Source organism: Calonectris borealis, chromosome 8 (assembly GCF_964195595.1).
Source record: "Calonectris borealis chromosome 8, bCalBor7.hap1.2, whole genome shotgun sequence".
Taxonomy (NCBI): domain Eukaryota; kingdom Metazoa; phylum Chordata; class Aves; order Procellariiformes; family Procellariidae; genus Calonectris; species Calonectris borealis.
In genome coordinates this window covers 39,972,474-40,116,652 of record NC_134319.1, presented here as the reverse complement: position 1 = coordinate 40,116,652, position 144,179 = coordinate 39,972,474, and the positions used below count along the sequence as shown (strand labels likewise).

General features: G+C 46.8%; 1 protein-coding gene and 1 long non-coding RNA gene across 3 annotated transcripts; both read right to left on the bottom strand.

The window, feature by feature from the left end:
• Positions 1 to 40,733: 40,733 nt before the first annotated feature.
• Positions 40,734 to 43,733, bottom strand: LOC142085195 (uncharacterized). 2 transcript variants are annotated; one of them, XR_012674587.1, is made up of 4 exons: positions 43,643 to 43,733; positions 42,841 to 42,893; positions 42,289 to 42,349; positions 40,734 to 41,238 (listed from the first exon to the last, which is right to left on the bottom strand). It is a non-coding gene; the product is annotated as an uncharacterized LOC142085195 (long non-coding RNA). The 2 variants fall into 2 exon arrangements; XR_012674586.1 differs by lacking the exon at positions 40,734 to 41,238 and having other exon boundaries at positions 41,859 to 42,349.
• A 2,785-nt stretch (positions 43,734 to 46,518) lies between these two features.
• On the bottom strand, positions 46,519 to 126,698 carry LOC142085229 (E3 ubiquitin-protein ligase RBBP6-like; the record flags this gene model as incomplete). The annotated part of the gene is given in 4 exon segments (XM_075157021.1): positions 46,519 to 46,565; positions 47,041 to 47,175; positions 125,577 to 125,831; positions 125,834 to 126,698. Coding segments are annotated over 4 exon segments (1,302 nt in total), but the record flags the coding sequence as incomplete, so codon positions are not given.
• Positions 126,699 to 144,179: the final 17,481 nt, after the last annotated feature.

The window sequence follows — 144,179 nt, the reverse complement described above, 5'->3', positions numbered from 1 at the left end:
AGCGAACTAAAAAAGGAGACATAGAAAGAAAAATTATAAAGGGAATGCACTAAAGAAAAACAAGAAAAAATAATTAAAAGCTAACAACAGCGAACGCGATAAAAGTAGAAAATATTAAAAGCCAAGGGATCAAGAGAGGAAAGAACTAGAAAACAGCAACAGCAAAATAAAATGCAGACATAGATAGAAAATTTTAAAAGCCATGGCACTAAGGAAAGAGAATAAGTAATTAACAAATAAAGGCATCGAAGGGAATAAAAGTAGGCATGGAAAGAACATTTTAAAACTGAGGAGGATTAGGGAAATAAAGGGAAATATTAAAAAATAGGGACAGCAAGGCAAAACAGATGAAGAAAAAAACTTAAAAAGCAAAGGCACTAAAGAAAGGCAACAAATACTTAAAAGAAAAGACAGCTAAGTAAAGACCGGGAACAGGATAAAACTAAAAAATTTTTAAAGTGAAGGGGATTAGGGAAATTAAAAGGAAAAAAATTTAAAAATAGCAGCGGCAAACTAAAACAGAGATGTAGAAAGAAAATAGAAAAAGTGATGGCACAAAAGAAAGAGCTGAAATAATTAAAAAGTAAAGACAGTGAATGGGACAAAAGTAGGCATAGAAAGAAAACTTAAAAAGCGACAATCATTAGGGAAATAGAGGAAAAAAAATCAGAAATAGGGAAAGCAAATGAAAACAGATGTAGAAAGAAAATTTTTCAAGTGATGGCACTAAGGAAAGACAAGAAATGCAAAATAAAGACAGCGAATAGGATAAAAGGAGACAGAAAATTTTAAAAGCAACGGTAATAAAGGAAATGAGAAAAACACTTTAGAATGGCATTGGCCAACTAAAACGGAGACGTAGAAAGAATATTTAGAAAGCAGGGGCGCTAAGGGAAGACAAGAAATTATTTTTGAAAACTGCAAAGGGAATAAAAGTAGGCATAGAGAGAAGATTAAAAAAAAGAGGGGGATTAGGGAAATAAAGGGGAAAACTAAAAAATAGGGACAGCATACTAAAGAAGATGTAGAAAGAAAATTTAAAAACCAAGGTCACTAAGGAAAGAAAAGACAATTTTAAAAAGACAGCGAAGGGGATAAAAGTAGGCATAGAAAGAACAATTAAAAAGCAATGGGTATTAGGGAAATAAAGGAAAAAATTATGAAATAGAAACACTGAACTAAAAGAGAGAGAATATTTAAAAAGCAATGGCACTGAGGACAGACGAGAAATTACTGAAAGACAGCAAAATAAAGACAGTGAACGTGGTAAAAGTAGACAGAAATTTTATAAGTGACGGTGATTAAAGAAATAAGGAAAAAATTAAAAAATAGCACCCGCAAACTGAAACGGAGACATAGAAAGAAAATCTAAAAAGTCACGGCAAAGAAGCAAGAGAAGAAGACATCAAAGAGAGGAAAAAGTAGGCATAGAAAGAACTTTTTCAAGCGAGGGGGAAAAGGAAAATAAAGGGAAAACCAAAAAAAACAGATAGCGAACTAAAATGGACATCTATAAAGAATATCTAAAAAGCGAGGATGCTAAGGAAAGACAAGAAATAATTACAAAATCAAGACGGCGAACATAATAAAAGACGACAGAAAATTTAAGACGCAAATAGGATTAAGGAAATAAGGAAGAAAGTAAAATTTGCGATATTGAAATAAAATGGAGAAGGAGAAATAAAATTTAAAAAGCGATGGCACTAAGGAAAAACAAGAGAAAATAATTAAAAAATTAAGACAGCAAATGAGATAGAAGTAGAAAATTTTAAAAGCAACAGGGATTAAGAAAATAAAGACAAATTAAGAAATAGCGACGGCAAACTATAACAGAAACATAGAAAGAATATGTAAAAAGCAATGGCACTAAGAAAAGACAAAAAATAATTCTTAAAAGACGGCGAAGAAAAAAAAAATAGGCTGAGAAAGGACATTTTAAAAGCGACAGGCATTAGGGAAATACAGGAAAAAACATAAAAAAGGGACAGCAAACTAAAAGAGATGGAGAAAGAAAATTTAAACAGCGAGGCCGCTACAGAAAGACAAAATATGATTAAGAAATAAAGACAGCAAACTGGATAAATGTAGACAGAAAATTTTAAAAGCAACAGTGATTAAGGAAATAAGGAAAAATTAAAAAGTAACGACAGCGAACTAAAACAGAGACGTAGAAAGAAGATCTAAGAAGTGAAAGTGATGGCACAGAAGAAAGAGAAGAAATAATTTTTAAAAGACAGCAAAGAGAATAAAAGTAGGCACAGAAAGAAAATTTTAAAAGTGAGGGGGATTAGGGACAAAAAAGAAGTATTAAAAAAATAGGAACAGCGAATTAAAACAGATGCAGAAAAAAATTTTAAAAGCGACGGCATTAAGGAAAGACAAGAAATAAAGGTAGGCAATTAAAGACTCCAAATGAGATAAAAGTACACAGAAAATTTTAAAAGCAACAGCGATTAAGGAAATAGAATTGGTTAAAGTAGACATGGAAAGAAAACACGATAGCCATGAAAGAATTAAAAAACAGTGATACGCAGCTTAATATAAGTAGACAGAAGGAAAAATTTAGAATTGATTAGGTACAGCACAGACAGGAAAAAATTAAAAAATAGCGACAGTGAAGTAAAACTGAGAAACAGAAAGGAAATTTAGTAATGACGGGGTACAGGGCATAGAGAAAAAAATTAAAAAATAAAGATAGCAAACTGGATAAAAGTAGAAATTAGAAATTTTGAAAAGGGACAGGGTAGGTGACAGACAGGAAATACTTACAAAATAACCATTGACAGCTTCAGAAATGTAGACGCAAGGTTGTGGTTTAACCCTGGCTGGCAACTAAGCACCATACAGCTGCCCGCTCGCTCCGCCACAGCGGAATGGGGAGACAATCGAAAGGATATATGTGAGAAAGAAATGCAAGAGTTGATATAAAAACAGTTTAATAATTTAAAAGAAATTAAAAAAAAAATGTAGGGGGGGAAACAAAAAAAAAACCACAAAAAGAGAGGAAAATAAAACCCGAGAAAAACAAGCAATGCAAATGAAAACAATTGCTCACCACCAATAGACGGATGCCCGGCCGGTCCCGAGCAGCGCCCCCCCGCAAACCTCCACCCCCAGTTTTATTGCTACGCATGTCATAGGGTCTGGAATATCCCTTCATTCAGGTGGGGTCTGCTGTCCTGGCTGTGTCCCCTCCCACCTTCTCGTGCACCTCCAGCCTGCTCGCTGGCAGGGCAGGGTGAGGAGCGGAACAGCCCCCGAGCTGCGTAAGCGCCGCTCAGCAATAACTGCCGCGTCCCTGTGTTAACAACGCTGTTTTCGGCACAAATCCAAAACGTAGCCCCGTGCCAGCTACTGTGAAGAAAACTAACACTATCCCATCCAAAACCAGCACGCGCAGAAATAAAATTTTAAAAGTTGTGGTGTGGGAAATATGGAAAAAAAATTTAAAATGGGGACATAAAACTAGAAAAACGGAGACATAGAAAGAAAATTTACAAAGTGTCGGGGAACAGGTAAGACAGCAAAACAATAAAAAATAGGGACAGCAAACATAATAAATGTTGACATAGGAAAAAATTTATTAAGCGATGGCATTAAGACAAGAAAAAATAAATAATAAGGATAGGTTAAAAATAGAGACAGACATGGAAATAAAATTTTTAAAGTGACGGTATACAACAGACAAGAATAAATCAAAAAATAGGGATAGGGAGCTTGGTAAAAATACACATAGACTGAAAATCAAAAAAGCGATGGGGTTTAGGACAGGCAGGAAAAAAATTAAAAATAAATACAGTCATTTGGTTAAAGTAGACATAGAAAGAAAATTTTAAAAGCAACTGGGTAAAGAACAAGCATGAAAAAAAATTTTAAATGGGAACAGAACTGCATTAAAATCAACATAGAAAATTTAAAAAGCAAAGGCATTAAGGAACAACAAGAAAAGTTACAAAATAAGAATACGGAGAAAAGTACATAGAGACGTACAAAGAAAATTTCAAAAGCAACAGGGTACAAGACAGACGAGAAACTAAAAAGACAGAAAATTCGTTAAAGTAGACATGGAAAGAAAATTTTAAAAGCGACAAGTACAGGAGAGACAGGAAAACATAAAAAATAGGGACAGCAAAGCGGATAAACTGTGACACAGAAAGAAAATTTAAAATGCGACAGTTTTAAGGAAAGACAAGAATAAATTTAAAAATAAGAATGGGGAAAAAAATACACACACACAAAAGTAAATTTAGAAAGCAACAGGGAACACAACACGGCAAAGAATTAAAAAATATCATAGGGAGCCTGATAAAAGACACAGAAAGAAAATTGCAGAAGCCATAGAGTACAGGACAGACCGGAGAGAATTAGAAGATGAAGACAGTGAACTGGATAAAAGTACTCATAGACACAAAATTTAAAATTGACGGACTATAGTATAGACAGGAAAAAATTAAAAAAGGACAGGAAACTAAATAAATGGAGATATAGAAAGAAAATTTTTAAAGCAACTGGGAACAGGGCAGAGAGGGAAGAATTAAAAAATAGGGACAGGGAATCAGAGGGAGACATAGAAAGAAATTTTTCAAAGCGACAGGCTACAAGAAACACAGGAAAGAATTAAAAAGTAGGAACAGGGATGAGAATAGAAAGAAACATTGAAAGAAAATTTAAGAAGTGACAAGATATACGGAAGAAAGAGACGAATTAAAATTTAGGGAAAAGGAACCAGAAAAGGGAATTATTGAAAGAGAAATTAAATAGCAATGGGGTACAAGAAATATAGGGAAGAATTAAAAAATCAAGATGGGCCAGATAGAGAGAGAAGTAGAAGGAATTTTAAAAAGCAACCGAGTACGAGAAACATAGACAAGGATTAAAACATAGGGACAGGGAGATGGATAGAGGACAAAGTAGAAAAAAAACTTAAACAGTGATTGGGTACAAGAAACACAGGAATATTAAAAAAACAGGGACAGGGAGATGGATAGAAGGAACCACAATGAGAAAACGTTAAAAGCAATGGGGTACAAGAAACACAGGAAACAATTTAAAAAATAGGGACAGGGAGATGGATAGAAGGAAACATAGAAAGAAAATTTTAAAAGCGATTAAGTACAGGACAGAGGGAGCAATTAAAAAATAGGGACAGAGTGCCAGAGAGAGGGAAACGTACAAAGAGACATTAAAATGTAACAGGATATAGAAAACATAGGAAAACCTTAAAAAATAGGGGGAGGGAGACACAGAGAGGGAAACATAGAAAAAAATTAATAGGTGAAGTGGTACAGGGCAGAGTTGGCAGAAGAGTAAGAAGTTGTGGGGAGCCGGACAGGTAGGTGGGCCGGCAGAGAGGGAGACAGAAGCAGGGACGGGCAGGGAGGCAGGCAGAGACCTAGGGAAGGGCGGCAGAGATGGACCGGGACACGCGAAAGAGAAAGCGCGACTCGCTGCAGCTCCTGGCGCCGGCAGGAGACCTTCATCGCCCTGATGCTTTTCTCTCTGCCTCGGCGGCAGGCGCCTCGACGCTTCTCCACCGCGAGGCTTCCCAGCGGCTCACACGTGCGGCCGACGGAGGAACCGAGCTCCCAGCACCGTGTGCCGGTGGTGCGCTCTGTCGGGGACGGCTCGGAGGGATCCTTCCTCGCCGTGGGCACTGGCCGTTCCTTGCTGCAGGCAGCTGCCGGCGGGACCCTCTCAGATTCCGTCCTCAGGCAGCTCACCTTCTTCAGCTCCCTCAGGCAGGCGTGCCTGAGCAGACCCTTCCCCGGCTAAAGGGAGGAATTGAAAAATAGGGATAGTGAGCCAGATAGAGGGAGACATAGAAATAAAACTTAAAAAGCGACGGGGTACAGGACAGATAGGAAAACATTAAGAAATAAAGACAGGGAGATGCATGAGGGATACATAGAAAGAGAAACTAGAAAGCGGCAGGTAAAGGGAAACATAGGAAATCTTTTAAAATAGGGATGGGAAGGAAGATGGTGGGAGAAATAGAAAGACCTTTCAAAAAGCGACAGAGTACAATTCACACAGGTGAGAATTAAAAAATAAGGCTGGTGAGAGAGAGATGTATGTATAAATGAAATTTTTAAGATGATGGGATAAAGGAAAGAACGAGAAGAAATAAAAACTAGGAAAAGGGAGCCAAACACAGGGAGGCATAGAAAGAAAGTTTGAAAAGCTATGGGGTGCAGAGCAGAGGCAGGTATTAAAAAATAGGGTCAGGGAGCCAGACAGTGGTAGGCAGAGAAAAGAAATTTAAAAAGTAATTGGGGTACAAAGCAGAGCAGAAAAACTAAAAAAAAAAAACGGAGACGGAGCTGGTTCGAGAGAGACATAGAAACAGTTTAAAAGGCAAGAGGGTACTGGGCAGAGTTGGAAGAACAATAACAAGTTTGTGGGAGCCATACAGGTAGGTGGGCGGGCAGAGAGGGAGACAGAGGAAGGAGGCAGGCAGACATCTGGAGAAGGGTGGCAGAGATGGGCCAGGATGCAGGGGGAGGACACACGACTTACCGCAGCTCCCGGTGCCGGCAGGAGACCTTCACTGCCCTGACGCTTACCTCTCTGCATCTGCCCCTTCCTCCTCTGCAGTGCCGCCAGCCCGACCCTCACCCGTTCTGCAGCACGCAGCGGACGCCCAGATGCTCCTCATCCGCAAGGCTTCCTTGACACACGGTGGCTCATGCACGTAGCCGACGGAGACAACGAGCTCCCAGCACCGCATGCTGGTGTCTGCTCTGTCGAGGGCGGCTTGGCGGGATCCTTTCTTGCCACCAGCCATTCGTTGCTGGAGGCAGCTGCCTCTGGGACCCCCTCGGATTCCCTCCACAGCCAGTTTTCCCGTCATCAGCTCCCTTGGGCAGGCGTGCCCAGGCAGCCCCCTTTACAGCGAGAGCCCCTTAGCACAGCAGGGCCAGCCCATTCTCGGCCTCACTGGCCATACCTAGGCTGCCCCAGCCCCAGCTGGAGCCCATCGGGAGCAGGGGCCATTGGCAAAGTGCCACAGCACATCACCCTCTCCCCTGCACCTGTCCACAGCCATGAGCCCTGCCCCAGGGGCTGCAAACGTATCCAGGGGCACAGAGAAGGCAGGAAAAGCTTATTCGTTAATGCACGTAAGAAATCCCAGCAGTGAATTAGCTGCAAGGCTCGGTGCGCAAATGCAGCAGGAGAGAGGAAGAAAAGGGAAGAGAAAAGCAGGAGGAAGGACAGAGGAACATAGAGAAGAGGTGTGGGACAGGGAGCCAGAAAACAGGACACTGCAAACAAGAGAGGGGTGGGGAGTAGGACAATTGTGTAGAGAGAGGAGAGCGGAGAGATTGCAGAAAACAATAGGGAGAGAGGGGGGGCGGGAATAAATAAGAGAGACAGGGAGCAGGAGAGAGAGGCGGAAGGAACCAGCAGGACAAGATAGAGACCAGACAAGGGACGGGGAAAAATTCTAAAGTGATAGGAGGGAAAAAAACATAAGCAAGAAATAAAAAATAGAAACAGGGAGCCGGACAGAGGTAGACGTGGAAAGAAACTTTCAAAAAGCAACAGGGTACAAGAAAGATAGGCAAGAACTAACAAATAGGGGCAGGGAGATAGAAAGAGGGAGATGTAGAAAGTGCAGAAAGCAACAGGGTACAGGACATACAGGGAAGAATTAAGAATTATAAACAAGGAAATGGATAGCGGGAGTCGTAGAAAGAAAATTTAGAAAGCGATGGTGTGCAGGAAACCGGCAAGAAATTAAAATTAGGTCAGGGAGACAGAGAGAGGGAAAGGTAGCAAGAAAATTTAAAAAGCGACTGCGTTTGAGAAACATATGCAATAATTAAAAAGATAGGGATGGAGAGGTAAAAAGAGAGGAGAGGTTTCAAGAGCCATGGGGTACAAGAAACATAGGCAAGAATTAAAAAATAGGGACACAGACCCTGATAGAAGGAAACTTGGGGTGGGTTGACCGTGGCTGGCCACCTGCCAAACCGCTCTATCGCTTCCCCTCCTCAACAAGACAGGGGAAGAAAATACGACAAAAAAACTTGTAGGTTGAGATAAGGACAAAGAGATCACTCACCAATTACTATCACAGGCAAAACAGACTCAACTTGGGGAAATTAATTTAATTTATTGTCAATCAAAATCAGAGTAGGATAAAGAGAAATAAGAACATCTAAAAAACACCTTCCCCCCGCCCTATTCTTTTTTCCTAACCTCATCTTTGCTCTCGACTTCTCTACATCCTCCCCCTGAGCAACGCAGGGGGACAGGTTGCGAACAGTTCATCGCACGTCATCTCTGCTGCTCCTTCCTCCTCATGCTCTTTTTCTGCTCCAGCATGGGGTCCCTCCCACAGGGCCACAAGTGCTGATAGAAGCCCATTCCAGTGCTAGCTCTCCACGGGGTCACAGCTTCCTTTGGGCACATCCACCCGCTACGGCGTGGGGTCCTCCACAGGCTGCAGGAGAACAACCTGCGTCACCATGTTCTTCAACCACAGGCTGCAGGGGAATCTCTGCTCTGGTGCCTGGAGTACCTCCTCCCCTTCCTTCTTCACTGACCCTGATGTCTGCAGGGCTCTTTAATGCTCACATTTCCTCTATCGCAGCTTCTGCACAGCTTTTTTAAGCCCTTCTTAAACGTCCACCACAGAGGCGTCACCAGCATTGCTGATGGGCTCAGCTTTGATCGGCAGCAGATCCGTCTCAGAGACGGAACTGGCTGTGCCCAACATGGGGGCGACTCCTTGTCCCTTTTCACAGAACCCACTCCTGCAGCCCCTGCCCCGCCCCAGCTAACAAAACCTTACCGCGTAAACCCAATACAACAGCGATCGGCTACAGGGCAGAGAAGGGGGATTGAAAAATAGGGAAAGGGAGCCACAGAGAGAGCGGCACAGGGGGGAAAAAATTAGCGATGGGCTACAGGCCCGAGAGGAGGAAACGACAGGGAACCAGACTGAGAGAGATGGAGAAAAACAAAGAAGAGTAATGGGCCACAGGGCAGAGAGGGAGGATTTTAAAAAGGGGACTGTGATATGGACAGAGATAAACAGAAATACCAAAAAAACTCGATGAGCTGAAGGGGAGAGACAGAGGAATTAAAGAATAGGGACAGGAAGCCAGACAGAGAGAGAACGATACAGACAAAAATGGGCCATGGGACAGAGAGGGAAGAAATTAAAACATAGGAACAGGAATGGGAGAATCTAAGAAAGGAAAAATGTATCTAGAATACAGGGCAGAGAGAGAGGAATTAAAAAATAGGGACATGGAGACAGACAGAGGTGGGGGGGGTAGGAATTGTGAAGTGCTAAAGGGCAGACGGGGAGAAATTTAAAAAATTGGGATAGGAAGACAGACAGATGGAGAAAGACAAAACTAGTGATGGACTGCAGGACAGAGACAGAGGATGAAAAAGAGGGAACAGGACAGAAGCGCAGAGAAAAAAAGAAACCAGAAAGGTGTGGCGAGTAAGGACACGGACTCCGTCTGAGTGGGCACGAAGACGAAGACGAAAAATCCTTTATTATACAGCACAAGGGCCTTTTTATACCTCACATTATGCCACGTATACACTTCAAAGAATTCCCTAGTACATCCCCTAAGCAAAGGTCATCTCGACACTCTTCCTCTAATTTCCTTATCTTTGTCACGCCCTCAGAACCGTTAACTGCCACCTCTTATCTCCCTTTTTCCCACGGCTTCTTTCACTTTCCATCTTCCCATGGCTTCTTGTTTACCAACGCTATGATACTGCTTGTACTCTCAGGCATTGATTCCTCCACATCTCCCCCTTTTTCTTTTACAACAAACACTAAGCTAACTGACTTTTCTATTATTCATCTCACACATTGCAATAAACATAGTACACACACAAGATTACATACGAATACAATCAAACGTATAATTCCCAGTTCAGTCAAACTCATTACCCATTTTGCCAAGCCCCAATAATTCTATCTCTTGTGGCTCTACGCTCAGGGCGGATGGTACACCAAACATCCGTCCCAATTATCAGTCACATTGCGGCCGCCACTACAAAGTGTTGCATGCGGCTCCGTGAGACCTAGGGTCCAATTGTTCCATGGGAGTCCCACTAAGCAGGTGGAAAAAAGGATCTCCAGGTTACAAGAGCAAAAGGCAAATGGTCTTCTGGCCTGTCTGATTCGCAAGGGTGATCCAGATGTTCTCTTTGGGCTGTGATGGGGCCCATAACGTGCTTACGCTTGCGACAACGGCGAAAAAGATGGCTTGACGGACCGCGCTGGTACCCATCTTGGTCCTCGATCTGTGGAGACACAAGCATACCCTCGACCCCAGGTTATCAATGAAAACGGGCCTTCCCACTCATGAGATTCCAGGTTTCTCACCTTTACCCACACCTTGTCCCTTACGATTGCCTCATGACCTTCAACAGAATCGAAATGTCTGCAAATCGGGGGTCCACCTTCCTCAGCCCACCGATTGAGAAAATTAAGAACATAAACGGCTTTTGCCAATCTTTCCTGTGGGGTCAAATCCCCTACTCCCCCTTTTTGTTTTGTTAACATGTCTTTGAGCGAACGGTGCGCACGCTCAACAATGGCTTGCCCTGTGGGACTGTGTGGAATTCCCGTGATATGAGTGATTCCCCACGTTTGCAGGAATGTCTGTGTGGCTTGGGCCATGTACCCGGGGCCGTTATCTGTTTTTATTTTCCTCGGTACTCCGAGAATGGAAAAAGCAAGAAGAAAATGTTTTCGGACATCCCGGGATTTTTCCCCTGTGTGGGCTGTGGCTGCAATTGCTCCCGAAAACGTATCCACTGAGACGTGGACACATTTGAGTCGACCAAAGTCGGGAAGATGTGTAACATCAGTCTGCCAAAGTTCAAGTGCCTGCAAGCCACGAGGGTTGACTCCTCCCGGGTGTGGAGGGCCCGCACACTGGCACTCAGGGCATGCAGTGACAATTTGGCGTGCTTGCATAAGTGGTAAATGAAACCTTCTAGCCAAGGCCTTAGCGTTCTGATGATAAAAGTTATGTGAACGCCTCGCTTGCTCAAATTTCCCCGGAACAACAACAGCCCCTGCAAGCGAATCAGCCAACCGGTTTCCCTCAACTAGGGGCCCCGGCAATGCAGTATGAGACCTGATATGTAATATAAAAAAAGAGTGGATCCGTTGATGAATGTATTCTCTGAGGGTTTTAAACAGGGCAAATAGCTGGGCATTATTTACATCTTTCAAATAAGCAAACTCTATGCGGGACACTACCCCTGCAACATATGCAGAATCAGTCACGATGTTGACGGGGCATTGCCATTTCTCAAACACTCGTACCACTGCTGCCAACTCCACGATTTGTGGTGAACCGTCTTGTTTCCGAATATCAGATTGCCATTGACCGTGATCGTCCTTCCAGACAAGGACAGACTTACCCGTACGCCCGGACCCATCCGTGAAGACCGTTAGAGCGTCCAAAGGGGTCACGCTACATTTCGGCAATTGCTGCAATGGTAGCGGGGACTGCAGCCATTTATGACTGGGAGGGTGAATAGAAATCGCTCCTGTAAAACCTTCCATAGCCATTTGAAAAGGTACAGACATTTGCATCAACCAAGTTAACATAGGCATCACAACAGGGATGTAAATGGTGTGTGGCTCTTTTCCGCACAGTGCTATCAACCATTGCCTCCCTCTCATGACCAGGGATGCAAACATTTCTGCTCTAGTGGTGATGGTTTTCCCAAATTGATGGGGAAGAAACACCCATTCTATGACCAACAACTGTTCGCCGCTGGGTGTTGGCTTCCATTGAAACAACAAACCATATGGTTGGAAGTCAGTGTTCACTATTGCTAACTGAAAAGGAAGCTCTGGATCACAGCGCTGTGCTTGCCGAGCCGATATCATTGTAGCAATCCGCTGCAACGCTTGCTGAGCCTCGGGGGTTAACGTTCGTCGAGACCCCAACGCAGGATCACCTTTTAGCAAATTAAACAGAGGTCTCAACAGCTCATTGTTGACTCCCAACAGAGGCCTTACCCAATTGATGATGCCCAATAATTTCTGCAAATCAGTCAGGGTGTGGACCTGACTACTGATCTTGAGCCCTTGCGGTATCACAGTTTGCTCAGTAATGCGCCACCCTAGATATTGCCAGGGAGCAGTCTGCTGCACCTTTTCTGGGGCAACTATCAAGCCGTTACGCTGGAGGCTCGTTACGACAACCTCCATGGCCCCTGGTATCATGGCCTCAGAGGGGGTTGCTACAAGGATATCATCCATATAATGATAAATTACGACTTCAGGCAATTGGGCACGGGCTGGACTAAGGGCCCGAGCCACGAACCATTGACATATGGTGGGACTATTCTTCATGCCTTGCGGGAGCACCGTCCAATGGTACCGTTGACTCGGCTGGGCTACATTGGTCGCGGGTACAGTAAAAGCAAACCGCGGCGCGTCATCTGGGTGTAGCGGAATGGTAAAAAAACAGTCCTTAAGGTCTATTATAGTGATGTGCCAGTTCATAGGTATCATGGTTGGTGAAGGGAGGCCTGGCTGTAGAGCTCCCATGTCCTCTATAGCCTCATTTATACGTCTTAGATCGTGAAGGAGCCTCCACTTTCCTGATTTCTTCTGGATGACAAAAACTGGTGAGTTCCATGGGCTCGTGGATGGCACAATGTGCCCAGTGCGCAGCTGCTCAGCAACTAGGTCCTGCAAGTGATGCAGCTTGTCCGTGGGGAGGGGCCACTGATCCACCCATATAGGCTTTTCACAGGACCATTGCAACTTCAGGGTGTGCTGCCGATCAGTAGCCCCTAGGATAAATTTGTCCCCAGCATGATTCCCCATTGTGACAAACAGTCTCGTCCCCACAGCGTGAGAGGGGCCGGAAGAATGAACGGTCGGACATTGGCCCGCCGACCCTCCGGTCCCTCGATTTGAATTAATTGAACACTCTGCAGTGGTGCTGTTTGCCCTCCGATACCTGTAAGGGCAATTGGGACCTGTTTCGTCAGCCATTGAGCTGGCCAGTGTGACTGCGCAATGACTGTCACGTCAGCTCCGGTATCAATAAGGCCGCTGATGCGCACAGACTGCTGAAGGCCACCGCCTGACAGGCAGCAAGTCAGCTGCGGTCGCCCCGCAGCGACAGGCTGCGCCCACCACAGTTGTGGCGTGCCGGTGGAACCAAAACCTTCACTCCCCCGTTCCTGAGGCTCCGCCGCAGGAGGGGCAGCTCGAAAGTAGACGAGCTGTGCTAATCGTGCTCCTGCCGGCACGTAACAGGGCGGAGTAGGCGTCCACAACATGATTTTAACTTCTCCCGTATAGTCTGCATCGATAACCCCAGGGAGAACGAACAAGCCCTGTAACGTGGCGGATGAACGTCCCAGTAAGAGTGCGCTGTAACCGCCGCCTAGCGGCCCCCACACTCCGGTGGGCACCGCTTGAACAGCCGTAGAAGTCAGGTTCACTGGGTGGGAGGGGGCCAAGTCCACGCCGGCACTTCCCCGTGTCCGGGCGGATAATTCGGAGGCACGGATGCCGGCGGGGGGCTGGGGGCAGTTTCCATCATCGCATGGGGGGTTGCTTGTATCATCGCGCGGCCCCTCCCCGCGCTCCTGCATCCGTTTCCCTGGATAGGCTGACCGTCTTTATCATACCGCGACCGGCATTGATTCGCAACGTGCCGGCCCTTCCTACATTTTGGACACGTTCCCAGTTGTGAGTCAGCCAGTTCCCGCCTCCGCCTGCCTGCCTGCGGGCACTGTCTCTTAAAGTGACCAGGACAGCCACAGCTGAAGCACGTCTGTTGGCTGCACTTAAAGTTTGCAAAAGCAGTAGCCATCGCCACAGCCTGGTGCTCCGTGGTCCCCACACGGTTGCATTCCTCTATCATTTCAACTACCGTAGGGTTTTTTAACGGACGGAGCACCTTCTGGCAATCCGCGTTAGCGTTCTCAATTGCCAATTTTTGTAATAATATTTTCCGCGCTTCCTCATTCTCTACTTGTTTGTCCAAAGCATCTTTTAATGTCTCGATAAATTTCATATACGGTTCCTGTGGTCCCTGCCTAATATTAGTAAAGGAGCGCTGGGGCTTCCCTACCTCGGGGACCTTCATAAATGCTAGGTAGGCAAGATTCTTTGAATCATTTAGGGCTTCCATTGGGAGTTGTGCCTGGACATGGGCAGTGGCATATCGACCCTCTCCTACCAATGCGTCAACTCCCAAGAATCTCACTGGATCTGCTGCGGGACGCTCCAAATATTCCAGGGCTTTTGCCTCACAGAGTCGCCGCCACTCCCCATTCCAGACCATAAACTGAGCAGAGGAGAGCAACAATTGCGCCAGCGTTTTGCAATCGAGCGGACATAACGTATAACTCCTCATGACCGACCCTAGCATATTCGCAGAGTAAGGGGCACTGAGGCCAAATTCAATCACTCCCCTTCTCAACTCCTTCACTACTTGGAAACTCAGAGCCTCCCACCGGGGCCTGTGATGAGCTTCATAAATCACCGGGAACGCCCGGACCTCACGGAGCTTAGCCGCGAGGTCAGAGTCCCCTTCTTTCTCTGCCTCCCTTTGAATCCCCTTCCACATATCATGCACATGCGGGGGATATAAATCCGGCTCTTTCTCTGGGTTGACTGGTCCCGGATCAAACGTATTGGGATCATCACTGCCGCTACCCTGCTCCCCGCAGGCAGCCACCGCTCCAGCCTCAGTGGCCGGGGGCGCAGAAGGCTCTTTGGCCACAGATGTACTCCCTCCTGAGTTTTCACCTCTCAGCTTGCCTTTAGCACTGATGTGCTTTTTTAGGGTCTCATTCAGAGTCCTCCAAGGCGCTAGCAGTCCTGCAGCCACCGAGTCCGAACGAGTGGCAGCATCCCAAAGCTGGGTGCCAGCTTCATCCCAAATTTTTGGATCATAAATGTTAGTAGAATCGACTCCCTTAACGGTGGTTGTTACCCACTTCAGGAGTCGTCTCAAGTCCCCATTATCCATGGTTACTTGATATTTTTTCAGGATCAATTCCATGGTCCTGCAAACAGTTTTTTCCTCCTTTGTCATGTTTAAACCCATGACTACCGCCCCCCGCTGCTCACCTCTGTTCTGCAGAGACGATTCGACGTCACTATCCTGTTTCCTTTCAACAGCTCTTCTCCCGTTTCCTTTCAACGGCTTTTTTTTTTTTTTTTGTTTCTCTTCAACAGCTTTCGTTCCTGTTTCTTTTCAACAGCTTTCGTTCCTGTTTCTTTTCAACAGCTTTCGTTCCTGTTTCTTTTCAACAGCTTTTATCCCGTCTTCTTCCAGCGGCTTTTTTCCTGTTTCTTTTCAACAGCATTGGCAGTTCAGCGGGGCTCGCCACCGGATCGACAATTGCCGACTTTATGGCCCTTCAGACAGAATGTCCCGGTCCCTGTTCGGGCGCCATTTGTGGCGAGTAAGGACACGGACTCCGTCTGAGTGGGCACGAAGACGAAGACGAAAAATCCTTTATTATACAGCACAAGGGCCTTTTTATACCTCACATTATGCCACGTATACACTTCAAAGAATTCCCTAGTACATCCCCTAAGCAAAGGTCATCTCGACACTCTTCCTCTAATTTCCTTATCTTTGTCACGCCCTCAGAACCGTTAACTGCCACCTCTTATCTCCCTTTTTCCCACGGCTTCTTTCACTTTCCATCTTCCCATGGCTTCTTGTTTACCAACGCTATGATACTGCTTGTACTCTCAGGCATTGATTCCTCCACAGAAAGGTAGAACGATAGATAAAGAGGGGGACTTGGAAAACGAGAGAGGGAGAGGTGCAGAGAAGCAAAAAAAAAAATTACCAAAGTGAGAGAAAGAGAACGAGGGGGGGCAAGGAGGGACCGGGACGCAGAAGAGGAACTATACGGCCTCAAGGCTCCAGCACTCACCGCAGCTCCCGCTCTCAGAGCTGCTGGAGAATTTCACAGTTCGGACGCATCTTCGTCTCTCCCTCTCTGTCTCCTTCCTCCTCTGTAGCTGCGGTCACTTGACTGTCGTCCACCTGAGAGAATAGATCAGTGTCTTACAGCTCTTACAATACGAGGCTTACCAGATACATAGCCTCACACGCGCACACTCTGCGTGGCTGTAGCATGCTTTCGGTTACGCGTACAGACGTACCATGCGGTGCATGTTGGTGATCAGATCTGCCGAGGACTACGCTAAAAGGGATCCTCCCTCACCTGGTGAGGCAGGCTGGCTCCTGCCTGCAGCTGGAGGCAGCTGCCAGCTGGATCCTCTTTATTTTATTCTTCAGCTGCTTTACCTTTTTCTGGCCTCTCCAGCTTCAGCCGCAGCAGCTCCTGCCCACAGCCAGTAAGCGTCCAGCTGTCCCTTTTCGCCCATGCCGCTAAGAGAATGAGGCCAAAGGCGACCCACGCAAACCTGAGCCAGACGCAATCAACAACATCCCCGGAGAGGAACCGACGACCGAGAGAGAAAGAGCAAGCAACCATTATCCACAGTGATGACTGTAGCTCTCCTCAGGCAGGAACCCCTCCCTCTGCAGGAGCTCCTGGAGACACCGCTCTTTCCCCAAACTGATGCTAACGGCACCTGCATTTATGGACAATAACGCATATTCAACGGCCAGCTTGCTGCCATGAGGACAGGGTTTGAGGGCAATCTGTGGCTACGGGACAGGCTTCAAGGGAGGTGCTGAAGCTAGAGACAGCTGCAGGGGGTGAGCAGGGCTGGAGGAGTTTTCTTGAGTTGGGGAGGCACCCGGCACCTTTTCCAGGGGGTGGGAAGGCCTCCAGGTACCCAGAGGGGTGGGGGCAGCCATCTCCTGCACCTCTTCCTGCTTCCTCTCCACCAGGTACAAAGGACTACAAGCACAGCCGTGAGAGCAAAGGAGACAGCAAGTGTTTATTCGTTAATGCGTCTAAGTTCCAGGAGTGAGTCTGCTCTGGGGCTCGGTGCCTGTACCGAGACAACTCAGCAATCGTTACTGGAGCAGCAGATACAGAGAATGAAAATACAGCGAAGGGGAACAGGATAGAGGAATAGAAAGAAAAAAATAAAATGAGGGAGAAGGACTGAGGAGCAGACTGTAAGATACAGGGAAAAGGACAGTGAGATGGATAAGTTGATAAAAAAGGAATGAGGAGCTCTGCAGGGACGCGGCGAAAGAGAAACAGGGTCAAGGAGCAGAACAGAGGCAAAGAGAGAGAAAATGATGAGCGCGGAGCAGAACAGATGGATCAAGAGAGAAATTGAATGAAAGAAATAAGGAAGGAGAGAGAGGGGGGAAAAAAGTTAAGAAACAAACCAGAGGAACTGAGGGGGAAAAAAGAGACAGACATATCAGGACAAAGAGAGGGAGAATGAAAAACTGGCGCTGGGCTGCAGGATGACAAAAAAGGCCAGGGAGCAGAACAAAGGGGAATAATAGGACAGCGAGCTGGGCAGGGGGATATAGCAAGAAATGATGGGACAAGCAGGGTATGGAGATATACAGACAAAAAGTTAGGGGGAGGATGGAGAACAGAGAGAATAAGAGAAAAAGGACAGGGAGAGGGGCAGAGATGGAGAAAGAACCATTAGAGACAGAGAGAGAAGGAGAGCAACAGGACCGAGACAGAGAGATGGAGAAAGAAAGAAAAAGCAGTGATGGGTAGCAGGCCAGAGGGACAAGGAAAGAAAGGAGGAAGGACAGAGGGATATAGAAAACAGATGAAGACAGGGAGCCACAAAGTGGGATACTGCGAAAGAGAGAGGGACAGGGAACACAAAAAAAAACAGGGATAGACAGGTGAGGCAATAAATAAGAGGAACAGGGAGCAGCACAAAGGGTCAGAGAGAGTAAGAGATGAACAGGAAAGAGGACAGGGACAATGAGAAACAGAATGAAAAAAACCAGCAACAGAGAGCAAAACAAAGGGATAGAAAGAGAAGGAAGGAAGGAGAGAGATAGGAAGGCAGGGACACAGAGCAGCACGTACAGGTGCAGAAAGGAAAAGAAAGCCAGGAAACAGGCCAGAGAAACTGCACGGGGAAAAAAGAGACAGATGCAGATCAGGACAAAGAGATGGAAAAGGAAGAAACGGCAATGGGCAGCAGGACAGAGATAGAGGATGAAAAAAAGGAGGATTATTTTCATTCAGTTTGGACACAATGTGATGCTGCAAAACAACAAGGGTAAAAGCATAATTGAATGTGCACATATGTGTTTATTAGGGTATATTTATGTATATATTTACTCACATATTCCTCCTTTTTCCCTATAACCCAGATTTTGAGGCCGAAAGCAGAGAAATCCTGGCAGGCTTGGGGTCATTTGCGACGATTTGGTGAGGAAATAGTACTCGTCGTACCTTAATTAAAAGTCGACGAGTCCTCAGTGTGATATATCATCAATCTCAACAATAAAACACCCCAGGTGGGTATAAAACACAACTGAATTGTGATTGTAAAAAAAAAAAAAAAAAAATCACTTTTTTTTTAAGCAAGATTCAACATATCTTTATCAGGGCATTCAATTGTGGCTCCTGTGCCCCTACTCTGCTGTCCTCCCGCCTGAACTTAGAAATATGAGAATTAAATATTGCCATTTTCCACCCAAAATGGGAAGGACCAGGGCAAGGCATGACCCAAAACAGCCAGAATTTAAATTAACTATTTATTTTATCCCTTTTAACTGTTTATTTTGCCCCTAAGAACTATTTTTTTTTATTAATTATTACCCATATCAAAAACCAATTCTGAGGTTTATTATGAATTTTTAGGCTTTGAGCCCTACTATTTACTGAGAAAAACATCAAATCCTTAAAAAAAAAAATGGAATTTTAGCTCACTGATACGTGGGAGCATTTATGCTCCGCTATAGGTGCCGGCGGGGCTTATAGACAGTAGATGTGCAACGGGAAGAGGCTCACCCTATGGATTTTGCTGCCAGGGGAGCAAGGGGCTACCTCCAATTGGCAAGGGCCATGCCCACCACGCATTCGCTCAACTGTGGAGAGGGGGGCGGGAGGGAACTTTGGACCCCCAGAACAGCCCACAGACCCCCCAAAATCCCCCCAACCACCACCCCAAACCCTACCCCTGTTCCCCCTAACCTGTCCCCCCAAAACAGACCCCCACTCCCAAAACAGACCCCCAGCACCCCAAACCATCACCCCCACCTGCCCCCTGACCCACCAAACAATCTCCCCGTCCCCTGTGCGCCCCCAAATCATCCCCATTCCCCAAAACTGCCCCAGCCCTCCCAAATTTCCCATATCCCCCTTGCCAAATCACCCCCATCTGCCCCCAAAACTGGCCCCCATCCCTCTACACCCTCCTATGCTCCCCCAAATGCTCCCTGCCCCCCAAAACCATCTCACCCCCCCAAATTTCCTATCTCACGCTTCCCAAATCACCCCCACCCCCCAAAACCATCTTTATGTCCGCCAACCGCCCCCTCCGAAATTTTCTATCTCCCCCTTCCCAAATCATTCCCAAAGCCACCCAAAACCTGCTCCCCCCCCAAACCAGCCCACCCCCCACCCCCAAACCAGCCCCTGTCCCCCCCACCTTGCTTGCAAAGCGCAGGGAGGTGAAGGACTCGGTGAATTTCTCCTCCAGGGGAGCGAGATTCACTAACACCAATCTTGAGGATACATCACGGTGTCAGTGGGGTCCCCCAAAACTCCCAGCCCCCCAAAATACCCCCCCAAGCCCTTCAATCACATCTTGGCAAAGCCCCCCAGGCAGTTCTGCAGGAGGTAGGTCAGCCTGCTGTTACAACAGGGGACATGGGGCTCCTGCGGGGACCCTGGCAGTTAAGGGGAGGGCCCTGAGGACCCCCACAAACCCAGGGCCCTCCCCGTAGCTTTTTGGCAAGGGCCGTGATGACTTGCCCCAGGGTGGAGAAGCTGGCATTGATGGCCCGCGTCTCGTGCAGCTGCTCCCCACCTGACAGCAACTCGTCCAGCTGTTTGCTGCCTGCCAGGTCCACCAGGCTCAACACCGCTGTGGGGGGAGAGGAGGGTCACCCCAAAAACAGGGGGGCCCAAAAAGGGCTCACCCTAAACCTGTGGTCCAAAAAAGGGGGCCCCGAAAAGGCTGACCCTAAACTGGTGACGCCAAACCTGTGACCCAGAAAGTGAGACCCCAAAAGGGCTCACCCCAAACTGGTGCCCCCAAAAGGGAAACCCCAAAAAAAGTCACCCCAAACCCATGGCCCTGAAAGATGGGCCCCCCCAAAGGCTCACCCCAACTAGTAGCCCCAAACCCATGGGCCCCAAAAAATGCTCGCCCCAAACCAGTGCCCCAAGAAGAGGGACCCCAAAAGGGCTCACCCCAAATTTGGGGCCCCAAACGCAGGGCCCCAGAACAGCTCACTCCAGAAGGGGGGTCTCAAAAAGGGCTCACCCCAAACAAGTGGCCACAAACCCATGACCCTGAAAAGGCTTGCCCCAAACTGGTGGCCCCAAAAGGGAGGCCCTGAACCCATGGCCCCAAAAGGTTCACCCCAAACCCATGGTCTTGAAAGCGGAGCCCCTAAAAGGCTCACCCCAAGAGGAAGAACCCAAAAAGGGCTCGTCCCAAACCAGTGACCCCAAACCCATGGCCCTAAACGAGGGGCCCAAAAGGGCTCACCCCAAACTGGTGGCCCTGAACCCATGGCCCCAAACCAGTGGCCCCTAAAGGTTCGCCCCAAACCAGGTGGTCCCTACCCTAAAAGCTCACCCCAAACCAGTGGCCCCTCAAGGGTGTCCCCCGCAAAGGCTCACACCAAACCAGGTGGCCCCAAAGCAGCGGCCCCTAAAGACTCACCCCAATCCAGCAGCTCCTAATGGGTGGCCCCTAAAAGCTCTTCCATAAAGGGTGCCCCTGAACCAACGGCCCCTAAAGGCCCACCCCAAACTAGTGTCCCCAAAGCAGTGACCTCTAAAGGCTCACCCCAAACCACAGCCTCTAAAGGGTGGCCCCCCATAAAGGGTCCCACACCCCCACTCGCAGGCGCAGCACAGGTCCCGGGCAGTGTTGGAGCCCTGGATGCAGAGCTAGAAGACGCCACGGCTGCAGGATGAGCCGTCGTTCACGGCTGTCTGGGCCACCGAGTGGTTGGTGGCTGCCGTCTGCAGCAGCCCCAGCACCTTGCGGGGGGACACAGATGCCCCGTTACCCCCCAAAACCACCCACACAACCAATCTGAGCTTTAAAGGGGGGAATCAGGGTCCCCCTACCCCCTCCTTGGAGGCGACGGGGATGCAGCACAGGTTAGGGACATGCACCTCCTCGTTGGCCTGCCGGATCTCCAGCTTGGCCCTGCACTTTGGCCGGCCGGCCAGCAGATCCCACAGAGATTTGTTGTAGATCTCCACAAAGCTGGCAGAGAAACCATACTGCCCGACAGCATCACACCAAGCCCCAAAAAACCCAGAAATGCCCCCAAAATGGAGTTAACGCTTTGGTTTTGGTTTGTTGGGTTTTTTTTTTTAACTCACTTTCCAGCCTTTTTCTGCCAGCTCCCAGGCGCCCTTGAAGACCTGCTGCACTATGCACAGGGTCACACCTCTGGTTTCGGGATCCAAGACATTGTCTCGCTGCTCGTGTCCCACATAAGACTTGGGGGGTGTAAAAGGAGATTTTGGGAGGTCCCCAACTCTGTCCTCACCCCCGGGGCAAGTGGGAGCAGCTAAAACCCCCTGTTTGTCCTAAAAAAATCTCATTGAGCACATCAGAGGGGGACTAAGGACAGCTGAGGGGTTTGTTAGCAGCAGAGACACCCTCAGCCCCTCAAAATAGGGGTAAGCGACAGGGAGACACCCCCAAAGCGACTCACCTCCCCTGCCTTGGAGAGCACCAGAACTTTGTTGTCCTTCGGGGGGAAGTAGAGATGCTCCAGGCCCTTCTGCTGCTGCTCCTCCTCCTCAGGCAGCACCAGCTACACATTACAAAAGACACAGATGTTGCCCTGAGGAAGGAGAGACACTGTTATTTTAGCGGTACAAGGAGGGAATTCAGATGGTTCGTCCCCCACCCAACCCCCCCCGGGCTTCACCTTGAGCTCCTGGACAAGGTTATGGAGATGTCGCCGCTCCATCTCCAGGCCATGGAGCTGCTCCTCCTGCTGCTGCCCCAGCCGCTGCTCCTGGGCAGCTGCCTGCACCCACAGCTTGGCTGCCTGTGCTGCCTGCCGCTGCACCGTCTCCTCCGCCAGCTTCAGCTGCGCCTGCCAGGAGGGAAACAGCAGCAGTTGCAGTGGGGGAGGTAAAAAACATCCCCAGTACGGGGGGAAACCAGCCCCGGATGTAGCATGGGGCAAAAACTGAACCTGGTGGGGGTGAAAAAATGAGCCCCCGTCATGGCAGGGGGTGAAAAGCAACCCCAACAGGGTGGAAAATCAGCCTTGATGGGGGAGAAAACCAGCCCTGGTTGAAGGGGCACGGGCAAAAAACAGCCCTGGCAGGGTGGAAAACCCCAAACCCCCGGGGGGCCTCATGGGGGACTCCAAAAGTCAAGGGGGAATAGCAGCAGTGGGGTCTGAAATTAATGGGCAGAAGAACATAGGGTTTGTCCCCAAAACTGGGAGGTCCCCAAAACCCCAGGAACCCCAAAAACCAAGGGGAAGCAGTTGGGGAAGAGGAGCAAAAATGGGACGGGAGGAATAAAATCAAGGTGGGGAAGAGATGAGGGGAATCCTTGAAACTAGGAGCAACACCAAAACCACAGGGGGGTCCCCAAAACCCCAGCGGGGGTCGCTGCCCCCTGAGGGAAACCAGAAAGCCAAAGAGAAGCAGTGGGATGGAGGAGTGGAAATGGGGCAGCGTGGAGTATGAAATCAAGGCGGGGAGGAAGTGGTCAGGGTCCCCCAAAACTGGGGGGGAGGGGGGGCGGCAAAACCCCAGGGGTGTCCCCCAAAAACCTGGAGAGCATCACTGACCCATGGCGGGACCCCCAAAATTCAAGGGAAAGCAGCAGGAGGCAGGAGCAGGAATGGGGCAGTAGGGGGTAAAATCAAGGAGGAGGGGAGATGGAGGGGTCGTCAAAACCTTGGGGATCAGGAGGGGATGCCAAAATCCAAGCAGAAGCAGTGGGAAGGACAAGTAGAAATGAGGTGGGGAGAATGAAATCCATAGGATCCCCCAAAATTTGGGGGGGCTCAACATACCCCAGGGGCCCCCAAAATGCCCCCATCAGGACCCAAACAGTCTAGGAGAGGGGGGGCCTTGAAACAGGCAACAGAGATTTAGGGGCCACTGGTGGGAAGGGGGGTATCCCTGGAAGTGAGGGGACCCCAAAATGGCCCTAGGGTGGCTCAAAATGGCGAGGGGAGAAGCTCCTGGGGAGGCCCTGAAACCGCTCCTGGGGGGCTGTAAAACCACCCAGGGCGTCCAAGCTTAGAGGGGAGCCCCAAACCTGGCAGGGGGCAGGGCTTAGACCCCGGAGGCGGGCTCTAGACCTGAAAGGGGTGTGGCTAGAGCCAGCCCCACTCCCAAAGCCAACTTGTGGGGAGGACCTCTGGGTCCTGTTTAGAGTTGAGGGGGTAAAAATCTTAGGCGGGGGAGGGACTGGGGGGTATGGGGGAAGGGTTGGAGGAACGCAGACATTCGGGGGGGATGAGTGTGGGTGGGGGAGCAGTACCTCTTGTAGTAGGTATCAGTGCACCCACACGAGGTCCCAGATTTCCATACAACTTTCTGCCACTTCCAGCCCGGGCCCAGGGCGGGGCAGTCCTGCCAGCCCTCTGCCATGCTGCCCGGGGGAGCTACTGCGGAGGGGATGAGCAGCTCCCCCAAACCCCCCAAAACACCTACTCCCGCCCACCCAAAGCTACTGCGAGGGATGCAGGCAGCACCCGAAGCCACACCACCTGCCCGCAGGCCCGCCCCGAGCACCCCAAGCCACTCCCCACCTCGTAACCCCACCCCAAACACCCAAAGTCACGCCCCGCCCCCTCACCCCAAGGACCCGTAGTCCCGCTCCACGCAGGTGGCGCTGAAGCCCTGCCCCCTTTCCCCACACCACGCCCCCAAACTCTGCCAGGCGCGCGGCCAGCGCGGCTCCTCCTCCCCACCAGTCCCCCACAAAATACTGCCCCGCCGCCACACCAACACCCCCCACTGCCCACACCCACATGGATTCCCCCAGCCGCCCCTCCCTCGCCCCAGTCACCCGTAAACTTCACCTCCCCCTCACTAACTACCCTCTCCCCCCAAACTGTACCTTTCCCTCACAAACAGCCCCCCCTCCACACTAACTGCCCCTTCCCTCACACACGTGGACCCTTAAACAGCCCCCTCGCTCCTCGGACACCCCCAAACTGTCCCTCCCTCACACGAACACCCTCCACAAACTGTCCCTGACCCACAAAAACACCCCGACCAGGGGCCTGCATCCCGTCCCAGCCCCACTCCCCGGCCCCCCTAGGGCACGCAGCCCTCCCCCAGCCCCACTCCCCAGCCCCTCTAGGGCACACAGCCCTCACGTCCCCCCCAGCCCCACTCCCCAGATGCTCACAGCCCCTCCCCTGCCTGGAGCCCCCCAGTACCGCTCCCCGGGGCCTGCAGGACCGCCCCCACCCCATTGAAATACCCTCCGCAGCCAATCACTTCGTGGGGTGGGGAGCGAGCGAGCGGCTGTGCGGTGTTAAGCTACCTGCTGAGTTGAACCACAACCATCAGTTCCCCCTGCACCGATTTCAGTGAATGCAGTTTCTGAAGCTTTAAACTGAAGTTAAAGTGAGGCCCAGCAGCGGCCCCCCGGCCAACCTCCCCCCTAGTTTTACTACATGACATGATACGCTCTGGAATATCCCTTGGGTCAGGTGGGGTCAGCTGTCCCAGCTGCGTCCCCCCCCAAACCCTTGTGCACCCCCAGCCTGCTCGCTGGCAGGGCAGGGTGAGGAGCAGAACAACCCCGGTGCTGTGCAGGCGCTGCTCAGCAGGAACTAACGCAGCCCTGCGTCATCAACGCCCTTTGCAGCACAAACCCAAAACGCAGGAGGAGGGAGAGCGGGGTGGCAGTGGGGTGCAGGGGAAAGCCTCGCGTGGGAAAGGGAGGGGCAGACATGAGGAGGGGCATGCGTGGGGATGACCTACACCAGGGGGTCCAGCCGGGACAATCCACAGCAGGTAACTCACCTGGGACAACCCGCAACCGATAATCCGTTCCGGATAACTGACCCTCACTGGATAATCCACACCAGATAACCCCGAGCGATGCCCCTCAAACCGCTGGTATTTCACCCCAAATTGGGAGGTTTTTTGCTTTTCCATAGTATGAAAATTGGGCTTTTTTTCTTTTCCAAAATATTCAACTTGGAGGATTTTCGGCGCTTTTCCACAACATAAAAATTGGTGATTTTTGCTTTTGGTTTTGTGCATGAAAATGGGGTTTTTTCTGCTCTCCGGCTGCACAAATCCAGGTGGATTTGGCTTTCCTGGGAGCTCCAAATTGGGTATTCTTCCCTCAAATTGTGGTTTGTTTTTTGTTCACCCCCCCCGCCCCACCCTTGCAGACCCTGAATCAGGGGTTTTGTGGTATTTTTATGCCACAGCGGCAGGTCCCGCTCTGTATGTGCACAGCCCCGCAGGGGAAAGTCCTCATTGGGGGAACTGGCCCCAAATCAGGATGGGAAAAGGCGGTAAAGGCGAAGGGGAAAGGGGCAGCTTTTGAAAGCGCTTTTATATCTTCAATAGAGAGGTATTTCCAGTGGGAGGGGGGAGGGGCAGCGGGTGGTGTCAATTTTTTACATCCTTTCTGTAAACAGGGTTTCTTTGCATGTTAAAAACCTTATCTATCACAGACATTTACATTTATGTGTCTATTTACACATACATATACATGTATTTAGGGAACATATTTGTTTCACTTTTCCTCCCCCCTATTTCCCACTTTCCCCCCCCTATTTCCCACTTACTACACGTAATACCTATTCAGACTATGAATCTGTTTAGACTCATGTATTTTGACACTTAAATATCTTTATAGACTTCTCTTTTTACACTTACATATATTTACACCTGTGTCTTTATAGACTTAGATATCCATTTACACTTATACCTATTTAGACTTAGATATCTATTTACATTTATATATAACTTCTTATATTACATATATCTATTTAGACGTACTATGTAACAGGTTCTCTATTTCAATGCCTCACACATATATTTACAGTTTTTAAAAATTTTTTTAACACCCCCTGCTCCCCCCTCCATGAATTTTCAGGCATTTTTGGGCTGGACCCCCTTTTTTGGGGGGGACCCCCCCCATTCCCCACTCACCTGCTCCTCCACGGCATCATCACCCCTCGGGTGATGTTGAGGTGCCCCAAATGACATCATCACCCCCCCAGACCCCCAAACCCCCCCTTTTTATTCACCTCCCCAAAAAGGCACAAAACAAGGGAAACGGCCCCAACCGGCAGCTCGTTACTTTAATAATGCCATTTACGTATGTACACACGGACCCCCGCCAAAAAGGGGGGCTCTGCTAGAAAAATAAAGGAGGGGCGGCCCCCCCAAACGGTTGCAGACCCCCACAGTCCCTGTCCCGCAGGCTGGCAGCTGGCCCCTTACCCTCAGCACGTTTAACGACCGGCAGGCAAACCTGGGCCGGGAGTCTCTCCTGAGCACCACGGGACGCTTACAACGAGACATCTGAAAAACAAAAATCCCAAATGGTATTTCAGCATATTAAAAAAATAGCACCGAAGGCAGCAGAGGAATTCAGTCAGGATAAGGGATAGGGTAGTAGTTGAGCTAAAGGAGGATGCTAGGCAAACAGGACAGCTCGAAATACAACACGTCCTTTAAAAGCTAGAGCGATTCGAACGCTTAAAATCAGCGTTAAGACTAATTGACACAATTTTGAACGCGTTCTTAGCAGAGAAGTAAACACTCTCGCTGGTGTCGGAAAACGCCTCATCCCTTCCTTACAGCACCGCTGCAGGGAGATAACCCCGTGAGGCTGCAGGACAAGGGTGTACCGTAATCAGCATCTACGCTCATGGATCCGCCGCCGCAGCTCCAGCCCTTGCGCTGCTGCTGCTGCTGCACATCTCGCTTGCTTGGTCGATAAAGTTGAAAGTGAAGTGTAAAACTTTGAAGAGTAAAATGAAAAAGAAATAACAAATCTCAGCAATTCATTTTATGCTAAAAAGGTGTGCATACGTTTATCTACATACAAGAAGATGACTTATACCATAAAAGTATTTGATTTTCCTTTTGCATTAATTTAAATTGCAGAGCTGTGAATTCATACCGTTAAATTATCTATCTCTACAATACACAGCTATCATTTGACTGGGGTTTTGCGTGTGTTACGTGACTAGGAAGGACGCCTGGCCAGCTGCGCCGAGACTGATGCTACCGAACTGCCGGGGAAACGCGCCATTGAAAGCGAGACAGAAATAAAGTACTTCAGAGCACTCGGTCAAAAGATTGGGAAAAAAACCCGTAACGTTCAGTTGCCTCTCTTTTTAAACATTTAGAGCAGCTACCTAACTGCTTAACTACACCTAATAAATTGTATGCTACAGCTATTTGGCAGTTGCAGTTTAAACAATGCAAGTCAGTTTGGAAATTATACAATTTTAACTTTCTTTTTTAAAGTTTCATTTATGATAGAAAAATCAGTGAGATAAGAGATCTCCCATATGGTTTTACTTTTTTGCGGGGCAGCATGGAGGGTATGGTGGGGAATATCAAATCCCCAGTGCTGTAATACATAAGGCTACCAAAAAGGGTTGGCAGATTTGCTAATGCTTTTGGCTGTACCCAAGCATGCAGAGGAATGCGTTTTTATGATATCTCAACTGTTACACCTGAGAACCAAAGATCAGCGATACATCGACTATTGGAAGACGTGCTGCGCATGGGCCTTTGGAAGGAAATCGACTTACTCCTTTTTTTTTTTCTAGAGAGAGTGAAAAGTCTCATTGCTGATGACTTCTACTGCCAAGTACATCATCTCTGAAGATCCATTCTGATGGGAAGTTCATAAAAGGCAACTCCTTTGAATGAGAAAGATTTCCATTTTGGAAAATCTCTTTCCAACCGAAGTCAAAATTACACACTGTAGGTTAAGGAAAAAGGACATCATAGAAGCAGTAACTCACCAAAAACACATCAGGACTCTCTGTCGCTAGTTACAAGGCTGCTAACGCTTCTTGGGGAAGCCTGGAAAACACACCGAAGCGACGCCGATTTGTCCCGTTTTGTCCACGTCTCTTCTTTGACCTTGATTGCTTTTAGCACAGATGCTAGTATCTCAGTAAGGTTTTCGAGTACTACTGTAAGGTATTTTAAAAACTTACTGATCGAAAAAGCGTAAAGCTTTTTTTGTGAAAACAAAGTCTGTTTCTCCTGAACATCCGAACTCTTACAAACGGTTCCTTTCCTCTTCTAGTCCAACATTATTTTCACAGTACCCTTTAATAGTAAGCACACAGAAACAGAAGACTGTGCTTTCAGGAAGAGAAAACAGACGGAGGGAAGCAAGCTTTGCATAGGTGTACCATGCTCCAGAACAGACCTTATTTATTTTTAGTATTTGTGTTAAAATATTTCACATTAAAAAATTATATAGAAGGAGAGTTGCCACATTCTTAATGTTAACTGTAAAGTCCATACTACAAGCACCTTAGGAAAAATGCAGACACATATCACAGACGTACCTTGTACTTGCACACCGCTATGGATCCTTTGCATCTGTCTTGTACTTTCACGGCAGAAGAAAGGGAGACCGCGGCGAAATGGTGGGAGTTGACATTCTGCTGAGAGGAAAGAAAAAAACCAAACAAAAAAAAAAAACAAAAAACCCCCAACGTTTAGCACAAAGCTTCCTTTTCTGTGAAGGCTATAACTGAGTGGAGGAAAAACTATTTTGCATCATCTTTGGTACAGTTGTTGATACAGGCCACTAGAGCTTTTGCATATTTTAGACAACTGTGCCTTTTTTTTGGCTCATTGGCAGCTTTAGTTTTGCTAGAACTCACTTTCCTAGAGACACGCAGGTGATGGACACAGATACCAACATACATTTTCTCAAGCCTAAGTATAGCCGCGATTTCCTCACCCTATACGTCCCAAGTTGAGTATTTTTGTTAAAGAGTACAGCAACCCATCTGTCCTCGCGAACTTCGCTGCAAAAGACGAATCCTTTTTTCCAGGCCGTTTCTCCAAACAGTCAAGATCTTTTAAAACTGCAGTTGTGCCACCAAACCTGCTCAGGGTCCTTCCCAACCTTCGACCGTCATTAGATTTAACAGGCACACGCTCTATTCCGTCTTCCAACAGCAAAAATACATAACGCACTCAGACCCCAAGCGCAACCCTACGGACGTCCACACGCACCTCGCTGTTTTGATGAGGAGCCACTGAGCACCCCTGCGACCGCAGCGGGATCATGCGAAAGATCAGTGTCCTGGTTTCGGCTGGGATAGAGTTAATTTTCTTCCTGGTAACTGGTATAGCGCTGTGTTTTTGATTTAGGACGAGAAAAACGTGGATGACACGCTGATGTTTTAGTTGTTGCAAAGTAGCGCTTACTCTAGTCAAGGGCTTTTCAGCTTCTCATGCCCTGCCAGCGAGAAGCTGGGAGGGACCTTAGCCAGGACAGCTGACCCAAACCGGCCAAAGGGATATTCCATACCATATGACGTCGCGCTCAGTGTATAAGCTGGGGAAGCTGGCCAGGGGGTGGCGACCACCGCTCGGGGACTGGCTGGGCATCAGTCGGCGGGCAGTGAGCAATCGCATTGTGCATCGCTTATTTTGTATTTCTTTTATCATTATGATTATTTCCCCTTCCTTTTCTGTCCTATTAAACTGTCTTTACCTCACCCCACGAACTTCACTTTTTTTTCCAATTATCTCCCCCATCCCACTTTGGGGGCAGGGGGAGTGAGCGAGCAGCTGCGTGGTGTTTAGCTGCCTGCCAGGTTAAACCACAACAATCAGTTTCACCTACGCCAGTTTCAGCGAATGCACTTTCTGAAGCTTTAAACTGAAAACCGTATCTTGACACTTCGCCACGGTAGAAATGATCCGTAACTAGAACTCCACAAAAATGCAGTAACACAAATTGCAAACCCACAGCAGCGACAGCTTCAGAAGTATTTCGACCGGGAGCAAGGGAGAAAAACAATACAGTTTCATCTCACGCACAGGAAAGCAGCAGGCAGAGAAAAGAGTCGGCATTCATAGCCCTTACAGAACACGGGCATTCTCCTTCCATTCCTGAACCCACCTCTTAGGTCGAAACATCACAACACTACTATGGCAATATTGAGAGTAGGGAACAACAGCCCTGCCACTGGATGTGCTACTGAGTGATGCTATTTACGTAGCAGGACACCTAGACAGAGGGGCATGTTTTTCCACACACAACCCTGAACTTCCTGAAAATTTATGTTTACCAAAACTAGCCATTTGGAACACATTGCCAAACCATGTTTGGCAGTAAGACTTTGATGTGTTTGACACACACAAGTTTGTGGTAACTTGCTACTTGCTTCCTGTTGTTGTTGTTCTTCCTTCAGAAATTCTACTTGTAGCCAAGTTATTTGCTACGGGTTCAAGCATTTACCTTCCAGGTATTACCAGCACATTTACACAAGCAAGTAACTAAATTGCTCTTCTAAAACTACTCGAGTGAAAATTACAGCCATGAAAGAGGAGTGACAGAGAAGAAAAGGAGAGCTCAGGCAGCAAGAGAGCTCTGCAGGCTGCCACGGGTCAACATCGCACTCTTAAAAAAAAAAAAAAAAAAAATAACATAAACACAAAAAAACACAAAAACCAACAACAAAACAAAACCTTGACATTGTACCTTTTTTTTCTTTTGGAGCTCGTTCCTGTCTCAGCATATTGTCTTGTCAGAGCATGAAGTGCAGACGATCTGTATCCCAATGACATCTGCATGTGATGAATACGTGTTCAGAAATAGTCCAGATCTGTAAGACTGGTGTCATTTTTGTGGTTTTAATATCATAACTCAATTTTATCGACCAATGCATTTGCGAGGAAACTAATTAACTTTTAAACGTAGCCTCTCCTTGGGGAGAAAAATGTGTTAGGGAGTGAAAAAAATTCAGATTCAGAGCTCCCAACCATGACAGACAGCGGGGAAATTAATGAAAGTAAGGACCAACAGCAGCAACATGAAGCGACATTTGGCTTTAATTCTGATCACGTACTTAAGCGACTCTCCAAGTCTATACCTCGATCCTATGATTGACTAGCCCTTTTTTGGAAGGACAAACTTTTTTCCTTAAAAGTCCTAGATTGAAGACTCCACTGAATAGAATGTGGATTGAGCCACAGGACAACATGCCATCAACACTCTAATGAAAAAAAAATCAAGTAAAAGTCAAGTTTAAGTATCAGTTTCCATCGCGTTTCATTCATTACATTTCTAGTGTTACCTAGGTGCTCAAAAATTAACTATACTGACACCACATATTACTAAAAATTGAGTTATGTATATAAAAATAAAATGCTATTTCCAACCTGCCCATAAAATCAGTATGAACAAACAGAAGAGAAATACTTGACCCTAAAGAAGGTAACAGGTAGCTCTTAATTTATCGTAGATGAAAGTTCATTCTTTTACCTGAAAGGAAAACATTCGTAACTACCCAGGGACCGATTCGGGAACGAGGCACGCACGCTCTGTTAACGGCAATTGTTCATCAGCTTTTCTGCACTGGCAGCAAATTTGCCTTTTCCCTGGGTTTGATGTGGAGTTGCTGCAGCATCCTTGAACTCACCAATGTTTCTCCCCGCTCCCCCCGCCCCATACGTGCCATTACCTGAGCAGCAAGCGGCATCAACGACGCAGGATTTTCTTCACGTGACGCAGAAGGTGACGCTGGGAAAAGAGGAGGCACAAAATGAACCTGTTTGTCACACCCAGCCAAAGGTGAAAACCCAGGGAAGGATTCTGCCGTGCGGGGCCGGGCTGTGCACCCTGGGAGCTCCAGCCGGCCGGTTTCTCTTCCCTTTGCCAGGTACCGGGGAGACACCGCTGCCTCGTGCTGCCGCCTGCCCCCCGGAAAAGCCGGGGGACCCCCACCTCACTTCAGCCCTCGGGAATGGGACCGGGCGAGACCCTCCATGCAGAGAGAGGCATGTGGCGTGGATTTAATCCCCGAGGGAAGAGGCCGGGCTCCCCGCTGGCAGAAGGACAACTCACCTCCCTGCCGCTCGGACCTCCTTGCTGGGGACAGCCCTGCCTGCGCCTGGCTGCTCTTCAGCCGTGCTGGGAGTGCAGTCTGGCCGACGGATGCTCCGGCAAACAGACACTGCAGTGAATCGTAGCTCCTGCTCATTACAGCTGCAGGTAATTTTGCCTCTGGCTAAGGCATGCCCCAGACAGCGGACACCCCGTCTCGTTCCAGCTCCTGCTTGCTACGGTTCTGGCTAATTGAAGCTCCAGCTCTGCACTGAAGCTCTTGTTGATTTCAGATCCTTCTCCTTACAAGCTCCAGCTATTTGCAACAGCCTGGGCTTTTGACAAAGTCATAAATCAATCGCCGTCAAAACTTGACTATTAGGATTAAATATCATAGTTTTACATTGTACAAATATTGATTAGCTTGTACGACTAATTAGTTAATAACTATTCTAAGCAGTCGACAAGCAAGAGCTGGACTCGAAGAGGGCGTGCGGGGTCTGAAAAGCAGAGACCACCTCTTCCCCCCAGAGACCACCTCAGACGTTGAGTTTGGCCTGGTGCATGCCAGCCTCCTGCACTTTGGGGTCCAGCAGGACCAGACCCCCACCTCCGTGGAGGGTCCACGCACCCTGCCCACTCCCTGCTTTCCCCTGCAGCCCCTAATGCCCTCCCACCCCCCCGCACAAACGGCCAAACCGGCTTCTGCTTTGGGCCCCCAAACCAGCTCACTTGGCACCCATTTCTGAGCCCAAAAACCCAGCTGCTGCGCCTGTTCTCAAGTCCCAAAGATGCCCCCGGGGAGGGCAAGTGCTTGTGTGATGCTTCTGGCAGAAACGGGGCTGAAAGGTCTGATCCCGGTGCCGGGGGAGCAGAGGAGAGCTGGCTGGGACCAGCTTTTGCTCCTGGAACAACCCCAAGTCCCTGCTCCGAGGTCTTCCCCTTGGGGCCCTGGGGTGGACCTGTCCCTCCCCTTCAAATGCTCCAGCAGTTTCGGGGGCAGAAGGCCGTTTCTAAGCCCTCTCTCCAGCAGCTCCTCCCTCGACTCGGCCCGTGAAGCCCCCAGGCTCGAGCACCTCGCTGGGGCGGGCGGCCTCCATTGCCTACAGGCTGCCCGTCTGCCTGCAGGGAGGGCTGGGGGGTCCCCGGCCCCACGGGGCGACAGTGGGAACTCGCAGGGAGGGTCTGTTTGCACACAGCGCCCCCCCCGCCCCCCCGGCCCCACTGCACGGCCCCCCTAGGGCACAGAGGCCCCCCCCAGCCCCACTCCCCAGATGCTCACAGCCCCTCCCCTGCCTGGAGGCCCCCCCAGCCCCCCTCCCTGGAACCTGCAGGACCGCGCACCCCCCCTCGCCCCCCCGCCGCCACAGCCCCACTCCTCAGCTCCCCGGGCCCACGGCCCCCACACTCACGCTGCGCCGCCGCCTCGGTGCGGACCCCGCCGCGCACCCCATTGAAATACCCTCCACAGCCAATCAGCGCGCGGCTCCTCCGGGCCGCCCGCGGGGGGCACGCCGGGAGTTGTAGTCCCCGACCCGGAAGTACGCATGCGCACGGCGCCTTCGCTGTGCGGGTGGCTGTGCAGGGACCCCCGTACAACGGTGGTGATTGTGCAGGGACCCTTGCGCAACAGGGGGTCGGTGTGTGGAGACCCCCGTGCAAGGGGGGGGCAGTGCAGAAGTACCCTTATGCAATTGGTTGGTGTGCAGGCGACTCTTGTGCAATGGCGGGCAGGTGCACAGGGACCCTTGTGCAATGGTGGTGATTGTGCAGGACCCTCGTGCAATGGTAGGGTCCTGCGTAAATGCGGGTGGCTGTGTAGGACCCCCACGTGATGGTTGCAGTTGTGCAGCGACCCTTATGCGACAGTAATGGTTGTGCAGGACCCTTGTACAATGGCGGTGATAGGGCAGGGATCCTCATGCAATGGGGGATAGGTGCAGGGAATCCTCATGTGATGGTGGTGATTGTGCAGGATCCCTGTGCAATGGTTGTGGTTGTGTAGGGAGCCCTGTACCACGATGGTGATTGTGCAGAACCCTCGTGTGGCAGTGGTAGTTGTGCAGGACCCCCATGTGACAGGGGTGGTTATTTTTCTCGGCAGTACCCTTGAGTTCAGGAGCAAAACAGCCGGTGTCTGAAACCACTGGGGTGTTTTGACTGCTGGTGAACAGCCTTGAGGCCGCCTCCAGTTCCCACGTGGCTCCCATGGTGTGCGTGGACCCTCCTGCAACGGGTGCAGGTGTGCAAGGAGTGCGATCCGGGGTAGGGGTCCCTCTCTGGAGGCACCCAGCTCGAGCTGGCACCTAAGAACTAATCAAGGAGTAATGAGGAACCTTCTCTCAGACCTGACGTTAACCAGCGGGATCCCAGGGTCACACCCTGTTACGGTGATTGGACCCCGGGGATGTGGCAGAGGGTGCCCTGAACAGGTTGGGGGGGTTCCCTGGGGAGGAGGGGAGCCCCCACCCCCCCAACTGTGGGCACTCCCCTCAAGGAGCAGAGCATGGTGCAAGACTTCAGGGGGGATGAGGGCCAGCAGGACCCCGAGACGGCGATGCCGGCTCTTCCCAGCATCTCCCCAGGCACCTGCCATGCTGGGGGCGGGGTGTGTGTCTCAGGGATGGGGGTGACCGTGGGGATGGGGGGAACCTCAAGATGGGGCGGGGGGGGGGGGCAATCCTGGGGTCCGGGAGGGACCCTGGGAGTGGGGTAGGGGGACATTTGGGGACAGAGCTGATTCTCGGGAAAATGGGGACACCATGTGGGGGGTTGAGACTGGGAGGGATGACCCTGGGGAGGTGGGGGGCACCCTGGGGAGAAGGGATCCCACCCCCCACACCTGCAGCCACCCCCAGGGGCAGCTGGGACCCCGACCCACTGGGGAACCAGGATGGGAACGATGGGGACTCACTCATGGATACTGCACAGGTAATAAAATAGTTCATGCTGCACCCTGTTGTAGGGTCTCTGGGGTGCCCTGGGCTCTGGGCGCCGAGTCCCCACCACAGCCAGCCCTTCCCGGGGGTCCCCAGGCTGCCCGGCTCCTCTGGCCCCAGCCGGCAGTAGCTGTGTCCTCCCAGCCGCTGGCCACGCAATGGCAGCACCGACCCACAGCCATGCGGAGACAGGGCTGGGGACAGGGCCGGGGGATGCCTGCGCTCCACCTGGGTCTGCAGGGCTTGGGCAGGGGGGGACCCGGCATTCTGCAGCTCCGCTCCCACCCTGGGGACCTCAAACACCCCCGGGGCAAACGGTGTCCCCAGCGTGTCCACCTGACGGGGGGTGGCCTGTGCCCCTGCACACCCGTGTGCGTGGCGGGGGGGATGGGGGATGTGTCGCTGTCCCTGTTGCTGGTGGCAACCGGTATGGGGGGAAGGTGACAGTGAGGGTCCCCGCCAGTGGCCCAGAGCTCGTCACCGCTGGGGGGACAGGGGACAAGCAGGGCCAGCACCAAGGAGCGATGGCAGCACAGCCCACTCTCTGGGGGTCCCCGCCCCCTGTCCCCAGAGCCCAACGATCAGCCGCGGGGACAGGGGATGGGGAGCTGCCCCAGGGATGGGGACAGCACCGGGACACGCTGACACTCTTGGGGGTGCTGGCATGCGGGGGGGGGGCACCCTAACTGTTGCCACCCGGGATGACGAATGCACCGGGATGAGGGATGCACCGGGATGGGGACTGCGCATGGAGGGGCCAGAGCCGGCGCGCGAACGCCGGGCTGCAGTACCACACTTCGGCTTCGGGGTGGCAGCAGCAGTGAGCACCCGCCGGGCGGGGCAGCAGCGGCGTTTCCTTACCAGGACGAAGCAACGAACGCGGCGGCATCACCCCGCAGGCACCGCAGTACGGCATTGCTGTTCCCGGTGGACGGCAGCGCGGAGAAGGGGGGCGCCACCGCGCATGCGCGGCTCAAGAGCTGCAGTACCGAATTTTGGTCGCTCGGTGGCAGCAGCGAGCAAAAAAAAGCCCGCCACCGCGCATGCGCGACGCCCCACCTGCAGTACCGAATTCTGGTTGCTCAGTGGCAGCAGCGAGCAAAGAAAAGCGCACTGCACGCCACTGCGCATGCGCAGCTCAAGAGCCACAGTACCGAATTCTGGTCACTCGGTGGCAGCAGCGAGCAAAGAAAAGCGCGCCACCGTGCATGCGCGGCGCCCGACCTGCAGTACCTGATTTTGGTCGCTCGGTGGCAGCAGCGAGGGCGGCAACGCGCGCCACTGCGCATGCGCGGCTCATGAGCTACAGTACCGAATTTCGGTTGTTCGGTGGCAGCGGCGAGTGCGGTAAAACGCGCCGCTGTGCATGCGCAGCTCCCGAGCTGCAGTACCGAATTCTGGTCGCCGCGTGCCACCATCGCCTCACCGACCCTTTCCCGATCTCTCCGCCCCGTTTGTACCATCGGAAGACGGTAACTGCTTACTGGCGGTACTGGGCTTAGATTTCCCTGCCCTTTTCCCACTCGTGGCCCAGGCACTAATCTTCATCGCCTCTGTACCAAAAAGCACCCAGTGGCTCCAGCATTTCAGTCCTTTCCCTTTGGCTGTTTTAAAAGTCCGGTGGTTGTTTCTGGCCGTGCCCCCCAGCCCATTACCTGGGGAGGAGAAGCAGCACGGGGAACCTGTGGAACAGGTTTCTTTCTATCCCAGAGGAAGCCCCAGGGATTGCTGTCTCGGTCTGCATGTGGCCATCTGGGTTGTGGGAGTGACAGCAGCGACTCAACAGATGCTGGAGAGAGATTTAAAAAAAATAAGGCCACACGGGTGACACCCTGAGAGCAGGGGAGGGGCAGCTATGTCGATCAGGAAACTGCGCTTCTGAGCAGACCCGGTGCCAGTGGCTGACCTGCAAACGAGCGATACGCTGGTGGTCCTGGGGCTTTGTTGCGGTGTTTGCACCTTTCTTCGCCTCTGTGCTATCAGCACTCTGCTCTCCTCATCCTGCTTGCCACGCAGGGCTTGTCACTTGGAGAAGAGACACTGCACGATGTTGCTTACCACCCTGCCCTCCAGCGTGCAAAGTTATTAGAAATGAAGCAGGGAAAGCCAAGAAGCCTGTTGGTGTATTAGGTGTCCTCAGCAGATGACCGTACAGCCCAGCAGGTTCCATCCTTGCTCTGTACAGGGCGCGTAGCTCTGCACTCCTTGCCGCTCCTGCCAGCAAGTGTCACAGTTGCCCTTCGCTGCCTGCAACACGCAGTACTTTTAGTAGGCTGGAGGGGCTGTTCTGCCAACGTGACAGGTGAGCAGCTCGGTTCCTTTAGCTGCCTAAATTGCCTCCTTGAAACAATCACTTCAACACATGGTTTCTTTATTTTAGACCCCTCTGCATATCTCCTGGCTTGCAAGCCATTTTCAGCTAGCAACATAGCTAAATACGGTGCTGGTAGAAACCTAGCTGCCACCTCACTCCGATGTCAAAAGGCTTTTGTAACTTGAACCCCCGATTGTTTTGCCTTCAAGACTGCAAGGCGAGGAATACGCCTCTACTTGAACAAGCAAGACACCTGCCAAATAGCTGAGCTCTGCACAGTGATAGGTGGCTGCCTGTGACCGTCACCTTTTTCTGCTAAAACCAGAGCACGCTTCCCTTGTGAAGAGCCATCGGCAGTACAGAACGTACCTGAGGTCTCCTTGCACCGGCTCCCCAGAGAACGGCGTCTTAGTTCGACTGAAGCATGCAGCAGCCTGTCGTGTCATCGCAGCCCCTCGCCCTCGAGCAAGCGGCTGCCTGTAGCAGCGGCAGAACCGCTGCTGCGCAGAGGGGAAAGGAATGGCTTGGCGCCAAGCTCTGCGGGCTGCCTGTGTCCCCTGCAGAGCTGACAACCTCGGCAGCCCATACAAAGGGCAAAGCTAAGAACCTGAGAAGGAGGCAGAGGGTGTAGCAGTTTCTGCAACAACCATACTTCCCAGCCTGCTTATGGAGCACAAGGCACTTTAAGCAGCAGTAAAGAACAAGGATGGCCTATCAAGATGGCAGGAATAACACGGAGAGCCTAAAGCATTTAGCCAGGCAGGGCTTGCAACTAACCTTGTGTCATGGTTTAATCCCAGCCGGCGACTAAGCACCACGCAACCGCTCACTCGCTCCCCCCTCAGTGGGATGGGGTAGAGAATTGGAAGGGCAAAAGTGAAAAAACTCCACTTGTAAGGAAAAGCAGGGGGGGGAAACCAACAGAGAGAAAAACCCAAGACAGACAAGCGGTACAAATGAAAACAATTGCTCGCCACCAACCGACCGATGCCCAGCCAGCTGCAGCCCAGCAGCGGCCCCCCTGCCAACCTCCCCCCTAGTTTTATTACATGACATCATATGCTCTGGAATATCCCTTGGGTCAGTTGGGGTCAGCTCTCCCAGCGGTGCCCCCTCCCAGGCCCTCGCGCACCCCCAGCCCGCTCGCCGGCAGGGCAGGGCGAGGAGCAGAACAGCCCCCGGCGCCGTGCAAGCGCTGCTCAGCAGGAACTAACACACCCCTGCGTCATCAACGCCCTTTTCAGCACAAACCCAAAACGCAGGAGGAGGGAGAGCGGGGTGGGAGCGGTGTGCGGGGGAGCGGGAGGGGGGTGTCAGAGTTTGGGCGGGGGGCAATGGGCAGGTTGGCGGGGTGGGCAGCACCCCAGGGGTCCGGGGCAGAGGGGTTACGGGGAGGCAGTGCGGAACACGGGGGGTGGGAGGAGGGAGAGGAGAGAGGAGGGCAGTGCGGGCACGAGGTAGGAGGGCAGGGGATACAGGGGGTGCGTCACGGGGAAAACCTCGCACGGGGGAAAAACCTCGCATGGGAAAGGGGGGGCGGACACTGGGAGGGGCGGGGGTGGGTAGAAACATGCGTGGGGGGACATGCGTGGGGGTGACCTACGCCAGGGGGTCCGCCCGGGACCATCCACAGCAGATAACTCACCTGGGATAATCCGCAACAGATAATCCGTTCCCAATAACTGACCCGCACTGGATAACCCACACTAGATAACCACGAGCAATGCCCCTCAAATGGCTGGTGTTTCACCCCAAATTTTCCCCAAATGGCGGGGGGGGTTTGTTTTTCTATAATATAAAAATTGGGGTTTTTTTCCTTTTCCAAAATATTCAATTTGGAGGTTTTTCAATGCTTTTTCACAACAAAAATTGGTGATTTTTGCTTTTGGTTTTGTGGATGAAAATGGGGGTTTTTTTGCTTTCCGGCTGCACAAATCCAGGTGGATTTGGCTTTCCCGGGAGCTCCAAGTTGGGTATTTTTCCCCAAAAATTGTGAGGGTTTTTTTTTTCACCTCTTGCAGACCCTGAATCAGGGGTTTTGTGGTATTTTTATGCCATGGCGGCAGGTCCCGCTCTGTGTGCATGGCCCTGCAGGGGAAAGTCCCTGTTGGGGGAACTGGCCCCAAATCAGGATGGGAAAAGGCGGAAAAGGAGAACAGGGAAGAGGCAGCTTTTGAAAGCGCTTTTATATCTTCAATATCTTTTATCTTCAATAAAGAGGTATTTCGAGGGGGGGGGTCGAGTTTTTAAATCCTTTCTATAAAGAGGGTTTCTTTGTATTTTAAAAACCTTATCTGTCATAGACATTTACACTTAATGTATTTACACATATATATATTTAGTGAATATATTTATGTTTCACTTTTACCCCATTTCCCACTTATCCCCCCTATTTCCCACTTATTATATATAATACCTATTCAGACTATATATCTGTTGACTTACATATTTTGACACTTAAATGTCTTTATAGATTTCTCTATTTACACTTACATGTATTTACACCACCTATATCTTTATAGACTTAGATATCTATTTAGACTTAGATATCTGTTAACACTTATATATAATCTCTTAGATTACATACAATATCTATTTAGACTCTCTAGGTAACACGCAGTAAGTGTAGATAGCTATATCTATTCAGAATTTTTTCTATTTTAAATCCCTTCATATACAAAATATATCATCCTTTTTGCATTTTAAAGTCCTTTATTTTTTAATTTATATATACATGAGTTATTTTTGTATTTTAAAACCCTATATATGTGTTTCGAATTTTTTTATACACTAAAATCCTTTATACAACATAGTAGATATAGGTTCTTATTTTGAAATTCTTTTATATATGTAAATGAATATTATTTTTCAATATACATAAAAATCAGAGATTTTTCTCTATTTCAATGCCTCACACATATATTTACAGTTTTTAAAAATTTTTGAAACCTGACTGTGAATTTTCAGGCATTTTTGGTCTGTGACCCCCTTTTTTGGGGGGGACCCCCCCCCATTCCCCACTCACCTGCTCCTCCACGGCATCATCACCCCTCGGGTGATGTTGAGGTGCCCCAAATGACATCATCACCCCCCCAGACCCCCAAACCCCCCCTTTTTATTCACCTCCCCAAAAAGGCACAAAACAAGGGAAACGGCCCCAACCGGCAGCTCGTTACTTTAATAATGCCATTTACGTATGTACACACGGACCCCCGCCAAAAAGGGGGGCTCTGCTAGAAAAATAAAGGAGGGGCGGCCCCCCCAAACGGTTGCAGACCCCCACAGTCCCTGTCCCGCAGGCTGGCAGCTGGCCCCTTACCCTCAGCACGTTTAACGACCGGCAGGCAAACCTGGGCCGGGGGTCTCTCCTGAGCACCACGGGACGCTTACAACGAGACATCTGAAAAACAAAAATCCCAAATGGTATTTCAGCATATTAAAAAAATAGCACCGAAGGCAGCAGAGGAATTCAGTCAGGATAAGGGATAGGGTAGTAGTTGAGCTAAAGGAGGATGCTAGGCAAACAGGACAGCTCGAAATACAACACGTCCTTTAAAAGCTAGAGCGATTCGAACGCTTAAAATCAGCGTTAAGACTAATTGACACAATTTTGAACGCGTTCTTAGCAGAGAAGTAAACACTCTCGCTGGTGTCGGAAAACGCCTCATCCCTTCCTTACAGCACCGCTGCAGGGAGATAACCCCGTGAGGCTGCAGGACAAGGGTGTACCGTAATCAGCATCTACGCTCACGGATCCTCCGCCGCAGCTCCAGCCCTTGCGCTGCTGCTGCTGCTGCACATCTCGCTTGCTTGGTCGATAAAGTTGAAAGTGAAGTGTAAAACTTTGAAGAGTAAAATGAAAAAGAAATAACAAATCTCAGCAATTAATTTTATGCTAAAAAGGTGTGCATACGTTTATCTACATACAAGAAGACGACTTATACCATAAAAGTATTTGATTTTCCTTTTGCATTAATTTAAATTGCAGAGCTGTGAATTCATACCGTTAAATTATCTATCTCTACAATACACAGCTATCATTTGACTGGGGTTTTGCGTGTGTTACGTGACTAGGAAGGACGCCTGGCCAGCTGCGCCGAGACTGATGCTACCGAACTGCCGGGGAAACGCGCCATTGAAAGCGAGACAGAAATAAAGTACTTCAGAGCACTCGGTCAAAAGATTGGGAAAAAAACCCGTAACGTTCAGTTGCCTCTCTTTTTAAACATTTAGAGCAACTACCTAACTGCTTAACTACACCTAATAAATTGTATGCTACAGCTATTTGGCAGTTACATTTTAAATGCAAGTTTGGAAATTATACAATTTTAACTTTTTTTTAAAGTTTCATTTATGATAGAAAACTATTTTTTATGATAGAAAAATCGGTGAGGCACAAAATCCCCCATATGGTTCTACTTTTGGGAACAAAAAAAAAACGAAACCCAAAGCAAATCCCCAGTGCTGCAATACATAAGGCTACCAAAAAGGACTGGCAGATTTGCTAATGCTTTTGGCTGTACTGAAGCATGCAGAGGAACACGTTTTCATGATCTCTCAACTGTTACAACTGGGAACCAATGACGCCATCAACTGTTGGAAGATGTGCTGTGCTTGGGTCTTTGGGAGGAAATTGACTGGGGGTTTTTTGTTTGGTTTGGTTTTTTGGGTTTTTTTTTGTTTTTGTTTTTAAAGAGAACAAAAAGTCTTGTTGCTGATGACTTCTACTGCCAAGTATATCATCTCTGAAGATCCACTCTGATGGGAAGTTCATAAAATGCACCTCCTTTGAATGAGAAATATTTCCATTTTGGAAAATCTCTTTCGAACTGAAGTCAAAAATTACACACTGTAGGTTAAGGAAAAAGGACATTATTGAAGCAATAACTCACCAAAACCACATCAGGACTCACTGTCACTAGTTACAAGGCCGCTAATGTTTCTTGGGAAAGCCTGGAAAACATGCAGAAGCGAAGCCAATTTGTCCTGATTTGTCCATGTCTCTTCTTTGACTTTGATTGCCTTAAGTACAGATACTAGTATGTCAGTAAAGTTTTCAATTACTACTATAAGATATTTTAAATACTTATTCACTGAAAAAGCATAAAGCTTTTATAATGAAAACAAAGTCTGTTTCTTCTGAATATCTGATCTCTTACAAACAGTTTCTTTCCTCTTCTGGTACAAAATTATTTTCACAGTATCATTTAATAGTAAGCGCACAAAAACAGAAGACCATGCTTTCAGGAATAGGAAATAAATGAGGGAAGTAAGCTTTGCATAGGCGTAACATGCTCCAGAACAGACCTTATTTTATTTTAGTATTTGTGTTAAAATATTTAATAAAAAACTATAGAAGGAGAATTGGCACATTCTTAATATTAACTTTAAAGTCCACACTACAAGTACCTTAGGAAAAATGTAGACATACATCATTGACGTACCTTGTATTTACAGACCACTATGGATCCCTTCCATATGCCTTGTACTTTCATGGCTGGATAAAAGTAGATATAGAAAAAAAAAATTTAAAAGCAATGTGACACAAGAGAGACAGGAAATAATAAAAAAATAAGGTTAGACATCTGGATAAAAGTAGACATAGAAAGAAAAGAGAGGGACAGGCAGAAGAACAGAGGAATAGCAAAAAAGGACAGGAGGGATATAAAAAAAGCTGAAGGACAGGCAGCCAGAAAATGAAATACAGAAAAAAGGAGAGAGACAGCGAGCAGGACAGACTGGGGGAGAGATGGCTGCAGGGGGCGGGCAGGGAGAACGACAGAGAATGGGGGGGCTGGGGGAGAGGGACAGGGGCAAGGAACAGCACAGAGGGACAGAGACAGAAAAAGAGGATGGGAAGCAGGACAGAGAGATGCAGCACGAAAAAAAACAGGGACAGGGAGAAGGACAGAGAGGCGGAGAGACAAAAAGAGCAACAGGGACCAGGACCCCCGAGGGATAAAGAGAGGGACAGAGGGCTGGATGCAAGAACAGAGAGAAGAACAGGAGTACAGGTAAGTGGAAAAAATGACAGAGAGGGAAAGAGAGAGGGTCAGGGAGCCAGGCAGACAGATGGATAGGCAAAAAGAGAACAATGGAGGAATGAAGAACAGTGCAACAGACAGGAGGAGGCAGGGAAAGGCAGACATGGGTAGGGATCTGGGAGGGGTGGGGGATGCAGAGCGGGGCAGGGAGTTACTGGGACGCGGAAGAAGAGAGATGCACGCCCAAGGGTCCAGGACTCACCACAGCTCCCGCTCTTGGCGCCGCATGGAGAAATGTACAATTCGGATGCTTCTTTCTCCCTCACTCTCTCTCCCCCTTCCTCTTCTGTAGCTCTGGTTACTCAACTGTCATTCATCTGAGAGAGCACAGCTAGTATCTTACAGCTTTTTAAATGTGAGGGTTCATAGATACATAGCATTTCTCTCACTCACACACACACAATACATGGACATACTGTACCTTTGGATACATGTACAGACCCTGCATTACACGTTAGCGATGTAGTCTGCTGAGGACTATTAATTGGGATCGTTCCTCACTCAAATCACAGAATCATTAAGGTTGGAAAAGACCTCTAAGATCATCAAGTCCAACCATCAACCCAACACCACCATGCCCACTACACCATGTCCCTAAGCACCTCATCTACATGTCTTTTAAATACTTCCAGGGTTGGTGACTCCACCACTTCCCTGGGCAGCCTGTTCCAATGCTTGACCACTCTTTCAGTAAAGAAATTTTTCCTAATGTCCAACCTAAACCTCCCCTGGCGCAACTTGAGGCCATTTCCTCTCGTCCTATCGCTAGTTACTTGGGAGAAGAGACCAACACCCAACTCACTACAACCTCCTTCCAGGTAGTTGTAGAGTGCAGTAAGGTCTCCCCTCAGCCTCCTCTTCTCCAGGCTAAACACCCCCAGTTCCCTCAGCCGCTCCTCACAAGACTTGTGCTCCAGATCCTTCACCAGCTTCATTGCCCTTTTCTGGACACGCTCTAGCACCTCAATGTCCTTCTTGTAGCGAGGGGCCCAAAACTGAACACAGTATTTGAGGTGCGGCCTCACCAGTGCCGAGTACAGGGGCACGATCACCTCCCTATTCCTGCTGGCCACACTATTTCTGATACAGGCCAGGATGCCGTTGGCCTTCTTGGCTACCTGGGCACACTGCCGGCTCATGTTCAGCCGCTGTCAACCAGCACCCCCAGGTCCTTTTCCTCTGGGCAGCTTTCCAGCCACTCTTCCCCAAGCCTCTAGCGTCGCGTGGGGTTGTTGTGGCCGAAGTGCAGGACCCGGCACTTGGCCTTGTTGAATCTCATACAATTGACCTCGGCCCATCGATCCAGCCTGTCCAGATCCCTCTACAGAGGGTTTCTCTATTATGCACATGGAGGCATCTTCCAGTTGGATCCATGTTGCTTCACTCTTCAGCTGGTTCGCCTTTTTCCATTCTCTTCAACTTCAGCCACGACAGCTAGTCTAAAGAGACAGCGACTATTAGACCTTTCACTTTTCACACACCCTGCTAAAATAACAAGGCAAGCCAAGGACGACACAAGCCAGATGCAGTTAACACAACCACGAGAGGAGGAACAGGTAACTTGGTCGTCAGGGCCGCCCCAGGCAATGAAAAGAACGAGCGATTGTTATCGACAGTTATCTTTGTTCACCCCAGGCTGGAACCACCCCACGGGCCTCCGCTCTTCTCCGGGGCACCCGGGGCAGCAACAGGACTCTCACAACCGAATGGGGTACAGGCAAGGCCCTAGCCCGCTCCCAAGAGCTCCTGCGCACCACAGTGCCGAGCGCCGCCGATGCACTACCCCCAGGCGGGCGGGAGACACCCCCGAGCCTGCGACCGCCGAAGGGTCTGGCTCGCCACACCGGTGGACCCGGCCCCCACCTACCGCCGACGAAATGAACCACGCCGCCATGCTGCTCCCGGGCACCGCGCATGCGCAGGCCAGCGGCGGCGCGTGGGAGGGGCCTGAGGCTGCTCCCGGGACGTGCGCATGCGCGAACGCCGAGCTGCAGTACCTTATATCAGTCAACGGGAGGCAGCAGCGCTATTGCGCGCGGGCCATACGTATGCTGCAATACCGGGTTTTCGTCAAATGGCAGCAGTGATCAAGGGCTCGCCCAGGCGCAGTACCACATCTTGGTCACAAGACCAAGCAGCGAGGCCGGCGCGTCACCAGACCTGCAGTACCGACTGTCGGACACTGGGTGGCAGCAGCGAAGGCGGCGGCTCACCCGAACACGCGCGGGCGCCGCTGTGCAGTGCCGTGTTTTGCTCACGAGGTGGCAGCCGTGAGCGGCACGGCACGACGGCAGGCGCGCTGTCGGTGCGTGCGGCTGTACCACGTTTCGCTGAACGGCCGGCCCACGAACACCGCAAAAAACTATGGAGCAATGGCAGGAAACTACACCTCCTGCAGGGAAGGCGGCTGTAAGAAAGACTACACGTCGCCGCAAGCCCCAAAAACTAACATTGCCACCCGGAAGCCCGGTGCCGGAAGACTACCACTCCTGGCTTGCTCCGCCAGCCAACGGCTCCAAGAGGCAGTGTTCTTCAAGTCCTGACCCCGTGGTGACGCCCGTGTCCTCTGCCCCAGCCCCCCCTTACCCGTGCCCCCCTCAGCAGCAGGCCAGGGTTTTTCCTTTACCCGGTTCCCTCTCTTAGACACAGCCCCATATGTCTGTCTCCTAGCCCCTTACGGCCCCTCTGCCGCTCAGAACGTGCTGACTATGGCTCACGCTACAGGAACCGTGTGTGGGAGACAAGCCCCCCCTCCTCCCCCCCAGGCAGCAAGGCCAGCGTGTTGGCCCAACACCACCTCTTTCCCGCAGGATGAGCCCTTCCTGGAGCAGAAATGCGCAGCCACCGGCTCTCTGGCCTACAGTTCCTTGCAGCTGGAACTGTACGCCCCGCAACAAAGCGAGGACAAGAAACAAGGGAAAGCAGGGCAGGCTAAGGGAGAAAAAAAATGCCAAAGCAGGTGCTAATGAGGGAGAGGGCAGGGCTCTCCCCACTCCGCTAGGGCACCCCAAGAAGCTGTAACCAGCCCTCCCAGGGTACTGCCGCATGTCCGGGGTCTGCTGAAGATTTCGGCACTGCTCACACCTTCTGGGGCTGACGTCGCAGTCTCGGGAATCCCTCGCCTCCTAGAAGCACCACAAAGGCTACAGCCCTTGCCGTGGTCTTACAGACTGTAAAACCATGTACCTGCATTTGGCAAAAAGGGCTGTTCAGAGACAACAGTCTACAAAAGAGGGCTACAAATCAACTACCTCCCTGAACTTCTAGAAAGCCAAAGCCCAACTCACCGCACTCCAGCAGGTATGAAGTCAGACTCGAGGTCAGGTTTTGATTTCCATGTGGTTTAATAAGTTAACAGGTTCAGCCGTTACACAGCAATGGAATTCTTCAACATTTACAAAGGTGCAAGAACTTCATTCATTTAGTCTGAATTAAGTCCTTTTATTCTAATCTCTTAAATAGCTACACAGTTCCTATTTTTTTTCCTCTAAACAACCTGGGGTTAAAATAATCCACCCAGAGAGAAGGCATCGAAGTACAAAAGAGCACGCACAAGGAGGGGCGCTAATTCAAATTCGGCGTGGGTATTTGGTCCAGTACCTGTACGAGCAAGGAAAGGTAGTGTGAAGCAGTCATGCCAGTAGAAGGAGCTGTGATATCGCAAGTACACAAAGACCTTTTCCAGAAGTTTGACCATCACTGGGATTGTTACCCTACCATGACACTCACCGTAACCTAGGGGGAGCGAAGGAGGGAGGGGAGAACAATGCAAAAGACCCCAAAGCACACCAACGCCAGCCACCCAACATTCAAGCATCTCACTTGAATGGGCATCTCAAGCTACCCAGAAATGACTTCTCTGTAGGTTTAGCAAACAATGAACAGAGAGAAGCCATTGCAGGAAGGAAGCGGCATTGCTAGACAAAGAAACAGAATGAAAACATCTGTAAGCGTACACTTCGCCATGCGCCCAGTTCTAGTCTAGAAACAGTACGTGCCCATGGCCCTCTTATATCGGTTTGAAGAAGTTTTCATTACGGTCCCCTCCGCTGAACTGTTTTCTGACTAGCTCTCTACCGAAGTAGTCCCCCCTCGTTCTCTCCCACTTCAGCCAACCTGCCTAAAAACCCATCCTCAACTACCTAAGTTGCATGAGGGCGCTTGCAGGGGCAGGAGTTGGACTTGCTTGCTCAAGTCTGCCCCTGCGGAGGTCTGTGTAACAAGTATTTTGTGGATGCCACAGAAGCTGGTGAGGCTGCTCTCCTGACCCACTGATTGGGCCTGTCGTCCTCAGTCACTTGGCAGCGTGACCGGTATGAGCATTTGCAGGGCGTGCTCCAATTACAAGTGCGTGCAAACACGCGTGGACGGGCGTGATCCCTCTGCCCTCGAATATGCGGCCTTCGAGCGCCCTCTCCAAGTATCGGGCCTCAGTCAGACATCCATCATGCTAAAGCCTACAGCAGCCTCAAATCACTGAGGTTTTGCGGTTCCCCCCGTTTCTTCCCGTGCCTGTTTTCTCTCACCTCAAGAGGATACCCCTCAAAGGCCAATGTAGAAGGTTTTTTCGATGGGGAGTCTCTTAACAAGCCTTACCAAAACATGGTGGGAGGATGTATCCAAACAGAAATATACTTACAAGCATACCGACAACTAGAGAAATCTGTTTTCTTCAGAGAAGTAAAAATACGCAGCATAGGTAAGTTCTAGTAACTCTGTTCAGCCAAAATAGAAGAAAAAAAAAAAAAAAGAAACACCCGAAAAATCACAAAACACCAAATAGTATACTTTGGCTTAATTTACCAATCACCATTTCTACTTGCGTAGCTGGCAGTGAAACACAGCATTTGGAACGCACGCCCTCATAAGCAGATTGAGCTCCTTCAGAAATGACTCCGTGCGTTCAAGCCCGCCGTTCTGCCACTCCTCTTCCCCCACATATTCGGTCGAGGACCGATTTCGCAAGGTGCAAATATTGAGCCTACCCTGAGACAGCAACCTGGCAACTGCAGATCATTCGAGTCTAAAAAGTTAGATGGCGGCCCACGCCGCTCGCTGGGGTTGTTCCGTGCTCCTGGCATTACGAAATGCCACAGACCCCGCAACGGCACCGAGGTGAGGGCATGGGTATCCGGAAGAAGTTAAACAGGGAAAAGCAGATTTCAAATAGCATTTCTTCTGTCATAAAACCAGAAGCACAAGCAGGGATTAAATATAAAAGAGATTACTTTAAGTAGTAGTTCTATGGGGAGAAACTCCCTGGGACTCTGCCTTTACAGTTTCTACTCTAACCTTAACCCTAACCCTAACCCTAACCCTAATGATAAGCCCTAACCCTAATGCTAACCCTAACCCCAAACCCTAACCCATATCCCGAACTCTAACCCTAACCCTGAACCCCAGCCCTAACCCTAACCTTAAACCTAACACTAACCTTTACCCTAACCCTAACCCTAACCCTAAAATTAAACCCTAACCCTAAACCCTAACCCAAACACTAACCCTAACGCTAACCCTAACTCTAAGCCCTAATCCTAACCCTAAACCTAAACCTAACCCTAAAATGAAACCCTAACCCAATCCCTAACCCTAAACCCAAACCATAATCCTAACCCCAACCCTATCCCTAACCCTAACAATAACCCTAAGCCTAACCCTAAACCTAACCCTAACCCTAACCCTAACCCCAACCCCTAACCATAATCCTAATGATAAGCCTAACCCTAATTCTAACCCTAACCCTTAACCCTAACCCATATCCCGAACTCTAACCCTAACTCTGAACCCCAGCCCGAACTCTAACCTTAACCCTAACCCTAAACCTAAAACTAAACCCTAACCCGGAACCCTAACCCAAACCCTATCCTAACCCTAAAACTAACCCTAACCCTAACCGTAACCCTAAGCCCTAACCCTAAACCTAAACCTAACCCTAAAATGAAACCCGAACCCGATCCCTAACCCTAAACCCAAACCATAATCCTAACCCCAACCCTATCCCTAACCCTAACGATAACCCTAAGCCTAACCCTAAACCTAACCCTAACCCTAACCTTAAACCTAACCCCTGCCCCTAACCATAACCCTAATGATAAGCCCTAACCCTAATGTTAACCCTAACCCTAAACCTAACCCTCACCGTAACACTAAGCCCTAACCCTAACCCTAAACTTAATCACAAACACTATAACTGATGTAAATGAGCAATATCAGGGCAGCAAGTCAGGTTCTTTAAATCCTTGCTTTCTCTCTTCCCTTCTCTCTTCTTGCTTTCTCTCTTCCGTTCGAGGAGAGTTCCGTTCGAGGAAGCTTTAGCTAGTTTTATTATATTGTCTGTCTTAGGAGGAACAGCCACTTCTACTTTCCGCTTTGTCTTGTCAATTTTTGCTTTTGGCTTATCCTTCTCTTTTTTCTCCTTTTCAGACATCGGTTTGAAAGCAATAGAATCTGCTTCCATAGGCTCATCTCTCACAGGGGTGGCATCCTCTCTGCTTGGGACCATGAACAGGGAGTCCATTTTAACGTCTTCTGCTGGAACTGGCTCTCTTGGTTTTCTCGCACCTGCTAACAACTCAGCATTGGGAAATCCTTCATCCTCATCCCTTTTTCTTCTCTTTTTATGCTTATTTCCTTGGCCGTCTCCCAGTGGATTTTTCACCTCCTTCTCTTTTGATTTTGTAGGATCCTTGATGCCATGGCTCTCTCTTTCAGAAGGTTTTTCAGGGTAATTTCCAGCTATATTGTGATTTTGGTGGCTCTGCCAAGCAGGATAATCCTCCCTACGTCCCCGAGCATATGGTGAATTCTCTTGTCTGGTCCCAGGTGGACCAAACCTACCTGGAGAAAAGTTCTCTCTGTTTACTGGAGGGTGAGGTTGAGCGCCAACAGCATAGCCCTTGTAAAACTTTCCATGCCATTCTCTGTAGTTCCTTTCCCATTCCCGGTACCTTGTCTTTTCAAATGGATCTCTACAGTCAAGTGATCTGCCATAGCAAGCTTTCAGATCATATGGTGGAACTTCTCTGTATCTGTTAAAATACTCCCTTCCTCCTTCCCCTTGAGGTATAGTCTGTTTAGTGGGAGACTGGCCTCTAAGTACTGGAGACCTTGACCGTGAATAGCATCTTCTGTATGGGGGTGACCTTGACCTTGAATGCTGATAACCGTGTGACCTTGACCTAGAACGATAGTTACGCCTCTTCCCTTTGCCTCTTCTTGGATATGGCAGCAATCGCGAGTAGGAATGAGAATGGGAAGGACTAAATGAGCGAGAGTAGGAGCGAGTGCGGGAAGAACCTGATCTTGATGTGGAGCAGGTAGACGAACTTGTAGAGTAAGGTGAAGCACTATAAGGAGACTTGGACCTGAAAAAAAACACAACACACAAAACCAGAAATGAAGTTAATTCAAAACAGTCATTCTCCCCAATTTTTTTCCTCCTAAATTTGGTTTGGGTTTTTTCTCCTCTCCATACGCTTATGTCAAAGCTTCTTTCAGCTGCTGACATAATGCTACTGTAAATTGAGGAATTTGATAACATTTTTCAATTCCATTTGTCTTGTTTTAGTTATGCATGCTTACTATCTGCAACGAAAAATTCTATTGGAAAAAACACTGTCATTTTTCCTTATGTCAGATGCACTTTAGTGTAACTGCAGTCCGATATGCTGTTGAAATACAAACGTGAAAAACAAGGCAACTTCATTGAGCCAAATACTTCCTCCTCTTTAAGTCTCCGTTGTTCTCTGTAAAACTCCTCCCTAGATAAGGGAGGCCAATGGCATCCTGCCAACTTAAGCATTTTTCTCCCTGCTTTCTGTTCATTAGAGACTACGCTCATTTGGCCTGGTCCTGTCCCTGAATTGTTGTTTTCTTGCTGACTGAATTGGAGATATCAGACAACCTGTGGGATGGATCCTGGTTTTTCTTTTGATTTACCTTTAAGATTTTATAAACGCAATGCACTCTTACAATCTATCTATAACAAACATATAGCAAAAGGAAGGACTAGCTTGACGCTGCAGTAATAGGTAAAACAGACTCCTCTCTCTCCAACCGAGAGAAAGCGTCTTGGCTATGTGAGATGACTAAATTGAAGAAATTCAAAATTGTCATAAAAGAACAGTGTTGACTTTTCCAACCATTTGCTCATTCAGTATCAACTAAGTTGTTAAAAAAAGAATGTTGGAGGCTGATTCCTATTGGGAAATCAATTTCTTCAGCCCTATTCAGCCAGTAATGGAAAAGGTGGCTTTCCATCTGATCCTTTAATTATCTTTAATTTTTATAGGTAATTATGGTTTCCTCAAAAAGCGTTCATTTCTCAGAGTCCTGTTTTCAGTCATGTACCGGAGTTTTATTTTAAATAACCTTAGTGGAAGCACAGATGCCCTTTGTAAAAGCCAATTCAAATGAAGCCATTTAAAAATTAATTACCACTTGGATTCTCCACAACTATCTGTGCATACTTGCTTCATTATAAATCAGCTGTTGTATAAGTTATGCGTTATACAGCCTCTTTTAACAGGTGACAAGGAGTCATCTATTGAATTTCTGTAGAATACTTACACTTCCCAGCCTGGTCTGCCACCTGCTGAGCGAACTGGACTGGCTCTCATTGGATGACCTTTTGGAGTGGGGAGAGGAAAAAGAAAGAAATCCCATTCAGTTCCTCTGAAGGTAATTTTTTTAAAGAAATTCTGAAGTTACAGTTACTTACCAGTTGTGGGTATTGCTTGTCCTTGGGGGCCCAGAAGACTTGGTAATGCTGGTTGTCTTTGTACGGGAACCTGATAGACATCTCAAAAAACCATTAGTAGGCTTGAGTTCTGAAGGTTTTAACCAACTCTCCCGTGGAGAAGAATGTGGATTAAATGCCTAACTATCCGTTTGCTGCAGACCACAGTAAGTCACCAGAGTTGGCTATATCATTTTCTATGAGAGAAATGAATCCCACCTCTCCTTTGCCAGAGGGTAAATGTAAATTGCAGGCTCAGGGTAAAGTTCGTCTCCGAGTAACTACATTTTATAAATGGAAGAAGTCTATTTCCTACAAAACGAGATCCATGACAGAAACACAGAAGTGCTACCAAGTGCATTTTAAAACAGCCACTCCTGTCAGCACACAGCAGTATTTTCTTAGTTTATAGCAACAGGAAAACTTCAGTCTGTTTCACACATGGGATTTGATAAAAGTCAGAGGGGGCGGAAATCTCAGTCCCAACAGCTACTTGTTAAATTTTGCAAGAAGCCTTTGAAACATAAACCAAAAGCAAAACGAGCTTTCAGAGAGAACAACTCCACTGCAAACACTACTGAAATGTTTTGCAGAAATACAGATTCTTAGCATACCACACGTTTAACCAACTTCCAGGGGCACGAACAGCAGGACCACCCTATTTTAATATTCAAAAGTATCACAGATTCTATGGTTAAGCACAATGACAGTGCTTCCTGCCCCGTAATTACAGATGCTGGCCAACTTGGTTGCATAGCCACTCAGACATGCACGCGTGGTTTCTCTCGCTCACTTTTTGGCCAGTCCAATTAATTCCATACTTACGCATTAATAGTTGGTATTGCGTATTTTCCAGTGTTTGTCAGCATAGCACCCTTTGTATTGGGGTCTTTCACCTCCATCATGAAACTCCTTGGAATTCCTGTGCTCTTTAATTCTGGGAACAGGCTCAACATTTTTGTCCTGTTAAGAAAAGAAATGCAGACATATCTCCTTTTAAGACCCACACTTAAAATGACATTTCAATGATTATTTTAAGCAGCAAAGGCCTTTAATCCTCTCCTTTTACCTAGCATAAGGGTTGCTCGAATAAAATACTTATTTTCCTAAATGAATATAGCCAGGATGTTCCAAAGGCTTGAGCAGTGTTTTGAACTCATTCCATTCTTTGGCTTAAGTTCAGGTTCTTTAAGGGTGAAATATCCCTTAGCTCACCATCCACTCAGAAAAGAGATACAAACCCGCTCCTCCTCCAAAGCGCAATTCAGAGCACAAATATTCAATAGATGGGGTCAACAGAAACATCTTGGTTTTACATGAAATACTAAAAACTGTGAACTGTCATTAAACAGAGTTAAAACCAGAAACATTTCCAGTAATATTGAAATATATAAAAATATGCATGAAAGTTCACAGAGCAAGATCTGTGGACATACTTAATGTCTATGACCTACAAAAAAGAAAACTTTACATTTATAATGCCAGGTTTCCCTTGGATTTTGAAGGGCTTTGCAACATTGCCCTATGAACCTCTGTCTTTCACCCCAAGAGAAACAATTCTTAATATGAGTATTCATGGATTTGTTACGTAACTGCCAAGGTAAACAAATGAAAAGCTAAGGAACACCAGAAGTCCCCCACAGTCTTACCCCATTTGTTGGGCAGTTCTTTATACAGTCGCCAGGTTTTCCGCAACGAAAGCAAGCAGATGATGGTGGAGGTGGACCCCAGGGTTTCTGCATGTAACTAAAAGGGTTTGGGGCAAAGAAGAAAAAGGTATGCACGTGTCTCTCTCGTTAAAACAAACTTCTCTACAATCTTTCCATAATCTTCAAAGAACAGATTTGACATTATCAACACTTACTTGATTGGATCATATTCCTGGCAAGACTGTAGCATCATAGCTTTTATTTTATCTTCTTCGGAAGCATTGGCTTCAGCCAGATTGGCACTCTGTTTAACAGGTAATTATTTGACACATACATTAGAAACACATTTAAGCCCACACTGCCAAAGAGAACACCACTCACCCAACCCTGTAAAGAGCAGCACAACGCCAGCTGAGGTTGCATGAAAACAGCTGCTTATATGAAACAGAGTTGTCCAAAAGATGTTCTGGGGAGTCCTTACATCATCACAGGATGTTTATGTGCCTGTTAACCTACTTGAAAAGAGCATTCCTGGCCACTCAAAACCTTAGGCTCTTCATGTTCCCCCCCACTAACTTCTTCATAGGAAGCAAGTTAACTACAACAAGCAAAACCTGCAGTTTTTTTCCAGTTGACCGTGTCCTTTTAACATACAAATTGTAATATAAATGTTATGCAGAACTGGATCTTCAAATTATTGAAGCCAGCTGATTTTTTTAAAGTAGTATTTGTTCAAATGTTTTTATTACACACTAGTACAGATACAAGCAGGGTCTAAGGGAGTGACTGTAAATGATTTGGACCCTCAAGCACCTATCATTCAGATCAACCACTCATGGTTTTGGTTTTAGATGCATTCATTCACAAAAGCAACCAACTTGTTTCAGCATTTTGTTAAAGGGCTGTTTCATATACACAGCTTTTTCTCAACTGTAACATAATCCAGATCGACATCTATGAAATCATTTCCATTAACATTTACAGAAGACTTTACAGATACTTGACTAATTTGTTTGAACCCAAGCCGTTTACAAAACACATCCAAAACCCACAAGACATTACTAGGAATAGACCAAAATTCAATATGGCATTTAATGCATAATAAACAGAAAACTTTTTACAACACATTGCCTCCATGCTAAGCCAGTCTGCACTGAGGAGGTTAGAGTAAGGAACCGTCTGGAGCTGCTTTATCTTATGTTCCTCTATTTTTCTGAAATACTTACATTTTCTCAAAAGCTTAAATGTGTACACCACTTGGACAGTTTTTCACATTTTAGAGTAAAACTTCACCTGAGTTTACAGAACCAAGGACATGTTTAGGGACAGCGCTAACAGAGACCAATTTCTCCTGGTGGCTACCTTCCAAACTATTTTTTTTTTCTTACCAAATGTCCACAATTTAATTTCTGCAGTGAGAGAGGGAAGAAGTTACCAGTGGGAAGAGATTTTTCTTTCTGGGAAAGGAACTCCAGCCTTTATTTTCAGAAGAAAGGACTAGCTCCTCTGCATTAGGCCCTGCCTTCTCTAATCTTTGTAACTTTAAAGACTAGTAATTTAATAGGCTAGCACTACGCCTTTTCACAAAGTGCAATCCCTAGTGCTTTCCCAGACAAAGTTACATGTTGTTGAGCAAAAAATGCAAGCAGTTCCATAGCAAAACATGGCATTACAACATTTTCAGAAGGTCACGTTTGCTAATATGCCACACATACGCATCAGTATTTTCCTGTAAACAATTAGGTGCATTTACACAATTTACACAATTTACACGTCTGCGATCAAACAAATTAGATTGTGTTGTCCACTGTATATATACTACAGTGTATGAAATTGTGCAGCATTCAAAGCATGGATCTATAACTGTAGTGCCTAGAAATTCAAAAATAGCCATGCAGTTGTCCGTGTTCCAGAAACGCTTCTATTTTGGCTCTTGCAAACCCCCCTGAAATGTCCGTCACTTACAGCCAATTAAATTCTTCTGTGAAAATTGTGTTAGTTTCCAATGCAAAATGAACGAAAAGTATGAAAAACGGTAAACAGCTTCTGAAGTGCTTCTTCTTTGTGTCTTGAAGATGAGTAATACTGCAACATTACGTTGCGGCTGATAAGGTCCTCCCCCTTCTATCTTCCCAAACTGGCAACTACTCTTTACCAGGATAGTATCAAAATATACACACATTTTAAAGTTAAAAGAAATACTTTAAATTATTAAAAATTAAATTAAAGGTTTGTTCACATGACAACAGTTCTCCAGCTATAGATCACAGTATAAGATTTAAAAATACAAAGCAAACACTTTTTTTTAGGAATATATATGTACCTTAGTCAGCTGGGCCAGAGAAATAGATGCAGAAGAGTCATCAATCTGTTCACAAAAAATTAAACTCACATTCAAGTTCTACAATCAAAAACAGAGCAATAGTTAACCTCTACTGTAGTCTGACAGTCTGCACTATATCCTCCGAGTGTCACTGAAAGAGCCATTTCCAACCTAGTGTAGTTGGTATTTGTTCAAAACAAAGTCCAAACCTGTGACAGCTTAAGAGTGCCTATGTGGTTAAGGAGAAGAAGCTAAACTAACCAAACCCGCTGGAGATCAACTTATTGCTCCAGAATATCTCAGAGAGGGACCCTTGTCAAATGCTCACAGCTGCTTAAAAGTCGAAGGGGTAAGGAAGCTATCAATTTTCAGCTAAAAAGGATTTTTAAAAAATATTTATTTGAAAAGGAAGCATCACTACAGGAAACTTCTTTTCAGTGTGGTTTGTAAACTAATCAGCCAAGTATTTCCTTGTGTTACTTATTTCTGTTTTAGCAGCAGAACGACAGTGACTTCAAACCTGAAGAAAAACGCTGCCCCTTTTCCAAATGTAAATTCAAAGTGGCAGTATCCTAAAGAAAAGCTTAGCCTTTGGGAAATTAAAGCAGCATCCCGCCCTGAAGTCACCCAGATCCAAAAACGTACTGCAGGCGGAGGTTAAGAAAAATGACAGGGATTTTACCCTTTACAAATGCACCAGGCTCTAACCTTGTGCCAAAATTTGTACACTGGGGTTTACGTATTTTCATTTGCAGACAAACTATTAAACTAAACTGCTTCATCTGATAAAGCGGAAAGGTCAAATGTAGAACTTTAGAATACCACTTTGTGTAGCAACGATATTTAAATTCACAGCAATCTATTAAAGACAGTTATGCACTCAGTTATGCACTCAAACAATATCGCTTCAATTATACAGTTTCAGGAACAAATACCCAAGTCTTTAAGGACATGAAAAGGAAGCATTTAGCTGCACAGAACTGTCCTCAAAACGTGTGGGACATGTTGGTTTTGGTATTTGTTTGAACCCCCAAGTCAAAAGTAAGAAACAGTACCATGTTTAACAATAATGGTTTCTCAGTGGTTTTTGATAACATTTTCAAAAACCATGTTCAGTTGTGCAAACCTTGAACCTACGTGATCTAAAAACGATTGTACATTATCTGTACAACACAAAGTCGTTCAGGAAATAGTCTCGCATATCCAGTATGAAATACAATGCATTACTAGGCACAAACACCAATATTCACATTAGATAGAACTGTGCAAATGATGGCATTACTCCGTTTCTACTAGGCTGAATCAAATACATTGTATTTACAACATATACTATGTTTTACTGGAAAATCTATTAAGTTAATGTTTGGAAAATTAATCCAAGACTACCTTAAGTGCAGCGTGCAGCAAAAAGTGTGAGATTGTGTTTTTACATACTGCTTTTGATGTTCCACTTACTGGCTCAGTTTGACTTCTAGAAGAAGAAATAAAGGTGATCAGAACTTCAAATACAGCACTTGTACCAAAAACATAAAGCACTGAAAACAGATTATAAAACCTGAACATCAAAACTTTATGTTCTGATAGTCGAGTGAATCTGGAAATTTACTCATATACATAAACCGTTGTCTCTTGGTACATTCAGTGCAACTAAAAAAACCCCCCAGAATCCCATTTCTACTTTGTCACAAATTACTCTAAGGCTTACAGATATAGAACACGACCGTGCAAGGGGAAGTCCTCAGATAGTTTGTCTCTGCTACATAAGTATCAAAACCAGGAAGTCTGTACTACAGTTTTGTGTTCATAAATAATCAACCATCAAAATACGAAGGTAACTTTAGCCAATCTGTGTATCGCTAGTATTACAAATAGGTACCAGATGGAGTCCTTTAGTTTCTAAGAAAGAACAGTGATAGTCTAGACACTTCCAAAGTGTCTTAAGTGAAAAGTGTACTTAAGTGAAAAAAATCAGTCATCTGACAAATAACAACAATGTCAGCAGCATTGTCTTTAGAACAGTGTTTCTCTGTGGAAGCCCAAGCACTGTGTTCAGATATCTTAGCCATGAAAGTGCCAAAACACTAAATGTGTTACATATGCTATATGGACTAAAAACAGTAGTAGAAATGTCACCTGAAAGCAGGTCCTAGGCCTTTGTGCGATTTAGGAGACCTGTGACAAAAAAAAAAGGTCTTGGTTGCCAGAATTTGCTTCAAGATAATCTTAAAAATGCTACGATATTTTAGGAAATATTTATTAAATTTGAAAACTTGCTGAGATTCCACATACTCATTGATCTGTATCTGCACGCTACTCATCATGAATCAGCCATGCAACCATTGATGTCGTTAACAAACAATTCACACATCATCCAAAGTGTCCCATGAGCAGAGGCAATTCAAAGGCTGCTGTGCAACTGGTGTACAAATAGAAAGGCGCACGCTCCCTGCCACTGCTAGAACACCACCAGGCTCGCAACGACAGCCACGTACCTCCTGAAGTTGAGGAAGGACAAGGACATCCTTTAGATTACCACAGCATGGATTCTTCATACATTTACCTTCAAGAGCGTACTAAAAGGAGAGTAACGCATTTTTGAAGGCCTCTCCACCATTACAGCATACATTCATCATTCCCAAACATCCACCACTCTACCAGTTGTTTCTGCAATGTTCACAGCTGAAAGACTAGAAAGCTAATCTGCCTGGTTAATTTTCAGCGCTAGAACAGCGGTGCCGTTCCTTCCTTATCCCCTTATACATACAGGTATGTATCTGACCTTTGATGCTAGCCGCATCTATCCTCTCATTTTAGGGCAGCATTACAATACCAGGAGAGGGTGCCCGAAACAGAGGATGCACTGACAAGACAGCACTAAGCAGACGTGTTTAAATTAACCCCCAAAACAAGGCCATGTTTATAAGCACAGTGCTGCGGTGTCCAGAATTACTAGAGGGTGCCTGAAAACACTGCAACAACTACTGCAGGAATACGCCCAAAGTTGAGATGCAGAGCCACATAAATTCAGGGTTTTTTGCTTGCAGATGCCTCGTGGGTACCGGGAAGCTGCTGTACTCTTGTTCGAGACACAGTGTAACTCATCCGTCTACTTGATTTATTGAGAACCAACATTAGAAAGACATGGCAAAACCACAAGCTAATAATATCTACTAATTGTGGTGGAGAGACCTATCTTTAAGGCGGCTGGAAAACATGACCGTTCAAACAATGCTAATGTAGCTGATATAGAACTGGACTGTATGAATACATAAATGACAGCAGTAATCCTCTAGTCAGCACTGCATTGGAATAGCTGTAATTTTAATCAATACACCTGATTCTCTGTCCTCCGTAAATCTTAGGAATACAGAACCAAAACCCGGAGCACAGATACCAGCTTAGGGTAAAAACAGACGTAGCAAGATAACTAGTAACATTTGGTAATGTGCTAAACTGCTTACTGAGTTTCAAGTTTGGAAAGGATTAACTATTCCTTCATCGTACTTGCACAAAAGGCAATACACTTTAGGATACTGTTCTTTTTCTCTTGCCTGAAACGGACATTGTCTTGAGGAAACGCATAGGAATCGCTTACGAATGGAACTTCTTGTTTGCATCGTTCGCCAACTGGTAAACCTTGGTCTTTCCTCTATAGCTAGTATGCAAAAAACCCAGATTTGGGGCGTAAGAATACCTGCCATATCCCCCCCAAATGCCAGAAATAGTCAAACACTGAGAATCAGGCTCTTCTGAGACGGGAACAAAGTATGCGTTTACGCTACAATGCGTATCTGTCTTTACTATAAAAGCCATAAAAGCAAACACATATAATAAGGAATCTCTGCACGTCGAGGAAACAGGATCTACAACTTGGGTCTCAGAACAATCAACCCCAAGAACAAACCCAACAGAATAATCTTAAAAGTTACCATGGTTGGAGTTCGAACCCCATGTCCCAGCAGGCCTAAAAATGTAAGTCCACTTTCGGACAGACACATTAAAATCTACCCCATGCCAACAAAAATTAACAGGAGCTTTAACAAGAAAGAACGCCTCTGTAAACTAATATCCATAAAAAAAGTTAACACACTGAAACCCCTAACAAAGAATACAATGCTTTATGGATACTTACATAACATCGGTTTTGCCGGTAGCTTTAACTCCTCCGACAGGGATTCTTCTAACAATTACCGATGAGTTCTTAGGAATCAGGGCATTCTCATCTGTGTATTCTGAAAACAACGTAAATACAGAGAAAAACATCAGTCCATTCGTAAGAATGCATGCTCATATGTAATTACGTAGCACTTCGCAGAATCCCTTTACAGATACAAAAGCAAAATTTTATATGTAACATCACGCTTTCATCGTCTCAACACACTAACAGTATATTTCAAGAAATCTTGGGGTTTGAGAATCAAACACAAGCAGCAAAATCTTTTTCCTTTTTTTAAAACAGTTTGAATGCCAACAGCAAAATGGACTCAAAGGTCACTAAAGGAGAGTCTGCTAATGCACGAGGTTCTTTCCTGACCTAGCTTAAAGTTGCTTTTGCTTCCATTAGGCTACAAAACCCATAGATCTTTGGAGAAAAACAAACCACAGCAAAGTCTCACCTGCCTAAACCAGATTCTAAAGACTGACTAGCTTGCCCTGCAACCAAACAGTCACTTAGCTAAAGCACGAGAACTCTGCGCCATTGCTTTCATAGCTGTTAACTAAAAACCAGTCACCTGTGCTGGCAGTGCTCAAGCCTGACAGAACACAGAAGAGAGCCTGCCGCCTCTGCCTGTTTCTTGGAGCTTAATCCATCAACAACCACACTTCTCAGCTGCTCAGGGCTTTACGTTTAAATGGAAACAGAACTGGCAGTGCTAGAATTTGGATCACAGACATTTTGGGGTTTTTTTGAGCTTGCTTTCACAAGTAGGGCAGAATTGGCTCAAACTCAAGTGGTATCTCCCCTCTTAAGCTAATCATCTAGTTTGAATTAACCAAAGGGACGTGAATTCGTTCGATCGATTCCCTTTTTGCAGAGCAGAGAGGCCCAAATGAAATTACTTAGGAAGACAGCCTTGAAAAGCCTTTCAGGAACAGCGTGTGCCTGAAGCTCTCCATGCTTTGCCTTGGCTTACACCCTGTTAGTCTTCTGAAGAGGAGGAAAGCCTTCTGACCTTTTACATAAGGCCCAAACAAAAAAAAACCAACTACCTGAGACACTTGGACCGAGTAAGCTTAAAATGCAAAGATCTCTCCATGAGAATGCTTTTTCTATTGTACTTACACAAGCTGGATAGGACTGAATATTTTAAAGCACTATCAGCAGGCATCCCCTGTAATCTGCCTACAGTTTTAAATATTCAAAGCCCTTACCTTTGCAGAGCGAATCAGAACAATGGTCTGAAAACCAAAGATACTGTATACCTCGTCAAGCCCTGTCAGGTGGCATCCCTAAGACCCCTAACGTTGTGCTGTTAAGGCTCTTCACAGACACTCTCCTGAAAATAGTTTAAGTATCTGTAGACAAACAGCAAGCTTTAGGTCCAACCACTTTAAAGGCTAGGGCTGAAGTTACAGTTACCGCAGTGTACATACTACTCTGTTTAAGTTTTAACACATGAAACAGGAAGAGGAAAAAAAACACTAGTACACATTTTAAAGAAAAGCCTGTTGTAAGAGTGTCACAGAACCACAGGGGGAAAAAAAAAAAAAGAAATGTAATGTTTAAGGAATGAAAACACTTTACAATTCTTTTGATTTCTGAAAAGTCACATCCCAAAGTCTTTAATCACATTCAAACTTATCGAGATGGCAGATTACCAAACTGAAATATCCTACTAAGTAATACGAAACCATTATCATCTCTAAGAATCAAGCACCATTTGTTAGATTTAAAAGAATTTATGATGTCTCTAAGAACATTTCTTACGTATATCCACCATAAACGTTCTGCCATAAAACTTCAGTATTGCCCTGATACAGTTAACATGTAGTACAGGAAAAAAAACCACCGTTAGAAACGAATGATGAAATGATGCTCAATAGCATCTGAATGACCATGTCTTTGGTGTGGAAAAGAAGTTATATTAACAAGAAATTCCAAAGTATAATTTAGATACGGAGAACACTCATGCGCAAGACGGCTTTCAAGGGTCTGCACAGATTTTAACTCACAGATACGCTCCTGATCCAAAATGTTGCTAGTGGGCAGTTTCTGCAACAGCCGCAAAACCCATTTTCCAATGCAGTGGAGTAAAACAAGTTGAAGTCAAAATTAAGTCACGAAATTCACCAAATCCAGGTGGTTTCTTTTCTTCAAATTAGCCATCTCTTTTATTTCTATCACTTTCAGCTTTCTCCACCACATTTCAAAGAAATCTGGCAAGTTGGTTATTACAAGATATGCTCCCACATTTCCTTCTCATTTTACCTAGAAGAATTCCAGGAAACCAAAGCTTTTGTAAGCGCCGTATGTCACACATCAACCACGTACTCTTCTACGCCTAGCTCCATGTCTACAACACAGATCTGAAGGTAGTTGTCAGAACAGCAACTACAAAAGAACAGCTCTGTGAGGCCCCGAACACAAGTCACAGCTACCGATGGTGGCCGAATCGCATTATGGCTTCCCACCCCACTTAATGCCCAGCGCCGCTTGCTCTCCCGGTCCTGCCGCATGCTGGCGGCATGGGCCCCAGCCTGACTCACGCTACGTGGGGATGACCCACAAAGAGCAGAGCGCGGCTCCCACAGGCCACGGCCGACGCAGGGTGGTCTGCGACGCCGCCAGCCGGGCGGTGCCCGAGGCCCCGCGCCCGCCGCCCCCGCGCACCTTCTTTGGTCTGGGCGTTGGTGATCTGCAGGTCGCAGCTGGCCGCCTTCAGCTCCTCGCGGCCCATGATCTGGTGCTTGAGGTCACACAGGGAGATGTGGAGGCCGTTGAAGGTGACCATGTCATGGTTCAGCTTGGAGGCGAACTTGTAGTTGGGGCCAGGAGGTGCCTGCTCCGCGATGGCGTCTACCGCGGCAGACAGCGTCGCGGCCGCTGTGCCAGGTGAGGGCCCGCGGCGGTTCCTCCTCCACCGAGGAGGCCAGGGCAAGCAGCGCGGGCTGAGCTCGAGCGGGCCGGCGGCGCTCAGAGGCTGCGGCGCTCCGCCATGGCCTTCCTGGCCGACAACCGCACGGGCCGCTGCGAGCGTGTCACTGTGCACACGCAACGGCACACTGCACCCACCCCCCGCGCCTCACGTGACCCAGCGCATTATGACAAAAGGCCCGCGTCACGTGGGCGTGGCGGCCCCGCGCTCTTCATCCTAACACCAAGCGCCCCCGAGGGGAGGGGGGGCCCGTCAGCCCCGGGCCTGTCACCACCCCGGGCCGCTGGTCTCCCTGCTGTCCCCTGGCCTGTCACCACCCGGTGTCCTGCCACCCCCCAGGCCTGTCACTGCCTGGTGTCCCTCCTGTCACCCCCCAGGCCTGTCCCTGCCCAGTGTCCCTCCTGTCACCCCCCTAGGCTGTCACCACCTGATGTCCCTCCTGTCACCCCCCAGGCCTGTCACTGCCCGGTGTCCCTCCTGTCACCCCCCGGGCCCATCACCGCCTGGTGTCCTGTCACCCCCCAGGCTGTCACCACCTGGTGTCCCTCCTGTCACCCCCCAGGCGGTCACCACCTGGTGTCCCCTCCTGTCAGCAGCCAGCCAGGGCAAGACAGCCTGGGGCAGATGCAGCGGGCTTGGCCGTGTGGCGCTCGGCTGCCCGCGGTGCAGGGCCGGCAAAGGGAGGGGACATCTCAGGGTGCTTGAGTGTATCTTGTGGCATTCATGGAAAGTTCAGTCAAAGAAGCCAATGACCATTTATGTTTATGGCCACAGACCAGTCCCCTGCCCCCATTTTTTAACTCCTCCCTCTCTGCCTTTAGCCCATCACTATTTTTTGCTTTCTCTTTCTCTGCCTCTCTCCCTGTCTGTAGTTTCTAATTCCTCCCTGTCTGTCCTATAGCCTGCTGCTATTTTTTCCTTTCTCTCCATCTCTTTCTCCTGCTCCCTCTCCTTCTCTTTTTTCTATCGCCGTGTCCTGCTTCCTGGCCTTATCTTAATGTTAGGGTTAGGGGCTAGGGTTAGGGTTAGGCTTAGGGTATCGTTAGGGTTAGGGTTAGGGTCGGGGTTAGGATTATGGTTCGGGTTTAGGGTTAGGGATAGGCTTAGGGTTTCGTTTTAGGGTTAGGCTTAGGGCTTAGGGCTTAGAAGTAAAACTGTCCCAAGCACTTACGCCTCCATCAAGGACCACATGCCCTGAGGCTTGTGATGACTGTTGGATGGCTTTCCCTCCCCCCGATGGAAACACCTCTCAGTTCTCTGTGCTCACACCAGGGAAGGAAAGGCAATACACCCCCATATCTAAAGGCATGGCACTCCAAGCAAAGGTAACGTTTCGTTTCTTTAGATGAACTGCCTGGCCAGTTACAACACCTGCTTATACTGACTTCATCCACCCTTACCCGCAAAACATTGTGACAGGCTGAGTCAGCGTGGAGAGTCAGGTGAACTTTGACGCACACACTGCTACCATAGGACTGGATTTTTAACCTATTTACATTTATCCGTCGCTTTGAAGCTGCCCAAGGGTCAGCATGCCCTTGCTACTGGAGGTTCTTGCTCTGTGCAGGCACTAAGGAAGACATTTCTGGTGACAGATTATTTCTAACGGGTAAAGCACAGCAGAACACACTGTTCATGAGCTGCTGAGAATCGTCCCCCAGGCATAGCAGGAACAACGGCAAAGCTTGTATATTTAAGATGCATTTGAGTTACCTTACCATTAAAATACACCACCACCAGACAGTGCTCTAGACGGAAGGCTGACATCAGTGTACAAGGACAGTCCCTTCTGGACATCTCGCTCCTGGGTAGAAATCCTAGAGACTTCCTTTAAGGACAGAAATCCAAAGAGCTACAATAAGCCTTTTAAATTCAGCACAGCAAACAAAAAGCAAACAAACAAAACATGACAGGAAACCCCTGAGGCACTGATGAGGAACACAAGGTCTCCCCTTGAGTCCACTACCCCTCACAAGACTTACTCAAAATTACTCAGTTGCTTACTCAAAAGCAATAACCAACAAGCCATGTACCCTTGGGGAAGCCCTTGTCCTTCTGTGCCGCTGGTGGCATCCCACCATTTCTTTGGGAGTCCACACAAATTCAGAAGTACACTTAGTCCTCCGGCAGTCATTACCTATGGACCCGAACTCCTCCCACACCCCAGAAGTGGCTGTCGGTCGTCTGGCAGTCATTCTCCACAAACTGCAAGCCCTCCATACCTAACCACCTACCTAGTGACTCAGTGGAAATGAGCTGGACCACAACAGAAGTGACACTGCCCGGCCCGGTCACACAGATTAGACCACAAACGGTGGTTACAAGACAGAAAATGCAACACAAACCACAAGGACGGCAAAAAAACAAGCAGAAGACACATCACACAAAAACCAAAGACCCCTATCCAAACCCTAAAAACGCAAACAAGCTACAAAAGGACTTTCCAAAAAAAAGACCACCCAGAACACAACATAAGGCAAAACCAACCTAACCCCAGGAACCCAGCGCTTGCAAACCCAGATCCTGACCATAACAATAACATGCTTTAATCCTAAGTCGCGTAAACTCCCATAACCCTCAAACCCCATAACCCTAGCAGGCTGGAACCCTAGCGCCCCATATCCCTAGCACATTGTAGCCCCAAGATATCAAAACATTGAACACAAACTCCCTGGAGGTCTCTCTCTTCAGGTGGCCCCAGATCTCAGACACCACAACTCTGAAGTGGGGGTGCCCACCGTGCCCAAGTGGAAGATCCACCAGGACAGCACCAGCATCCATCTTCACATCATCCGTCACGCCCTGAAAAAGTGCCCAGGCTGGACACTCCTGGGGAGAAAGGCGGAGGCACTCGGAGACTTTGAACTGGCCAGCCATGGCCACAGGGCTTCAGCTCATCATGTCTGTGTCAGAGCCACCAGGCAGGTGACCCCGTCCCCCCTGCGAAGACCCCTTGGGGTAGCCGTACCCAGCACCAGCTGGCTGGATACGGCCTTTGCTCTATGGGGAGGTGCTCCCTGGGAGCAGGGTCTCTCACGGGGGAACTCACAGCTCACCTGGGCTGCTCTGCGGCCACCGGACGCCTTTGCTGTCAGGTGGCTCTCAGCACCTCTCTGCCAACGGCTGTCACCTCCCTGCAGGACGCTCTCCAGCGCATGGTCCCAGGGTGCTTCAGGAGAGACCTGCCACCCCCAAATGAGCTGTCTGACGTGGACACCACAGACGAGCTGCAGACGGGGGTCAGCACGGTGGCGGGGAGTGGGCAAGATGTCCTGCGGAGCCCCCGGCGCTGGCGGAAAGCAGAGCTGGAGACAACGGGGAGAAGCCCCAGGCAGCCGGCAGCTGGCGGTGGGGCCTGGCAGGGAGCAGCGCCCGCAGAAATGCCCGGCTCCTGGAGCCTCGGCCCCAGGGCTGCAGCCTCAGCACCTCCTGGGGCTTCGCTGGGAAAAACCAGGCAGGGGTGACCCTGACAGCCCGCACACGTACCTGGCCCCGCGATCTGGCAGCCTGTCCCTGTGCCCATCGCTGCCACGGGATCCAGGAAGCAGCGCCCCAGCCCTGGCGTGGCCCTGAGCCGCCTCTCAGGCCAGGCAGCAGGAAGCCGCGCCCCATGGCATGCTGGGAGCTGTAGGCCCGGGGCACGGGCTGCCGCGTGGCCATGTTGGTTCCCGGGGCATGCCGGGAGCTGTAGGCCTGGGGCACGGGGCTGCTGGGCAGCCATGTTGGTCTTGGGAGGTGCGGGCTCTGCTCCAGCTGCGGCCCAGCTGAGGTGAGGACAGGCACGCAGGTGGAGCTACCGAAGAGGAAGGGAGGAGAGCACAGACGGACAGAGAAAGAAGTGCTTGAACTGTAACATTTGCCTGGCAGTGCAGAGAGCGGGAGCTGCGGTGAGTCCCAGCCCCTCGGGGCCGTGTCACCCCTCTTCTGCATCGCAGTCCCTCCCAGCCCCCCCCCCCCCATTTCCCTCTGTGTCATTTTTTTCACTTCCCCATACCTCTCTTCTTCTGTTGCTGTGTTCTGCTCCCCGTCCTCTCTTCTCCAAGTCCCTCTTTCCCTGTCGCTCTACCTGCCCCTGTCTTTTTCTTGCTGCCCCTCCCTCCTGCTCCCTGTCCCTCTTTTTGCCTTCCTCTGTCTCTGCCCTGCAGCACATTGCTGTTGTTTCTTCTCTGTCTCTTTGTCCTGGTCTGCATCCCGCTCTGTTTTTCACAGTCTCTCTGGCCTGTTCCCTGTCGTGATTTGTCTCTCTCTGCCTGTATGTCCCGCTCCCTGTCCTTGTCTTCCCTTCTCCCTCCTTCTGCTTCTCTCTCCCGCTGCCTCCCCCCACGCCCTGCTCACTGTCACTGCGGTTTTCCATGCTGTATCCCACTGTCCCTGTCCTTCTTCCTGTTCATCTCTCTTCTGTCTCTCTCTGCTGCTCCCTGACCCTTCCCCTCCCCGCTTCCTCCATCTCTCTGCAGGGCTTCTGAGACCTCTCTTTCTTTCCCCATCCCTCTGTGCTGCTCACTGTCCCTGTTTCTCTCTTTCTCTTCGTTGTTATTCTTGTCTGTCACTCTGTCCTTCTCCCTGCCCCTATTCCTTTTTCCTCCCTCTCCTTTCTTCTGCCCACCGCAGGTTTTCTTGCGATCTCTATCCTGCCCCTAGCCCTTAGTTCTCTCTCTCTTCCTGCCTCCCTCTCCCTCTTTCTGCCTCTCTTCCTCTTTTCCTGCTGCTTCTTTCTCCATCTTTGTCCAGATCCCTGTCCTCTTTTTTCTCTTGCTGTCCTTCGGTCCTTTTTCTCTTTTCTCTCTTTCTCTCTGTCCAATTCCCTGCCCCACCCTTTCTCACTAAACCCCCCTGTCCAGCTGGCTGTGCCTTCTTTCCTCTCTCTCTCGCTCTCTAGTTCTCCTTTCTTCGTCTCTCTGTCCCACTGCCCATCACAGCTGGTTTTGTCCTCCAGTGGTGTCCTGCCCCCTCTTCTTTTTTTCTCTCGCTGTCATTCTGGCCTCTTCTTTTAAATTCCTCCATCTCGGTCCTGCACCCGGCACTGTTTTTTTCCTCTCCTGTCCCTTTGTCTTGCTCCCTGTTCCCCGTTCTTGTCTCTCCTTCCCTTTGTTCTGCCGCCCATCTCTGTTCCCCTTCTTGCTCCATCTCTCTGCCCTGCTCCCTGGCCCTCTAAGTCTCTCTCTGCTTCTCTCTCCCGCTCCCTGTCTCTCCCCCACCCTATTTTTCTGTCCTACTCCCTTTTCAGGTTCCCCCCGGCCCTCACTTTGTCCTGCTCCCTGCCGCGGCTATTTCTCACTCCATCTCTGTCCTGCAGCCCAGTGCTGTTTTTTCCTTCCATCTCTCTGTCCTGCTGCCCAGCCCAGGCTCTTTTACCTCCTTCTGTGTCCTGCTCCCCGTCCCTTAGTTTTGCCTGTCTTTCCCTTTGTCCTGCCTCCCTGTGCCTTTCTTCTCTCTCTGTATCGCCCTGTCCTGCTCCCTGTCCTTGCCTTTCCCTGACAATCTGTGTCCTACTCCCTTTCCTTGTCTTTCCCTCTCTGCCCCCATCCTTCTTCCTACCTTTCTTTTTCTTCTCTCTCCCCTTCTGTTCCTGCAGCTTCTTCTTCTACCTCTGTCCTGCTCCCTGCCCCTTTTTTCCTCTCGCTGTCCCTCTGCCCTGCTTCCTGTCCCCATCGTTTCTTCTTTATTTCTCTGTCCCGCTGCCTGTCCCATCGTTTCTTGTTGTACTCCCCTGCCCCATCCAGCTGGCTCTCCCTTTTATTTGTTCTCTCTTCCTCTTTTCTGCTTCTCGGTCCTCTTTTCCTCTTCCCCTGTCTCTGTCCTCCAGCCCGTTGCTGGCTTTTCCCCCCCTTCTTGGTCTCCATCAGGATCTGACCCTCTCTTTATTTCTCAGTCCCTTTGTCCTGCTCCCTGTCCTTCCTTCTCTTTCTCCATCTGGACGTCCTGCTCCCTGTCCCTGTCTTTCCCTAGCCCCCCCTTCCTTCTTCCTCTCCTTCCCCACGCCCATCTCTGCCTCTCTGTCCTGCTCCTTGACCCTACTTTTTCTTCCTCCATCTCTCTGCAGGGCTCCTCATCCCTATTTCTCTTGATTTCTCCAGCTCTCTAGCCTTTTCCCCATACCTTTCTTTCTCTCTCAGCTCCTCTATCTTTTCTCTCATCATATTTTTCTCTTTCTAGTCCACTGTCCTTCTCCCCGTCAACTGAAGCTGAGTGACCAGGTGTCCCTGGGCTCTGGTATTTCCTTAGCATTGCCCTAGGGAAGATCTGTGGTTTTAGGGCTAGGGATCATTTAGGAGCTGGTCTCCTTACGTAGGCAGCGGAGCTAGGCATAGTTAAAGCAGAGGTTGTTCTCAGCTGGTGCTCTGTGCGTCCTGTTGAAAGAGCAGGCTGTGGGCCTTATTTTGAAGGAAGGTTTCTTGTTCTGCGCTTCTTGCTCCTCGGGACGCTGCACAGAAGTGGTGGTGGGGTCTGGAGAGACAGATGGGACCTGCTGTGATTCCTAGTAAATGTGAACTTGAACGGGACCAGACTGACTGCATATGGTTTTCTTCTCAGCTCCAATTCCAACCTACGTGCTCGGCGCTAATGAAAAAAGAGACCCTGAGCTGCAAATGAGCAGACAACGTCACTCACTTAGGTCACCGTGCAGTTGGTCTGTGATAAGGGATGTGTACTTCCATGACGGTGCTTTCGTGAACGTTCTCTGGTCTTGCCGCTTCAAAGCCCTCCCTTTTTCCAGAAATTTTAAGATGGCATTTCTTATTCTGGGGTTCAGGCTGGAGTTGGACTTAATGTTGAACAGCTGATATCATGGGCTCCGTAAAATGTGAGAGAGAACCCTGCTTTGTTGTTGTTGTTGTTGTTTTCTAACACGCCCTAAACTTTGCTAAGCAAAGGGAGGAGTGGTTGCAAGAGTCTGTTCTTTGAGAGTGACGTATTCCTGTAGCGTGCCTGTCTTTGTATGGTGAAGGTTTCCTACCTGCAGTATGATTTTGCTGAGCTGTGAGGCTGTATTGGCGTAGCAAAGGTAAGAAGTGGCGTCTTTAAAGGTCATGCAACTGTAGCAAAACTAGCGGGAGAAGCTAGTTCCTTCCCTGACAAAACTAGTAGCAAGTAAAAGCATTTGCAATTGGCTTTTTTATGCAATGTTCACACAGAGCTTTTGGTATTGATTGATTTTTGGGAAGCAAGACAGCAGTGAGGAAAGAAAACTGGGGCTTCTTCACCGTAGGCGGGGTTCAAGCCTTTGCGCTAGAACAGGTCTTCACTACAGTTTACAAAAAGAGAAGATGAGCTGTCTGTAAGGAAAGTTTCAGTAGAAGTAAGGCTAGATTTGCAGAATTTGGTCCTCCGTATCTGTTGCAAATAAGAGATGACTTGGCAGTGTTTACATCTGAAGTGCATGCCGGTGTGTTAATGCAGGCCGTCGAGGTCTTTTCAGGGGTACTTCTGGACTGCAGGTTGCGTGCGTGGGGGGCACCATGTCCCAGGATGAGCCAGTTTTAGCTCAGAGGATGTGACAGAATGGCAACCATCTTTGTGGTGGACCCCTGTCATGGTTTAACCCCAGTCGGCAACTAAGCACCACACAGCCGCTCACTCGCCCTCCCCCCAGCAATGGGATGGGGGAGAGAATCAGAAGAGCAAAAGCAAGAAAACTCACGGGTAGAGATAAGAAGAGTTTAATACTTGAAATAAAATAATAATAGCAATAATAGTAATACTAGTAACAGTAATAATAGTAACACCAATAATACCATAATATTACCAATAATAACACCAATAATAACAATAATAACAATAATAATAATAATAACAACAACAATAATAACACCAATAATAATAATAATAATAACAATAATAACACCAATAATAATAATAATAATAATAATAAAATAATAATAATAATTTGTAATTAAAACGAGAGAGAGAAAGAGAGGGAGAGAGGATCAAGAATAAGAACCCCAATCCTAACACTAACACCAAACCCTCACCCTAACTCGAACCCCTAACGCTACCCGTAAACCCTATGCATAACACTAAGACCTCACCCTTACCCTAAGCCTAACACCGAAACCTAACCCTAAACCTGAACCCCAACCCTAACCCGAACCCTAACCCAAATGCTAACCCTAACCGTAAACCTAACCCTAACTCTAACCCTAACCCTATCCCTAACCCTAAACCCGAACCATCCTAAACCCAACCGTAAAACTAATGCTAACCCTAAGCCTAACCCTAACCCTAAACATAACCCTAACCTTAACCCTAAACCTAACCCCTAACCATAACCCTAACCTTAACGCCTAACCCTAACGTTAACCCCTAACCGTAATGCTAACCCTAACCCCGAACTCTAGCCCTAATCCTGAACCCTAACCCTAACCCTGAACCCCAAGCTAACCCTAACCCCTAAACCTAACCCTAATGCTACCCGTAAACCCTACGCATAACACTACGACCTCACCCTAATACTAACTCTAACCCCAATACCGAACCCTAACTCTAACCCTGAACCCCAATCCTAACCCTAAACCCTAACCCTAAACTTAACCCTAACACTAACCCTAAACCTAACCCTAATGCTACCCGGAAACCCTAAGCGTAACATTAAGACCTCACCCTAAACCTAACACTGGACCCTAACTCTAACCCTTAACTCCAGTCCTAAGCCTAACTCTAACCTTAACCCTAACCCTTAACCCTAAATTGAACACTTAACCCTAACCCTAACCCTAACCTAACCTTAAGCCTAACCTGAATCATAAAGCTCTAACCCTAATGTTAACCCTAACCCCGAACCCTAACCCTAATCCCAAACCCTAACCCTAACCCTGAACCCCAACCCTAACCTTAACGTAATGACCCTAACCCTAACTCTAACCCTAACCCTAATGCTACCCATAAACCCTAACTGTAACACTAAGACCTCACCCTTATACTAACGCTAACCCCAATACCGAACCCTATCTCTAACCCTGAACCAATCTTAAACCCTAACCCTAACCTTAACGCTAACACTAACCCTAAACCTAACCCTAACGCTACCTGTAAACCCTAAGCGTAACATTAAGACCTCACTCTAACCCTAACACTGAATCCTAACTCTAATCCTTAACTCTAATCCTAACCCTAACTCTAACCTTAACCCTAACCCTAGCCCTAAACCTAACACTTAACCCTAACCCTAAGCCTAACACTTAACCCTAAACCGAACACTTAACCCTAACCGTAACCTAACCTTAAGCCTAACCTGAATCATAAAGCTAACTATAGCCCTAACCCTAACCCTAAGGCGAAACCTCACCCTAAAACAAAATCCTAACGCTAACCCTAACCCCAAACCGTAACCCTAACCCTAACATCAAACCGTAACACTAACACTTTGGCATAACCCTAACGTTAAACCTAAACGGAACCATAAAACTAACCCTCACATAACACCGAACCCCTAATTCTAACCGTAACCCTAATGCTAACTCAACCTCAAACCGTAATCTTAAGACATCACCACAACCCTACCCCTACCCCTACCCCTAACCCTAACCCTAAAACTAAACCCTAACCCTATCCCCTAACCCAAACCCTAACCCTAACGCTAAGCCTATCCCTAACTGTAACCCTACGCCCTAACCCTAACGCTAACCCTAACCCTAAAACGAAACCATAACCCTATCCCTAACACTTAACCTGAAACATAATCCTAACCCCAACGATAACCCTAGGCCTAACCCTAACCCCAACCATAACCCTAACCTTAACCCCAACCATAACCCTAACCTTAACCCCTAATCCTAATTTTAAGCCCTAACCCTGATGCTAATCCTAACCCCGACCCCTAACCGTAATCCCGAACCCTAACCCTAACCCTGAACCCCAACCTGAACCCTAATGACCCTAACCCTAACTCTAACCCTAACCCTAATGCTACCCCAAACCTAATACCGTAACCATAACACCTCACCCTAAACCTAATGCGAAACCTAATCCTAAAATTAAACCGCAACTCTAAACCTAAACCCTAACCCTAAAAATTAATGCTACCCCTAACCCAAACTGAAATCCTAACCCATAAGCGTAAACCCAATGTAACCCCTAACCATAACACTAAGCCCTAACCCTAACGCTATCACAAACGTAATACCATAACCGTGAGACCTCACCCTAACCCTAATGCGAAACCTAAACCTAAAACTAAACTGCAACCCTAACCCTAAACCTAATCCTAATACTTAATGCTAACCCTAACACAAACTTAAATCGTAACCCATAAGCATAAACACAACCATAACCCCTAACCATAACACTAATCCCTAACCCTAACCCTAACCCTAACCCCAAACCCTAATCCGTATCCCAAACTCTAACCCTAACCCTGAACCCCAGCCCTAACTCTAACCTTAACCCTAACCCTAACCCTAATAAGCCCTAACCCTAATGCTAACCCTAACCCCAAACCCTAACCCGTATCCCAAACTCTAACCCTAACCCTGAACCCCAGCCCTAACTCTAACCTTAAACCTAACACTAACCTTTACCCTAACCCTAACCTTAAAACTAAACCCTAACCCTAAACCCTAACCCAAACGCTAACCCTAACCCTAAACCTAACCATAACCCTAAGCCCTAACCCTAACCCTAACCCTAACCCTAAAATGAATCCCTAACCTGATCCCTAACCCTAAACCCAAACCATAATCCTAACCCCAACCCTCTCCCTAACCGTAACGATAACCCTAAGCCTAACCCTAAACCTAACCCTAACCCTAACCCTAACCCTAACCCCAACCCCTAACCATAACCCTAATGATAAGCCCTAACCCTAATTCTAACCCTAACCCTAACCCATATCCCGAACTCTAACCCTAACCCTGAACCCCAGCCCGAACCCCAGCCCTCACACTAACCCTAAACCCTAACCCTAAACCCTAACCCAAACCCTAACCCTAACCCTAACCGTAACCCCAAGCCCTAACCCTAACCCTAAACCTAACCCTAAAATGAAACCCTAACCCAATCCCTAACCCTAAACCCAAACCATAATCCTAACCCCAACCCTATCCCTAAACCCTAACGATAACCCTAAGCCTAACCCTAACCCTAACCTTAAACCTAACCCCTGCCCCTAACCATAACCCTAATGATAAGCCCTAACCCTAATGTTAACCCTAACCCTAAACCTAACCCTCACCGTAACACTGAGCCCTAACCCTAACCCTAACCCTAAACTTAATCACAAACACTATAACTGATGTAAATGAGCAATATCAGGGCAGCAAGTCAGGTTCTTTAAATCCTTGCTTTCTCTCTTCCCTTCTCTCTTCTTGCTTTCTCTCTTCCGTTCGAGGAGAGTTCCGTTCGAGGAAGCTTTAGCTAGTTTTATTATATTGTCTGTCTTAGGAGGAACAGCCACTTCTACTTTCCGCTTTGTCTTGTCAATTTTTGCTTTTGGCTTATCCTTCTCTTTTTTCTCCTTTTCAGACATCGGTTTGAAAGCAATAGAATCTGCTTCCATAGGCTCATCTCTCACAGGGGTGGCATCATCTCTGCTTGGGCCATGAACAGGGAGTCCATTTTAACGTCTTCTGCTGGAACTGGCTCTCTTGGTTTTCTCGCACCTGCTAACAACTCAGTATTGGGAAATCCTTCATCCTCATCCCTTTTTCTTCTCTTTTTATGCTTATTTCCTTGGCCATCTCCTAGTGGATTTTTCACCTCCTTCTCTTTTGATTTTGTAGGATCCTTGATGCCATGGCTCTCTCTTTCAGAAGGTTTTTCAGGGTAATTTCCATCTATATTGTGATTTTGGTGGCTCTGCCAAGCAGGATAATCCTCCCTACGTCCCCGAGCATATGGTGAATTCTCTTGTCTGGTCCCAGGTGGACCAAACCTACCTGGAGAAAAGTTCTCTCTGTTTACTGGAGGGTGAGGTTGAGCGCCAACAGCATAGCCCTTGTAAAACTTTCCATGCCATTCTCTGTAGTTCCTTTCCCATTCCCGGTACCTTGCCTTTTCAAATGGATCTCTAAAGTCAAGAGATCTGCCATAGTAAGCTTTCAGATCATATGGTGGAACTTCTCTGTATCTGTTAAAATACTCCCTTCCTCCTTCCCCTTGAGGTATAGTCTGTTTAGTGGGAGACTGGCCTCTAAATACTGGAGACCTTGACCGTGAATGGCATCTTCTGTATGGGGGTGACCTTGACCTTGAACGCTGATAACCGTGTGACCTTGACCTAGAACGATAGTTACGCCTCTTCCCTTTGCCTCTTCTTGGATACGGCAGCAATCGCGAGTAGGAACGAGAATGGGAAGGACTAAATGAGCGAGAGTAGGAGCGAGTGCGGGAAGAACCTGATCTTGATGTGGAGCAGGTAGACGAACTTGTAGAGTAAGGTGAAGCACTATAAGGAGACTTGGACCTGGAAAAAACCACAACACACAGAAAAAGAAATGAAGTTAATTCAAAACAGTCATTCTCCCCAATTTTTTTCCTCCCAAATTTGGTTTGGGTTTTTTCTCCTCTCCATACGCTTATGTCAAAGCTTCTTTCAGCTGCTGACATAATGCTACTGCAAATTGAGGAATTTGATAACATTTTTCAATTCCATTTGTCTTGTTTTAGTTATGCATGCTTACTATCTGCAACGAAAAATTCTATTGGAAAAAACACTGTCATTTTTCCTTATGTCAGATGCACTTTAGTGTAACTGCAGTCCGATATGCTGTTGAAATACAAACGTGAAAAACAAGGCAACTTCATTGAGCCAAATACTTCCTCCTCTTTAAGTCTCCGTTGTTCTCTGTAAAACTCCTCCCTAGATAAGGGAGGCCAATGGCATCCTGCCAACTTAAGCATTTTTCTCCCTGCTTTCTGTTCTTTAGAGACTACGCTCATTTCCTGATCCTCATACTTGCCTTCCACATCCTCACCCCCAACAGTTCATTCAGTCTTCTCTCCTTATACTCAGCTTTGCACCTGTGGATGGAGGCTGCCCACACTTGAAAGAGACTCCCATCTCCCGTGGGCCAAGTGCCCACTGCTCCTCTGCCACTCCTTGATACACTTAATACATCACACTTCTGATCTTCCAAGTACTGCACAGATATTAACTAATCTTCTCTGGAACTTCTTTTAACTTCTTCCACATACGCTTCCTATGTTGTTGCCTCATCATGAGGTATTAGAGACTACGCTCATTTGGCCTGGTCCTGTCCCTGAATTGTTGTTTTCTTGCTGACTGAATTGGAGATATCAGACAACCTGTGGGATGGATCCTGGTTTTTCTTTTGATTTACCTTTAAGATTTTATAAACACAATGCACTCTTACAATCTGTCTATAACAAACATATAGCGAAAGGAAGGACTAGCTTGACGCTGCAGTAATAGGTAAAACAGACTCCTCTCTCTCCAACTGAGAGAAAGCGTCTTGGCTATGTGAGATGACTAAATTGAAGAAATTCAAAATTGTCATAAAAGAACAGTGTTGACTTTTCCAACCATTTGCTCATGCAGTATCAACTAAGTTGTTAAAAAAAGAATGTTGGAGGCTGATTCCTATTGGGAAATCAATTTCTTCAGCCCTATTTAGCCAGTAATGGAAAAGGTGGCTTTCCATCTGATCCTTTAATTATCTTTAATTTTTATAGGCAATTATGGTTTCCTCAAAAAGCGTTCATTTCTCAGAGTCCTGTTTTCAGTCATGTACCGGAGTTTTATTTTAAATAACCTTAGTGGAAGCACAGATGCCCTTTGTAAAAGCCAATTCAAATGAAGCCATTTAAAAATTAATTACCACTTGGATTCTCCACAACTATCTGTGCATACTTGCTTCATTATAAATCAGCTGTTGTATAAGTTATGCGTTATACAGCCTCTTTTAACAGGTGACAAGGAGTCATCTATTGAATTTCTGTAGAATACTTACACTTCCCAGCCTGGTCTGCCACCTGCTGAGCGAACTGGACTGGCTCTCATTGGATGACCTTTTGGAGTGGGGAGAGGAAAAAGAAAGAAATCCCATTCAGTTCCTCTGAAGGTAATTTTTTTAAAGAAATTCTGAAGTTACAGTTACTTACCAGTGTCGTGGTTTAACCTGGCAGGCAGCCAAATACCACGCAGCCGCTCACTCACTCCCCCCGCCCCCCCAGTGGGACGGGGAGAGAATCGGAAGGGTAAGAGTGAGAAACACTCGTGGGTTGAGATAAAGACAGTTTAATAGAACAGAAAAGGGAGAATAATGATAATAAATAATGATAGAATATACAAAATGAGTGATGCACAATGCAATTGCTCACCACCCGCGCTGACCGATAACCAAGTAGCGATCGGTACTTCCTGGATCACGCCTACCGTTCATATACTGAGCATGACGTCACATGGCATGGAATACCCCATTGGCCAGCTGGGCTGGCTGTCCTGATTATGTTCCCTCCCATCTTGTGTACCTAGCTCAGTCAGTAGGCACGGGAACTGTCCTTGGACTAGGAGGGCACTTAGCAACAACTGAAAACATCAGTGCGTTATCAACATTCTCCTCATACTAAATCCAAAACACAGCACTAGGAAGAAATTTAACCCTATCCCTGCCGAAACTAGGACACCAGTTGTGGGTATTGCTTGTCCTTGGGGGCCCAGAAGACTTGGTAATGCTGGTTGTCTTTGTACGGGAACCTGATAGACATCTCAAAAAACCATTAGTAGGCTTGAGTTCTGAAGGTTTTAACCAACTCTCCCGTGGAGAAGAATGTGGATTAAATGCCTAACTATCCGTTTGTTGCAGACCACAGTAAGTCACCAGAGTTGCCTATATCATTTTCTATGAGAGAAATGAATCCCACCTCTCCTTTGCCAGAGGGTAAATGTAAATTGCAGGCTCAGGGTAAAGTTCGTCTCCGAGTAACTACATTTTATAAATGGAAGAAGTCTATGTTACAGCTCCTACAAAACGAGATCCATGACAGAAACACAGAAGTGCTACCAAGTGCATTTTAAAACAGCCACTCCTGTCAGCACACAGCAGTATTTTCTTAGTTTATAGCAACAGGAAAACTTCAGTCTGTTTCACACATGGGATTTGATAAAAGTCAGAGGGGGCGGAAATCTCAGTCCAACAGCTACTTGTTAAATTTTGCAAGAAGCCTTTGAAACATAAACCAAAAGCAAAACGAGCTTTCAGAGAGAACGACTCCACTGCAAACACTACTGAAATGTTTTGCAGAAATACAGATTCTTAGCATACCACACGTTTGACCAACTTCCAGGGGCACGAACAGCAGGACCACCCTATTTTAATATTCAAAAGTATCACAGATTCTATGGTTAAGCACAATGACAGTGCTTCCTGCCCCGTAATTACAGATGCTGGCCAACTTGGTTGCACAGCCACTCAGACATGCACGCGTGGTTTCTCTCGCTCACTTTTTGGCCAGTCCAATTAATTCCATACTTACGCATTAATAGTTGGTATTGCGTATTTTCCAGTGTTTGTCAGCATAGCACCCTTTGTATTGGGGTCTTTCACCTCCATCATGAAACTCCTTGGAATTCCTGTGCTCTTTAATTCTGGGAACAGGCTCAACATTTTTGTCCTGTTAAGAAAAGAAATGCAGACATATCTCCTTTTAAGACCCACACTTAAAATGACATTTCAATGATTATTTTAAGCAGCAAAAGCCTTTAATCCTCTCCTTTTACCCAGCATAAGGGTTGCTCGACTAAAATACTTATTTTCCTAAATGAATATAGCCAGGATGTTCCAAAGGCTTGAGCAGTGTTTTGAACTCATTCCATTCTTTGGCTTAAGTTCAGGTTCTTTAAGGGTGAAATATCCCTTAGCTCACCATCCACTCAGAAAAGAGATACAAACCCGCTCCTCCTCCAAAGCGCAATTCAGAGCACAAATATTCAATAGATGGGGTCAACAGAAACATCTTGGTTTTACATGAAATACTAAAAACTGTGAACTGTCATTAAACAGAGTTAAAACCAGAAACATTTCCAGTAATATTGAAATATATAAAAATATGCATGAAAGTTCACAGAGCAAGATCTGTGGACATACTTAATGTCTATGACCTACAAAAAAGAAAACTTTACATTTATAATGCCAAGTTTCCCTTGGATTTTGAAGGGCTTTGCAACATTGCCCTATGAACCTCTGTCTTTCACCCCAAGAGAAACAATTCTTAATATGAGTATTCATGGATTTGTTACGTAATTGCCAAGGTAAACAAATGAAAAGCTAAGGAACACCAGAAGTCCCCCACAGTCTTACCCCATTTGTTGGGCAGTTCTTTATACAGTCGCCAGGTTTTCCGCAACGAAAGCAAGCAGATGATGGTGGAGGTGGACCCCAGGGTTTCTTCATGAAACTAAAAGGGTTTGGGGCAAAGAAGAAAAAGGTATGCACGTGTCTCTCTCGTTAAAACAAACTTCTCTACAATCTTTCCATAATCTTCAAAGAACAGATTTGACATTATCAACACTTACTTGATTGGATCATATTCCTGGCAAGTCTGTAGCATCATAGCTTTTATTTTATCTTCTTCGGAAGCATTGGCTTCAGCCAGATTGGCACTCTGTTTAACAGGTAATTATTTGACACATACATTAGAAACACATTTAAGCCCACACTGCCAAAGAGAACACCACTCACCCAACCCTGTAAAGAGCAGCACAACGCCAGCTGAGGTTGCATGAAAACAGCTGCTTATATGAAACAGAGTTGTCCAAAAGATGTTCTGGGGAGTCCTTACATCATCACAGGATGTTTATGTGCCTGTTAACCTACTTGAAAAGAGCATTCCTGGGCACTCAAAACCTTAGGCTCTTCATGTTCCCCCCCACTAACTTCTTCATAGGAAGCAAGTTAACTACAATAAGCAAAACCTGCAGTTTTTTTCCAGTTGACCGTGTCCTTTTAACATACAAATTGTAATATAAATGTTATGCAGAACTGGATCTTCAAATTATTGAAGCCAGCTGATTTTTTTAAAGTAGTATTTGTTCAAATGTTTTTATTACACACTAGTACAGATACAAGCAGGGTCTAAGGGAGTGACTGTAAATGATTTGGACCCTCAAGCACCTATCATTCAGATCAACCACTCATGGTTTTGGTTTTAGATGCATTCATTCACAAAAGCAACCAACTTGTTTCAGCATTTTGTTAAAGGGCTGTTTCATATACACAGCTTTTTCTCAACTGTAACATAATCCAGATCGACATCTATGAAATCATTTCCATTAACATTTACAGAAGACTTTACAGATACTTGACTAATTTGTTTGAACCCAAGCCGTTTACAAAACACATCCAAAACCCACAAGACATTACTAGGAATAGACCAAAATTCAAGATGGCATTTAATGCATAATAAAACAGAAAACTTTTTACAACACATTGCCTCCATGCTAAGCCAGTCTGCACTGAGGAGGTTAGAGTAAGGAACCATCTGGAGCTGCTTTATCTTATGTTCCTCTATTTTTCTGAAATACTTACATTTTCTCAAAAGCTTAAATGTGTACACCACTTGGACAGTTTTTCACATTTTAGAGTAAAACTTCACCTGAGTTTACAGAACCAAGGACATGTTTAGGGACAGCGCTAACAGAGACCAATTTCTCCTGGTGGCTACCTTCCAAACTATTTTTTTTTTCTTACCAAATGTCCACAATTTAATTTCTGCAGTGAGAGAGGGAAGAAGTTACCAGTGGGAAGAGATTTTTCTTTCTGGGAAAGGAACTCCAGCCTTTATTTTCAGAAGAAAGAACTAGCTCCTCTGCATTAGGCCCTGCCTTCTCTAATCTTTGTAACTTTAAAGACTAGTAATTTAATAGGCTAGCACTACGCCTTTTCACAAAGTGCAATCCCTAGTGCTTTCCCAGACAAAGTTACATGTTGTTGAGCAAAAAATGCAAGCAGTTCCATAGCAAAACATGGCATTACAACAGTTTCAGAAGGTCACGTTTGCTAATATGCCACACATACGCATCAGTATTTTCCTGTAAACAATTAGGTGCATTTACACAATTTACACAGTCTGCGATCAAACAAATTAGATTGTGTTGTCCACTGTATATATACTACAGTGTATGAAATTGTGCAGCATTCAAAGCATGGATCTATAACTGTAGCGCCTAGAAATTCAAAAATAGCCATGCAGTTGTCCGTGTTCCAGAAACGCTTCTATTTTGGCTCTTGCAAACCCCCCTGAAATGTCCGTCACTTACAGCCAATTAAATTCTTCTGTGAAAATTGTGTTAGTTTCCAATGCAAAATGAACGAAAAGTATGAAAAACGGTAAACAGCTTCTGAAGTGCTTCTTCTTTGTGTCTTGAAGATGAGTAATACTGCAACATTACGTTGCGGCTGATAAGGTCCTCCCCCTTCTATCTTCCCAAACTGGCAACTACTCTTTACCAGGATAGTATCAAAATATACACACATTTTAAAGTTAAAAGAAATACTTTAAATTATTAAAAATTAAATTAAAGGTTTGTTCACATGACAACAGTTCTCCAGCTATAGATCACAGTATAAGATTTAAAAATACAAAGCAAACACTTTTTTTTAGGAATATATATGTACCTTAGTCAGCTGGGCCAGAGAAATAGATGCAGAAGAGTCATCAATCTGTTCACAAAAAATTAAACTCACATTCAAGTTCTACAATCGAAAACAGAGCAATAGTTAACCTCTACTGTAGTCTGACAGTCTGCACTATATCCTCCGAGTGTCACTGAAAGAGCCATTTCCAACCTAGTGTAGTTGGTATTTGTTCAAAACAAAGTCCAAACCTGTGACAGCTTAAGAGTGCCTATGTGGTTAAGGAGAAGAAGCTAAACTAACCAAACCCGCTGGAGATCAACTTATTGCTCCAGAATATCTCAGAGAGGGACCCTTGTCAAATGCTCACAGCTGCTTAAAAGTCGAAGGGGTAAGGAAGCTATCAATTTTCAGCTAAAAAGGATTTTTAAAAAATATTTATTTGAAAAGGAAGCATCACTACAGGAAACTTCTTTTCAGTGTGGTTTGTAAACTAATCAGCCAAGTATTTCCTTGTGTTACTTATTTCTGTTTTAGCAGCAGAACGACAGTGACTTCAAACCTGAAGAAAAACGCTGCCCCTTTTCCAAATGTAAATTCAAAGTGGCAGTATCCTAAAGAAAAGCTTAGCCTTTGGGAAATTAAAGCAGCATCCCGCCCTGAAGTCACCCAGATCCAAAAACGTACTGCAGGCGGAGGTTAAGAAAAATGACAGGGATTTTACCCTTTACAAATGCACCAGGCTCTAACCTTGTGCCAAAATTTGTACACTGGGTTTTACGTATTTTCATTTGCAGACAAACTATTAAACTAAACTGCTTCATCTGATAAAGCGGAAAGGTCAAATGTAGAACTTTAGAATACCACTTTGTGTAGCAACGATATTTAAATTCACAGCAATCTATTAAAGACAGTTATGCACTCAGTTATGCACTCAAACAATATCGCTTCAATTATACAGTTTCAGGAACAAATACCCAAGTCTTTAAGGACATGAAAAGGAAGCATTTAGCTGCACAGAACTGTCCTCAAAACGTGTGGGACATGTTGGTTTTGGTATTTGTTTGAACCCCCAAGTCAAAAGTAAGAAACAGTACCATGTTTAACAATAATGGTTTCTCAGTGGTTTTTGATAACATTTTCAAAAACCATGTTCAGTTGTGCAAACCTTGAACCTACGTGATCTAAAAACGATTGTACATTATCTGTACAACACAAAGTCGTTCAGGAAATAGTCTAGCATATCCAGTATGAAATACAATGCATTACTAGGCACAAACACCAATATTCACATTAGATAGAACTGTGCAAATGATGGCATTACTCCGTTTCTACTAGGCTGAATCAAATACATTGTATTTACAACATATACTATGTTTTACTGGAAAATCTATTAAGTTAATGTTTGGAAAATTAATCCAAGACTACCTTAAGTGCAGCGTGCAGCAAAAAGTGTGAGATTGTGTTTTTACATACTGCTTTTGATGTTCCACTTACTGGCTCAGTTTGACTTCTAGAAGAAGAAATAAAGGTGATCAGAACTTCAAATACAGCACTTGTACCAAAAACATAAAGCACTGAAAACAGATTATAAAACCTGAACATCAAAACTTTATGTTCTGATAGTCGAGTGAATCTGGAAATTTACTCATATACATAAACCGTTGTCTCTTGGTACATTCAGTGCAACTAAAAAAACCCCCCAGAATCCCATTTCTACTTTGTCACAAATTACTCTAAGGCTTACAGATATAGAACACGACCGTGCAAGGGGAAGTCCTCAGATAGTTTGTCTCTGCTACATAAGTATCAAAACCAGGAAGTCTGTACTACAGTTTTGTGTTCATAAATAATCAACCATCAAAATACGAAGGTAACTTTAGCCAATCTGTGTATCGCTAGTATTACAAATAGGTACCAGATGGAGTCCTTTAGTTTCTAAGAAAGAACAGTGATAGTCTAGACACTTCCAAGTGCACCTTTACTTAAGTGAAAAAAATCAGTCATCTGACAAATGACAACAATGTCAGCAGCATCGTCTTTAGAACAGTGTTTCTCTGTGGAAGCCCAAGCACTGTGTTCAGATATCTTAGCCATGAAAGTGCCAAAACACTAAACGTGTTACATATGCTATATGGACTAAAAACAGTAGTAGAAATGTCACCTGAAAGCAGGTCCTAGGCCTTTGTGCGATTTAGGAGACCTGTGACAAAAAAAAAAGGTCTTGGTTGCCAGAATTTGCTTCAAGATAATCTTGAAAATGCTACGATATTTTAGGAAATATTTATTAAATTTGAAAACTTGCTGAGATTCCACATACTCATTGATCTGTATCTGCACGCTACTCATCATGAATCAGCCATGCAACCATTGATGTCGTTAACAAACAATTCACACATCATCCAAAGTGTCCCATGAGCAGAGGCAATTCAAAGGCTGCTGTGCAACTGGTGTACAAATAGAAAGGCGCACGCTCCCTGCCACTGCTAGAACACCACCAGGCTCGCAACGACAGCCACGTACCTCCTGAAGTTGAGGAAGGACAAGGACATCCTTTAGATTACCACAGCATGGATTCTTCATACATTTACCTTCAAGAGCGTACTAAAAGGAGAGTAACGCATTTTTGAAGGCCTCTCCACCATTACAGCATACATTCATCATTCCCAAACATCCACCACTCTACCAGTTGTTTCTGCAATGTTCACAGCTGAAAGACTAGAAAGCTAATCTGCCTGGTTAATTTTCAGCGCTAGAACAGCGGTGCCGTTCCTTCCTTATCCCCTTATACATACAGGTATGTATCTGACCTTTGATGCTAGCCGCATCTATCCTCTCATTTTAGGGCAGCATTACAATACCAGGAGAGGGTGCCCGAAACAGAGGATGCACTGACAAGACAGCACTAAGCAGACGTGTTTAAATTAACCCCCAAAACAAGGCCATGTTTATAAGCACAGTGCTGCGGTGTCCAGAATTACTAGAGGGTGCCTGAAAACACTGCAACAACTACTGCAGGAATACGCCCAAAGTTGAGATGCAGAGCCACATAAATTCAGGGGTTTTTGCTTGCAGATGCCTCGTGGGTACCGGGAGGCTGCTGTACTCTTTGTTCGAGACACAGTGTAACTCATCCGTCTACTTGATTTATTGAGAACCAACATTAGAAAGACATGGCAAAACCACAAGCTAATAATATCTACTAATTGTGGTGGAGAGACCTATCTTTAAGGCGGCTGGAAAACATGACCGTTCAAACAATGCTAATGTAGCTGATATAGAACTGGACTGTATGAATACATAAATGACAGCAGTAATCCTCTAGTCAGCACTGCATTGGAATAGCTGTAATTTTAATCAATACACCTGATTCTCTGTCCTCCGTAAATCTTAGGAATACAGAACCAAAACCCGGAGCACAGATACCAGCTTAGGGTAAAAACAGACGTAGCAAGATAACTAGTAACATTTGGTAATGTGCTAAACTGCTTACTGAGTTTCAAGTTTGGAAAGGATTAACTATTCCTTCATCGTACTTGCACAAAAGGCAATACACTTTAGGATACTGTTCTTTTTCTCTTGCCTGAAACGGACATTGTCTTGAGGAAACGCATAGGAATCGCTTACGAATGGAACTTCTTGTTTGCATCGTTCGCCAACTGGTAAACCTTGGTCTTTCCTCTATAGCTAGTATGCAAAAACCCCAGATTTGGGGCGTAAGAATACCTGCCATATCCCCCCCAAATGCCAGAAATAGTCAAACACTGAGAATCAGGCTCTTCTGAGACGGGAACAAAGTATGCGTTTACGCTACAATGCGTATCTGTCTTTACTATAAAAGCCATAAAAGCAAACACATATAATAAGGAATCTCTGCACGTCGAGGAAACAGGATCTACAACTTGGGTCTCAGAACAATCAACCCCAAGAACAAACCCAACAGAATAATCTTAAAAGTTACCATGGTTGGAGTTCGAACCCCATGTCCCAGCAGGCCTAAAAATGTAAGTCCACTTTCGGACAGACACATTAAAATCTACCCCATGCCAACAAAAATTAACAGGAGCTTTAACAAGAAAGAACGCCTCTGTAAACTAATATCCATAAAAAAAGTTAACACACTGAAACCCCTAACAAAGAATACAATGCTTTATGGATACTTACATAACATCGGTTTTGCCGGTAGCTTTAACTCCTCCGACAGGGATTCTTCTAACAATTACCGATGAGTTCTTAGGAATCAGGGCATTCTCATCTGTGTATTCTGAAAACAACGTAAATACAGAGAAAAACATCAGTCCATTCGTAAGAATGCATGCTCATATGTAATTACGTAGCACTTCGCAGAATCCCTTTACAGATACAAAAGCAAAATTTTATATGTAACATCACGCTTTCATCGTCTCAACACACTAACAGTATATTTCAAGAAATCTTGGGGTTTGAGAATCAAACACAAGCAGCAAAATCTTTTTCCTTTTTTTAAAACAGTTTGAATGCCAACAGCAAAATGGCCTCAAAGGTCACTAAAGGAGAGTCTGCTAATGCACGAGGTTCTTTCCTGACCTAGCTTAAAGTTGCTTTTGCTTCCGTTAGGCTACAAAACCCATAGATCTTTGGAGAAAAACAAACCACAGCAAAGTCTCACCTGCCTAAACCAGATTCTAAAGTCTGACTAGCTTGCCCTGCAACCAAACAGGCACTTAGCTAAAGCACGAGAACTCTGCGCCATTGCTTTCATAGCTGTTAACTAAAAACCAGTCACCTGTGCTGGCAGTGCTCAAGCCTGACAGAACACAGAAGAGAGCCTGCCGCCTCTGCCTGTTTCTTGGAGCTTAATCCATCAACAACCACACTTCTCAGCTGCTCAGGGCTTTACGTTTAAATGGAAACAGAACTGGCAGTGCTAGAATTTGGATCACAGACATTTTGGGGTTTTTTTGAGCTTGCTTTCACAAGTAGGGCAGAATTGGCTCAAACTCAAGTGGTATCTCCCCTCTTAAGCTAATCATCTAGTTTGAATTAACCAAAGGGACGTGAATTCGTTCGATCGATTCCCTTTTTGCAGAGCAGAGAGGCCCAAACGAAATTACTTAGGAAGACAGCCTTGAAAAGCCTTTCAGGAACAGCGTGTGCCTGAAGCTCTCCATGCTTTGCCTTGGCTTACACCCTGTTAGTCTTCTGAAGAGGAGGAAAGCCTTCTGACCTTTTACATAAGGCCCAAACAAAAAAAACCAACTACCTGAGACACTTGGACTGAGTAAGCTTAAAATGCAAAGATCTCTCCATGAGAATGCTTTTTCTATTGTACTTACACAAGCTGGATAGGACTGAATATTTTAAAGCACTATCAGCAGGCATCCCCTGTAATCTGCCTACAGTTTTAAATATTCAAAGCCCTTACCTTTGCAGAGCGAATCAGAACAATGGTCTGAAAACCAAAGATACTGTATACCTCGTCAAGCCCTGTCAGGTGGCATCCCTAAGACCCCTAACGTTGTGCTGTTAAGGCTCTTCACAGACACTCTCCTGAAAATAGTTTAAGTATCTGTAGACAAACAGCAAGCTTTAGGTCCAACCACTTTAAAGGCCAGGGCTGAAGTTACAGTTACCGCAGTGTACATACTACTCTCTTTAAGTTTTAACACATGAAACAGGAAGAGGAAAAAAAACACTAGTACACATTTTAAAGAAAAGCCTGTTGTAAGAGTGTCACAGAACCACAGGGGGAAAAAAAAAAAAAGAAATGTAATGTTTAAGGAATGAAAACACTTTACAAGTCTTTTGATTTCTGAAAAGTCACATCCCAAAGTCTTTAATCACATTCAAACTTATCGAGATGGCAGATTACCAAACTGAAATCTCCTACTAAGTAATACGAAACCATTATCATCTCTAAGAATCAAGCACCATTTGTTAGATTTAAAAGAATTTATGATGTCTCTAAGAACATTTCTTACGTATATCCACCATAAACGTTCTGCCATAAAACTTCAGTACTGCCCTGATACGGTTAACATGTAGTACAGGAAAAAAAACCACCGTTAGAAACGAATGATGAAATGATGCTCAATAGCATCTGAATGACCATGTCTTTGGTGTGGAAAAGAAGTTATATTAACAAGAAATTCCAAAGTATAATTTAGATACGGAGAACACTCATGCGCAAGATGGCTTTCAAGGGTCTGCACAGATTTTAACTCACAGATACGCTCCTGATCCAAAATGTTGCTAGTGGGCAGTTTCTGCAACAGCCGCAAAACCCATTTTCCAATGCAGTGGAGTAAAACAAGTTGAAGTCAAAATTAAGTCACGAAATTCACCAAATCCAGGTGGTTTCTTTTCTTCAAATTAGCCATCTCTTTTATTTCTATCACTTTCAGCTTTCTCCACCACATTTCAAAGAAATCTGGCAAGTTGGTTATTACAAGATATGCTCCCACATTTCCTTCTCATTTTACCTAGAAGAATTCCAGGAAACCAAAGCTTTTGTAAGCGCCGTATGTCACACATCAACCACGTACTCTTCTACGCCTAGCTCCATGTCTACAACACAGATCTGAAGGTAGTTGTCAGAACAGCAACTACAAAAGAACAGCTCTGTGAGGCCCCCAACACAAGTCACAGCTACTGATGGTGGCCGAATCGCATTATGGCTTCCCACCCCACTTAATGCCCAGCGCCGCTTGCCCTCCCGGTCCTGCCGCATGCTGGCGGCATGGGCCCCAGCCTGACTCACGCTACGTGGGGATGACCCACAAAGAGCAGAGCGCGGCTCCCACAGGCCACGGCCGACGCAGGGTGGTCTGCGACGCCGCCAGCCGGGCGGTGCCCGAGGCCCCGCGCCCGCCGCCCCCGCGCACCTTCTTTGGTCTGGGCGTTGGTGATCTGCAGGTCGCAGCTGGCCGCCTTCAGCTCCTCGCGGCCCATGATCTGGTGCTTGAGGTCACACAGGGAGATGTGGAGGCCGTTGAAGGTGACCATGTCATGGTTCAGCTTGGAGGCGAACTTGTAGTGGACGCACGACGTGGTTGGGGCCAGGAGGTGCCTGCTCCGTGATGGCGTCTACCGCGGCAGACAGCGTCGCGGCCGCTGTGCCAGGTGAGGGCCCGCGGCGGTTCCTCCTCCACCGAGGAGGCCAGGGCAAGCAGCGCGGGCTGAGCTCGAGCGGGCCGGCGGCGCTCAGAGGCTGCGGCGCTCCGCCATGGCCTTCCTGGCCGACAACCGCACGGGCCGCTGCGAGCGTGTCACTGTGCACACGCAACGGCACACTGCACCCACCCCCCGCGCCTCACGTGACCCAGCGCATTATGACAAAAGGCCCGCGTCACGTGGGCGTGGCGGCCCCGCGCTCTTCATCCTAACACCAAGCGCCCCCGAGGGGAGGGGGGGCCCGTCAGCCCCGGGCCTGTCACCACCCCGGGCCGCTGGTCTCCCTGCTGTCCCCTGGCCTGTCACCACCCGGTGTCCTGCCACCCCCCAGGCCTGTCACTGCCTGGTGTCCCTCCTGTCACCCCCCAGGCCTGTCCCTGCCCAGTGTCCCTCCTGTCACCCCCCTAGGCTGTCACCACCTGATGTCCCTCCTGTCACCCCCCAGGCCTGTCACTGCCCGGTGTCCCTCCTGTCACCGCCCGGGCCCATCACCGCCTGGTGTCCTGTCACCCCCCAGGCTGTCACCACCTGGTGTCCCTCCTGTCACCCCCCAGGCGATCACCACCTGGTGTCCCCTCCTGTCAGCAGCCAGCCAGGGCAAGACAGCCTGGGGCAGATGCAGCGGGCTTGGCCGTGTGGCGCTCGGCTGCCCGCGGTGCAGGGCCGGCAAAGGGAGGGGACATCTCAGGGTGCTTGAGTGTATCTTGTGGCATTCATGGAAAGTTCAGTCAAAGAAGCCAATGACCATTTATGTTTATGGCCACAGACCAGTCCCCTGCCCCCATTTTTTAACTCCTCCCTCTCTGCCTTTAGCCCATCACTATTTTTTGCTTTCTCTTTCTCTGTCTCTCTCCCTGTCTGTAGTTTCTAATTCCTCCCTGTCTGTCCTATAGCCTGCTGCTATTTTTTCCTTTCTCTCCATCTCTTTCTCCTGCTCCCTCTCCTTCTCTTTTTTCTATCGCCGTGTCCTGCTTCCTGGCCTTATCTTAATGTTAGGGTTAGGGGCTAGGGTTAGGGTTAGGCTTAGGGTATCGTTAGGGTTAGGGTTAGGGTCGGGGTTAGGATTATGGTTCGGGTTTAGGGTTAGGGATAGGCTTAGGGTTTCGTTTTAGGGTTAGGCTTAGGGCTTAGGGCTTAGAAGTAAAACTGTCCCAAGCACTTACGCCTCCATCAAGGACCACGTGCCCTGAGGCTTGTGATGACTGTTGGATGGCTTTCCCGCCCCCCGATGGAAACACCTCTCAGTTCTCTGTGCTCACACCAGGGAAGGAAAGGCAATACACCCCCATATCTAAAGGCATGGCACTCCAAGCAAAGGTAACGTTTCGTTTCTTTAGATGAACTGCCTGGCCAGTTACAACACCTGCTTATACTGACTTCATCCACCCTTACCCGCAAAACATTGTGACAGGCTGAGTCAGCGTGGAGAGTCAGGTGAACTTTGACGCACACACTGCTACCATAGGACTGGATTTTTAACCTATTTACATTTATCCGTCGCTTTGAAGCTGCCCAAGGGTCAGCATGCCCTTGCTACTGGAGGTTCTTGCTCTGTGCAGGCACTAAGGAAGACATTTCTGGTGACAGATTATTTCTAACGGGTAAAGCACAGCAGAACACACTGTTCATGAGCTGCTGAGAATCGTCCCCCAGGCATAGCAGGAACAACGGCAAAGCTTGTATATTTAAGATGCATTTGAGTTACCTTACCATTAAAATACACCACCACCAGACAGTGCTCTAGACGGAAGGCTGACATCAGTGTACAAGGACAGTCCCTTCTGGACATCTCGCTCCTGGCTAGAAATCCTAGAGACTTCCTTTAAGGACAGAAATCCAAAGAGCTACAATAAGCCTTTGAAATTCAGCACAGCAAACAAAAAGCAAACAAACAAAAAATGACAGGAAACCCCTGAGGCACTGATGAGGAACACAAGGTCTCCCCTTGAGTCCACTACCCCTCACAAGACTTACTCAAAATTACTCAGTTGCTTACTCAAAAGCAATAACCAACAAGCCATGTACCCTTGGGGAAGCCCTTGTCCTTCTGTGCCGCTGGTGGCATCCCACCATTTCTTTGGGAGTCCACACAAATTCAGAAGTACACTTAGTCCTCCGGCAGTCATTACCTATGGACCCGAACTCCTCCCACACCCCAGAAGTGGCTGTCGGTCGTCTGGCAGTCATTCTCCACAAACTGCAAGCCCTCCATACCTAACCACCTACCTAGTGACTCAGTGGAAATGAGCTGGACCACAACAGAAGTGACACTGCCCGGCCCGGTCACACAGATTAGACCACAAACGGTGGTTACAAGACAGAAAATGCAACACAAACCACAAGGACGGCAAAAAAACAAGCAGAAGACACATCACACAAAAACCAAAGACCCCTATCCAAACCCTAAAAACGCAAACAAGCTACAAAAGGACTTTCCAAAAAAAAGACCACACAGAACACAACATAAGGCAAAACCAACCTAACCCCAGGAACCCAGCGCTTGCAAACCCAGATCCTGACCATAACAATAACATGCTTTAATCCTAAGTCGCGTAAACTCCCATAACCCTCAAACCCCATAACCCTAGCACGCTGGAACCCTAGCGCCCCATATCCCTAGCACATTGTAGCCCCAAGATATCAAAACATTGAACACAAACTCCCTGGAGGTCTCTCTCTTCAGGTGGCCCCAGATCTCAGACACCACAACTCTGAAGTGGGGGTGCCCACCGTGCCCAAGTGGAAGATCCACCAGGACAGCACCAGCATCCATCTTCACATCATCCGTCACGCCCTGAAAAAGTGCCCAGGCTGGACACTCCTGGGGAGAAAGGCGGAGGCACTCGGAGACTTTGAACTGGCCAGCCATGGCCACAGGGCTTCAGCTCATCATGTCTGTGTCAGAGCCACCAGGCAGGTGACCCCATCCCCCCTGCGAAGACCCCTTGGGGTAGCCGTACCCAGCACCAGCTGGCTGGATACGGCCTTTGCTCTATGGGGAGGTGCTCCCTGGGAGCAGGGTCTCTCACGGGGGAACTCACAGCTCACCTGGGCTGCTCTGCGGCCACCGGACGCCTTTGCTGTCAGGTGGCTCTCAGCACCTCTCTGCCAACGGCTGTCACCTCCCTGCGGGACGCTCTCCAGCGCACGGTCCGTCTCCACTGGGTCTCCCTGGGGACAAAGATCGGAAGGGAGGGATGGGGTTTGCTCTGTCCCCGTTCCCAGGGTGCTTCAGGAGAGACCTGCCACCCCCAAATGAGCTGTCTGACGTGGACACCACAGACGAGCTGCAGACGGGGGTCAGCACGGTGGCGGGGAGTGGGCAAGATGTCCTGCGGAGCCCCCGGCGCTGGCGGAAAGCAGAGCTGGAGACAACGGGGAGAAGCCCCAGGCAGCCGGCAGCTGGCGGTGGGGCCTGGCAGGGAGCAGCGCCCGCAGAAATGCCCGGCTCCTGGAGCCTCGGCCCCAGGGCTGCAGCCTCGGCACCTCCTGGGGCTTCGCTGGGAAAAACCAGGCAGGGGTGACCCTGACAGCCCGCACACGTACCTGGCCCCGGGATCTGGCAGCCTGTCCCTGTGCCCATCACTGCCACGGGATCCAGGAAGCAGCGCCCCAGCCCTGGCGTGGCCCTGAGCCGTCTCTCAGGCCAGGCAGCAGGAAGCCGCGCCCCATGGCATGCTGGGAGCTGTAGGCCCGGGGCACGGGCTGCCGGGCAGCCATGTTGGTTCCCGGGGCATGCCGGGAGCTGTAGGCCTGGGGCACGGGGCTGCTGGGCAGCCATGTTGGTCTTGGGAGGTGCGGGCTCTGCTCCAGCTGCGGCCCAGCTGAGGTGAGGACAGGCACGCAGGTGGAGCTACCGAAGAGGAAGGGAGGAGAGCACAGACGGACAGAGAAAGAAGTGCTTGAACTGTAACATTTGCCTGGCAGTGCAGAGAGCGGGAGCTGCGGTGAGTCCCAGCCCCTCGGGGCCGTGTCACCCCTCTTCTGCATCGCAGTCCCTCCCAGCCCCCCCCCCCCCATTTCCCTCTGTGTCATTTTTTTCACTTCCCCATACCTCTCTTCTTCTGTTGCTGTGTTCTGCTCCCCGTCCTCTCTTCTCCAAGTCCCTCTTTCCCTGTCGCTCTACCTGCCCCTGTCTTTTTCTTGCTGCCCCTCCCTCCTGCTCCCTGTCCCTCTTTTTGCCTTCCTCTGTCTCTGCCCTGCAGCACATTGCTGTTGTTTCTTCTCTGTCTCTTTGTCCTGGTCTGCATCCCGCTCTGTTTTTCACAGTCTCTCTGGCCTGTTCCCTGTCGTGATTTGTCTCTCTCTGCCTGTATGTCCCGCTCCCTGTCCTTGTCTTCCCTTCTCCCTCCTTCTGCTTCTCTCTCCCGCTGCCTCCCCCCACGCCCTGCTCACTGTCACTGCGGTTTTCCATGCTGTATCCCACTGTCCCTGTCCTTCTTCCTGTTCATCTCTCTTCTGTCTCTCTCTGCTGCTCCCTGACCCTTCCCCTCCCCGCTTCCTCCATCTCTCTGCAGGGCTTCTGAGACCTCTCTTTCTTTCCCCATCCCTCTGTGCTGCTCACTGTCCCTGTTTCTCTCTTTCTCTTCGTTGTTATTCTTGTCTGTCACTCTGTCCTTCTCCCTGCCCCTATTCCTTTTTCCTCCCTCTCCTTTCTTCTGCCCACCACAGGTTTTCTTGCGATCTCTATCCTGCCCCTAGCCCTTAGTTCTCTCTCTCTTCCTGCCTCCCTCTCCCTCTTTCTGCCTCTCTTCCTCTTTTCCTGCTGCTTCTTTCTCCATCTTTGTCCAGATCCCTGTCCTCTTTTTTCTCTTGCTGTCCTTCGGTCCTTTTTCTCTTTTCTCTCTTTCTCTCTGTCCCATTCCCTGCCCCACCCTTTCTCACTAAACCCCCCTGTCCAGCTGGCTGTGCCTTCTTTCCTCTCTCTCTCGCTCTCTAGTTCTCCTTTCTTCGTCTCTCTGTCCCACTGCCCATCACAGCTGGTTTTGTCCTCCAGTGGTGTCCTGCCCCCTCTTCCTTTTTTCTCTCGCTGTCATTCTGGCCTCTTCTTTTAAATTCCTCCATCTCGGTCCTGCACCCGTCACTGTTTTTTTCCTCTCCTGTCCCTTTGTCTTGCTCCCTGTTTCCCGTTCTTGTCTCTCCTTCTCTTTGTTCTGCCGCCCATCTCTGTTCCCCTTCTTGCTCCATCTCTCTGCCCTGCTCCCTGGCCCTCTAAGTCTCTCTCTGCTTCTCTCTCCCGCTCCCTGTCGCTCCCCCACCCTATTTTTCTGTCCTACTCCCTTTTCAGGTTCCCCCCGCCCTCACTTTGTCCTGCTCTCTGCCGCGGCTATTTCTCACTCCATCTCTGTCCTGCAGCCCAGTGCTGTTTTTTCCTTCCATCTCTCTGTCCTGCTGCCCAGTGCTGTTTTTTCCTTCCATCTCTCTGTCCTGCTGCCCAGCCCAGGCTCTTTTACCTCCTTCTGTGTCCTGCTCCCCGTCCCTTAGTTTTGCCTGTCTTTCCCTTTGTCCTGCCTCCCTGTGCCTTTCTTCTCTCTCTGTATCGCCCTGTCCTGCTCCCTGTCCTTGCCTTTCCCTGACAATCTGTGTCCTACTCCCTTTCCTTGTCTTTCCCTCTCTGCCCCCATCCTTCTTCCTACCTTTCTTTTTCTTCTCTCTCCCCCTCTGTTCCTGCAGCTTCTTCTTCTACCTCTGTCCTGCTCCCTGCCCCTTTTTTCCTCTCGCTGTCCCTCTGCCCTGCTTCCTGTCCCCATCGTTTCTTCTTTATTTCTCTGTCCCGCTGCCTGTCCCATCGTTTCTTGTTGTACTCCCCTGCCCCGTCCAGCTGGCTCTCCCTTTTATTTGTTCTCTCTTCCTCTTTTCTGCTTCTCGGTCCTCTTTTCCTCTTCCCCTGTCTCTGTCCTCCAGCCCGTTGCTGGCTTTTCCCCCCCTTCTTGGTCTCCATCAGGATCTGACCCTCTCTTTATTTCTCAGTCCCTTTGTCCTGCTCCCTGTCCTTCCTTCTCTTTCTCCATCTGGACGTCCTGCTCCCTGTCCCTGTCTTTCCCTAGCCCTGCCTTCCTTCTTCCTCTCCTTCCCCACGCCCGTCTCTGCCTCTCTGTCCTGCTCCTTGACCCTACTTTTTCTTCCTCCATCTCTCTGCAGGGCTCCTCATCCCTATTTCTCTTGATTTCTCCAGCTCTCTAGCCTTTTCCCCATACCTTTCTTTCTCTCTCAGCTCCTCTCTCTTTTCTCTCATCATATTTTTCTCTTTCTAGTCCACTGTCCTTCTCCCCGTCAACTGAAGCTGAGTGACCAGGTGTCCCTGGGCTCTGGTATTTCCTTAGCATTGCCCTAGGGAAGATCTGTGGTTTTAGGGCTAGGGATCATTTAGGAGCTGGTCTCCTTACGTAGGCAGCGGAGCTAGGCATAGTTAAAGCAGAGGTTGTTCTCAGCTGGTGCTCTGTGCGTCCTGTTGAAAGAGCAGGCTGTGGGCCTTATTTTGAAGGAAGGTTTCTTGTTCTGCGCTTATTGCTCCACGGGACGCTGCACAGAAGTGGTGGTGGGGTCTGGAGAGACAGATGGGACCTGCTGTGATTCCTAGTAAATGTGAACTTGAACGAGACCAGACTGACTGCGTATGGTTTTCTTCTCAGCTCCAATTCCAACCTACGTGCTCGGCGCTAATGAAAAAAGAGACCCTGAGCTGCAAATGAGCAGACAACGTCACTCACTTAGGTCACCGTGCAGTTGGTCTGTGATAAGGGATGTGTACTTCCATGACGGTGCTTTCGTGAATGTTCTCTGGTCTTGCCGCTTCAAAGCCCTCCCTTTTTCCAGAAATTTTAAGATGGCATTTCTTATTCTGGGGTTCAGGCTGGAGTTGGACTTAATGTTGAACAGCTGATATCATGGGCTCCGTAAAATGTGAGAGAGAACCCTGCTTTGTTGTTGTTGTTGTTGTTTTCTAACACGCCCTAAACTTTGCTAAGCAAAGGGAGGAGTGGTTGCAAGAGTCTGTTCTTTGAGAGTGACGTATTCCTGTAGCGTGCCTGTCTTTGTATGGTGAAGGTTTCCTACCTGCAGTATGATTTTGCTGAGCTGTGAGGCTGTATTGGCGTAGCAAAGGTAAGAAGTGGCGTCTTTAAAGGTCACGCAACTGTAGCAAAACTAGCGGGAGAAGCTAGTTCCTTCCCTGACAAAACTAGTAGCAAGTAAAAGCATTTGCAATTGGCTTTTTTATGCAATGTTCACACAGAGCTTTTGGTATTGATTGATTTTTGGGAAGCAAGACAGCAGTGAGGAAAGAAAACTGGGGCTTCTTCACCGTAGGCGGGGTTCAAGCCTTTGCGCTAGAAGAGGTCTTCACTAGAGTTTACAAAAAGAGAAGATGAGCTGTCTGTAAGGAAAGTTTCAGTAGAAGTAAGGCTAGATTTGCAGAATTTGGTCCTCCGTATCTGTTGCAAATAAGAGATGACTTGGCAGTGTTTACATCTGAAGTGCATGCCGGTGTGTTAATGCAGGCCGTCGAGGTCTTTTCAGGGGTACTTCTGGACTGCAGGTTGCGTGCGTGGGGGGCACCATGTCCCAGGATGAGCCAGTTTTAGCTCAGAGGATGTGACAGAATGGCAACCATCTTTGTGGTGGACCCCTGTCATGGTTTAACCCCAGTCGGCAACTAAGCACCACACAGCCGCTCACTCGCCCTCCCCCCAGCAATGGGATGGGGGAGAGAATCAGAAGAGCAAAAGCAAGAAAACTCACGGGTAGAGATAAGAAGAGTTTAATACTTGAAATAAAATAATAATAGCAATAATAGTAATACTAGTAACAGTAATAATAGTAACACCAATAATACCATAATATTACCAATAATAACACCAATAATAACAATAATAACAATAATAATAATAATAATAACAACAATAATAACACCAATAATAATAATAATAATAGTAATAATAACAATAATAACACCAATAAAAATAAAAATAAAAATAAAAATAATAATAATAATAATAAATAATAATAATTTGTAATTAAAACGAGAGAGAGAAAGAGAGGGAGAGAGGATCAAGAATAAGAACCCCAATCCTAACACTAACACCAAACCCTCACCCTAACTCGAACCCCTAACGCTACCCGTAAACCCTATGCATAACACTAAGACCTCACCCTTACCCTAAGCCTAACACCGAAACCTAACCCTAAACCTGAACCCCAACCCTAACCCGAACCCTAACCCAAATGCTAACCCTAACCGTAAACCTAACCCTAACTCTAACCCTAACCCTATCCCTAACCCTAAACCCGAACCATCCTAAACCCAACCGTAAAACTAATGCTAACCCTAAGCCTAACCCTAACCCTAAACATAACCCTAACCCTAACCCTAACCCTAACCCCTAACCATAACCCTAACCTTAACGCCTAACCCTAACGTTAACCCCTAACCCTAATGCTAACCCTAACCCCGAACTCTAGCCCTAATCCTGAACCCTAACGCTAACCCTGAACCCCAACCTAACCCTAACCCCTAAACCTAACCCTAATGCTACCCGTAAACCCTACGCATAACACTACGACCTCACCCTAATACTAACTCTAACCCCAATACCGAACCCTAACTCTAACCCTGAACCCCAATCCTAACCCTAAACCCTAACCCTAAACTTAACCCTAACACTAACCCTAAACCTAACCCTAATGCTACCCGGAAACCCTAAGCGTAACATTAAGACCTCACTCTAAACCTAACACTGGACCCTAACTCTAACCCTTAACTCCAGTCCTAAGCCTAACTCTAACCTTAACCCTAACCCTAACACTTAACCCTAAATTGAACACTTAACCCTAACCCTAACCCTAACCTAACCTTAAGCCTAACCTGAATCATAAAGCTCTAACCCTAATGTTAACCCTAACCCCGAACCCTAACCCTAATCCCAAACCCTAACCCTAACCCTGAACCCCAACCCTAACCTTAACGTAATGACCCTAACCCTAACTCTAACCCTAACCCTAATGCTACCCGTAAACCCTAACTGTAACACTAAGACCTCACCCTTATACTAACGCTAACCCCAATACCGAACCCTATCTCTAACCCTGAACCCAATCTTAAACCCTAACCCTAACCTTAACGCTAACACTAACCCTAAACCTAACCCTAACGCTACCTGTAAACCCTAAGCGTAACATTAAGACCTCACCCTAACCCTAACACTGAATCCTAACTCTAACCCTTAACTCTAATCCTAACCCTAAATCTAACCTTAACCCTAACCCTACCCCTAAACCTAACACTTAAACCTAACCCTAAGCCTAACACTTAACCCTAAACCGAACACTTAACCCTAACCGTAACCTAACCTTAAGCCTAACCTGAATCATAAAGCTAACCCTAGCCCTAACCCTAACCCTAAGGCGAAACCTCACCCTAAAACAAAATCCTAACGCTAACCCTAACCCCAAACCGTAACCCTAACCCTAACGTCAAACCGTAACACTAACACTTTGGCATAACCCTAACGTTAAACCTAAACGGAACCATAAAACTAACCCTCACATAACACCGAACCCCTAATTCTAACCGTAACCCTAATGCTAACTCAACCTCAAACCGTAATCTTAAGACATCACCACAACCCTACCCCTACCCCTACCCCTACCCCTAACCCTAAAACTAAACCCTAACCCTATCCCCTAACCCAAACCCTAACCCTAACGCTAAGCCTATCCCTAACTGTAACCCTACGCCCTAACCCTAACGCTAACCCTAACCCTAAAACGAAACCATAACCCTATCCCTAACACTAAACCTGAACCATAATCCTAACCCCAACGATAACCCTAGGCCTAACCCTAACCCCAACCATAACCCTAACCTTAACCCCAACCATAACCCTAACCTTAAGCCCTAATCCTAATTTTAAACCCTAACCCTGACGCTAATCCTAACCCCGACCCCTAACCGTAATCCCGAACCCTAACCCTAACCCTGAACCCCAACCTGAACCCTAATGACCCTAACCCTAACTCTAACCCTAACCCTAATGCTACCCCAAACCTAATACCGTAACCATAACACCTCACCCTAAACCTAATGCGAAACCTAATCCTAAAATTAAACCGCAACTCTAAACCTAAACCCTAACCCTAAAAATTAATGCTACCCCTAACCCAAACTGAAATCCTAACCCATAAGCGTAAACCCAATGTAACCCCTAACCATAACCCTAAGCCCTAACCCTAACCCTAACCCTAAAATGAATCCCTAACCTGATCCCTAACCCTAAACCCAAACCATAATCCTAACCCCAACCCTCTCCCTAACCCTAACGATAACCCTAAGCCTAACCCTAAACCTAACCCTAACCCTAACCCTAACCCCAACCCCTAACCATAACCCTAATGATAAGCCCTAACCCTAATGTTAACCCTAACCCTAAACCTAACCCTCACCGTAACACTGAGCCCTAACCCTAACCCTAACCCTAACCCTATCCCTAACCCTAACCCTAAACCCAAACCATAATCCTAACCCCAACCCTCTCCCTAACCCTAACGATAACCCTAAGCCTAACCCTAAACCTAACCCTAACCCTAACCCTAACCCTAACCCCAACCCCTAACCATAACCCTAATGATAAGCCCTAACCCTAATTCTAACCCTAACCCTAACCCATATCCCGAACTCTAACCCTAACCCTGAACCCCAGCTCGAACCCCAGCCCTAACTCTAACCCTAAACCCTAACCCTAAACCCTAACCCAAACCCTAACCCAAACCCTAAAACTAACCCTAACCCTAACCGTAACCCCAAGCCCTAACCCTAACCCTAAACCTAACCCTAAAATGAAACCCTAACCCGATCCCTAACCCTAAACCCAAACCATAATCCTAACCCCAACCCTATCCCTAACCCTAACGATAACCCTAAGCCTAACCCTAAACCTAACCCTAACCCTAACCTTAAACCTAACCCCTGCCCCTAACCATAACCCTAATGATAAGCCCTAACCCTAATGTTAACCCTAACCCTAAACCTAACCCTCACCGTAACACTGAGCCCTAACCCTAACCCTAACCCTAAACTTAATCACAAACACTATAACTGATGTAAATGAGCAATATCAGGGCAGCAAGTCAGGTTCTTTAAATCCTTGCTTTCTCTCTTCCCTTCTCTCTTCTTGCTTTCTCTCTTCCGTTCGAGGAGAGTTCCGTTCGAGGAAGCTTTAGCTAGTTTTATTATATTGTCTGTCTTAGGAGGAACAGCCACTTCTACTTTCCGCTTTGTCTTGTCAATTTTTGCTTTTGGCTTATCCTTCTCTTTTTTCTCCTTTTCAGACATCGGTTTGAAAGCAATAGAATCTGCTTCCATAGGCTCATCTCTCACAGGGGTGGCATCATCTCTGCTTGGGCCATGAACAGGGAGTCCATTTTAACGTCTTCTGCTGGAACTGGCTCTCTTGGTTTTCTCGCACCTGCTAACAACTCAGTATTGGGAAATCCTTCATCCTCATCCCTTTTTCTTCTCTTTTTATGCTTATTTCCTTGGCCATCTCCTAGTGGATTTTTCACCTCCTTCTCTTTTGATTTTGTAGGATCCTTGATGCCATGGCTCTCTCTTTCAGAAGGTTTTTCAGGGTAATTTCCAGCTAGATTGTGATTTTGGTGGCTCTGCCAAGCAGGATAATCCTCCCTACGTCCCCGAGCATATGGTGAATTCTCTTGTCTGGTCCCAGGTGGACCAAACCTACCTGGAGAAAAGTTCTCTCTGTTTACTGGAGGGTGAGGTTGAGCGCCAACAGCATAGCCCTTGTAAAACTTTCCATGCCATTCTCTGTAGTTCCTTTCCCATTCCCGGTACCTTGCCTTTTCAAATGGATCTCTAAAGTCAAGAGATCTGCCATAGTAAGCTTTCAGATCATATGGTGGAACTTCTCTGTATCTGTTAAAATACTCCCTTCCTCCTTCCCCTTGAGGTATAGTCTGTTTAGTGGGAGACTGGCCTCTAAATACTGGAGACCTTGACCGTGAATGGCATCTTCTGTATGGGGGTGACCTTGACCTTGAACGCTGATAACCGTGTGACCTTGACCTAGAACGATAGTTACGCCTCTTCCCTTTGCCTCTTCTTGGATACGGCAGCAATCGCGAGTAGGAACGAGAATGGGAAGGACTAAATGAGCGAGAGTAGGAGCGAGTGCGGGAAGAACCTGATCTTGATGTGGAGCAGGTAGACGAACTTGTAGAGTAAGGTGAAGCACTATAAGGAGACTTGGACCTGGAAAAAACCACAACACACAGAAAAAGAAATGAAGTTAATTCAAAACAGTCATTCTCCCCAATTTTTTTCCTCCCAAATTTGGTTTGGGTTTTTTCTCCTCTCCATACGCTTATGTCAAAGCTTCTTTCAGCTGCTGACATAATGCTACTGCAAATTGAGGAATTTGATAACATTTTTCAATTCCATTTGTCTTGTTTTAGTTATGCATGCTTACTATCTGCAACGAAAAATTCTATTGGAAAAAACACTGTCATTTTTCCTTATGTCAGATGCACTTTAGTGTAACTGCAGTCCGATATGCTGTTGAAATACAAACGTGAAAAACAAGGCAACTTCATTGAGCCAAATACTTCCTCCTCTTTAAGTCTCCGTTGTTCTCTGTAAAACTCCTCCCTAGATAAGGGAGGCCAATGGCATCCTGCCAACTTAAGCATTTTTCTCCCTGCTTTCTGTTCTTTAGAGACTACGCTCATTTCCTGATCCTCATACTTGCCTTCCACATCCTCACCCCCAACAGTTCATTCAGTCTTCTCTCCTTATACTCAGCTTTGCACCTGTGGATGGAGGCTGCCCACACTTGAAAGAGACTCCCATCTCCCGTGGGCCAAGTGCCCACTGCTCCTCTGCCACTCCTTGATACACTTAATACATCACACTTCTGATCTTCCAAGTACTGCACAGATATTAACTAATCTTCTCTGGAACTTCTTTTAACTTCTTCCACATCCGCTTCCTATGTTGTTGCCTCATCATGAGGTATTTGGCCTGGTCCTGTCCCTGAATTGTTGTTTTCTTGCTGACTGAATTGGAGATATCAGACAACCTGTGGGATGGATCCTCGTTTTTCTTTTGATTTACCTTTAAGATTTTATAAACACAATGCACTCTTACAATCTGTCTATAACAAACATATAGCGAAAGGAAGGACTAGCTTGACGCTGCAGTAATAGGTAAAACAGAGTCCTCTCTCTCCAACTGAGAGAAAGCGTCTTGGCTATGTGAGATGACTAAATTGAAGAAATTCAAAATTGTCATAAAAGAACAGTGTTGACTTTTCCAACCATTTGCTCATGCAGTATCAACTAAGTTGTTAAAAAAAGAATGTTGGAGGCTGATTCCTATTGGGAAATCAATTTCTTCAGCCCTATTCAGCCAGTAATGGAAAAGGTGGCTTTCCATCTGATCCTTTAATTATCTTTAATTTTTATAGGCAATTATGGTTTCCTCAAAAAGCGTTCATTTCTCAGAGTCCTGTTTTCAGTCATGTACCGGAGTTTTATTTTAAATAACCTTAGTGGAAGCACAGATGCCCTTTGTAAAAGCCAATTCAGATGAAGCCATTTAAAAATTAATTACCACTTGGATTCTCCACAACTATCTGTGCATACTTGCTTCATTATAAATCAGCTGTTGTATAAGTTATGCGTTATACAGCCTCTTTTAACAGGTGACAAGGAGTCATCTATTGAATTTCTGTAGAATACTTACACTTCCCAGCCTGGTCTGCCACCTGCTGAGTGAACTGGACTGGCTCTCATTGGATGACCTTTTGGAGTGGGGAGAGGAAAAAGAAAGAAATCCCATTCAGTTCCTCTGAAGGTAATTTTTTTAAAGAAATTCTGAAGTTACAGTTACTTACCAGTGTCGTGGTTTAACCTGGCAGGCAGCCAAATACCACGCAGCCGCTCACTCACTCCCCCCGCCCCCCCAGTGGGACGGGGAGAGAATCGGAAGGGTAAGAGTGAGAAACACTCGTGGGTTGAGATAAAGACAGTTTAATAGAACAGAAAAGGGAGAATAATGATAATAAATAATGATAGAATATACAAAATGAGTGATGCACAATGCAATTGCTCACCACCCGCGCTGACCGATAACCAAGTAGCGATCGGTACTTCCTGGATCACGCCTACCGTTCATATACTGAGCATGACGTCACATGGCATGGAATACCCCATTGGCCAGCTGGGCTGGCTGTCCTGATTATGTTCCCTCCCATCTTGTGTACCTAGCTCAGTCAGTAGGCACGGGAACTGTCCTTGGACTAGGAGGGCACTTAGCAACAACTGAAAACATCAGTGCGTTATCAACATTCTCCTCATACTAAATCCAAAACACAGCACTAGGAAGAAATTTAACCCTATCCCTGCCGAAACTAGGACACCAGTTGTGGGTATTGCTTGTCCTTGGGGGCCCAGAAGACTTGGTAATGCTGGTTGTCTTTGTACGGGAACCTGATAGACATCTCAAAAAACCATTAGTAGGCTTGAGTTCTGAAGGTTTTAACCAACTCTCCCGTGGAGAAGAATGTGGATTAAATGCCTAACTATCCGTTTGTTGCAGACCACAGTAAGTCACCAGAGTTGCCTATATCATTTTCTATGAGAGAAATGAATCCCACCTCTCCTTTGCCAGAGGGTAAATGTAAATTGCAGGCTCAGGGTAAAGTTCGTCTCCGAGTAATTACATTTTATAAATGGAAGAAGTCTATTTCCTACAAAACGAGATCCATGACAGAAACAGAAGTGCTACCAAGTGCATTTTAAAACAGCCACTCCTGTCAGCACACAGCAGTATTTTCTTAGTTTATAGCAACAGGAAAACTTCAGTCTGTTTCACACATGGGATTTGATAAAAGTCAGAGGGGGCGGAAATCTCAGTCCAACAGCTACTTGTTAAATTTTGCAAGAAGCCTTTGAAACATAAACCAAAAGCAAAACGAGCTTTCAGAGAGAACGACTCCACTGCAAACACTACTGAAATGTTTTGCAGAAATACAGATTCTTAGCATACCACACGTTTGACCAACTTCCAGGGGCACGAACAGCAGGACCACCCTATTTTAATATTCAAAAGTATCACAGATTCTATGGTTAAGCACAATGACAGTGCTTCCTGCCCCGTAATTACAGATGCTGGCCAACTTGGTTGCACAGCCACTCAGACATGCACGCGTGGTTTCTCTCGCTCACTTTTTGGCCAGTCCAATTAATTCCATACTTACGCATTAATAGTTGGTATTGCGTATTTTCCAGTGTTTGTCAGCATAGCACCCTTTGTATTGGGGTCTTTCACCTCCATCATGAAACTCCTTGGAATTCCTGTGCTCTTTAATTCTGGGAACAGGCTCAACATTTTTGTCCTGTTAAGAAAAGAAATGCAGACATATCTCCTTTTAAGACCCACACTTAAAATGACATTTCAATGATTATTTTAAGCAGCAAAAGCCTTTAATCCTCTCCTTTTACCCAGCATAAGGGTTGCTCGACTAAAATACTTATTTTCCTAAATGAATATAGCCAGGATGTTCCAAAGGCTTGAGCAGTGTTTTGAACTCATTCCATTCTTTGGCTTAAGTTCAGGTTCTTTAAGGGTGAAATATCCCTTAGCTCACCATCCACTCAGAAAAGAGATACAAACCCGCTCCTCCTCCAAAGCGCAATTCAGAGCACAAATATTCAATAGATGGGGTCAACAGAAACATCTTGGTTTTACATGAAATACTAAAAACTGTGAACTGTCATTAAACAGAGTTAAAACCAGAAACATTTCCAGTAATATTGAAATATATAAAAATATGCATGAAAGTTCACAGAGCAAGATCTGTGGACATACTTAATGTCTATGACCTACAAAAAAGAAAACTTTACATTTATAATGCCAGGTTTCCCTTGGATTTTGAAGGGCTTTGCAACATTGCCCTATGAACCTCTGTCTTTCACCCCAAGAGAAACAATTCTTAATATGAGTATTCATGGATTTGTTACGTAACTGCCAAGGTAAACAAATGAAAAGCTAAGGAACACCAGAAGTCCCCCACAGTCTTACCCCATTTGTTGGGCAGTTCTTTATACAGTCGCCAGGTTTTCCGCAACGAAAGCAAGCAGATGATGGTGGAGGTGGACCCCAGGGTTTCTTCATGTAACTAAAAGGGTTTGGGGCAAAGAAGAAAAAGGTATGCACGTGTCTCTCTCGTTAAAACAAACTTCTCTACAATTTTTCCATAATCTTCAAAGAACAGATTTGACATTATCAACACTTACTTGATTGGATCATATTCCTGGCAAGACTGTAGCATCATAGCTTTTATTTTATCTTCTTCGGAAGCATTGGCTTCAGCCAGATTGGCAGTCTGTTTAACAGGTAATTATTTGACACATACATTAGCCCACACTGCCAAAGAGAACACCACTCACCCAACCCTGTAAAGAGCAGCACAACGCCAGCTGAGGTTGCATGAAAACAGCTGCTTATATGAAACAGAGTTGTCCAAAAGATGTTCTGGGGAGTCCTTACATCATCACAGGCTGTTTATGTGCCTGTTAACCTACTTGAAAAGAGCATTCCTGGGCACTCAAAACCTTAGGCTCTTCATGTTCCCCCCCACTAACTTCTTCATAGGAAGCAAGTTAACTACAATAAGCAAAACCTGCAGTTTTTTTCCAGTTGACCATGTCCTTTTAACATACAAATTGTAATATAAATGTTATGCAGAACTGGATCTTCAAATTATTGAAGCCAGCTGATTTTTTTAAAGTAGTATTTGTTCAAATGTTTTTATTACACACTAGTACAGATACAAGCAGGGTCTAAGGGAGTGACTGTAAATGATTTGGACCCTCAAGCACCTATCATTCAGATCAACCACTCATGGTTTTGGTTTTAGATGCATTCATTCACAAAAGCAACCAACTTGTTTCAGCATTTTGTTAAAGGGCTGTTTCATATACACAGCTTTTTCTCAACTGTAACATAATCCAGATCGACATCTATGAAATCATTTCCATTAACATTTACAGAAGACTTTACAGATACTTGACTAATTTGTTTGAACCCAAGCCGTTTACAAAACACATCCAAAACCCACAAGACATTACTAGGAATAGACCAAAATTCAAGATGGCATTTAATGCATAATAAAACAGAAAACTTTTTACAACACATTGCCTCCATGCTAAGCCAGTCTGCACTGAGGAGGTTAGAGTAAGGAACTGTTTGGAGCTGCTTTATCCTATGTTCCTCTATTTTTCTGAAATACTTACATTTTCTCAAAAGCTTAAATGTGTACACCACTTGGACAGTTTTTCACATTTTAGAGTAAAACTTCACCTGAGTTTACAGAACCAAGGACATGTTTAGGGACAGCGCTAACAGAGACCAATTTCTCCTGGTGGCTACCTTCCAAACTATTTTTTTTTTCTTACCAAATGTCCACAATTTAATTTCTGCAGTGAGAGAGGGAAGAAGTTACCAGTGGGAAGAGATTTTTCTTTCTGGGAAAGGAACTCCAGCCTTTATTTTCAGAAGAAAGGACTAGCTCCTCTGCATTAGGCCCTGCCTTCTCTAATCTTTGTAACTTTAAAGACTAGTAATTTAATAGGCTAGCACTACGCCTTTTCATAAAGTGCAATCCCTAGTGCTTTCCCAGACAAAGTTACATGTTGTTGAGCAAAAAATGCAAGCAGTTCCATAGCAAAACATGGCATTACAACAGTTTCAGAAGGTCACGTTTGCTAATATGCCACACATACGCATCAGTATTTTCCTGTAAACAATTAGGTGCATTTACACAATTTACACAGTCTGCGATCAAACAAATTAGATTGTGTTGTCCACTGTATATATACTACAGCGTATGAAATTGTGCAGCATTCAAAGCATGGATCTATAACTGTAGCGCCTAGAAATTCAAAAATAGCCATGCAGTTGTCCGTGTTCCAGAAACGCTTCTATTTTGGCTCTTGCAAACCCTCCTGAAATGTCCGTCACTTACAGCCAATTAAATTCTTCTGTGAAAATTGTGTTAGTTTCCAATGCAAAATGAACGAAAAGTATGAAAAACGGTAAACAGCTTCTGAAGTGCTTCTTCTTTGTGTCTTGAAGATGAGTAATACTGCAACATTACGTTGCGGCTGATAAGGTCCTCCCCCTTCTATCTTCCCGAACTGGCAACTACTCTTTACCAGGATAGTATCAAAATATACACACATTTTAAAGTTAAAAGAAATACTTTAAATTATTAAAAATTAAATTAAAGGTTTGTTCACATGACAACAGTTCTCCAGCTATAGATCACAGTATAAGATTTAAAAATACAAAGCAAACACTTTTTTTTAGGAATATATATGTACCTTAGTCAGCTGGGCCAGAGAAATAGATGCAGAAGAGTCATCAATCTGTTCACAAAAAATTAAACTCACATTCAAGTTCTACAATCGAAAACAGAGCAATAGTTAACCTCTACTGTAGTCTGACAGTCTGCACTATATCCTCCGAGTATCACTGAAAGAGCCATTTCCAACCTAGTGTAGTTGGTATTTGTTCAAAACAAAGTCCAAACCTGTGACAGCTTAAGAGTGCCTATGTGGTTAAGGAGAAGAAGCTAAACTAACCAAACCCGCTGGAGATCAACTTATTGCTCCAGAATATCTCAGAGAGGGACCCTTGTCAAATGCTCACAGCTGCTTAAAAGTCAAAGGGGTAAGGAAGCTATCAATTTTCAGCTAAAAAGGATTTTTAAAAAATATTTATTTGAAAAGGAAGCATCACTACAGGAAACTTCTTTTCAGTGTGGTTTGTAAACTAATCAGCCAAGTATTTCCTTGTGTTACTTATTTCTGTTTTAGCAGCAGAACGACAGTGTCTTCAAACCTGAAGAAAAACGCTGCCCCTTTTCCAAATGTAAATTCAAAGTGGCAGTATCCTAAAGAAAAGCTTAGCCTTTGGGAAATTAAAGCAGCATCCCGCCCTGAAGTCACCCAGATCCAAAAACGTACTGCAGGCGGAGGTTAAGAAAAATGACAGGGATTTTACCCTTTACAAATGCACCAGGCTCTAACCTTGTGCCAAAATTTGTACACTGGGGTTTACGTATTTTCATTTGCAGACAAACTATTAAACTAAACTGCTTCATCTGATAAAGCGGAAAGGTCAAATGTAGAACTTTAGAATACCACTTTGTGTAGCAACGATATTTAAATTCACAGCAATCTATTAAAGACAGTTATGCACTCAGTTATGCACTCAAACAATATCGCTTCAATTATACAGTTTCAGGAACAAATACCCAAGTCTTTAAGGACATGAAAAGGAAGCATTTAGCTGCACAGAACTGTCCTCAAAACGTGTGGGACATGTTGGTTTTGGTATTTGTTTGAACCCCCAAGTCAAAAGTAAGAAACAGTACCATGTTTAACAATAATGGTTTCTCAGTGGTTTTTGATAACATTTTCAAAAACCATGTTCAGTTGTGCAAACCTTGAACCTACGTGATCTAAAAACGATTGTACATTATCTGTACAACACAAAGTCGTTCAGGAAATAGTCTAGCATATCCAGTATGAAATACAATGCATTACTAGGCACAAACACCAATATTCACATTAGATAGAACTGTGCAAATGATGGCATTACTCCGTTTCTACTAGGCTGAATCAAATACATTGTATTTACAACATATACTATGTTTTACTGGAAAATCTATTAAGTTAATGTTTGGAAAATTAATCCAAGACTACCTTAAGTGCAGCGTGCAGCAAAAAGTGTGAGATTGTGTTTTTACATACTGCTTTTGATGTTCCACTTACTGGCTCAGTTTGACTTCTAGAAGAAGAAATAAAGGTGATCAGAACTTCAAATACAGCACTTGTACCAAAAACATAAAGCACTGAAAACAGATTATAAAACCTGAACATCAAAACTTTATGTTCTGATAGTCGAGTGAATCTGGAAATTTACTCATATACATAAACCGTTGTCTCTTGGTACATTCAGTGCAACTAAAAAAACCCCCCAGAATCCCATTTCTACTTTGTCACAAATTACTCTAAGGCTTACAGATATAGAACACGACCGTGCAAGGGGAAGTCCTCAGATAGTTTGTCTCTGCTACATAAGTATCAAAACCAGGAAGTCTGTACTACAGTTTTGTGTTCATAAATAATCAACCATCAAAATACGAAGGTAACTTTAGCCAATCTGTGTATCGCTAGTATTACAAATAGGTACCAGATGGAGTCCTTTAGTTTCTAAGAAAGAACAGTGATAGTCTAGACACTTCCAAGTGCACCTTTACTTAAGTGAAAAAAATCAGTCATCTGACAAATGACAACAATGTCAGCAGCATCGTCTTTAGAACAGTGTTTCTCTGTGGAAGCCCAAGCACTGTGTTCAGATATCTTAGCCATGAAAGTGCCAAAACACTAAACGTGTTACATATGCTATATGGACTAAAAACAGTAGTAGAAATGTCACCTGAAAGCAGGTCCTAGGCCTTTGTGCGATTTAGGAGACCTGTGACAAAAAAAAAAGGTCTTGGTTGCCAGAATTTGCTTCAAGATAATCTTGAAAATGCTACGATATTTTAGGAAATATTTATTAAATTTGAAAACTTGCTGAGATTCCACATACTCATTGATCTGTATCTGCACGCTACTCATCATGAATCAGCCATGCAACCATTGATGTCGTTAACAAACAATTCACACATCATCCAAAGTGTCCCATGAGCAGAGGCAATTCAAAGGCTGCTGTGCAACTGGTGTACAAATAGAAAGGCGCACGCTCCCTGCCACTGCTAGAACACCACCAGGCTCGCAACGACAGCCACGTACCTCCTGAAGTTGAGGAAGGACAAGGACATCCTTTAGATTACCACAGCATGGATTCTTCATACATTTACCTTCAAGAGCGTACTAAAAGGAGAGTAACGCATTTTTGAAGGCCTCTCCACCATTACAGCATACATTCATCATTCCCAAACATCCACCACTCTACCAGTTGTTTCTGCAATGTTCACAGCTGAAAGACTAGAAAGCTAATCTGCCTGGTTAATTTTCAGCGCTAGAACAGCGGTGCCGTTCCTTCCTTATCCCCTTATACATACAGGTATGTATCTGACCTTTGATGCTAGCCGCATCTATCCTCTCATTTTAGGGCAGCATTACAATACCAGGAGAGGGTGCCCGAAACAGAGGATGCACTGACAAGACAGCACTAAGCAGACGTGTTTAAATTAACCCCCAAAACAAGGCCATGTTTATAAGCACAGTGCTGCGGTGTCCAGAATTACTAGAGGGTGCCTGAAAACACTGCAACAACTACTGCAGGAATACGCCCAAAGTTGAGATGCAGAGCCACATAAATTCAGGGGTTTTTGCTTGCAGATGCCTCGTGGGTACCGGGAGGCTGCTGTACTCTTTGTTCGAGACACAGTGTAACTCATCCGTCTACTTGATTTATTGAGAACCAACATTAGAAAGACATGGCAAAACCACAAGCTAATAATATCTACTAATTGTGGTGGAGAGACCTATCTTTAAGGCGGCTGGAAAACATGACCGTTCAAACAATGCTAATGTAGCTGATATAGAACTGGACTGTATGAATACATAAATGACAGCAGTAATCCTCTAGTCAGCACTGCATTGGAATAGCTGTAATTTTAATCAATACACCTGATTCTCTGTCCTCCGTAAATCTTAGGAATACAGAACCAAAACCCGGAGCACAGATACCAGCTTAGGGTAAAAACAGACGTAGCAAGATAACTAGTAACATTTGGTAATGTGCTAAACTGCTTACTGAGTTTCAAGTTTGGAAAGGATTAACTATTCCTTCATCGTACTTGCACAAAAGGCAATACACTTTAGGATACTGTTCTTTTTCTCTTGCCTGAAACGGACATTGTCTTGAGGAAACGCATAGGAATCGCTTACGAATGGAACTTCTTGTTTGCATCGTTCGCCAACTGGTAAACCTTGGTCTTTCCTCTATAGCTAGTATGCAAAAACCCCAGATTTGGGGCGTAAGAATACCTGCCATATCCCCCCCAAATGCCAGAAATAGTCAAACACTGAGAATCAGGCTCTTCTGAGACGGGAACAAAGTATGCGTTTACGCTACAATGCGTATCTGTCTTTACTATAAAAGCCATAAAAGCAAACACATATAATAAGGAATCTCTGCACGTCGAGGAAACAGGATCTACAACTTGGGTCTCAGAACAATCAACCCCAAGAACAAACCCAACAGAATAATCTTAAAAGTTACCATGGTTGGAGTTCGAACCCCATGTCCCAGCAGGCCTAAAAATGTAAGTCCACTTTCGGACAGACACATTAAAATCTACCCCATGCCAACAAAAATTAACAGGAGCTTTAACAAGAAAGAACGCCTCTGTAAACTAATATCCATAAAAAAAGTTAACACACTGAAACCCCTAACAAAGAATACAATGCTTTATGGATACTTACATAACATCGGTTTTGCCGGTAGCTTTAACTCCTCCGACAGGGATTCTTCTAACAATTACCGATGAGTTCTTAGGAATCAGGGCATTCTCATCTGTGTATTCTGAAAACAACGTAAATACAGAGAAAAACATCAGTCCATTCGTAAGAATGCATGCTCATATGTAATTACGTAGCACTTCGCAGAATCCCTTTACAGATACAAAAGCAAAATTTTATATGTAACATCACGCTTTCATCGTCTCAACACACTAACAGTATATTTCAAGAAATCTTGGGGTTTGAGAATCAAACACAAGCAGCAAAATCTTTTTCCTTTTTTTAAAACAGTTTGAATGCCAACAGCAAAATGGCCTCAAAGGTCACTAAAGGAGAGTCTGCTAATGCACGAGGTTCTTTCCTGACCTAGCTTAAAGTTGCTTTTGCTTCCGTTAGGCTACAAAACCCATAGATCTTTGGAGAAAAACAAACCACAGCAAAGTCTCACCTGCCTAAACCAGATTCTAAAGTCTGACTAGCTTGCCCTGCAACCAAACAGGCACTTAGCTAAAGCACGAGAACTCTGCGCCATTGCTTTCATAGCTGTTAACTAAAAACCAGTCACCTGTGCTGGCAGTGCTCAAGCCTGACAGAACACAGAAGAGAGCCTGCCGCCTCTGCCTGTTTCTTGGAGCTTAATCCATCAACAACCACACTTCTCAGCTGCTCAGGGCTTTACGTTTAAATGGAAACAGAACTGGCAGTGCTAGAATTTGGATCACAGACATTTTGGGGTTTTTTTGAGCTTGCTTTCACAAGTAGGGCAGAATTGGCTCAAACTCAAGTGGTATCTCCCCTCTTAAGCTAATCATCTAGTTTGAATTAACCAAAGGGACGTGAATTCGTTCGATCGATTCCCTTTTTGCAGAGCAGAGAGGCCCAAACGAAATTACTTAGGAAGACAGCCTTGAAAAGCCTTTCAGGAACAGCGTGTGCCTGAAGCTCTCCATGCTTTGCCTTGGCTTACACCCTGTTAGTCTTCTGAAGAGGAGGAAAGCCTTCTGACCTTTTACATAAGGCCCAAACAAAAAAAACCAACTACCTGAGACACTTGGACTGAGTAAGCTTAAAATGCAAAGATCTCTCCATGAGAATGCTTTTTCTATTGTACTTACACAAGCTGGATAGGACTGAATATTTTAAAGCACTATCAGCAGGCATCCCCTGTAATCTGCCTACAGTTTTAAATATTCAAAGCCCTTACCTTTGCAGAGCGAATCAGAACAATGGTCTGAAAACCAAAGATACTGTATACCTCGTCAAGCCCTGTCAGGTGGCATCCCTAAGACCCCTAACGTTGTGCTGTTAAGGCTCTTCACAGACACTCTCCTGAAAATAGTTTAAGTATCTGTAGACAAACAGCAAGCTTTAGGTCCAACCACTTTAAAGGCTAGGGCTGAAGTTACAGTTACCGCAGTGTACATACTACTCTCTTTAAGTTTTAACACATGAAACAGGAAGAGGAAAAAAAACACTAGTACACATTTTAAAGAAAAGCCTGTTGTAAGAGTGTCACAGAACCACAGGGGGAAAAAAAAAAAAAGAAATGTAATGTTTAAGGAATGAAAACACTTTACAAGTCTTTTGATTTCTGAAAAGTCACATCCCAAAGTCTTTAATCACATTCAAACTTATCGAGATGGCAGATTACCAAACTGAAATCTCCTACTAAGTAATACGAAACCATTATCATCTCTAAGAATCAAGCACCATTTGTTAGATTTAAAAGAATTTATGATGTCTCTAAGAACATTTCTTACGTATATCCACCATAAACGTTCTGCCATAAAACTTCAGTACTGCCCTGATACGGTTAACATGTAGTACAGGAAAAAAAACCACCGTTAGAAACGAATGATGAAATGATGCTCAATAGCATCTGAATGACCATGTCTTTGGTGTGGAAAAGAAGTTATATTAACAAGAAATTCCAAAGTATAATTTAGATACGGAGAACACTCATGCGCAAGATGGCTTTCAAGGGTCTGCACAGATTTTAACTCACAGATACGCTCCTGATCCAAAATGTTGCTAGTGGGCAGTTTCTGCAACAGCCGCAAAACCCATTTTCCAATGCAGTGGAGTAAAACAAGTTGAAGTCAAAATTAAGTCACGAAATTCACCAAATCCAGGTGGTTTCTTTTCTTCAAATTAGCCATCTCTTTTATTTCTATCACTTTCAGCTTTCTCCACCACATTTCAAAGAAATCTGGCAAGTTGGTTATTACAAGATATGCTCCCACATTTCCTTCTCATTTTACCTAGAAGAATTCCAGGAAACCAAAGCTTTTGTAAGCGCCGTATGTCACACATCAACCACGTACTCTTCTACGCCTAGCTCCATGTCTACAACACAGATCTGAAGGTAGTTGTCAGAACAGCAACTACAAAAGAACAGCTCTGTGAGGCCCCCAACACAAGTCACAGCTACTGATGGTGGCCGAATCGCATTATGGCTTCCCACCCCACTTAATGCCCAGCGCCGCTTGCCCTCCCGGTCCTGCCGCATGCTGGCGGCATGGGCCCCAGCCTGACTCACGCTACGTGGGGATGACCCACAAAGAGCAGAGCGCGGCTCCCACAGGCCACGGCCGACGCAGGGTGGTCTGCGACGCCGCCAGCCGGGCGGTGCCCGAGGCCCCGCGCCCGCCGCCCCCGCGCACCTTCTTTGGTCTGGGCGTTGGTGATCTGCAGGTCGCAGCTGGCCGCCTTCAGCTCCTCGCGGCCCATGATCTGGTGCTTGAGGTCACACAGGGAGATGTGGAGGCCGTTGAAGGTGACCATGTCATGGTTCAGCTTGGAGGCGAACTTGTAGTGGACGCACGACGTGGTTGGGGCCAGGAGGTGCCTGCTCCGTGATGGCGTCTACCGCGGCAGACAGCGTCGCGGCCGCTGTGCCAGGTGAGGGCCCGCGGCGGTTCCTCCTCCACCGAGGAGGCCAGGGCAAGCAGCGCGGGCTGAGCTCGAGCGGGCCGGCGGCGCTCAGAGGCTGCGGCGCTCCGCCATGGCCTTCCTGGCCGACAACCGCACGGGCCGCTGCGAGCGTGTCACTGTGCACACGCAACGGCACACTGCACCCACCCCCCGCGCCTCACGTGACCCAGCGCATTATGACAAAAGGCCCGCGTCACGTGGGCGTGGCGGCCCCGCGCTCTTCATCCTAACACCAAGCGCCCCCGAGGGGAGGGGGGGCCCGTCAGCCCCGGGCCTGTCACCACCCCGGGCCGCTGGTCTCCCTGCTGTCCCCTGGCCTGTCACCACCCGGTGTCCTGCCACCCCCCAGGCCTGTCACTGCCTGGTGTCCCTCCTGTCACCCCCCAGGCCTGTCCCTGCCCAGTGTCCCTCCTGTCACCCCCCTAGGCTGTCACCACCTGATGTCCCTCCTGTCACCCCCCAGGCCTGTCACTGCCCGGTGTCCCTCCTGTCACCGCCCGGGCCCATCACCGCCTGGTGTCCTGTCACCCCCCAGGCTGTCACCACCTGGTGTCCCTCCTGTCACCCCCCAGGCGATCACCACCTGGTGTCCCCTCCTGTCAGCAGCCAGCCAGGGCAAGACAGCCTGGGGCAGATGCAGCGGGCTTGGCCGTGTGGCGCTCGGCTGCCCGCGGTGCAGGGCCGGCAAAGGGAGGGGACATCTCAGGGTGCTTGAGTGTATCTTGTGGCATTCATGGAAAGTTCAGTCAAAGAAGCCAATGACCATTTATGTTTATGGCCACAGACCAGTCCCCTGCCCCCATTTTTTAACTCCTCCCTCTCTGCCTTTAGCCCATCACTATTTTTTGCTTTCTCTTTCTCTGTCTCTCTCCCTGTCTGTAGTTTCTAATTCCTCCCTGTCTGTCCTATAGCCTGCTGCTATTTTTTCCTTTCTCTCCATCTCTTTCTCCTGCTCCCTCTCCTTCTCTTTTTTCTATCGCCGTGTCCTGCTTCCTGGCCTTATCTTAATGTTAGGGTTAGGGGCTAGGGTTAGGGTTAGGCTTAGGGTATCGTTAGGGTTAGGGTTAGGGTCGGGGTTAGGATTATGGTTCGGGTTTAGGGTTAGGGATAGGCTTAGGGTTTCGTTTTAGGGTTAGGCTTAGGGCTTAGGGCTTAGAAGTAAAACTGTCCCAAGCACTTACGCCTCCATCAAGGACCACGTGCCCTGAGGCTTGTGATGACTGTTGGATGGCTTTCCCGCCCCCCGATGGAAACACCTCTCAGTTCTCTGTGCTCACACCAGGGAAGGAAAGGCAATACACCCCCATATCTAAAGGCATGGCACTCCAAGCAAAGGTAACGTTTCGTTTCTTTAGATGAACTGCCTGGCCAGTTACAACACCTGCTTATACTGACTTCATCCACCCTTACCCGCAAAACATTGTGACAGGCTGAGTCAGCGTGGAGAGTCAGGTGAACTTTGACGCACACACTGCTACCATAGGACTGGATTTTTAACCTATTTACATTTATCCGTCGCTTTGAAGCTGCCCAAGGGTCAGCATGCCCTTGCTACTGGAGGTTCTTGCTCTGTGCAGGCACTAAGGAAGACATTTCTGGTGACAGATTATTTCTAACGGGTAAAGCACAGCAGAACACACTGTTCATGAGCTGCTGAGAATCGTCCCCCAGGCATAGCAGGAACAACGGCAAAGCTTGTATATTTAAGATGCATTTGAGTTACCTTACCATTAAAATACACCACCACCAGACAGTGCTCTAGACGGAAGGCTGACATCAGTGTACAAGGACAGTCCCTTCTGGACATCTCGCTCCTGGCTAGAAATCCTAGAGACTTCCTTTAAGGACAGAAATCCAAAGAGCTACAATAAGCCTTTGAAATTCAGCACAGCAAACAAAAAGCAAACAAACAAAAAATGACAGGAAACCCCTGAGGCACTGATGAGGAACACAAGGTCTCCCCTTGAGTCCACTACCCCTCACAAGACTTACTCAAAATTACTCAGTTGCTTACTCAAAAGCAATAACCAACAAGCCATGTACCCTTGGGGAAGCCCTTGTCCTTCTGTGCCGCTGGTGGCATCCCACCATTTCTTTGGGAGTCCACACAAATTCAGAAGTACACTTAGTCCTCCGGCAGTCATTACCTATGGACCCGAACTCCTCCCACACCCCAGAAGTGGCTGTCGGTCGTCTGGCAGTCATTCTCCACAAACTGCAAGCCCTCCATACCTAACCACCTACCTAGTGACTCAGTGGAAATGAGCTGGACCACAACAGAAGTGACACTGCCCGGCCCGGTCACACAGATTAGACCACAAACGGTGGTTACAAGACAGAAAATGCAACACAAACCACAAGGACGGCAAAAAAACAAGCAGAAGACACATCACACAAAAACCAAAGACCCCTATCCAAACCCTAAAAACGCAAACAAGCTACAAAAGGACTTTCCAAAAAAAAGACCACACAGAACACAACATAAGGCAAAACCAACCTAACCCCAGGAACCCAGCGCTTGCAAACCCAGATCCTGACCATAACAATAACATGCTTTAATCCTAAGTCGCGTAAACTCCCATAACCCTCAAACCCCATAACCCTAGCACGCTGGAACCCTAGCGCCCCATATCCCTAGCACATTGTAGCCCCAAGATATCAAAACATTGAACACAAACTCCCTGGAGGTCTCTCTCTTCAGGTGGCCCCAGATCTCAGACACCACAACTCTGAAGTGGGGGTGCCCACCGTGCCCAAGTGGAAGATCCACCAGGACAGCACCAGCATCCATCTTCACATCATCCGTCACGCCCTGAAAAAGTGCCCAGGCTGGACACTCCTGGGGAGAAAGGCGGAGGCACTCGGAGACTTTGAACTGGCCAGCCATGGCCACAGGGCTTCAGCTCATCATGTCTGTGTCAGAGCCACCAGGCAGGTGACCCCATCCCCCCTGCGAAGACCCCTTGGGGTAGCCGTACCCAGCACCAGCTGGCTGGATACGGCCTTTGCTCTATGGGGAGGTGCTCCCTGGGAGCAGGGTCTCTCACGGGGGAACTCACAGCTCACCTGGGCTGCTCTGCGGCCACCGGACGCCTTTGCTGTCAGGTGGCTCTCAGCACCTCTCTGCCAACGGCTGTCACCTCCCTGCGGGACGCTCTCCAGCGCACGGTCCGTCTCCACTGGGTCTCCCTGGGGACAAAGATCGGAAGGGAGGGATGGGGTTTGCTCTGTCCCCGTTCCCAGGGTGCTTCAGGAGAGACCTGCCACCCCCAAATGAGCTGTCTGACGTGGACACCACAGACGAGCTGCAGACGGGGGTCAGCACGGTGGCGGGGAGTGGGCAAGATGTCCTGCGGAGCCCCCGGCGCTGGCGGAAAGCAGAGCTGGAGACAACGGGGAGAAGCCCCAGGCAGCCGGCAGCTGGCGGTGGGGCCTGGCAGGGAGCAGCGCCCGCAGAAATGCCCGGCTCCTGGAGCCTCGGCCCCAGGGCTGCAGCCTCGGCACCTCCTGGGGCTTCGCTGGGAAAAACCAGGCAGGGGTGACCCTGACAGCCCGCACACGTACCTGGCCCCGGGATCTGGCAGCCTGTCCCTGTGCCCATCACTGCCACGGGATCCAGGAAGCAGCGCCCCAGCCCTGGCGTGGCCCTGAGCCGTCTCTCAGGCCAGGCAGCAGGAAGCCGCGCCCCATGGCATGCTGGGAGCTGTAGGCCCGGGGCATGGGCTGCCGGGCAGCCATGTTGGTTCCCGGGGCATGCCGGGAGCTGTAGGCCTGGGGCACGGGGCTGCTGGGCAGCCATGTTGGTCTTGGGAGGTGCGGGCTCTGCTCCAGCTGCGGCCCAGCTGAGGTGAGGACAGGCACGCAGGTGGAGCTACCGAAGAGGAAGGGAGGAGAGCACAGACGGACAGAGAAAGAAGTGCTTGAACTGTAACATTTGCCTGGCAGTGCAGAGAGCGGGAGCTGCGGTGAGTCCCAGCCCCTCGGGGCCGTGTCACCCCTCTTCTGCATCGCAGTCCCTCCCAGCCCCCCCCCCCCCATTTCCCTCTGTGTCATTTTTTTCACTTCCCCATACCTCTCTTCTTCTGTTGCTGTGTTCTGCTCCCCGTCCTCTCTTCTCCAAGTCCCTCTTTCCCTGTCGCTCTACCTGCCCCTGTCTTTTTCTTGCTGCCCCTCCCTCCTGCTCCCTGTCCCTCTTTTTGCCTTCCTCTGTCTCTGCCCTGCAGCACATTGCTGTTGTTTCTTCTCTGTCTCTTTGTCCTGGTCTGCATCCCGCTCTGTTTTTCACAGTCTCTCTGGCCTGTTCCCTGTCGTGATTTGTCTCTCTCTGCCTGTATGTCCCGCTCCCTGTCCTTGTCTTCCCTTCTCCCTCCTTCTGCTTCTCTCTCCCGCTGCCTCCCCCCACGCCCTGCTCACTGTCACTGCGGTTTTCCATGCTGTATCCCACTGTCCCTGTCCTTCTTCCTGTTCATCTCTCTTCTGTCTCTCTCTGCTGCTCCCTGACCCCTCCCCTCCCCGCTTCCTCCATCTCTCTGCAGGGCTTCTGAGACCTCTCTTTCTTTCCCCATCCCTCTGTGCTGCTCACTGTCCCTGTTTCTCTCTTTCTCTTCGTTGTTATTCTTGTCTGTCACTCTGTCCTTCTCCCTGCCCCTATTCCTTTTTCCTCCCTCTCCTTTCTTCTGCCCACCACAGGTTTTCTTGCGATCTCTATCCTGCCCCTAGCCCTTAGTTCTCTCTCTCTTCCTGCCTCCCTCTCCCTCTTTCTGCCTCTCTTCCTCTTTTCCTGCTGCTTCTTTCTCCATCTTTGTCCAGATCCCTGTCCTCTTTTTTCTCTTGCTGTCCTTCGGTCCTTTTTCTCTTTTCTCTCTTTCTCTCTGTCCCATTCCCTGCCCCACCCTTTCTCACTAAACCCCCCTGTCCAGCTGGCTGTGCCTTCTTTCCTCTCTCTCTCGCTCTCTAGTTCTCCTTTCTTCGTCTCTCTGTCCCACTGCCCATCACAGCTGGTTTTGTCCTCCAGTGGTGTCCTGCCCCCTCTTCCTTTTTTCTCTCGCTGTCATTCTGGCCTCTTCTTTTAAATTCCTCCATCTCGGTCCTGCACCCGTCACTGTTTTTTTCCTCTCCTGTCCCTTTGTCTTGCTCCCTGTTTCCCGTTCTTGTCTCTCCTTCTCTTTGTTCTGCCGCCCATCTCTGTTCCCCTTCTTGCTCCATCTCTCTGCCCTGCTCCCTGGCCCTCTAAGTCTCTCTCTGCTTCTCTCTCCCGCTCCCTGTCGCTCCCCCACCCTATTTTTCTGTCCTACTCCCTTTTCAGGTTCCCCCCGCCCTCACTTTGTCCTGCTCTCTGCCGCGGCTATTTCTCACTCCATCTCTGTCCTGCAGCCCAGTGCTGTTTTTTCCTTCCATCTCTCTGTCCTGCTGCCCAGTGCTGTTTTTTCCTTCCATCTCTCTGTCCTGCTGCCCAGCCCAGGCTCTTTTACCTCCTTCTGTGTCCTGCTCCCCGTCCCTTAGTTTTGCCTGTCTTTCCCTTTGTCCTGCCTCCCTGTGCCTTTCTTCTCTCTCTGTATCGCCCTGTCCTGCTCCCTGTCCTTGCCTTTCCCTGACAATCTGTGTCCTACTCCCTTTCCTTGTCTTTCCCTCTCTGCCCCCATCCTTCTTCCTACCTTTCTTTTTCTTCTCTCTCCCCCTCTGTTCCTGCAGCTTCTTCTTCTACCTCTGTCCTGCTCCCTGCCCCTTTTTTCCTCTCGCTGTCCCTCTGCCCTGCTTCCTGTCCCCATCGTTTCTTCTTTATTTCTCTGTCCCGCTGCCTGTCCCATCGTTTCTTGTTGTACTCCCCTGCCCCGTCCAGCTGGCTCTCCCTTTTATTTGTTCTCTCTTCCTCTTTTCTGCTTCTCGGTCCTCTTTTCCTCTTCCCCTGTCTCTGTCCTCCAGCCCGTTGCTGGCTTTTCCCCCCCTTCTTGGTCTCCATCAGGATCTGACCCTCTCTTTATTTCTCAGTCCCTTTGTCCTGCTCCCTGTCCTTCCTTCTCTTTCTCCATCTGGACGTCCTGCTCCCTGTCCCTGTCTTTCCCTAGCCCTGCCTTCCTTCTTCCTCTCCTTCCCCACGCCCGTCTCTGCCTCTCTGTCCTGCTCCTTGACCCTACTTTTTCTTCCTCCATCTCTCTGCAGGGCTCCTCATCCCTATTTCTCTTGATTTCTCCAGCTCTCTAGCCTTTTCCCCATACCTTTCTTTCTCTCTCAGCTCCTCTCTCTTTTCTCTCATCATATTTTTCTCTTTCTAGTCCACTGTCCTTCTCCCCGTCAACTGAAGCTGAGTGACCAGGTGTCCCTGGGCTCTGGTATTTCCTTAGCATTGCCCTAGGGAAGATCTGTGGTTTTAGGGCTAGGGATCATTTAGGAGCTGGTCTCCTTACGTAGGCAGCGGAGCTAGGCATAGTTAAAGCAGAGGTTGTTCTCAGCTGGTGCTCTGTGCGTCCTGTTGAAAGAGCAGGCTGTGGGCCTTATTTTGAAGGAAGGTTTCTTGTTCTGCGCTTATTGCTCCACGGGACGCTGCACAGAAGTGGTGGTGGGGTCTGGAGAGACAGATGGGACCTGCTGTGATTCCTAGTAAATGTGAACTTGAACGAGACCAGACTGACTGCGTATGGTTTTCTTCTCAGCTCCAATTCCAACCTACGTGCTCGGCGCTAATGAAAAAAGAGACCCTGAGCTGCAAATGAGCAGACAACGTCACTCACTTAGGTCACCGTGCAGTTGGTCTGTGATAAGGGATGTGTACTTCCATGACGGTGCTTTCGTGAATGTTCTCTGGTCTTGCCGCTTCAAAGCCCTCCCTTTTTCCAGAAATTTTAAGATGGCATTTCTTATTCTGGGGTTCAGGCTGGAGTTGGACTTAATGTTGAACAGCTGATATCATGGGCTCCGTAAAATGTGAGAGAGAACCCTGCTTTGTTGTTGTTGTTGTTGTTTTCTAACACGCCCTAAACTTTGCTAAGCAAAGGGAGGAGTGGTTGCAAGAGTCTGTTCTTTGAGAGTGACGTATTCCTGTAGCGTGCCTGTCTTTGTATGGTGAAGGTTTCCTACCTGCAGTATGATTTTGCTGAGCTGTGAGGCTGTATTGGCGTAGCAAAGGTAAGAAGTGGCGTCTTTAAAGGTCACGCAACTGTAGCAAAACTAGCGGGAGAAGCTAGTTCCTTCCCTGACAAAACTAGTAGCAAGTAAAAGCATTTGCAATTGGCTTTTTTATGCAATGTTCACACAGAGCTTTTGGTATTGATTGATTTTTGGGAAGCAAGACAGCAGTGAGGAAAGAAAACTGGGGCTTCTTCACCGTAGGCGGGGTTCAAGCCTTTGCGCTAGAAGAGGTCTTCACTAGAGTTTACAAAAAGAGAAGATGAGCTGTCTGTAAGGAAAGTTTCAGTAGAAGTAAGGCTAGATTTGCAGAATTTGGTCCTCCGTATCTGTTGCAAATAAGAGATGACTTGGCAGTGTTTACATCTGAAGTGCATGCCGGTGTGTTAATGCAGGCCGTCGAGGTCTTTTCAGGGGTACTTCTGGACTGCAGGTTGCGTGCGTGGGGGGCACCATGTCCCAGGATGAGCCAGTTTTAGCTCAGAGGATGTGACAGAATGGCAACCATCTTTGTGGTGGACCCCTGTCATGGTTTAACCCCAGTCGGCAACTAAGCACCACACAGCCGCTCACTCGCCCTCCCCCCAGCAATGGGATGGGGGAGAGAATCAGAAGAGCAAAAGCAAGAAAACTCACGGGTAGAGATAAGAAGAGTTTAATACTTGAAATAAAATAATAATAGCAATAATAGTAATACTAGTAACAGTAATAATAGTAACACCAATAATACCATAATATTACCAATAATAACACCAATAATAACAATAATAACAATAATAATAATAATAATAACAACAATAATAACACCAATAATAATAATAATAATAGTAATAATAACAATAATAACACCAATAAAAATAAAAATAAAAATAAAAATAATAATAATAATAATAAATAATAATAATTTGTAATTAAAACGAGAGAGAGAAAGAGAGGGAGAGAGGATCAAGAATAAGAACCCCAATCCTAACACTAACACCAAACCCTCACCCTAACTCGAACCCCTAACGCTACCCGTAAACCCTATGCATAACACTAAGACCTCACCCTTACCCTAAGCCTAACACCGAAACCTAACCCTAAACCTGAACCCCAACCCTAACCCGAACCCTAACCCAAATGCTAACCCTAACCGTAAACCTAACCCTAACTCTAACCCTAACCCTATCCCTAACCCTAAACCCGAACCATCCTAAACCCAACCGTAAAACTAATGCTAACCCTAAGCCTAACCCTAACCCTAAACATAACCCTAACCCTAACCCTAACCCTAACCCCTAACCATAACCCTAACCTTAACGCCTAACCCTAACGTTAACCCCTAACCCTAATGCTAACCCTAACCCCGAACTCTAGCCCTAATCCTGAACCCTAACGCTAACCCTGAACCCCAACCTAACCCTAACCCCTAAACCTAACCCTAATGCTACCCGTAAACCCTACGCATAACACTACGACCTCACCCTAATACTAACTCTAACCCCAATACCGAACCCTAACTCTAACCCTGAACCCCAATCCTAACCCTAAACCCTAACCCTAAACTTAACCCTAACACTAACCCTAAACCTAACCCTAATGCTACCCGGAAACCCTAAGCGTAACATTAAGACCTCACTCTAAACCTAACACTGGACCCTAACTCTAACCCTTAACTCCAGTCCTAAGCCTAACTCTAACCTTAACCCTAACCCTAACACTTAACCCTAAATTGAACACTTAACCCTAACCCTAACCCTAACCTAACCTTAAGCCTAACCTGAATCATAAAGCTCTAACCCTAATGTTAACCCTAACCCCGAACCCTAACCCTAATCCCAAACCCTAACCCTAACCCTGAACCCCAACCCTAACCTTAACGTAATGACCCTAACCCTAACTCTAACCCTAACCCTAATGCTACCCGTAAACCCTAACTGTAACACTAAGACCTCACCCTTATACTAACGCTAACCCCAATACCGAACCCTATCTCTAACCCTGAACCCAATCTTAAACCCTAACCCTAACCTTAACGCTAACACTAACCCTAAACCTAACCCTAACGCTACCTGTAAACCCTAAGCGTAACATTAAGACCTCACCCTAACCCTAACACTGAATCCTAACTCTAACCCTTAACTCTAATCCTAACCCTAAATCTAACCTTAACCCTAACCCTACCCCTAAACCTAACACTTAAACCTAACCCTAAGCCTAACACTTAACCCTAAACCGAACACTTAACCCTAACCGTAACCTAACCTTAAGCCTAACCTGAATCATAAAGCTAACCCTAGCCCTAACCCTAACCCTAAGGCGAAACCTCACCCTAAAACAAAATCCTAACGCTAACCCTAACCCCAAACCGTAACCCTAACCCTAACGTCAAACCGTAACACTAACACTTTGGCATAACCCTAACGTTAAACCTAAACGGAACCATAAAACTAACCCTCACATAACACCGAACCCCTAATTCTAACCGTAACCCTAATGCTAACTCAACCTCAAACCGTAATCTTAAGACATCACCACAACCCTACCCCTACCCCTACCCCTACCCCTAACCCTAAAACTAAACCCTAACCCTATCCCCTAACCCAAACCCTAACCCTAACGCTAAGCCTATCCCTAACTGTAACCCTACGCCCTAACCCTAACGCTAACCCTAACCCTAAAACGAAACCATAACCCTATCCCTAACACTAAACCTGAACCATAATCCTAACCCCAACGATAACCCTAGGCCTAACCCTAACCCCAACCATAACCCTAACCTTAACCCCAACCATAACCCTAACCTTAAGCCCTAATCCTAATTTTAAACCCTAACCCTGACGCTAATCCTAACCCCGACCCCTAACCGTAATCCCGAACCCTAACCCTAACCCTGAACCCCAACCTGAACCCTAATGACCCTAACCCTAACTCTAACCCTAACCCTAATGCTACCCCAAACCTAATACCGTAACCATAACACCTCACCCTAAACCTAATGCGAAACCTAATCCTAAAATTAAACCGCAACTCTAAACCTAAACCCTAACCCTAAAAATTAATGCTACCCCTAACCCAAACTGAAATCCTAACCCATAAGCGTAAACCCAATGTAACCCCTAACCATAACCCTAAGCCCTAACCCTAACCCTAACCCTAAAATGAATCCCTAACCTGATCCCTAACCCTAAACCCAAACCATAATCCTAACCCCAACCCTCTCCCTAACCCTAACGATAACCCTAAGCCTAACCCTAAACCTAACCCTAACCCTAACCCTAACCCCAACCCCTAACCATAACCCTAATGATAAGCCCTAACCCTAATGTTAACCCTAACCCTAAACCTAACCCTCACCGTAACACTGAGCCCTAACCCTAACCCTAACCCTAACCCTATCCCTAACCCTAACCCTAAACCCAAACCATAATCCTAACCCCAACCCTCTCCCTAACCCTAACGATAACCCTAAGCCTAACCCTAAACCTAACCCTAACCCTAACCCTAACCCCAACCCCTAACCATAACCCTAATGATAAGCCCTAACCCTAATTCTAACCCTAACCCTAACCCATATCCCGAACTCTAACCCTAACCCTGAACCCCAGCTCGAACCCCAGCCCTAACTCTAACCCTAAACCCTAACCCTAAACCCTAACCCAAACCCTAACCCAAACCCTAAAACTAACCCTAACCCTAACCGTAACCCCAAGCCCTAACCCTAACCCTAAACCTAACCCTAAAATGAAACCCTAACCCGATCCCTAACCCTAAACCCAAACCATAATCCTAACCCCAACCCTATCCCTAACCCTAACGATAACCCTAAGCCTAACCCTAAACCTAACCCTAACCCTAACCTTAAACCTAACCCCTGCCCCTAACCATAACCCTAATGATAAGCCCTAACCCTAATGTTAACCCTAACCCTAAACCTAACCCTCACCGTAACACTGAGCCCTAACCCTAACCCTAACCCTAAACTTAATCACAAACACTATAACTGATGTAAATGAGCAATATCAGGGCAGCAAGTCAGGTTCTTTAAATCCTTGCTTTCTCTCTTCCCTTCTCTCTTCTTGCTTTCTCTCTTCCGTTCGAGGAGAGTTCCGTTCGAGGAAGCTTTAGCTAGTTTTATTATATTGTCTGTCTTAGGAGGAACAGCCACTTCTACTTTCCGCTTTGTCTTGTCAATTTTTGCTTTTGGCTTATCCTTCTCTTTTTTCTCCTTTTCAGACATCGGTTTGAAAGCAATAGAATCTGCTTCCATAGGCTCATCTCTCACAGGGGTGGCATCATCTCTGCTTGGGCCATGAACAGGGAGTCCATTTTAACGTCTTCTGCTGGAACTGGCTCTCTTGGTTTTCTCGCACCTGCTAACAACTCAGTATTGGGAAATCCTTCATCCTCATCCCTTTTTCTTCTCTTTTTATGCTTATTTCCTTGGCCATCTCCTAGTGGATTTTTCACCTCCTTCTCTTTTGATTTTGTAGGATCCTTGATGCCATGGCTCTCTCTTTCAGAAGGTTTTTCAGGGTAATTTCCAGCTAGATTGTGATTTTGGTGGCTCTGCCAAGCAGGATAATCCTCCCTACGTCCCCGAGCATATGGTGAATTCTCTTGTCTGGTCCCAGGTGGACCAAACCTACCTGGAGAAAAGTTCTCTCTGTTTACTGGAGGGTGAGGTTGAGCGCCAACAGCATAGCCCTTGTAAAACTTTCCATGCCATTCTCTGTAGTTCCTTTCCCATTCCCGGTACCTTGCCTTTTCAAATGGATCTCTAAAGTCAAGAGATCTGCCATAGTAAGCTTTCAGATCATATGGTGGAACTTCTCTGTATCTGTTAAAATACTCCCTTCCTCCTTCCCCTTGAGGTATAGTCTGTTTAGTGGGAGACTGGCCTCTAAATACTGGAGACCTTGACCGTGAATGGCATCTTCTGTATGGGGGTGACCTTGACCTTGAACGCTGATAACCGTGTGACCTTGACCTAGAACGATAGTTACGCCTCTTCCCTTTGCCTCTTCTTGGATACGGCAGCAATCGCGAGTAGGAACGAGAATGGGAAGGACTAAATGAGCGAGAGTAGGAGCGAGTGCGGGAAGAACCTGATCTTGATGTGGAGCAGGTAGACGAACTTGTAGAGTAAGGTGAAGCACTATAAGGAGACTTGGACCTGGAAAAAACCACAACACACAGAAAAAGAAATGAAGTTAATTCAAAACAGTCATTCTCCCCAATTTTTTTCCTCCCAAATTTGGTTTGGGTTTTTTCTCCTCTCCATACGCTTATGTCAAAGCTTCTTTCAGCTGCTGACATAATGCTACTGCAAATTGAGGAATTTGATAACATTTTTCAATTCCATTTGTCTTGTTTTAGTTATGCATGCTTACTATCTGCAACGAAAAATTCTATTGGAAAAAACACTGTCATTTTTCCTTATGTCAGATGCACTTTAGTGTAACTGCAGTCCGATATGCTGTTGAAATACAAACGTGAAAAACAAGGCAACTTCATTGAGCCAAATACTTCCTCCTCTTTAAGTCTCCGTTGTTCTCTGTAAAACTCCTCCCTAGATAAGGGAGGCCAATGGCATCCTGCCAACTTAAGCATTTTTCTCCCTGCTTTCTGTTCTTTAGAGACTACGCTCATTTCCTGATCCTCATACTTGCCTTCCACATCCTCACCCCCAACAGTTCATTCAGTCTTCTCTCCTTATACTCAGCTTTGCACCTGTGGATGGAGGCTGCCCACACTTGAAAGAGACTCCCATCTCCCGTGGGCCAAGTGCCCACTGCTCCTCTGCCACTCCTTGATACACTTAATACATCACACTTCTGATCTTCCAAGTACTGCACAGATATTAACTAATCTTCTCTGGAACTTCTTTTAACTTCTTCCACATCCGCTTCCTATGTTGTTGCCTCATCATGAGGTATTTGGCCTGGTCCTGTCCCTGAATTGTTGTTTTCTTGCTGACTGAATTGGAGATATCAGACAACCTGTGGGATGGATCCTCGTTTTTCTTTTGATTTACCTTTAAGATTTTATAAACACAATGCACTCTTACAATCTGTCTATAACAAACATATAGCGAAAGGAAGGACTAGCTTGACGCTGCAGTAATAGGTAAAACAGAGTCCTCTCTCTCCAACTGAGAGAAAGCGTCTTGGCTATGTGAGATGACTAAATTGAAGAAATTCAAAATTGTCATAAAAGAACAGTGTTGACTTTTCCAACCATTTGCTCATGCAGTATCAACTAAGTTGTTAAAAAAAGAATGTTGGAGGCTGATTCCTATTGGGAAATCAATTTCTTCAGCCCTATTCAGCCAGTAATGGAAAAGGTGGCTTTCCATCTGATCCTTTAATTATCTTTAATTTTTATAGGCAATTATGGTTTCCTCAAAAAGCGTTCATTTCTCAGAGTCCTGTTTTCAGTCATGTACCGGAGTTTTATTTTAAATAACCTTAGTGGAAGCACAGATGCCCTTTGTAAAAGCCAATTCAGATGAAGCCATTTAAAAATTAATTACCACTTGGATTCTCCACAACTATCTGTGCATACTTGCTTCATTATAAATCAGCTGTTGTATAAGTTATGCGTTATACAGCCTCTTTTAACAGGTGACAAGGAGTCATCTATTGAATTTCTGTAGAATACTTACACTTCCCAGCCTGGTCTGCCACCTGCTGAGTGAACTGGACTGGCTCTCATTGGATGACCTTTTGGAGTGGGGAGAGGAAAAAGAAAGAAATCCCATTCAGTTCCTCTGAAGGTAATTTTTTTAAAGAAATTCTGAAGTTACAGTTACTTACCAGTGTCGTGGTTTAACCTGGCAGGCAGCCAAATACCACGCAGCCGCTCACTCACTCCCCCCGCCCCCCCAGTGGGACGGGGAGAGAATCGGAAGGGTAAGAGTGAGAAACACTCGTGGGTTGAGATAAAGACAGTTTAATAGAACAGAAAAGGGAGAATAATGATAATAAATAATGATAGAATATACAAAATGAGTGATGCACAATGCAATTGCTCACCACCCGCGCTGACCGATAACCAAGTAGCGATCGGTACTTCCTGGATCACGCCTACCGTTCATATACTGAGCATGACGTCACATGGCATGGAATACCCCATTGGCCAGCTGGGCTGGCTGTCCTGATTATGTTCCCTCCCATCTTGTGTACCTAGCTCAGTCAGTAGGCACGGGAACTGTCCTTGGACTAGGAGGGCACTTAGCAACAACTGAAAACATCAGTGCGTTATCAACATTCTCCTCATACTAAATCCAAAACACAGCACTAGGAAGAAATTTAACCCTATCCCTGCCGAAACTAGGACACCAGTTGTGGGTATTGCTTGTCCTTGGGGGCCCAGAAGACTTGGTAATGCTGGTTGTCTTTGTACGGGAACCTGATAGACATCTCAAAAAACCATTAGTAGGCTTGAGTTCTGAAGGTTTTAACCAACTCTCCCGTGGAGAAGAATGTGGATTAAATGCCTAACTATCCGTTTGTTGCAGACCACAGTAAGTCACCAGAGTTGGCTATATCATTTTCTATGAGAGAAATGAATCCCACCTCTCCTTTGCCAGAGGGTAAATGTAAATTGCAGGCTCAGGGTAAAGTTCGTCTCCGAGTAACTACATTTTATAAATGGAAGAAGTCTATTTCCTACAAAACGAGATCCATGACAGAAACAGAAGTGCTACCAAGTGCATTTTAAAACAGCCACTCCTGTCAGCACACAGCAGTATTTTCTTAGTTTATAGCAACAGGAAAACTTCAGTCTGTTTCACACATGGGATTTGATAAAAGTCAGAGGGGGCGGAAATCTCAGTCCAACAGCTACTTGTTAAATTTTGCAAGAAGCCTTTGAAACATAAACCAAAAGCAAAACGAGCTTTCAGAGAGAACGACTCCACTGCAAACACTACTGAAATGTTTTGCAGAAATACAGATTCTTAGCATACCACACGTTTGACCAACTTCCAGGGGCACGAACAGCAGGACCACCCTATTTTAATATTCAAAAGTATCACAGATTCTATGGTTAAGCACAATGACAGTGCTTCCTGCCCCGTAATTACAGATGCTGGCCAACTTGGTTGCACAGCCACTCAGACATGCACGCGTGGTTTCTCTCGCTCACTTTTTGGCCAGTCCAATTAATTCCATACTTACGCATTAATAGTTGGTATTGCGTATTTTCCAGTGTTTGTCAGCATAGCACCCTTTGTATTGGGGTCTTTCACCTCCATCATGAAACTCCTTGGAATTCCTGTGCTCTTTAATTCTGGGAACAGGCTCAACATTTTTGTCCTGTTAAGAAAAGAAATGCAGACATATCTCCTTTTAAGACCCACACTTAAAATGACATTTCAATGATTATTTTAAGCAGCAAAAGCCTTTAATCCTCTCCTTTTACCCAGCATAAGGGTTGCTCGACTAAAATACTTATTTTCCTAAATGAATATAGCCAGGATGTTCCAAAGGCTTGAGCAGTGTTTTGAACTCATTCCATTCTTTGGCTTAAGTTCAGGTTCTTTAAGGGTGAAATATCCCTTAGCTCACCATCCACTCAGAAAAGAGATACAAACCCGCTCCTCCTCCAAAGCGCAATTCAGAGCACAAATATTCAATAGATGGGGTCAACAGAAACATCTTGGTTTTACATGAAATACTAAAAACTGTGAACTGTCATTAAACAGAGTTAAAACCAGAAACATTTCCAGTAATATTGAAATATATAAAAATATGCATGAAAGTTCACAGAGCAAGATCTGTGGACATACTTAATGTCTATGACCTACAAAAAAGAAAACTTTACATTTATAATGCCAGGTTTCCCTTGGATTTTGAAGGGCTTTGCAACATTGCCCTATGAACCTCTGTCTTTCACCCCAAGAGAAACAATTCTTAATATGAGTATTCATGGATTTGTTACGTAACTGCCAAGGTAAACAAATGAAAAGCTAAGGAACACCAGAAGTCCCCCACAGTCTTACCCCATTTGTTGGGCAGTTCTTTATACAGTCGCCAGGTTTTCCGCAACGAAAGCAAGCAGATGATGGTGGAGGTGGACCCCAGGGTTTCTTCATGTAACTAAAAGGGTTTGGGGCAAAGAAGAAAAAGGTATGCACGTGTCTCTCTCGTTAAAACAAACTTCTCTACAATTTTTCCATAATCTTCAAAGAACAGATTTGACATTATCAACACTTACTTGATTGGATCATATTCCTGGCAAGACTGTAGCATCATAGCTTTTATTTTATCTTCTTCGGAAGCATTGGCTTCAGCCAGATTGGCAGTCTGTTTAACAGGTAATTATTTGACACATACATTAGCCCACACTGCCAAAGAGAACACCACTCACCCAACCCTGTAAAGAGCAGCACAACGCCAGCTGAGGTTGCATGAAAACAGCTGCTTATATGAAACAGAGTTGTCCAAAAGATGTTCTGGGGAGTCCTTACATCATCACAGGCTGTTTATGTGCCTGTTAACCTACTTGAAAAGAGCATTCCTGGGCACTCAAAACCTTAGGCTCTTCATGTTCCCCCCCACTAACTTCTTCATAGGAAGCAAGTTAACTACAATAAGCAAAACCTGCAGTTTTTTTCCAGTTGACCATGTCCTTTTAACATACAAATTGTAATATAAATGTTATGCAGAACTGGATCTTCAAATTATTGAAGCCAGCTGATTTTTTTAAAGTAGTATTTGTTCAAATGTTTTTATTACACACTAGTACAGATACAAGCAGGGTCTAAGGGAGTGACTGTAAATGATTTGGACCCTCAAGCACCTATCATTCAGATCAACCACTCATGGTTTTGGTTTTAGATGCATTCATTCACAAAAGCAACCAACTTGTTTCAGCATTTTGTTAAAGGGCTGTTTCATATACACAGCTTTTTCTCAACTGTAACATAATCCAGATCGACATCTATGAAATCATTTCCATTAACATTTACAGAAGACTTTACAGATACTTGACTAATTTGTTTGAACCCAAGCCGTTTACAAAACACATCCAAAACCCACAAGACATTACTAGGAATAGACCAAAATTCAAGATGGCATTTAATGCATAATAAAACAGAAAACTTTTTACAACACATTGCCTCCATGCTAAGCCAGTCTGCACTGAGGAGGTTAGAGTAAGGAACTGTTTGGAGCTGCTTTATCCTATGTTCCTCTATTTTTCTGAAATACTTACATTTTCTCAAAAGCTTAAATGTGTACACCACTTGGACAGTTTTTCACATTTTAGAGTAAAACTTCACCTGAGTTTACAGAACCAAGGACATGTTTAGGGACAGCGCTAACAGAGACCAATTTCTCCTGGTGGCTACCTTCCAAACTATTTTTTTTTTCTTACCAAATGTCCACAATTTAATTTCTGCAGTGAGAGAGGGAAGAAGTTACCAGTGGGAAGAGATTTTTCTTTCTGGGAAAGGAACTCCAGCCTTTATTTTCAGAAGAAAGGACTAGCTCCTCTGCATTAGGCCCTGCCTTCTCTAATCTTTGTAACTTTAAAGACTAGTAATTTAATAGGCTAGCACTACGCCTTTTCATAAAGTGCAATCCCTAGTGCTTTCCCAGACAAAGTTACATGTTGTTGAGCAAAAAATGCAAGCAGTTCCATAGCAAAACATGGCATTACAACAGTTTCAGAAGGTCACGTTTGCTAATATGCCACACATACGCATCAGTATTTTCCTGTAAACAATTAGGTGCATTTACACAATTTACACAGTCTGCGATCAAACAAATTAGATTGTGTTGTCCACTGTATATATACTACAGCGTATGAAATTGTGCAGCATTCAAAGCATGGATCTATAACTGTAGCGCCTAGAAATTCAAAAATAGCCATGCAGTTGTCCGTGTTCCAGAAACGCTTCTATTTTGGCTCTTGCAAACCCTCCTGAAATGTCCGTCACTTACAGCCAATTAAATTCTTCTGTGAAAATTGTGTTAGTTTCCAATGCAAAATGAACGAAAAGTATGAAAAACGGTAAACAGCTTCTGAAGTGCTTCTTCTTTGTGTCTTGAAGATGAGTAATACTGCAACATTACGTTGCGGCTGATAAGGTCCTCCCCCTTCTATCTTCCCGAACTGGCAACTACTCTTTACCAGGATAGTATCAAAATATACACACATTTTAAAGTTAAAAGAAATACTTTAAATTATTAAAAATTAAATTAAAGGTTTGTTCACATGACAACAGTTCTCCAGCTATAGATCACAGTATAAGATTTAAAAATACAAAGCAAACACTTTTTTTTAGGAATATATATGTACCTTAGTCAGCTGGGCCAGAGAAATAGATGCAGAAGAGTCATCAATCTGTTCACAAAAAATTAAACTCACATTCAAGTTCTACAATCGAAAACAGAGCAATAGTTAACCTCTACTGTAGTCTGACAGTCTGCACTATATCCTCCGAGTATCACTGAAAGAGCCATTTCCAACCTAGTGTAGTTGGTATTTGTTCAAAACAAAGTCCAAACCTGTGACAGCTTAAGAGTGCCTATGTGGTTAAGGAGAAGAAGCTAAACTAACCAAACCCGCTGGAGATCAACTTATTGCTCCAGAATATCTCAGAGAGGGACCCTTGTCAAATGCTCACAGCTGCTTAAAAGTCAAAGGGGTAAGGAAGCTATCAATTTTCAGCTAAAAAGGATTTTTAAAAAATATTTATTTGAAAAGGAAGCATCACTACAGGAAACTTCTTTTCAGTGTGGTTTGTAAACTAATCAGCCAAGTATTTCCTTGTGTTACTTATTTCTGTTTTAGCAGCAGAACGACAGTGTCTTCAAACCTGAAGAAAAACGCTGCCCCTTTTCCAAATGTAAATTCAAAGTGGCAGTATCCTAAAGAAAAGCTTAGCCTTTGGGAAATTAAAGCAGCATCCCGCCCTGAAGTCACCCAGATCCAAAAACGTACTGCAGGCGGAGGTTAAGAAAAATGACAGGGATTTTACCCTTTACAAATGCACCAGGCTCTAACCTTGTGCCAAAATTTGTACACTGGGGTTTACGTATTTTCATTTGCAGACAAACTATTAAACTAAACTGCTTCATCTGATAAAGCGGAAAGGTCAAATGTAGAACTTTAGAATACCACTTTGTGTAGCAACGATATTTAAATTCACAGCAATCTATTAAAGACAGTTATGCACTCAGTTATGCACTCAAACAATATCGCTTCAATTATACAGTTTCAGGAACAAATACCCAAGTCTTTAAGGACATGAAAAGGAAGCATTTAGCTGCACAGAACTGTCCTCAAAACGTGTGGGACATGTTGGTTTTGGTATTTGTTTGAACCCCCAAGTCAAAAGTAAGAAACAGTACCATGTTTAACAATAATGGTTTCTCAGTGGTTTTTGATAACATTTTCAAAAACCATGTTCAGTTGTGCAAACCTTGAACCTACGTGATCTAAAAACGATTGTACATTATCTGTACAACACAAAGTCGTTCAGGAAATAGTCTAGCATATCCAGTATGAAATACAATGCATTACTAGGCACAAACACCAATATTCACATTAGATAGAACTGTGCAAATGATGGCATTACTCCGTTTCTACTAGGCTGAATCAAATACATTGTATTTACAACATATACTATGTTTTACTGGAAAATCTATTAAGTTAATGTTTGGAAAATTAATCCAAGACTACCTTAAGTGCAGCGTGCAGCAAAAAGTGTGAGATTGTGTTTTTACATACTGCTTTTGATGTTCCACTTACTGGCTCAGTTTGACTTCTAGAAGAAGAAATAAAGGTGATCAGAACTTCAAATACAGCACTTGTACCAAAAACATAAAGCACTGAAAACAGATTATAAAACCTGAACATCAAAACTTTATGTTCTGATAGTCGAGTGAATCTGGAAATTTACTCATATACATAAACCGTTGTCTCTTGGTACATTCAGTGCAACTAAAAAAACCCCCCAGAATCCCATTTCTACTTTGTCACAAATTACTCTAAGGCTTACAGATATAGAACACGACCGTGCAAGGGGAAGTCCTCAGATAGTTTGTCTCTGCTACATAAGTATCAAAACCAGGAAGTCTGTACTACAGTTTTGTGTTCATAAATAATCAACCATCAAAATACGAAGGTAACTTTAGCCAATCTGTGTATCGCTAGTATTACAAATAGGTACCAGATGGAGTCCTTTAGTTTCTAAGAAAGAACAGTGATAGTCTAGACACTTCCAAGTGCACCTTTACTTAAGTGAAAAAAATCAGTCATCTGACAAATGACAACAATGTCAGCAGCATCGTCTTTAGAACAGTGTTTCTCTGTGGAAGCCCAAGCACTGTGTTCAGATATCTTAGCCATGAAAGTGCCAAAACACTAAACGTGTTACATATGCTATATGGACTAAAAACAGTAGTAGAAATGTCACCTGAAAGCAGGTCCTAGGCCTTTGTGCGATTTAGGAGACCTGTGACAAAAAAAAAAGGTCTTGGTTGCCAGAATTTGCTTCAAGATAATCTTGAAAATGCTACGATATTTTAGGAAATATTTATTAAATTTGAAAACTTGCTGAGATTCCACATACTCATTGATCTGTATCTGCACGCTACTCATCATGAATCAGCCATGCAACCATTGATGTCGTTAACAAACAATTCACACATCATCCAAAGTGTCCCATGAGCAGAGGCAATTCAAAGGCTGCTGTGCAACTGGTGTACAAATAGAAAGGCGCACGCTCCCTGCCACTGCTAGAACACCACCAGGCTCGCAACGACAGCCACGTACCTCCTGAAGTTGAGGAAGGACAAGGACATCCTTTAGATTACCACAGCATGGATTCTTCATACATTTACCTTCAAGAGCGTACTAAAAGGAGAGTAACGCATTTTTGAAGGCCTCTCCACCATTACAGCATACATTCATCATTCCCAAACATCCACCACTCTACCAGTTGTTTCTGCAATGTTCACAGCTGAAAGACTAGAAAGCTAATCTGCCTGGTTAATTTTCAGCGCTAGAACAGCGGTGCCGTTCCTTCCTTATCCCCTTATACATACAGGTATGTATCTGACCTTTGATGCTAGCCGCATCTATCCTCTCATTTTAGGGCAGCATTACAATACCAGGAGAGGGTGCCCGAAACAGAGGATGCACTGACAAGACAGCACTAAGCAGACGTGTTTAAATTAACCCCCAAAACAAGGCCATGTTTATAAGCACAGTGCTGCGGTGTCCAGAATTACTAGAGGGTGCCTGAAAACACTGCAACAACTACTGCAGGAATACGCCCAAAGTTGAGATGCAGAGCCACATAAATTCAGGGGTTTTTGCTTGCAGATGCCTCGTGGGTACCGGGAGGCTGCTGTACTCTTTGTTCGAGACACAGTGTAACTCATCCGTCTACTTGATTTATTGAGAACCAACATTAGAAAGACATGGCAAAACCACAAGCTAATAATATCTACTAATTGTGGTGGAGAGACCTATCTTTAAGGCGGCTGGAAAACATGACCGTTCAAACAATGCTAATGTAGCTGATATAGAACTGGACTGTATGAATACATAAATGACAGCAGTAATCCTCTAGTCAGCACTGCATTGGAATAGCTGTAATTTTAATCAATACACCTGATTCTCTGTCCTCCGTAAATCTTAGGAATACAGAACCAAAACCCGGAGCACAGATACCAGCTTAGGGTAAAAACAGACGTAGCAAGATAACTAGTAACATTTGGTAATGTGCTAAACTGCTTACTGAGTTTCAAGTTTGGAAAGGATTAACTATTCCTTCATCGTACTTGCACAAAAGGCAATACACTTTAGGATACTGTTCTTTTTCTCTTGCCTGAAACGGACATTGTCTTGAGGAAACGCATAGGAATCGCTTACGAATGGAACTTCTTGTTTGCATCGTTCGCCAACTGGTAAACCTTGGTCTTTCCTCTATAGCTAGTATGCAAAAAACCCAGATTTGGGGCGTAAGAATACCTGCCATATCCCCCCCAAATGCCAGAAATAGTCAAACACTGAGAATCAGGCTCTTCTGAGACGGGAACAAAGTATGCGTTTACGCTACAATGCGTATCTGTCTTTACTATAAAAGCCATAAAAGCAAACACATATAATAAGGAATCTCTGCACGTCGAGGAAACAGGATCTACAACTTGGGTCTCAGAACAATCAACCCCAAGAACAAACCCAACAGAATAATCTTAAAAGTTACCATGGTTGGAGTTCGAACCCCATGTCCCAGCAGGCCTAAAAATGTAAGTCCACTTTCGGACAGACACATTAAAATCTACCCCATGCCAACAAAAATTAACAGGAGCTTTAACAAGAAAGAACGCCTCTGTAAACTAATATCCATAAAAAAAGTTAACACACTGAAACCCCTAACAAAGAATACAATGCTTTATGGATACTTACATAACATCGGTTTTGCCGGTAGCTTTAACTCCTCCGACAGGGATTCTTCTAACAATTACCGATGAGTTCTTAGGAATCAGGGCATTCTCATCTGTGTATTCTGAAAACAACGTAAATACAGAGAAAAACATCAGTCCATTCGTAAGAATGCATGCTCATATGTAATTACGTAGCACTTCGCAGAATCCCTTTACAGATACAAAAGCAAAATTTTATATGTAACATCACGCTTTCATCGTCTCAACACACTAACAGTATATTTCAAGAAATCTTGGGGTTTGAGAATCAAACACAAGCAGCAAAATCTTTTTCCTTTTTTTAAAACAGTTTGAATGCCAACAGCAAAATGGCCTCAAAGGTCACTAAAGGAGAGTCTGCTAATGCACGAGGTTCTTTCCTGACCTAGCTTAAAGTTGCTTTTGCTTCCGTTAGGCTACAAAACCCATAGATCTTTGGAGAAAAACAAACCACAGCAAAGTCTCACCTGCCTAAACCAGATTCTAAAGTCTGACTAGCTTGCCCTGCAACCAAACAGGCACTTAGCTAAAGCACGAGAACTCTGCGCCATTGCTTTCATAGCTGTTAACTAAAAACCAGTCACCTGTGCTGGCAGTGCTCAAGCCTGACAGAACACAGAAGAGAGCCTGCCGCCTCTGCCTGTTTCTTGGAGCTTAATCCATCAACAACCACACTTCTCAGCTGCTCAGGGCTTTACGTTTAAATGGAAACAGAACTGGCAGTGCTAGAATTTGGATCACAGACATTTTGGGGTTTTTTTGAGCTTGCTTTCACAAGTAGGGCAGAATTGGCTCAAACTCAAGTGGTATCTCCCCTCTTAAGCTAATCATCTAGTTTGAATTAACCAAAGGGACGTGAATTCGTTCGATCGATTCCCTTTTTGCAGAGCAGAGAGGCCCAAACGAAATTACTTAGGAAGACAGCCTTGAAAAGCCTTTCAGGAACAGCGTGTGCCTGAAGCTCTCCATGCTTTGCCTTGGCTTACACCCTGTTAGTCTTCTGAAGAGGAGGAAAGCCTTCTGACCTTTTACATAAGGCCCAAACAAAAAAAACCAACTACCTGAGACACTTGGACTGAGTAAGCTTAAAATGCAAAGATCTCTCCATGAGAATGCTTTTTCTATTGTACTTACACAAGCTGGATAGGACTGAATATTTTAAAGCACTATCAGCAGGCATCCCCTGTAATCTGCCTACAGTTTTAAATATTCAAAGCCCTTACCTTTGCAGAGCGAATCAGAACAATGGTCTGAAAACCAAAGATACTGTATACCTCGTCAAGCCCTGTCAGGTGGCATCCCTAAGACCCCTAACGTTGTGCTGTTAAGGCTCTTCACAGACACTCTCCTGAAAATAGTTTAAGTATCTGTAGACAAACAGCAAGCTTTAGGTCCAACCACTTTAAAGGCTAGGGCTGAAGTTACAGTTACCGCAGTGTACATACTACTCTCTTTAAGTTTTAACACATGAAACAGGAAGAGGAAAAAAAACACTAGTACACATTTTAAAGAAAAGCCTGTTGTAAGAGTGTCACAGAACCACAGGGGGAAAAAAAAAAAAAGAAATGTAATGTTTAAGGAATGAAAACACTTTACAAGTCTTTTGATTTCTGAAAAGTCACATCCCAAAGTCTTTAATCACATTCAAACTTATCGAGATGGCAGATTACCAAACTGAAATCTCCTACTAAGTAATACGAAACCATTATCATCTCTAAGAATCAAGCACCATTTGTTAGATTTAAAAGAATTTATGATGTCTCTAAGAACATTTCTTACGTATATCCACCATAAACGTTCTGCCATAAAACTTCAGTACTGCCCTGATACGGTTAACATGTAGTACAGGAAAAAAAACCACCGTTAGAAACGAATGATGAAATGATGCTCAATAGCATCTGAATGACCATGTCTTTGGTGTGGAAAAGAAGTTATATTAACAAGAAATTCCAAAGTATAATTTAGATACGGAGAACACTCATGCGCAAGATGGCTTTCAAGGGTCTGCACAGATTTTAACTCACAGATACGCTCCTGATCCAAAATGTTGCTAGTGGGCAGTTTCTGCAACAGCCGCAAAACCCATTTTCCAATGCAGTGGAGTAAAACAAGTTGAAGTCAAAATTAAGTCACGAAATTCACCAAATCCAGGTGGTTTCTTTTCTTCAAATTAGCCATCTCTTTTATTTCTATCACTTTCAGCTTTCTCCACCACATTTCAAAGAAATCTGGCAAGTTGGTTATTACAAGATATGCTCCCACATTTCCTTCTCATTTTACCTAGAAGAATTCCAGGAAACCAAAGCTTTTGTAAGCGCCGTATGTCACACATCAACCACGTACTCTTCTACGCCTAGCTCCATGTCTACAACACAGATCTGAAGGTAGTTGTCAGAACAGCAACTACAAAAGAACAGCTCTGTGAGGCCCCCAACACAAGTCACAGCTACTGATGGTGGCCGAATCGCATTATGGCTTCCCACCCCACTTAATGCCCAGCGCCGCTTGCCCTCCCGGTCCTGCCGCATGCTGGCGGCATGGGCCCCAGCCTGACTCACGCTACGTGGGGATGACCCACAAAGAGCAGAGCGCGGCTCCCACAGGCCACGGCCGACGCAGGGTGGTCTGCGACGCCGCCAGCCGGGCGGTGCCCGAGGCCCCGCGCCCGCCGCCCCCGCGCACCTTCTTTGGTCTGGGCGTTGGTGATCTGCAGGTCGCAGCTGGCCGCCTTCAGCTCCTCGCGGCCCATGATCTGGTGCTTGAGGTCACACAGGGAGATGTGGAGGCCGTTGAAGGTGACCATGTCATGGTTCAGCTTGGAGGCGAACTTGTAGTGGACGCACGACGTGGTTGGGGCCAGGAGGTGCCTGCTCCGTGATGGCGTCTACCGCGGCAGACAGCGTCGCGGCCGCTGTGCCAGGTGAGGGCCCGCGGCGGTTCCTCCTCCACCGAGGAGGCCAGGGCAAGCAGCGCGGGCTGAGCTCGAGCGGGCCGGCGGCGCTCAGAGGCTGCGGCGCTCCGCCATGGCCTTCCTGGCCGACAACCGCACGGGCCGCTGCGAGCGTGTCACTGTGCACACGCAACGGCACACTGCACCCACCCCCCGCGCCTCACGTGACCCAGCGCATTATGACAAAAGGCCCGCGTCACGTGGCCGTGGCGGCCCCGCGCTCTTCATCCTAACACCAAGCGCCCCCGAGGGGAGGGGGGGCCCGTCAGCCCCGGGCCTGTCACCACCCCGGGCCGCTGGTCTCCCTGCTGTCCCCTGGCCTGTCACCACCCGGTGTCCTGCCACCCCCCAGGCCTGTCACTGCCTGGTGTCCCTCCTGTCACCCCCCAGGCCTGTCCCTGCCCAGTGTCCCTCCTGTCACCCCCCTAGGCTGTCACCACCTGATGTCCCTCCTGTCACCCCCCAGGCCTGTCACTGCCCGGTGTCCCTCCTGTCACCGCCCGGGCCCATCACCGCCTGGTGTCCTGTCACCCCCCAGGCTGTCACCACCTGGTGTCCCTCCTGTCACCCCCCAGGCGATCACCACCTGGTGTCCCCTCCTGTCAGCAGCCAGCCAGGGCAAGACAGCCTGGGGCAGATGCAGCGGGCTTGGCCGTGTGGCGCTCGGCTGCCCGCGGTGCAGGGCCGGCAAAGGGAGGGGACATCTCAGGGTGCTTGAGTGTATCTTGTGGCATTCATGGAAAGTTCAGTCAAAGAAGCCAATGACCATTTATGTTTATGGCCACAGACCAGTCCCCTGCCCCCATTTTTTAACTCCTCCCTCTCTGCCTTTAGCCCATCACTATTTTTTGCTTTCTCTTTCTCTGTCTCTCTCCCTGTCTGTAGTTTCTAATTCCTCCCTGTCTGTCCTATAGCCTGCTGCTATTTTTTCCTTTCTCTCCATCTCTTTCTCCTGCTCCCTCTCCTTCTCTTTTTTCTATCGCCGTGTCCTGCTTCCTGGCCTTATCTTAATGTTAGGGTTAGGGGCTAGGGTTAGGGTTAGGCTTAGGGTATCGTTAGGGTTAGGGTTAGGGTCGGGGTTAGGATTATGGTTCGGGTTTAGGGTTAGGGATAGGCTTAGGGTTTCGTTTTAGGGTTAGGCTTAGGGCTTAGGGCTTAGAAGTAAAACTGTCCCAAGCACTTACGCCTCCATCAAGGACCACGTGCCCTGAGGCTTGTGATGACTGTTGGATGGCTTTCCCGCCCCCCGATGGAAACACCTCTCAGTTCTCTGTGCTCACACCAGGGAAGGAAAGGCAATACACCCCCATATCTAAAGGCATGGCACTCCAAGCAAAGGTAACGTTTCGTTTCTTTAGATGAACTGCCTGGCCAGTTACAACACCTGCTTATACTGACTTCATCCACCCTTACCCGCAAAACATTGTGACAGGCTGAGTCAGCGTGGAGAGTCAGGTGAACTTTGACGCACACACTGCTACCATAGGACTGGATTTTTAACCTATTTACATTTATCCGTCGCTTTGAAGCTGCCCAAGGGTCAGCATGCCCTTGCTACTGGAGGTTCTTGCTCTGTGCAGGCACTAAGGAAGACATTTCTGGTGACAGATTATTTCTAACGGGTAAAGCACAGCAGAACACACTGTTCATGAGCTGCTGAGAATCGTCCCCCAGGCATAGCAGGAACAACGGCAAAGCTTGTATATTTAAGATGCATTTGAGTTACCTTACCATTAAAATACACCACCACCAGACAGTGCTCTAGACGGAAGGCTGACATCAGTGTACAAGGACAGTCCCTTCTGGACATCTCGCTCCTGGCTAGAAATCCTAGAGACTTCCTTTAAGGACAGAAATCCAAAGAGCTACAATAAGCCTTTGAAATTCAGCACAGCAAACAAAAAGCAAACAAACAAAAAATGACAGGAAACCCCTGAGGCACTGATGAGGAACACAAGGTCTCCCCTTGAGTCCACTACCCCTCACAAGACTTACTCAAAATTACTCAGTTGCTTACTCAAAAGCAATAACCAACAAGCCATGTACCCTTGGGGAAGCCCTTGTCCTTCTGTGCCGCTGGTGGCATCCCACCATTTCTTTGGGAGTCCACACAAATTCAGAAGTACACTTAGTCCTCCGGCAGTCATTACCTATGGACCCGAACTCCTCCCACACCCCAGAAGTGGCTGTCGGTCGTCTGGCAGTCATTCTCCACAAACTGCAAGCCCTCCATACCTAACCACCTACCTAGTGACTCAGTGGAAATGAGCTGGACCACAACAGAAGTGACACTGCCCGGCCCGGTCACACAGATTAGACCACAAACGGTGGTTACAAGACAGAAAATGCAACACAAACCACAAGGACGGCAAAAAAACAAGCAGAAGACACATCACACAAAAACCAAAGACCCCTATCCAAACCCTAAAAACGCAAACAAGCTACAAAAGGACTTTCCAAAAAAAAGACCACACAGAACACAACATAAGGCAAAACCAACCTAACCCCAGGAACCCAGCGCTTGCAAACCCAGATCCTGACCATAACAATAACATGCTTTAATCCTAAGTCGCGTAAACTCCCATAACCCTCAAACCCCATAACCCTAGCACGCTGGAACCCTAGCGCCCCATATCCCTAGCACATTGTAGCCCCAAGATATCAAAACATTGAACACAAACTCCCTGGAGGTCTCTCTCTTCAGGTGGCCCCAGATCTCAGACACCACAACTCTGAAGTGGGGGTGCCCACCGTGCCCAAGTGGAAGATCCACCAGGACAGCACCAGCATCCATCTTCACATCATCCGTCACGCCCTGAAAAAGTGCCCAGGCTGGACACTCCTGGGGAGAAAGGCGGAGGCACTCGGAGACTTTGAACTGGCCAGCCATGGCCACAGGGCTTCAGCTCATCATGTCTGTGTCAGAGCCACCAGGCAGGTGACCCCATCCCCCCTGCGAAGACCCCTTGGGGTAGCCGTACCCAGCACCAGCTGGCTGGATACGGCCTTTGCTCTATGGGGAGGTGCTCCCTGGGAGCAGGGTCTCTCACGGGGGAACTCACAGCTCACCTGGGCTGCTCTGCGGCCACCGGACGCCTTTGCTGTCAGGTGGCTCTCAGCACCTCTCTGCCAACGGCTGTCACCTCCCTGCGGGACGCTCTCCAGCGCACGGTCCGTCTCCACTGGGTCTCCCTGGGGACAAAGATCGGAAGGGAGGGATGGGGTTTGCTCTGTCCCCGTTCCCAGGGTGCTTCAGGAGAGACCTGCCACCCCCAAATGAGCTGTCTGACGTGGACACCACAGACGAGCTGCAGACGGGGGTCAGCACGGTGGCGGGGAGTGGGCAAGATGTCCTGCGGAGCCCCCGGCGCTGGCGGAAAGCAGAGCTGGAGACAACGGGGAGAAGCCCCAGGCAGCCGGCAGCTGGCGGTGGGGCCTGGCAGGGAGCAGCGCCCGCAGAAATGCCCGGCTCCTGGAGCCTCGGCCCCAGGGCTGCAGCCTCGGCACCTCCTGGGGCTTCGCTGGGAAAAACCAGGCAGGGGTGACCCTGACAGCCCGCACACGTACCTGGCCCCGGGATCTGGCAGCCTGTCCCTGTGCCCATCACTGCCACGGGATCCAGGAAGCAGCGCCCCAGCCCTGGCGTGGCCCTGAGCCGTCTCTCAGGCCAGGCAGCAGGAAGCCGCGCCCCATGGCATGCTGGGAGCTGTAGGCCCGGGGCACGGGCTGCCGGGCAGCCATGTTGGTTCCCGGGGCATGCCGGGAGCTGTAGGCCTGGGGCACGGGGCTGCTGGGCAGCCATGTTGGTCTTGGGAGGTGCGGGCTCTGCTCCAGCTGCGGCCCAGCTGAGGTGAGGACAGGCACGCAGGTGGAGCTACCGAAGAGGAAGGGAGGAGAGCACAGACGGACAGAGAAAGAAGTGCTTGAACTGTAACATTTGCCTGGCAGTGCAGAGAGCGGGAGCTGCGGTGAGTCCCAGCCCCTCGGGGCCGTGTCACCCCTCTTCTGCATCGCAGTCCCTCCCAGCCCCCCCCCTCCCATTTCCCTCTGTGTCATTTTTTTCACTTCCCCATACCTCTCTTCTTCTGTTGCTGTGTTCTGCTCCCCGTCCTCTCTTCTCCAAGTCCCTCTTTCCCTGTCGCTCTACCTGCCCCTGTCTTTTTCTTGCTGCCCCTCCCTCCTGCTCCCTGTCCCTCTTTTTGCCTTCCTCTGTCTCTGCCCTGCAGCACATTGCTGTTGTTTCTTCTCTGTCTCTTTGTC